The 144,179-nt window shown below is 39.0% G+C and overlaps 5 protein-coding genes across 5 annotated transcripts; 2 read left to right on the top strand and 3 right to left on the bottom strand.

The window, feature by feature from the left end:
- The first annotated feature begins 54,909 nt into the window (after window positions 1–54,909).
- Window positions 54,910–56,111, top strand: LOC132796681 (uncharacterized). Its single transcript, XM_060807934.1, has 3 exons — window positions 54,910–55,182; window positions 55,240–55,608; window positions 55,671–56,111. The coding sequence occupies exons 1-3, from the start codon at window positions 55,018–55,020 to the stop codon at window positions 56,073–56,075; spliced, it is 939 nt and encodes a 312-aa protein (XP_060663917.1). The 5' UTR covers window positions 54,910–55,017; the 3' UTR covers window positions 56,076–56,111.
- Window positions 56,112–56,184: 73 nt separating this feature from the next.
- LOC132796680 (uncharacterized) lies at window positions 56,185–57,961 on the top strand. The gene is made up of 3 exons (XM_060807933.1): window positions 56,185–57,247; window positions 57,308–57,507; window positions 57,562–57,961. The coding sequence occupies exons 1-3, from the start codon at window positions 56,312–56,314 to the stop codon at window positions 57,842–57,844; spliced, it is 1,419 nt and encodes a 472-aa protein (XP_060663916.1). The 5' UTR covers window positions 56,185–56,311; the 3' UTR covers window positions 57,845–57,961.
- Window positions 57,962–61,563: 3,602 nt separating this feature from the next.
- Window positions 61,564–63,482, bottom strand: LOC132796731 (uncharacterized). The gene is made up of 4 exons (XM_060807994.1): window positions 63,402–63,482; window positions 62,359–63,340; window positions 62,099–62,298; window positions 61,564–62,044 (listed from the first exon to the last, which is right to left on the bottom strand). Exons 1-4 carry the CDS (start codon window positions 63,461–63,463, stop codon window positions 61,762–61,764), a joined length of 1,527 nt encoding a protein of 508 aa, XP_060663977.1. The 5' UTR covers window positions 63,464–63,482; the 3' UTR covers window positions 61,564–61,761.
- Window positions 63,483–63,554: 72 nt separating this feature from the next.
- Window positions 63,555–65,799, bottom strand: LOC132795403 (putative gustatory receptor 2a). Its single transcript, XM_060806096.1, has 4 exons — window positions 64,819–65,799; window positions 64,693–64,761; window positions 63,698–63,787; window positions 63,555–63,644 (listed from the first exon to the last, which is right to left on the bottom strand). Exons 1-4 carry the CDS (start codon window positions 65,797–65,799, stop codon window positions 63,555–63,557), a joined length of 1,230 nt encoding a protein of 409 aa, XP_060662079.1.
- A 3,526-nt stretch (window positions 65,800–69,325) lies between these two features.
- Window positions 69,326–141,333, bottom strand: LOC132797123 (microtubule-associated protein futsch). Its single transcript, XM_060808644.1, is given in 9 exon segments — window positions 69,326–71,890; window positions 71,972–89,089; window positions 89,163–89,321; window positions 89,390–89,612; window positions 89,682–89,854; window positions 99,977–100,075; window positions 131,537–131,648; window positions 131,650–133,233; window positions 140,225–141,333. Coding segments are annotated over 8 exon segments (18,480 nt in total). The 5' UTR covers window positions 132,076–133,233; window positions 140,225–141,333; the 3' UTR covers window positions 69,326–71,720.
- Window positions 141,334–144,179: the final 2,846 nt, after the last annotated feature.

The following is a 144,179-nucleotide window of genomic DNA, read 5'->3' as shown; positions in this document are numbered from 1 at the left end:
ACAGAGCCTTGTCGGGGCCTCATGGCAAGGTCGCGAGTGCTAACCTTTAATCTCTCTCTGCGTGCGTGCCTGTCCACAACTGGCTCGAGAGCCTCCCCTGTGCCTCCTAGCGCGATGTCCTGTTCCTCGACGATAAACGTGCATTCGGTTCGTTCACATCCCGTTTACAAAATTCAAATCCAGTTGCTCGACCAGATGCAATGGCCGCGTCTCCCGTTACCATACAACTTTTATCGTTTATCAAGGGTTGCAAAAGCAACACACGAACACACGAACACACACATACATTCGCACACTCGCACACATACAGGGCGACATTTGTATTTGGAATGTGTCCCGCTTATGAAGCTCAACAAATTACCAAAGGCCAACGCCAATGTTGCTGACCAGTCTTCAGTTCGGCCACGGCCACGGCCCATTGTGTGTAAATATTTTGAGGCACGCGTGTGTTCCTTGCTCTCATTATAAAGTTTAGCAAATCAACCCTCAAAGGACACACACACACAGACACACACACACATAGACAGACACACATAATTGAAACTTATGTACATTTGGTATTAGAATTAGAATTGAATATTTATATGTATACGAGTAGACTGTAAGCTCTGCTGTCCAACTCAGCTCAACTTCAAAGAACACTCTCTTATCGGTCTACTTAGTTTAATGACATGCCTGCCTCGCTGCCTGCCTGCCTGAACCCACCCCCCTTGCCTCCTTCTTTTGGATCATATTCCTCTTCGAGTCGTCGCTTTTCTATGCTCTCACCTTTTCTCTTCACAGACATTAGAGCAGTTAGTTTGTCCTCAAGATGAATGTTGCCCATCAATTTTGTGCGTATTGAGAACGTATTGAAATAACTCGTTTCTTTACAGTCTTACACATATTTTAATATTCTTCTTTGCTTCATTTTAATTTCGACTAATTTTAAAAAGGTTTTTCCATATAGTATACCGAGAAAATACCAAAATATACCGAAAACTATTTTTATACCCGCTGCCCATAGGGTAGAAGGGTATTATAACTTTGTGCTGGCAGGAAATGTATGTAACAGGTAGAAGGAAGCATCTCCGACCCCATAAACTATATATATTCTTGATCAGCATCAAAAGCCGAGACGATCTAGCCATGTCCGTCTGTCCGTCTGTGTGTCTGTCCGTCTGTGTGTCTGTCCGTCTGTCCATATGAACACCTAGATCTCAGAGACTATAAGAGATAGAGCTATAATTTTTTCAACAGCATTTGTTATATTTGCACGCAGATCAAGTTTACTTCAAATTTTAGCCACGCCCAATTCCGCCCCCGCAAATAAAAAAAAATCGAATAACAAGCGTAATTGTAAAGCTAGAATTGGTATATTTTGGTATATACAATAATAACTGTAATATTTATGATTCCTGAAAATTTGATTGCGATCAGATAAAAATTGTCGAAGTTATTAAAGAAATACTTTTGTATGGGCAAAAACGCCTACTTACTAGGGGTCTAATTCGCTTTGGCCGACAATCTGGTATATTGTGCCGTCTACGGTATATTTTGAATGCGGTACTATATCGATATACCAAATATACCATTTGGTATATTTTATTATTTTTAGTATATTTTAATAATAATACCCCAAAATATATTTTTAGTATTTTTGTAGTATAATTGGTATGTTTTGAGAATAATACCACAAAATGGGTACCGGGTATCTCACAGTCGAGCACACTCGACTGTAGCTTTCTTACTTGTTATAAACATGTACTAACAAAGTAATGCAACAAAGTAATGTAAAGTAATTTTAGTATTTCTTCGGACTATTAATTTGTAACATTATTACATGTTTGTTACTTAATTACATGACATAAACATGGGTATCTCCATTTTGATAGTCTATTTGTTTTTACGTATATTAACGTATGTTAAAATTATTGTATGCAATCTGTATTTGCTGTGAAAAAAACATACTGAATCGAGAAATACGTTTGCATATACTTTAATTGAATAGAAGACGAATTATGTACAATGATGTCAACTATCGAATATTCTATTACTATCCCAACAATATTCTATTCTATTGCAGTTATTTTATTATTCAAATATTCTAATACTACCCTTACTACTCTACTCTCTATAACTATCCCAACAATATTTTACTACTATTTTATTATATTCCATTATATACTCTTCTATTCTACTCTATTGTATTTTATTCTAATATATTGAAATTAAATAACATTACCATTCCAACATTTGTATAGTACTATTATTTTACTATTCAATAGATATTATATTACTACTATATTTCTTATCTAATACTATGCCATTTCTATTCTACACAATTTTCTTCTACTATTCTCTTACTATTAGAATTCTATTAATATTCTCATTTTCTCTTATTACTCCAATACCACTTCATTACTACATCTATACTACTCTATTTTCTAACTACCTTGTTCTTGCAAATAATTTTAGTAGTTTCTATAGCAGTTCTACATATTTTAATTTCAGCTGCAGGTGCCTTAAGTTAATATGAATTACTTTTAAATTCATCGAATTTACGTAATAAATATCGAATTTCACATGCAAATAACTTGTCCTGCTTGAAGGCCTTAGTCCCCCGGACTCACTTCAATAAAATAATAATAATAACATTCTCGTACATATTTATGCGAGTCAGTGTGTTTAATAACCGATTGAAAATTATAAATCTGCTCTTTTTTGAAAAGATGTCTTTTCATTCTATGCATCACACTCAACTAAAATGCAATTAAGTAAGAAAGTCGAACACGCTCGACTATGAGATACTCGCTACCCATTTTGAATAGAAGCAAAGTATTGCGATATTTATTTTTTAATATATCTAAAAAATATTTTTATAAAAATATAACAATTGGTATATTTGGTACATTGATATATTACTACATTCAATATATACTGTAGACTGCAAACTATACCAAATTTGCCAGATTGTCAGCCAAACAACTAAGACTCCAAGTAAGTAGGCGTTTTCAGAAATTACAAACACTATAGTTATTATTGTATATACCAATATTTGCACACATAACAAGTGCTATCAAAAACAAGTTAGAAAGCTTTAGTCGAGTGTACTCGACTGTGAGATACCAGCTACCCATTTTGAATAAAAGCAATAAATTTTGCGGTATTATTCTCAAAATATACAAAATATATTGCAAAAATACTAAAAATATACCAAATGGTATATTGGGTATATCGATATAGTACCGCATTCAAAATATACTATAGACGGCACAATATACCAGATTGTCGGCCAAAGCAACTCAGACCCCTAATAAGTAGACGTTTTTGCCCATACAAAATTATTTCTTTAATAACTTCGACAATTTTTATCTGATCGCAATTTTCAGGAATCCTAACTACTATAGTTATTTCTTTATATACCAAAATTCGTAACTCTAGCTTTAAAATTACGCTTGTTATTCGATTTTTTTGATTTGCAGGGGCGGAAGTGGGCGTGGCAAAAACTTGATCTGCGTACAAACATAACAAATGCTGTCGAAAAAAAATTATAGCTCTATCTCTTATAGTCTCTGAGATCTTGGTGTTCATACGGACAGACGGACAGACACACAGACGGACAGACGGACATGGCTATATCGTCTTGGCTGTTGACGCTGATCAAGAATATATATACTTTATAGGGTCAGAGATGCGTCCTTCTGTCTGTTACATACAGTTCCTGCAAGCAATACGTTTAATACCCTTTTACTCTATGGGTAATGGACAGAACTGCAAATGTCTTATCGTGAAAAAGAAACACTGTTTGAATTCTCTGTGTTAGTCCAACATTTATATTTAAGTATTCCTTGAGATTGCACAAATTATTGATTAGTAAGCAAATTATCAAGAATATCTAATCTATTATAATATTAGACCCCTGCTTTACTCGGTTCAATTGCAATATCAGCCTGCGAAACGAAGAGATTGAAATATTTCAATGGAAATGCAAGTAACTTTTCGCTTTTTGCTAATTGTGCACATGGAACTTGCAAGGCCGAACATTTGAAAAGCGTTCAACTTTAGCAGCATTGGCCAGCGCGGTTTTTAGGCAGCATTGTCTTTCCACACACACACACACACACAAACACACACAAACAGATACCAACAAGCAAATAAACAGTTAGACAGACAGACGCATAAAATAGCGAGCTGGTCGTTTGAGAAATACAGTTACACCGGCAATAGCAATGGCAATGGATGCTCATCGTAATGGCGTCGTTGTCGTTGTCAGCAGAGACGGAGACAGAGACGGGGGTGGAGGCGGAGACGGAGGCGAAGGCGGGTGGATTTACGGCTCGATGGTCTGCTGGCAGACAAAGGTAGAAGAGAGGAGGGGAGGCGGCTGTTGGTTGTCGGCTGTCCGTTGTCCACACACAGTGGAATAGCCGGTGGTGTTTACTTGCCGCCAGCAATAACCCTTTTTGCCACACACACACACACACACACACACACACAGCGACACATACATCGACTCGTTGAGATACGTGTACAGTGTTGGCTGGCTTTGTGTTAGTGCTCGCCCACTTCCATATTTCGAGTTGGACGCACTGCGCCTGCCTGTCCGCCATCGCCATCGTCATCGCCATCGTCATCGTCGCCGGCAACAACCCGCCGCAATCCACCTAAGAACCCATCTCATTAAAAGATTCTGACCATTTGAAAAGCGAATTTAACCTTTTGTTCTCGCTGAACGACGAACGAATGCGCGAACGAGACCGAGAATGAGAACGAGAATGGGAACGGGAACGGGAACGAGAATGGGAACGAGAACGTGAGCAAAAAGAACGAGCTGAAAACTGCAGCTGGAAATGGATGAGGAAGTGGGAGCTTGAGTGGGGACCGCGAGAGTCAGCCAAGTGAAACTGCAGAGTCAAAAAATGGAAAACAACAACTCAATGTTACACACATGTGAACACACACACACACACACACACACAGCTAACTACCTATGGCGAATAAGAAGAAGAAGAAGTGAAAGAGGCAAAGCCGATGCGAAGGAGCCTTTTGTGACTCGGCTTCGTTTTTTTGGCTTCTAATTGTTGTTGTTGTCATTCGAAGCCACCCACTTGACACACACACACAGACACACACACACACACACACACACACACACACATGAATGTGTGTGTCTATTGGGTGTAAATTAATTTGAGACCATTCGAAAGATATTTAAATACGCGTGTGTGTGTGCGTTGCAAGTGTCGTCGTCAGCATATATGTATGTATGTACGATGTATGTGTGTACCTTAGAAAAGTATTTCAAACAAATCACAAACAGATATTCAACATTCATTGTTTTAGGTCTAGACGAGACTCGACTTGACAAATTCCTCCTCTGCCAGCCTATTCAAATTACTTGAGTGCTGGGGCGGGGAGCTAGGGGAGGAGTGTGGCAACCCTGGCTCAACTACACACATTCCGAATTCGTCAGGCAAATAATTTGCTTATGATAAACATTCCTGCCACAACGTGTAAAGCAGCAAGTGTTAATGCTCTAATCTAATCCCCCGAAAGTATGCAATACAAATTACTAAGCGACTCGCTTTCAGTGGTAAACAAATTGAATTTACCTTTTAATAGTTAAGTGATAAATACAATTTATTATTTTTATGTTGCCTGCATTCTTTAATTAATATTAATAATAAACAAGAAAGTTGCATAAATTCTTCACTTAATAATAATAATGTACAAATTAGAAAACTGTTGTCGAGTGTGCTCGACTTTGAAATACCCATTGTGAATAAAAGCAATACAGAGCGGTTTTAATTATTAAATATACCGAATTAATTTACCACAAACATACTAAAAATATACTAAATGATTTGATATAGCATTCAAAGTATACTGAAGAGCGCAGAATATACCAAATTTTCGGATTGGCTATATCGTCTCGGCTATTGACGCTGATCAAGAATACATATAATTTAGAGGGTTGGAGATGCCTCCTTCTGTCTACATTTTTCTAGGTACAAAGTTATAATACCCTTATACCCTACGTGAAGCGGGTATAACGAGTATGAAAGCTACAGTCGAGTGTGCACAATGTTATAATATATAAATAAATTAAATCATGAAGATTTATTATTTAATAGTTTTTAAATAATTTATAATTAGTTTCACCAATAAAAATCACTATTAAGTCTTAGCTATTAAAAATCATAATCACATTTATTTATTATAATATTTATCTAATGTTCTAATTCGTTCTATTTGTTTTAGTGAAGCATTGCACAATTTTGTGTTTAACTAATATACAAATACTTTGTACAAATTTGTGGTATTTCTTATTTTTTATTAAAGTAAATTATCAAATAAAGTCATATTAGTATTAAATTATTATAATTCTGAATTTAATATTGGAAGAAGTATATTCTTCTCCTATTTTGAATCTATGCAAATTAAATGTGACTCCAAAAATTTTGCAAAAATATCGAAGTTTTCAAAGAATAATTTTGATTGATTATCAATAAATTTATATACGATCAGCAACTCGTACATTTATCTTTAATATCAATAAATTATAGGTACTAAATCTATTTGTGCACTTTATTTCTAAATTAAAATTATTAAACATTTTTTATAAATGGAAGTTATATGTACATACTAGCAGAATTTGAACATTCGTTATTCAATTACTAAAATACAAATATTACATTTAATGATGATCTAAATTTCTGACATTGTTTTTTGTTATATTCATTTTACAGGCTTTCTTTTTTAGTAGATATGTAGTGGGATAAATAAATATATAATTTCAACTCTATTTATAGATTGCTTTACCCGAAGTTAACGGTAATGTTCTTACTTTTCTGCTGATCTAAAGAATACAGTTTAATTGAATCATTGAAATGTTAAACTATGCAAATGCATGAATTGTGTAAACAAAAGGTTATTTTCTCAATTTTGTCTTCTTCTCTCTTTGCTCTTACTTCAACATCACATTCATCTCTTTCACTCGCACTTTAGGAATCCGTCACAGCTGGATTAACAACTGTTCGTTAAGGGTTGACTCATAGCTGAGATCGCTAGCTACCCCTAAAGTTGTGTCGCTCTCTCCCGATTGGATGAATGTGAATTCTAATTAGATCGGGGAGGAGCTCAATCGGTGACCTTTGCAATGTCAAAAGTAACAATATTTTCGACGTGACTGTATATTCGAGTGAAACGGAGGATCGCATTCGATCTCCGTCGTCAGTATTTGAAATTCCTTTGCCTGGCTAGCTGCGTGCTCGACGTGATCGTGAGTAGAGATTTATCAATGGGTTGGAAATATTAATAATTAAAATTTAGGAAATTAAACAGACGAATTGATAAGATGTAATTTTAGGAAACCATCAAATATTTATTTTAATTAAAATATATATAATAATCATAATCAAATGAAAATTGATTTATATATACAAAAAATTAAATGAATTACTTTCTGAGTTTATTTTATTAGACTTTTAAATGCATTGCAAAATTGTTCGACACGCGCGCTTTAAAATTCAAAGATCAATTTATAATACATTTCAGTTAAATAATAGCTAAATAAGTGATTCATAAAGAAAATTCTCACCACACTTAGCTTTTGAAGATATTGTCAGAGCATTTTAAAATGACAAAAGTTTTGTGTAATACGACGGATCAAAATAATTTACTTTTTAATTCGCAAAACAATTCCAAATAACAAAATATGTAGCTTCGTAGCTTCTTTTTGCAAGAGATGAAAAAATACGAACGACTAAAATCATTTCATTTGAATTTCGTAAAATAATAAAATATGTTCTTTTATTTTGCAAACTAATTTCTTTTGAATTTCATTAAAAAATTCAAAGTATTAAAATGTGTTGTTTTTGTTTTTTCCAAAAAGAAATAAACAAATTATTTATTTTGAATTTCATAAAACAATTCAAAGTATCAAAATATGTGTTTTTTTTAATTCAAATAAATGCAAAGGAATTTCATAAAACCATTCAGAGTAACAAAGTTTTTTTTTTGCAAAGTTAAAAAATAACAAAATCATTTATATTGAATATCGTAAAACAATTCAATTTAATAAATTTTTTTTTTTTTTATTAAAGTTCAAAGCAGAAAATCTTTTTCTTTTTATTTTGCCAAATTAATTATATTCAATTTCGTAAAACAATGCAAAGGAATGAAATATGTGTGTTTTTTTCACAAATCTAAATATAAGGAAATTCGAAAAACAAAAATAATTAACTTTGAATATTGCAAAGCAATTACTAAAATGCTGTGTAATAATTACAAATGTGATTCGGTAATATCATCAATCTTCCACTTTTACCCTCAAAAGCAGCAGAACCACAATGAGGATTATTCCCAATGATTCAACGGTCTAATCAATTTGAACTTTGCCAGAGTATCGTGACTCTCTCTGACTCTCAGTGCTAATCAAGATGCCGACAACAAAAAGGTGATTGAGCAAGAAATAAGGAAAAGTTGACCGGGTCGAGATGGGTCTCTCTGTCTCCTCAATCAACCCTAGAAGAAGGTGCTTGAGCTTGAGCTTGAGTTGCCGATCAACCCGTTTTCATGTCGTCTTCTTGGCTTGACCATCGCAATGGTCAAATGTCCGGCGACTTGACGAAAAGTGCGGTCAGGCCAAATGGCAGCACCCCAATTAGATGCGTGTTTTGTTGCTGTTTTGGGTTTTCCCGAGGAAAAGCGTGCGAATGATTGATTTACTTTTCGCTGTTGCTTTCTTTGACAAGTTTACAACAACAACATCGACCGACAGACAACTGAAACGCTGGAAGTGCATAAAAAATTAATCATGCTGGAAAGTGAAGCGTCGACGACGACCTTGCGAAAAGGGGGAAGAAATGGGCCAAGTATCGATGTCAGTGTCGAAGTAGTCGTAGTCGTAGTCGAAGTAGTCAAAGTTGGTGTCGGGTTACAAAACAAAAAAAAACTCCAAACGTAACGTTTTGTCTCCTTCTCCTACTCGTTTCTCGACTGTTTCTGCTTGTTGTTATTGGTTTTTTATAAGCCATAAAAATTGCAAATTTGGACCGCTGTCCATTTGCCAGATGGGCCAATTTGACGTGTCTACTATGGTATATATATTCCGCCGGGAACTGTGGCCAAACTTGGCCCATAACTCTCTAGTCCTCTCTTTTTCTCACTCTCTCACTCACTCTCTCTATCTGTCTCTCTTTCACACACAAGAGTAATTGACAGATTGCAATTAGAAATGGATGCAAAGGTCCAGTCGCGTCTCGCACTTCGCACGAAAGTATCGAATTACGAATGAAAAAGTGTTTTCCCAACGCCAATGCCAATGCATTGGCAAGGGCAGCTTTTGACAGCGTTAAGGTTTTAGCAAACTGAGCGTGAAACTGGGCAAAAGGATTAACACAGCTCAGCCGCATATGAAGACAGCAACAACAACTCTTTCAGGAATTGCAATTCAATTGAAGTAATAGCTCGAAAGTTCCATTCTCTTTATACATAGATGGAGAATTATATTTGGCAAAAGAGCAAAATTGAAGAGTAAACCTAAATCGAAAAATTTGTTAATATACTGCAAATATACTCAAATTCATCATATACCATTTTAAATAAACCCAAAACTATGCGGCATTAGTCTTAAAATATACCACATTAATGTACTGGAAAAAATACTAAAATATTTCATTCGTTAATATACTGGATAAATACTAAAATATACCATATGGCATTCGGTAAATGGCATTTATAATAAACCCTAAACAATGCAGTATAATTCTTAAAATATACCAAATGAATATATTGCAAAAATACATAAATTATACAATACAATTAGATATAACTAGAAAGAAAGTTAACCATTTTTAATAATCCCTATACAATACGGTATTATTCTTAAAATATCTCACGTTAATATACTGCAAAAATACCAAAAAGATATGCCATGTGGTATATTTAAATAATAATATAGCATTGTTTCGGGTTTTTTGAATATGTGTCGCTTTCTTATGTTACTTGTTTCAAATGTTTACATGTGTTGGTATATTAAAATACTATTCACAATATACAGAAAAAAACAAACCAGATTGTAGCAGACGTCAAGTGTAACGAGACTTGATAGAAATTTCTAAAACTAAAATTCAAAACAGCAAAAAGAACTGATTTTACCACAACATTTTAAATGGGTAATTAGGGTATTTGCTAGTCTCATAGCTAGCTGTTGTACTTTTTGGTGGATGGGGGTCGCAATTCTAATGTATGGACGGTTACTATTCAAATGACATGGAGGCAAGGAGTTGTTGGTTTTTGGTTTGGACTGTCGACCGTCGACCGATGTCAAAAGGCGCAGAGGAAAAAAAAAAAAAAAAACAGAAATGCTTTGCTGTTTGGCCATAAAATACACGAGCTTCAGACCTAACCCCCCAAAGACACAGCAGCAGAGCAGAGTAGAGCACACACGGCTACACACATGCATGCAAATAGCCCTTTTATGCAAAAGGACGAAGGACATTTGACGCCTGGCAAACGTCCCACGTCCACGTCCACACACAAAGTGACCGTCGAAATCGTAAAACGTAAGACGAAAACGAGCTGGAAAATAAAAACACATTAGACACAAGCAAATATCCTTTCTCGAAGGACATGCTACTTCGCCTTTCCTATGGTCACACACACACACACGCTTGCACACACACACTCACATACAAATTTATCTCCATTTGACCCTCTTCAAAGTGCTTTTTATAGTCATTTAGTGTTTTGGCCCTCCCGTCAAGTACTTTTATTATACACGTATAAATCCAATTCGGCATTCGGCGGAGCCGCAAAGCACACACACACACACACACACACACAAGTCTGTGAATAGATGTGTGTGTGTATATAGAAACATCCACAAGGTAAACGAAACGACAGTCCAACTAATGAAACGGAACCGGGCAACCGAACAAGCTTCTTCTGGACCCTGACTGCCACCCAATACACACACACATACAGCTGCATGTGTCTGTGTGTGTGGACATATGTGTATGCGAAGAGGAAGAAGAAGAAACGGCCCCAATGCTCGTTGTCAAAACTACACCCGAAAAGCTCGTATGCAAAGCAGATGCCAAGGTCCTTAGCTGGTCTGGCACGTTGGCCCCTTCGCGCTTGTGTGTTGTGTCCTTTTTAAAATTTTAAGACATGTAAATATAAAAGGTCCTGCGCTGTCCTGTCCTGTCCTGTCTTGTCCTGCCCTGCTCTGCTCCGCTTCGTTTCATTGCGAAGTCACCCCCAACTACAACAACAACAACAACAACAACAACAACAATGACAACAAAGTCCGCGTTCTGGGATCTCAATGCTATATCACTCCATTCGATCTATCTCTGTGTGTGTGTATGTGTATGTGTTTATGGCACTGTATGTGTGTGTGTATGTGTGCGGGGGGGAACTGTGTGCGTGTCCTGACCGGTCCGTTTCGTACCGTGCCTCTCCCGCCCCCCTCCCGACAACCGTTTGGCCACAGTCACACAGCCACAACAACCACCCAGCAGAAAAACGAGAAATATCTGCAAATGTTGTTTTCCTTTGGGTTGTTATTATTTTAAATTTTTTGCATATGCTTGTTTCTCTTGTTTCCTTTCCCATCTCCATCTCCACCTCCACCTCCTTCTCCTTTTCTCTTTCTGTCTTTATCTTTTGTGTCTGCGTCTCGGACTGAATTTTCAATTTGGCGGCTACGTTTTTGTCATGTTTTCAATTAACCAAACAGCTATCAATTATTGCAGGTGGCACTGAAATGAGAACGTGAACGAAAAACAACTACATAAAAGTGCAATTCCTTCAAATTAGTAATTAATATTTTTGTTTTACTTTTAGTTAGTGGCTTTTACGATTCGTGTTGCCTTTTTGAAATTCAAAAGTTTCTTGATTTTTATTTTACAGATTTTGAATTTTAAGCACTGTGGGGGAATACAATATTTTGTGAGCTTTTAACACTTTTCTGTAAAATATTTCGATGCATTATTATAATTTAAAAATAATATAACTTTCTAGAGATTACAAGAAATACATATTATAAAACTTACTTTTTTGGCGATATGTTAATTGACGACATTTAATTATAGTAAAGCTACTTTTCTCAAAAGTCTTAATCCATCTATGAGGTTCAGTTAAAACTTTGTTCACAAATTCATAATTCTAATTTCTATCTAATGCCAAATTTGGATATAGGAAAATTAAATAACATTGGCATTTGTAAAGTGCTCTAAATATTCATTTAAATCAACAATTTGAGTGTGAAAGACAAATTATTGTCAACCAGATGTTCATGCAAATCCATAAACCAAGCTTTTACAAGTAGTTGCATACTCTATTTAACAAATACTAAATTGATTCTCATAACTAACTCATTATCTCAACCATCAACGCAAAACAATTAAACAGTGCGATTTTATTCTCAGAGTATATCAAATAAATATACCAAGCAAGTAAGAAACCCATCAATTTTCAGTATTCGCAAAATAGTGTGATATTATTCTAAAGATATACCAAATTAATTACCAAATAAATACTAAAATATACCAAAAACTGATATGTCGTTATACTACTCTACTACTCTATGGTATACTTAGAATGTAACTATATACCTAATATAACCTATGCTATATTTTAGTATCTTGTGGTATATTAATTAGGTATATGTTAAATTTAATACCGCACTGTTTTGCTTTTATTCAGTTCAGCACACTCGACTGTAGCTTAACTTAACACATTTCCTTAAATCACCAAAATTTGAGAAATAATGAATACTGTAGTTATTTTTGTTTGTACCTTGCTATGCAATTTTTATCGATTTGCGGGGGCGGAAGTAAACGTGGCAAAAATCTGAAATCAACTCGATTTGCATGCCAAAATAACAACTTCTGTTAAAGTCTCTGAATGTGTGTATGAATACATTATACAAAATATAGTCTTAGGTATATTATTTTGTATTTTTGTAGTATATAAATTTGGTATCTTTTATAACTAGTAACGAACTGTTGTGCTTTTGCTTCCTATGGGTAGAGTGTGGCTCACAGTCGAGCACACTCGAATGTGGGTTTCTCAATTGATAGTTCATGAAATGAAATATTCTCGTTTTTTTAAAATCAGTTGTTAAAGAACATCCAACATCTTCTTATCTCTCCCTCTCGCTTTCTTTCTTTCTCTCTCTTTTAGCCTTTCTCACTCTCGAACTAACTCCATTGATCTGCTTTACAAGAAGTTGCGAAATAATGAGCACAAATACCTTTGAAAAATATGAAGTTGGCCAAGTTGCGAATCCATAAATTTTGGCTTGTAATGAAAGCCGCAAGAATGCAGACAAGGTCCACTCATGTGGCACACACATGCGTGTGTGTGTGTGTGTGTGTGTGTGTGTGTGTGATGTAACCCCCGCAGGCACGAAACGCCTCCTATCAGTCAGATGGAAAATAAGAAAACATGTTAAAAGAAAGTAAAAACAGAAAAAAATACGAATGAAAGGAAAACCCTTTAAAAAACAATACACGAGCCGTAACAGGGCCATTAATTTCCCAATTTACAGTCTATTCGCAAGCCGTTGCCGAAATTGTTTAAGGTTTTAAAACCCACATGAAGATAACCGCGCACACACACACACACACACACATATGTGTGTGTGCACTGATAAATGTGGGTCCAGGGTTTGGGTTCGGATTCGAGCTTGCCAATGGCCATATGTCCATTTTGGAAAAGGAAAAAACAACACACAACGTTCAGTCGCTCGGTCGGTGGAAAAGGAAGAGGAGGGGGGGTGGAGAGGGGGGAGAACAACAACATTAACTTGAAGAATTTCAAACGAGGCGAGTGTGAGCCAAAGGTGTATGTGTGTCCATGTGTGTGTGTGTGTGTGTGTGTGTGTGTGTGTGGGGGTTGGCAGCCTGTGAATGGGGTGGTAAATGCTGCCCAAGGGACTTGTAGCCGGATACCAACAAACTTTTCAAAATAAACGAAAAACCAACAGCAGCTCCTCAAGCAGCAGAAGCAGCAGCAGCAACAAAAAGAATGTAAGCGAAAGAAAAGCAGAATAAAAAACTAAGAAAAGCCGTTTTCTTAGTCTTCACATATCTTTCTCTTTTGCTCTGCTATCTGTGGCCCACATACGAGTATATCTTATGCCTGTCTCTCTGTCTGTCCGTCCGTCCGTCTGTCCGTCTGTCCGTCTGTCTGTCCGTCCGTCTGTCTGTTGTGTGCTGCAGCGCAACCAGCGGTCGTTGTGGCCGCAATTTCAGCACTCGCTGCTTGGCCAGCGGCTGCTGAAGAGACGCAAAAGCAACCGTCACCGCATGGTTTTATTATATTGTGAATGTGATTACCTTAAGGATATGCAATAAGCACACACACACAGACACACACACATGTGGAGTTATCTTCTGCCCAGCCACCCTACGACAAAGGACTGTGGTTGGCGGCTGTCAGACAGACAAACAGATAACAAAGATACAAGCGACAGTTGGACAATCGGCAATGATGCAAGGCTGCAACATTTGCAAGTGCATTTTGGAGATGAATAACAAAAAAACGCAATAATTTGCAGAAGTTTTTGATATCTTTGAAGTCTTGGCACCTATTTCTATGTTTTCGCTGCTTTTGTAAAAAATAATAGATTTCATAACACTTAATAATAAGAAGTAAGAAAGTTTCAGTATTATTGCAATATATTAATTTGATATATGTTTTACTTTCATTTGAGTTCTACTCTAAAAAACAGAAAATAATTCATCAAAATTACACCATTATTTCCATCTATTACCTATTCCCCACATAAAAAACTTCTTCAAGTTTACAAGCCTTAATTACAAAAATTTAAAATATTAATACTTTCAAATACTCTTCAGATCATGGTTTATAAGAAAAAATAAATGAATATAAATAAATTATATACATTTCATTTCTATCCTTGTAAATTTTCACTCTACAAACAAAAATGAGTACATCAAATATTCGAAATAGTTGTAACTATAGTTAAAACATTACAAGCCTAATAACGACAGTAGCTCTAGTTTGCTGTATTTTCTAATCAATCAGAACGCTTTACAGGGCTAATATAATAATTTTACAATCAAACGTCGATGGAAAGAACATATTATGCTGTGTATAGATAAAAAGAATATTAACAAAAACTATCTATTTATTTAAATACAATTCAAAGTTGCAAATAAATTTAAGTAAATAAATCATTTCCATCTTTTGCTTTAATTTCTTTAAGACAACTGTTTTCAGATCGACTTAACAGTATCTAAGAATATGCCAAAGATATTTCATACAGCTGTGATGCAATTTGAATCTTTTCATGACAATCGAATGGTTATTTACTTATCCTCTTATTTTAGTAAGAATACTTTTAAATTATTAAAAGAATTACATCAGCTTATTCATTCTTATTAACATTACTTTAGTCAAATTTTTATATACCTCTTCTTAAGAATGTATTCAGTCCAGATCTAGATAAGAAGATACAAATTTATCTTTAATTTGTTGTCACTGTTGGCTTTTTTCTGCTATTAACTTGATCGACATTTGAATATTTCGCAGATTCATTTCCCAAACTGCTCGAGTTGCCCTCGATTCAGACTAAAGTAAGTTTTGTGAGTCGTGTGTGTGAGTGTGTGTGTGTGTGTGTGTGTGTGTGTGTGTGTGGTCTGCAGATGCAAATAATTTGCGATGCGAGGCAGATGCAATGTCATGTAGGCAATGTGCAGCACATCTTTAATGCTCGCTCTGTGTATGAGTGTGTGTGTGTGTGTGTGTGTGTGTGTGTGTGTGTTTGTTTTCGCATGCGACTGTGTGCGAATATCTTTGGCATTGGCTGCGGAAAGTGACTCAAAAGGGTAAAAAACCGAAAATCGAGGATAAGAACGGATAATCTAATGTCGCTCTGAAGTAGGTAAAGTTACTTGCCAAGCCACGTCAATGAGGCGCCGAGTCATGGACTCGCACACATCGAACAAAAAAAGACAGAGAGAGTGAGAGAGAGAGAGAGAGAGAGAGACTTGGCTGGTGGCAGTTGAAGGCCTATAAATAACTGCAAATAAATCAAAATCTATCAATGCGAACAATTCGATGTGTTACAATTGACTTCACCGATCAAAGCCGTGGCTGCTGTTGCTGTTGTTGTATTTCATCCTCTTTTTCATACCTTTTGTATGAAGTGCACGACCAGAAAGTATCCTTTGTGTCAATATTATTAGCAACAGCAGCAGCAGCAATCGAACGGATGAAAGGGTGAAACGGACACGGACACGGACAAACGGGACGATGCGAAACGGGAGGCAACTACAACCACTGTGCGTGAGTGTGCGAAATTTTACAGTAATTTAAAAAAAAAAAAAAAAAGAAATGAGAGAGAGTGAAGCGAAGAAGCAGTTTCACCAATTTAATCAATATTACACAACCCATTCAGATGCGCCATAGATACAGCTACAGCTACAGATACGGATACATTTACACAGACACCAGGCGTATCTGATAGGACGCGCATGGCCTAATGGACAGCGGAGAGGGAGAGGGAGAGGGAGAGAGTTGAGTGTAGAGCGCAGTGCGGAGAGCGGAGGCTGAGGCAGCGCTGCTCTAATTTTATTTATGATCTAATGTGCTGCCAATAATGACGGACAGACAACGAGAGCAGCATGAGAATGAGGACAGGGACGGGGACGATGGCAGGACAATGAAGGGGCGCTCTGATAACGCGGTGTGAAAGGGCATGTTTCTGCGGATTGATATCCCGTTGTCCTCTCTCACAACAACAACAACCCAAAACAGAAACAGAGACAGTTGCAATGTTGTTGCAATTTCTATTTAATTCATTTTTTGACACAATTTATGCGCTACGTGTCTGCTTTTTGCCATTTGGCAGTCCTCACACTCCACACATATCGTGGCAATTTTTTAAAATTTTCTTCTGGGCGTTTACCGCAAATGCATCGCCGTGCAAACAAAACGACAAACTCAACAGCGGCAATTAAATTTTGGCAAATGCAGCTATAAAGGGATGACAACACCAGAACACCAGAACACCAGAACATCCACAACTTGCAACGACTTTGGCATTTCAAAGCGATGCCAAATGGGGGCCACTCAAAGGTCAAATGTATTAAATAACTTTAGAGTCACTCGCTCAAGTTGATTCAGTTTACTGAAACAGTTCAAGAGGAGGGAATATGACAGTTTAACGATACTAGATCAATCAGAGATATCAACTTATTATTAATAATTCAATTTGAGTCTACATTTTGTATTAATTACAATAAATGTAAATTTTGAAAAAAGAATATATATTCATTTATTTATGTAACATAGATTACAAACAGTTAACAGCTTAAAAATGCAAATTCAAGAATTTTGCAAAATTAAATGTGAAGAATAGTCTTAAACATACTTTAGAATTAGCTCGCGCATGTGTTTAAGATTATTTCAAATGCTGCAATTTTATATAAAATCAATTTCACGTTCAAATAAGTAAGAAAACTACAGTCGAGTGTGCTCGACTTTGAGATACCCGATTCCCATATTTAATAAATGAAAACAACGTGATATTAATTTTAAAATATACTGCAAAAATACTAAAATTATACCATATGTTACATTTGATATAACACTTCATTCAAAATATTACCATAGAGTGCAAAATATACTACATTGTTAGCCAAAGGAACTAAAACACGTAGGCGTTTTTTCCATTCAAAATAATTTCTTAAATAACTTCTACAATTTTTTCTGATCACAGCAAAATTTTCAGGAATCATAAAAACTATAATTCTTCGTGTATGTTCCAAATATCGATATCATCAAAATAGCGCTTGTAGTTCGAAAATATACTAACCGCAGATCGCAAATGGGGAATACAAATTTAAAGTAAATTTTTAAAAATATTCATTTTGGAAATACTCATAAAATTCACTTCAATGTTTTTAAAATAATGTTCATATAAAATTCAACAAGCAAGAAAGCTACAGTACAGTATTATTCTTAAAATATACCGAATTTATATACTGAAAAAATACTAGAAAATAACGAAAGGCTATATTTCGTATATTCATACGAAAGAATTGCTATACAAAGTAACATATACTTAAAGTTTTGCATTATTAAGTTTAATTAACAATAAATGTTTATCGCAGGAATTTAAGAACAAAAATCATTTACAAAATATGTAGAATCTGACTTTTTTATATTGGGTGTAGAAATATGTATCAATAAACCAAATATAGCCTTCGGTATATTTTAGTATATTTCCGGTATATTAGTTTTGGATAAAACCGATCTGTTAGGCTTTTATTGAAAATGAGTAGCATGTATCTTAGTATATTCGATATAATTTAGTATATTCTGTGCATCTAAGTATATTTTCGGTATGTTAATTTGGTCTAATACTACTCTGGGTAGCGTGTATCTCAGAGTGAATCGCACTCGAGTTTATATTTCCCAATTGTTTGGATAAGGGAACAATTTATTATTCATACCAAATATATCGCAAATCATCGCAAATTCAGCTACCATAAATATCACAAGCTCGAAAAAGTCCGACTCGCATAGGAATGACTGCTGATTTGTGGTTATTCTTACCGTGTACAGTTGACCACTCGGCAATCAGTTTAACTCTTTAATCAAAAGCCATCTAAGGATACAGCAGCACCCAGAAGGTAAAGGATGAGAAGGGGAAGGTAAAGGGAAAGGACCACGAAACGGACTTGAGACAGTCCCCCAAGGGCCGTTTTGCACTAATTAATAAGAGCAAATTCCCCAAACGAGCGTCTGAGACAAGCGTAGAGCAGAAGTAGTCGAATCACTCCGGGTGTGGTCTGCACATCCTGTGGCATCCTTCACACCCACACACACACACACAGACACACACGTACACGTACACGTACACATAGAGTAGTATTTATGGGCGAACAACTTCTGGCGAGTGCACAAAACTGACAGTTAAAAATGTTGCATAGTTTTTTACGTCTTTACGAGTGTCAACCACCCAGTTAGCAGTTTACCAGTTAGCAGTTACCATCTACCCGATACAAGTTGGCCTGGCCAGAGAGCTGTCGCTTGACTCACGTGGCCAGCTGCTGTTTAGATCCTTAAGTATGTGTGTGGCTGTGTGGTCCACTGCTGAGATACAATCGCAACGTTTCCCTTTTTGCTAAATTGGCAAAATTCTTGTCTATTCTTCCCATTCAGCCAAGTTGTCCTTTGAATGACCCCCCACTCACACACCCACATACACACCCACATACGCACACACACTCCCATCGAGACAACATCGAAACGAATGTGGCCCATTTTGGACATTCAAATACGAAACGAAGCTAATTCATATTCAAATGAATGCGAAATAAACCCCAATCACAATTATTATGAGACATGTTAAATGGACCAAAAGTCCTGTATAGCGACAACAACAATGCATTCACATTCACATATATACACTCACACACACGCACACACACACACATATGTGTTCGTACATATGTATATATTCTTATGTATGAAGATGGGCGCTGGGCAAATGGTCGCATTCTACCAAAGGATAAGAGCTCGCACAACCTCATGAGTGTGTATGTGTGTGTGCGTGTGTGTGTCAGAGTGTGTTTGTGTGTCTGAGTGCAATATCGCGCATGTCCCAAAAGCGGACATATGGCGGACAAGTGAGTGGACGGGTGGACATATGAGTGTCTCTCTCTCCCTTCCTTTTCTATATCTCTCTTTCTGTTGTGAATGTACTCGAAGCTGGACGCAGCGCAATATTGTCCATCTGCTTAGAAACACTCACTTTTTCTAATGAATATATCGAATCCATTTGCAATGCATTGGTTGTTAAAAAATGGCAAAGAGCTACGATCACAAAAATTATATCTAAATTGAACACAGAAGATAACTTATTAAATCAAATTATAAATTCTTCAATAATTCCATATTTTTCATTCTTGATATTCAAGAAAACATTTCACACATTTCCCATTGAGTGCAAAATATACATAGTACAAAACACAATATTCTTCAATTAAAGATTTTGTCAATCTTAAAACAAGATTTTTCTCTCTCAGTACAATGATTGAAAATCGAATCTTTGTTTCGAGAATATCTCAATCTGGAATTCTTATGGCATAACATCGAAAGTTCTTAACTTTGGATTTTTATTTAAGTCCGCAATTCTTTTTTCATAAGTTCGAAAAGTTGTTATCTTTTATTCGAGTCTTTAAAACGCCTTTAATTTATATTTATTTTTTATATGATTTACTCTACATAAAACTAGAACTCAGTGTGTATTGAATAAAATGCTGATTAAAAAATCAACTAAATTTCATAAATTGTGTATTTATACGGTTATCATATTTCTATTACATATTTGTGAACTTATTCAATTTACTCAAATGTATGTTACATTGGGAAAAATTCAATGTGCCCTAAAGTTGAGTTTTAAAGAAGCGAATTAAAATATTCACCGTGCTTAAATGCTAATTGAAGTTGGATTATAATCAAAAAAAATATAATTAGCGCTGTAAGTGAATATGAATGAGTGAGTGTATTCATGAATGCCGGGCATACATATTCACATTCTCGGCATCGTTATCAACTGGCTCCATAATGAGCCCAAACAAAACAAAAAAAAAAACAGGAAGCCCGAAAGGTGGCCCCAAGTTGGACGCTCAGATTGACACCGGCTACGCTCGCACTCACTGGGGGAGGAGGGACAGGAGCGGGGGAAGGGTAAAAGAGAGGGCAGGGGGCTGGGGACAGAGGAAAACAAATAAACATGCTGTCAACTGCCGTCTGACACCACACGTCACAACGCCGAGTCGAGTCGAGTCGAGTTGGGCCGATAAAAGCAAAGCTCAGTCGAGCTGAGGCTCGAGGACAACAGACAGAGAGGCGAGCTGTGTTTCTGCCCCCAGACGCAACTCTGCAACGAAGCCACATTTGCATACGTGCGGCCAATGTCCCAGGACACACACACACACACACACCCACATAGAGATACACACACGCACACACACACACGAAGTAGTATGCCGGCCTGCGTTATGTGTGCAAAAGCCGTAGGAAAAGTTTTTCGGGAAAGAACTTTCATTAAACAATGCGACCAACTCGGTACATTTGTGCCCGGCCCATTCATCTCTCCAGTCCAGTTGAGTATGTGTGTGTGTGTGTGCGAGTGTGTGTGAGTGCGTGATTGTTGGTTGTTTCTGTCGCCGTCGTCGGAGGGTCTGGGTCTGGGTCTGTGGGGCGTGGTTTGGAGGTTTGAGTTTTTGGCTGTGGCTGCGGCTGCGGCTGTGGCATCAACATCGGGGGTTTTGTACAGCAGCCATTCAGTCTGCAAAAAATGATTTTAATATAAGCTAATGGATAACGCGCCAACACAAACACAACTCACACGAGTGAGTGTGTGTTTGTGTGTGTGTGTGTGTGTGTCCCGCATCATGGTATGATATTTCAAATGCTTAATAATAGCACTCAAAAATAAGAAATGACACAGCTATTTTATTCCATTTTATTTTCCACTCTCTCTCTCTCTCTCTCTCTCTCTCTCCCTTCTCTCTGTTTGCAGATTGTCTTTCTTTTTTTTTGTGCTGTGTATTTTTGTTATTCCACAGTTTGGGGCTTTGAGTACTCATATGTATTCGCATTAGTTACTTGTTATTACTTATTTTTCATTTCCAACTTTTTTTGTATTTCTATTTTCCCTCTCCCTCGCACTCAGCACGTTGCCAATTTGGTATCCCAATGTGGGCCAATTAAGTTGAAATTGTCTGCGAAATGTAAACGTTTATTTTTAATGAGTGCGCGCCTCATTCATGATACACACACCCATTCACCCATTCACTCACAAGTGGGTGGTGTCAGCCAGTTAACAAACATTAGAGCATTCATTCTCTCTGGCATGCAACTCAGATGTTTATGAATATTTACTGAATAGTCGCGAGTATATCATTTTGCTGTGAATGTGTTTGGTCAATCGATACTCGAGGCATCGCATTTAATGACTTCACAACTTTGATTCATTTTGGCATACAAGGTGCAGTTGACTGAACATTGATAATAAAAAGACACAAATAAAACAATATCTTTCATTAAATGTGACAAATATGAGATCTTGGAAGTAAGGCTAATCTCCTTCCCAAAATTTACGACACCTCTTAAAGTTTCGTTTCGACACTCGCAGCAGAATGGGAAAACGAAAAAGAGCGAAATAAAGTATGAAGAAAAATAGCGGTGAAAAATAACATACCCTACACTATCACGTATCACAATCACATATTCTTTTAGCTCCAAAGCCCAAGCTTGACTTGCATATCTCGTCTAGCTATAGACGTGTCTTTGGCATACTCGAGTTTATTAAGGGTTCTTCTTAAGAATTTAATGATCCTTACATTACAAAACTTCTCTATACTTCACTTGTTCATCCGATTCTTGAATATGGGTCTTGTAGTTGGAGTCCCCAATATAATGTTCATTAAATTAAATCACTTCTTCCCTCTCCCTCCGATCATAGAGTCATGCTTGGAGGTGTATTTATGCATAAATTAATTAATAGTGAAATCAATTCCTCTGAATTGACAAGCCAAATGAGTTTTAGGATTCCGATTAGAAACACTAGAAAGTTCTTACCTATTTCTCGTTTGCGTTGTAGTAAAAATAATACCATGCATAACCCTTTCCGTATTCTTTTCTCAATATTCAATTATTAGTAGTGTTTGTGTATCTTATAATCTTTGTAATTTATCTTAATATAGTTTTATAGATGTTATGTGTGGGCCCCTCGATCGGTTGGGCGAAGCTCTAGCTTGGCGTCGTTGGGCCGCATAATTATGCTGTCAGTTACCATGTGAACATCCAAAAAAATAAATTAATTAAGATAAAGACGGTACAGTGCTCCGAGTTGGTCTAAAATATCTCCTTAAATTTGGGGGTATTTCATAAATCATTTAATCCGCTCAAAAATAAGATCACCAATGCATCTCACGAATATATTGAAGTTCATCTTATACAAAATTGGAAGAGATATTAAACTCATATTCACATATAGTTGTGTCCTAGATACCCCAAGAAAGTATAAAGTGTTCATTAGCTGCGACACAATGTATACTAAAATAGAAAGTGTTCCTCTATGCTTGGGAGCTTCCTTAGAAATAAGGAACTATTGTTACCTATATAACATCTAGGATTTTAAGAAATAAACGTTAGTTTTCCAACAGAAATCGCAATTTGATTTCAACAAATTTCATTGATCTGTTTTGTAGACTCCGACTAATCTTCACAAAAAGGAAATCTATATGAATGCACTAGCAAATCACATAAAAATATTACTTCCCACACTCAGTTATTGGCCACTTGAACCTTAAGTGCAGTTCCCGTAATTTGTTTGACGTTCAACTCCAAGCAAAGTATGTTGACTACAATCCAATATTTGCATTATGTGAATAGCTCAACCTAAACTCAATAACAAAACCGGAAGAACAAAAAAAGAGGAAGAGACTGAGGCAAAGTTGATAAACTTTGACACCTGCACATTGACCCGGCATGGACCGAGGACGAGGACCGACCGTAAATAATCCTCCGGAAATGTGTGCAAGCCAATCGACCGTATGAATTCTGGGCAGTCTAGGCCAAGAAATGGAGCTGTTGGCAATGAGGGGAGTGTGGGGAATGGGGAAAGAGGAAAGGCAAACACTCAATCATGGTCAAATCTTGAGAAAACTATTTACTCGCATGCCCGGAATTATGTTTATCCGCATGCATATTTTATGAATCTAATGGTCGAGGGTATCAGGTATGAATAGTACAAACAAAGCAGACGACACCAGCACACACATACATATACACATATGTGTGTGGAGAAGCCATAGGACAATGGGGCATGGCCCCAACTTATTTCGAATGCTAAATCGTTTGAATCCTTTTGCCCGACACACTTGAGCGGACCAGAGACACCACGCTCAATAGCACCAGGACAAGAGCACAGAGCGCGCAAGGACTTTCAAGGACCTCAGGCCAGTTGTGTCGCAGGCCTTTCAACAACAGCCATTCTCTATCGGCATTTGAGGTAGCCTAAGCTCCTGCTAAAGTCCCTGGGCACATGTCCCATCCATCATCACACAATCGCAAAATGAGTATCATGTAGCTAGTCGCAAGTCCTGGCTGCCAAGGACTCTCTCGTTCTCTTCTCTCTGGCCATGGCCAGCTACACGTAGCATTCGACAGGCATCAAACGTACTTATCAGCTTTTCCCCCATGAGCTCAGACTTACGACGACGATGACGAAGACCCCGAACTAAACTGAACTGAACAGAACAGAACAGAACTAAGAGCTGAGCTGCTTAAAATACCAAAACCAAAATCTCTAATGTCCATTAGCATACGTATCCTTGTTCGCAGTTCGCAGTTCCCAATCGCCAGCCAGGTTCTCTGCTCTGCTGCTGCTTTCTGGCCACGTCTCTGGCCTTTCTTTGGCTTTTATTCTTTCGACACACTCACACACGTTTTCACCGAGCGAGAGACAATGGAAGCAACCACGCAGGACAAGACCGAGTTGAGTCGACTTACAGACCCAACAGCTCCCAGTTCCCAACCCTTTTGTTTTTCACAACGCACTCCTCATCATCTTCTTCTTCTTCGTTTTCATACACACACACACGGCCAGGCCAAAATCCACACCATCTGCTACACCTTACGCCTAACAATCCAATTCCGAGCCAACAATATGCTTGGAGGCGCACTCCTGAGCCTGTCGGAGCGAGCGAGCGAAAGCAGCACACACTAAAAGAGAGAGAGAGAGAGAGACAGATAGATGGATTGGGGAGCAAGAGGTCTCCTTTGGCCAGCCACATTGCAATGTATGACCAAGGCACATGGAGCACGCATAGAGAACGTGATGCTCAACGCGGCCTCCCCTGCTGCCTTCTCCTTCTCCGTCTCCGTCTCCGCCTCCCTTTGCGTTTCAAATTTAAATTTAACCTTTTGTCTTAATACGCCAATGGGGTTGCATGAGTAGAGATGAGCAGAGTTGAGGAGCAGAGGACCAAAGGATTGCCTCTATCAAGACATAGGACATTCGTGCTCATTCTCCCTTTCTTTTCTCTTTTCTCTTTCCCCCTCTCTCTCTCTCTCTCTTTCTTGCTGTCTCTGTCTCTGGGGCAGCATGTGTGGCAGCAGCATTTGATGCGTGTAATGGATGTGGACACCGACTTAGCCCGGCTTATTAGAGCTACACATGTCTGTGGCAATGCGGCAAGCAGCAAGCAGTAAGCAGCAAGTGGCAAGCGGACCAGGTGAAGCAGCCGCAGTGGCTTAGGAATTGACCCCGGCTAACTGTCGAATTAGTGCAATTTGCTGACTTGTCAATTGTTAAATTGACCTCATACACTTACCGACTAATGCGCCATGGTCGACCGAAGCAATAAAACGTAATCCGCACAGATGGAAAGTAGATGGAGTAGAATCATCAGCTTATGCTCTCAGCACATTTAGTAAGAACTTCTTAAGTTTAACTGAAACGTCCTTTAACTTTTATAAGACTACTTTTGTGACTCTTGTAATATAACTTCATTTTTTTTGTTTATAAATTAAAACTATTTCAAATTTGAGAAGTGAAAGTGTTATAAAATAAAATAAGTAAAAATTCTAAAGTCAAATTGTCTCGACTGGGAGATTTTTAATATAAGCAAAGCGGTATATTCGCAATAACGATATACTACACACATATGAATTAATATTCTATTGCATTTAAAATATACCATAGAGTATAAAAAGTACCATATATTATATTTACCTAAAACAATTAAAACCCGACTATCAGACAGACAGACAGGCATAGCTACAACGTCTTGGCTGCTGACGCTGATCTATAACGTATAGGTTTCATAGAGTGGGAGATGATTTCTGCTGCCTGTCACACACATTTGATGTAGACACAGCCTCGAAGGGTAGCGGGTATAAAATTAAAATGAATTAATTCAAAGAAATATAATGTACGATCTAAAAATAGAACATATGAATAATTATTTACGTAAACCTCGTAAATAATATAAATTTCTTGCAATCAAATTTATATTTACTACAATGTTATTTTGCATTTGCCGGGAATTCTCTAGGAGTAAGTTCGCCACATTAATTATAAATATATTCTTATATGAGACACACTTCCTGTACAGAATATGTGATGATGATGAGCTATGTAGAAAAGCCACTGCAAACATTAAGGTGTCTCATTAAAATGAAATGTTATCCAACTTTAGCCAATACTTTAGTAAATAAGTAAATAAATTAGCTTGGTTCCCGATGAAGTTGACGTTACGTTGTTGAGAACTGTACCGGAAGCAGCATCCTCACTATATTTTCAGCTGTTTATGCGTCTCAACTTTTGGCTTGTTGCTTAAGAACTTGGTCAAATGCCTTAGCTGAGTTATCAAAATCAATTGTTGAGCCATGGAAGAAGGTGTAACACGCAGTCACTGGCCAAAATTCAAAATGGCTTCTCAAGTGAAGGGGTGGGAAGTTGAACTGCGTCATACTGGACACACAAACAAAATGCGGACACAATTCGCAAGCCAAACGGTTAAATGCGGCAGCAAAACGAGGTGGAAGAGAAGCTTACACTCACACACACACACAAACACATAGAGAGAGAGCTAGCTATCAACATAAAAGTCAATCTGTCCGAGGGGTTGAATGTATACAGAACAGCGACAGAAGAAGCAGCACAGACCTGAGCTGCTGCTGTACGCATTGACCCTTTTGTTTGGAGCGAGAATCGGACAGCAGCAGAGCAGGAAGAATGGGAAGGAGGGGGAAGGAGGAGAAGGAGGCTAACCACCCTCACACCGAGCTCTATGCTGTCCAAGCTCTGAGCTTTGGCTCGATTGTGCCATTGCGTCTAAACTGGCTGCTCGTTAGTCCTTGTGATGGAGGGCACTCTGTGTCCTGTGTCCTGTGTCCTGAAGTGGCTGCTGCTGATGCTGCTCGGACTGCGACTCTTTATTGAGAGTCAACATTGGTGGTGGGAGTGTCGACGGTGTTTCGGGTTGTGAAGTGGATTGAAATTGTTCAATATTTGCTCTCTCTCGCTCTCTCAGCCACAATAGTCCTGGTCATATTTTTATTGCGATTCAAATCGAATCGAAAGTCTACCCCCCTAATGGCTAACGGACAGCGCAACAGCGGCCATTAGCCATTCAACCCTATGATGGCACAACGGACTTAACCCACTCTCTGCTCCCCTTTTGTGGGTCGACGACTATTGGCATAAGCAGCCCACTTAAACAATTACATTTCAAAATGTTTCGCTCTGATATCAAACAGACAAACGACCCACAGTCGGATGAAGCACATTCACTATATTATTAAACAAATACCCAAACCAAAAGAGCACAATTGAATTTCACGAATGTCCTTTGACAGCGCATTATTCTCTCTCCCAGCCAAACTCCCCCATTCGCTTAGAGCCGAAAGCTGTTGAATCACCTTGACAAAGCAGTAACATTGTCATGGCTAAGGCTTCGCCACATAATGAGATAATACTGGAATTGAAAGAGATGCTAAGGTCGCGATAAATTGGCCTTAGAAATGTCCTAGGCTCAATAAAGAAAACTCACTTCGAAATCATTAACTAACTTCATCAGTTCATCTGACACTTCTTGTATTATCGTTCGATCTGCCGTGAAAAGCGCATTCGGCTAGCAAATTAATGGCACTTTTGTGGCGATCACTTGACTTGATCGCTGCGTCCGATCCGATCCGATCGGATCATCAAAGTTGCTCGGCCGTAAAACAAGCCGAGTGCCCAAGGACTTGAGTGCCAACTGTGAAATGCACAGATTTGATGGGGCAGAGCGATAAGAGTGAATGAAGTAAGTGCAAATGATAATTGACGAGTGCTGATTAGAGCGATCGGCAGGAGTTTTGCACGTTTTGATCGTGACGCAACACATTTGCCTACTATATGCTAGGGTTAAATTCAGTTTTCAGTTTTGCGTAATTTGTAAGCACTTCTCCAACCCCAAGCTTCGCTTTGTGCACGTTCATTCCGCATTATTCACATTCCCAAACAGGACATGACAGAGCGACTACCTGGGACACTACTCGAAACGGGAACAAGAATGGAAATACACAAGGGGTGGAGCGGTGGAATCGGCAACTGCACATTAAACACTCTGGCACTATTTTGTTATTGGGATGCATACGTAACCCTTTCGTAAATCGCGTTAATCCCGTAAACGCAATGCATATGCCAATGACGATCCTCATCCCAAAATGAAAAAAAAAATACCGATTCAGGTAAGCAACAACTCACACACAGCACGTTAATAATTGCGTCAATGGAAATTATCATTTTTCATTTATACTTTTTAGTCTTGGGGTTGAGTTGCTCCTGGGTCGAGGTTGCGGCTATCGTCTGACGTCTAAGATCGTTTGTCCGACTCTCTCTCTCTCTCTCTCTCTCTCTCTCTCTCTTTTTCTCTGTATGTTTCTGGGCTGGCTTTCTGAAGTGAAGTGGCACTGACAAGTTGTCAAAAGACGGCATTAGGGTCGCCCCGTAGATCGCGAACAATAACCCGAAATGTCACCGCGAGTACGAAATGGAAATGCTAAGAGAAGTAAGAGCTACCTAAATCAGTTCCAAGTTCCAAGAGGCCAAATAACAAGGTGAGTATGTCAATGCCAGAAATGCCCGAGACTGACTTTATCCATTAACTCAAGGAGCCGAGGCTACAATTGAATAATTAAATGACATACTTTGCTACTCCTTAGAGGTCTAGAGGGTATGCCAAGTTCGTTGTGATTAAAGCAGCTGCAATGCAGTTTTTTGTTGTATTAATTGACGAACAGAGAACGTGACTTGTTTGCGGAGCTTTTGTTAGTTGCCGGACATGATTGGAGGGAAACCTCACAATCGCCCTCGCTATCATTGTTCTTTATTTTACCTTCAACCATGTGTTGAGGGAGGGGACAAAAGCACGGCGTGCCAATATTGGGAAGTACCGGGAAGGCCTGTCACATGTCACCAAACATACACACAATGGAACCCCGAAGGAAGTGCTCGAGTCAAAGGCAATCAGCGCCAGAGATTTTTCGACAATTGCTCGAAGTAGGCGAGTGACAAAGCCATCGACTCGGGTTCATTAGCCTTGTGCGTCGTTTAGTCAGTTTTGTTCTAGTCCTCAAAACAGTTTTTCATTTTTTTCTTTTTTCTTTTTTGTTAATCAAACTCGTATTTTTTTTAGAAATATATTTTTTTTTAATCCAAATTTGTGTTAAAAGTTATGGCTAACGACTTGCAGCAAAATTCTCAATTGCATTTCGCCCCAATCATCGAAGAACATCACGATAACATCTCATTAGAAATTAAAGATATCTACGAAACAATTAATGTAACAGTGAACGCAATGTTTGAGCATAAAATACGCGCCCTCAAGCTGGACAAACTCGACGAACTCATTGAACAGAAGATTTCCGAAATTCAGAAACGGAGCAATTTGAAAAAAAGATGCAAGAAAATCATCATCATCGATAAATACGCTTTCTGATTTTGGATGTGTTCGCAACAGAAGTAATACTCCAACAATTTATTCGAACAGCTCCAAGAAATTGCAGAAAAAGTTTGGCTGTGATTATTTAAAGAAACAATCAAACAATAATCGCAAATCAGTCACCAAAAATACTAAGGAAGTGATTAAGAATCGCAGACTGGTAAAAAACTGGCAAATAATGGAGAATCGAATTAGAATTTGAATGAAGATAATTTCAAGCAGGGACTTTGATTACGTTACTCAAGAATTTCTTAATAAATGGGCTCTGTTCTTTGTTAGTCAATGAACGGTATTTGATAGATTACTATCAAGGAGTTCCTTTCTATCTATGTTCATAGAAAACTATTGCAACAGTTTATTATTACTATATGGACTATATATAATATTAGTATATACTTTTGTTGAATAATATTTGTGAATTAATGAAATAAATAATTTGTTTAGATTTTATTAATTGAAACAAGTCCTCAGACTCTTTTTTCGCGTAACTGTTCCGATTGAATTAAATGAATATGTGGACTCACACCTCAATCGAATCGGAAACAAACACAACAGTTGTGCTTCCGTCAGGCTCAATGAACTGCACATTCTCCCCTTTAACCAAACGGGAAGAAGAAGTGTTATCCTGACTGTGTATCAAAACGTCTGAGTCTGGGTCATATGAATATATTTATTGCAGTTTCAAAATACGACACAATTGGCCTCTTGTTGTTGCTGTTGTTGTTGTCGTCATCTAATCCCTGAAATATGTAAAAAACTGAAATGAAAAATTGAAAAATGAAAAAAAAGCGAACTTACAACGCAGCAGTTATAAAAATGCGAGCATTGCAAATGAGACAGCGACTGAGGCTGAAGCGTAGTTTGAGCTGGCGGGGAGTCTCGATTCGGGAGATGGAAGAAGCCGGAGCCACAGTCTTTGCGGGCTTATCACCAGGCTGCAGACAAGGGCAGAGCATCAATCAAGAGTTTCCAATGAATGGCTATCGAGTGAATTAGAAGGCCAGTGCCATTTTTTTTTTCTTTCTTTCGCTTCAGCCACTCGCTGCTGTCTCTCGCCCCCTTTTGGGCATGTTTTGCGAATTTCTCTCTTGCTTGCTTGCTTTCTTGCTTTCTTTTTGCATGTCGACCACCACTGTACGGTAGAACAGTTCGACGTACCCGGCAATATTTTTGCGGCTTAATATGTGTTAAGGAAACCCAGCGAGAGAGAGAGAGCGAGAGAGGTGGGGATCGGAGGGGGGGAAAAAAACAAGAAACATTGCCGAACTCAAGCGAAACGCAATGCTAAAAAAATATATATATGCGAGAGTTTAGTAGCAACTAGGAGAAGGGGCAGGAGAGTGTGGGAGTGTGGGTCGCTTGACTGTCTGGCTTATCGTTGCGACTGTGTAGTCAGTGACAGGACATAACATTACCCTCGGTATCTGCGCAGTGCCATGCGTGGGTCCTTCTGCCGCTGCTGACTGCTGGCTGCTGACGAACGGTCACCCCGGGCCACCTTCAAAGGCCAACCGAGCGGAGTGAAGAAATGGGTGGCGGGAGAGAGAGAACACTCAAGGCAAGGGGTAAAAAGATGCTGACTAAGTACTTTGCGAAATTGCTTACATGCGTTGCGCCTGGTCTCGGGTTCACGTCGAGCTCGAGCTCGAGCCCTCAGCTTCGTCTTGGCCATCGGCTTCAACTACAACTTCAGCCTCGGCTTTGGCTTCGGCTTCGGCTTTTAGCGGTAATACATTGTCATATGCAACGGATGGCGACTGCCAGAGTCAAACCCAGCGCCAGTCCTGGAGTCCTATTCCTAGTCGCATTCCCTGTTCCATTCCCATTCCCATTCCCGTTCCCATTCTTTTTGTTCCAATCCCGACGCGCAGTGGACGTTGCCAGGCGAAGGATAAGCGACAAGCGTCGAAGGACGGACACGAAAACAAGTGTTGGGTGCCATGTTTATGTTTTTGCTCTGCTTCCCTTCTCGTTCTGCTGCTTCATGCTTTTGTTGTTATCGTTATCATTGTTCTTGCTGTTGTTGTTGTTGTTGTTGTTGTGATGTCTTTCATTTCATTTCGTTTCGCTACATTCCTCTCTCTCTCTCTCTCTCTCTCTCTCTCTGTCTTTCTCTTTAGCATCTCTGTCCTTTCTTTTTGAAGACAAGTCCGCGTGTTTTCCTTTACATTTTTTTTCTTTCTTATTTTCTTTAATCTTTGTGCCTGTTGTTGTTGTAGCTGTTGCTGCTGTGCACGTAATATAAAAATTCAGCAACGCGCAAAACTTCACATATGACAACTCGCGTGGCCAAGAACAGCGGCAACGGCAGCAACAACATCGAGCAGACGCAGACACAACACACAGTGTCACTGAGGTAGCTGCCACAACACACACACACATACTCATCATCATCATCGTCATCATCTTCATCATTATCAGCTTGTTTATCATCGTGTACGTCCAAGACGCAGCTCTGATGTTTCTGATTTTTTTGAAGCAGAAAATCAAACATCTTGCGTTGTTTACACTGTGCCGCAACATTGCAGCAAGTTGCGACCGCAACAAACAATAGTTGGACTAAAGCTTTGAATCTCTTTTGTATCAATATACGATTTCAAACGGTTTGCCCACAAATTTGAGTTAGATATCGGTATTGCTATTCTTAAGAAGATTGTTACTGCTGCTGTAATTGCAGCTTTCATCTGCAACTGATCTTTCAATTGCTGTTGCTGCTAAAGTTGTTAATATTACACTTAATTCTATGACCGATGAAACAGCTGCGCAAAAAAACAACAACATTTTTAAATATTCTTCACCTAAAAGCAATTTCACCAAAATTAGGCTAAGCAAAACATACAAATCTAACTTTTATAACATTAATGAATAACTAAACGATATTTGGGTAATTCTCTGGCAAATATGACGAGTGAAAAAACATATAGCAAAACATTTCTTTATATTAAGTAAAAATGAATCGTAGAACTTTAATTATAGCTAAGAATAATTTTGAAACTATTTTTGTTTTAAGATAATTGCAAAAATGAAAGAATTAAGAAATTTATATAATTTATCGTCAAATAGAAAAAAAATCCTAAAATCAATCTTAGCTCTAAATAGTATAGTTCTATCTCAGAGCTATAAGAACACCCTTTACTTCCTTTAAAAAATTATTGAACTATCTATTTTTTTATTTTCAATAGTACGCTACAAATTTAGTTAAAGAATTACCCATACACAAAAGATAAAATAAGTAACAAAAATTAAAATTGATGTTATTTTCAATTTCGCATCTGTGGTTTATGTTGCTGCTGATGTTTCTTACTGTTATATTTTCATTTCATTTTATATTTTAATTCTTGGTTTTGTAAGCACTGCTACTGTAGTCAATAATGTTCTTTTGCATCCCTGTTGCTCTATTGTTCTTCCCATCTCGTTGTTTCTACTAATAAATTAACTAGCTTCTACCACGATTTAATCTGTTGCAGCAGTTGTTGCTGTTTATAATTGTTGTCATACAATTCATATTTACTTTATGTTCATCTCATTACCAAATTGACTTGTACTTTTTATCGAGACCTTCTTATATTCTAACAAAAAGAAAAAAAAAATGGGAAAAACTGCAATAACTTATATTTTAAACTATTTATTAACTGGCTGAAGATGCTTTAGCTTTAGCTTTAGCTGTTACTATTTAATTTAGCTTTATTATCTGCAAGCAGTCTTACCAGCAACAGTTGCTGTCACAATCTCTGCTGCTTATTTAGTTGCTGTCATTGCAACTATTACTACTTAGTTAGTACTATCACTTGAAATGCAACTGGCTACTGATGTTGCTACTCCCACTGCAGTTAGCACTTCTTTTTCCAGCTTGTTGTGTTGCTGCTGTTGGTTGTTGCTACTACTTTTCCTTCATGGCTGCTTGCCATCGTTACTTTTGTTGTTGTTGCTGTTGTTGTGTTGTTTGCTGCTACTATTTCAACTTCCTTTACTGCTGCTGAACCAAATTGCTGCCTGCTTCAGTTGCTTTTACTGTTCCTTTCTTCATATTCTATTCTCTTTTTTTGTTGCGCAGTGTAAATGGGGTCTAAAGGCGCCAACGCTTTAGCTACAGCTTCAGTGTTTCGCTGTTGTTGCTGTTGTTGTTGTTGCTGTTGTATGTGTGTGTTTGCTTGAATTTCAGAAAATTGCATTTTTTCATATCATTAGGTTTTATTGGTTTCTTCCTGTTAAATATTCTTGCCCTTCCTCCCTCTCCACCTACCCACCCACCACATCCACACATATGCCGCACATGTATTTTCTTTTGCGTATGTGTGTGTGTGTGTGTGTGTGCGTTGTGGCGCTGGTCGCATGTTGTCAAAACAACAACGCGCCGGTTGCGCTCCAAAAACAACAACCTGAAAGACAGACACACGAGACGCACGCATCATATCTCCGCATATTGTTTCGCCTTGTCTCCCCCTCTCACTCTTTCTCTCTCTCTCTCTCTCTCTCGCTCTAGCTCTCTTTCTCGCCTTGCTGGCTACGTCAGTCGGCCAGTGTCAAGCTGAGCCCAGAGACAAGAGCTTGGCAGCCACGTCTGGCCATGTCAGGCAGTTTCACACTGCCACCCAGTCGACCTCCCCTTCCCTCTTCCCCCTTCCCAGTCAATCGCCTGCCCCTCCCCCCTTATCCCCCTTGATATGAGGCGGTAAATGCAAGTTGACGATTTCCTTTGTTGTTCTTCCTAGAGAAACAACTTCAGTTCCACATTGAAGTCCATTACGTACGCTTTACCTGCCACGATTTCGACTATTCGACTACGAATAGCAACTAGGAGGCAGGTGAACAAGAGAGAGAGAGAGAGAAAGAGTGTGGACAACGGAGCAAACTGAGGCTGAGTAGGGCAAGAACAATGCGCATCGATTTGCCGGCTACGAGCTCCAATTAAATGCCACGGCAAATGGGTTATCAAAGAACTGAGAAATCTGAGAATGCTTGGATGGCCAACCAACCGTAAAGCTGCTCAGTTTACCATGCGATTTTTAGAACACTCTCTCTCTCTATCGCTCTCTCCGGCTGGAGAAAACTTTTCATATTTATTTATTGTACCTAATCTCGGGCAAAGCTAATTTCTCAATTTTATGCATACAGAAATATCATGTAAGAACAATATAAATAAAGTTAAAAATCAGAGGAATAAATAAAAATAATTTTTATAAGTATGTTAATGAAATTAATGAGTTAAACCATTTCAATCTAGAAAATCCATAAAAATAAAATATAAAAGTTATTCAATAAATATTTTAAATGGTACATAACGGCTACGGTAGACGGTTTTTGTTTACATGCGTTGACAATCTGGTATATTTTGTACGATATGGTATATTTTAAATATGATAGTATATCGAAATACCTAATATAGCGTTCAGTATATTTCTGTATATTAATTTTATATATTTTTAAAAGAATACTGCACTGTTTTGATTATATTTCTATTGTATATTTTAAACATGATAGTAGATTTAGTTGCGATATACGGAATATAGCTTTCAGTATATAAGTATATTTTTTCAGTATATTAATTTTGTATATATTTTAGAATAATACTGCACTATTTTTTCTATTTCTATGGTATTTTCTAAACTTAATAGTATATGGATATACCAAATATACATAGCTCTCAGTAAATCTTCAGTATATTAATTATGTATAGTTTTGAAACAATTCTGCACTATTGATATGTTTTGTGAAACATGATTGATATACCAAACAAAGCCATCAGTATTTTTAAGTATTTTAATTTTTATATATTTTTAATATAATATTGAGCTACTATTTTGCTTATATTTCTTAGTCAAGCACCATGGACTTAAAAATGAATTTTAGATTAGTTTTAGCTAAATTAAAACGCACAATTAATAAGCGACAATTTGCGAAGAGTTAGGAAAACATTCCGTATTGGGGATGGAAACTTAGTTAAATGGTTTTCATATTTTATGGATATAATCAAATTGAATTGAATCTCGGTCTATCCAATCATTTCTGTTGACCAAGCATGCCAAAAAAGAAGCTGGGAACCCAAACCAAACCCAAGCAAACATATTATTATCGAAAGGGGATTTCGTTAAGGCCGCCCCAACTAATGCACTGACATCAATCTACATTTCCAACAACAACTACCCTCTAAGGATGTTGTGAATGTGTGTGTGTGTGTGTGAGTGTACTGTCCTGCCCACAACAATACAAACACACCCACAAATGGAGTGAACGCTGACGTTACCTGCGTAAATCAGGAAATGTGGCAAGCAGCAAGTAGCAACTTCTGATTGACTGCCTGACGTATGGATGGATGCTTGAATGGATGAATGGGGAAGCAGACAGGGAGAGGACTTTGACGTCTGTTGTTGCTGTTGCTGTTGTTGCTGCTGTGGTTGCTGTTGTTGCTGGTCAAGAGAATGTCTCAAGAGCTTGGGCTCGTTTCGAGGCTAAGTCGCCCTAATGCAAATGGAAAACTGAAAACTGAAAACGCTTGCACACATAATTTCAATATGCCAGCGAGACACCGCCTCACTCTCCTCTCTCAGTCCGGGGACAAGGACCCAGTTACAGTTACATTTACAGTTAGAGCTCGAGCTCGGGCTCGAGCTGGAGTTGGAGTTGGAGTTAGAGTTGTGCCACCTGCAGTGAGTGACGGTCGGTTAGACTTGGCTCTGGTCTGGCCCCCGGGGTCGTTTTGCGTACGCCCTTGTGTGCTTCTACCTCACATGTGTGTGTATGTGTGGGTGGGTGGCATGTTGTTGTGTGTGCGTGTGTGTGCGCCGTGTGGATGCCCTCGCTGGTCGCAGTGCCTTGTTGCTGCTTGATGCGCTTCGGTGGTCGCCGCCTGCCAACGGAAAAGGAAATGAAAAAAGGCGAACGAAATACCGCCTCATCGCTCGGACGGGTTCTTAGCCTCAGCCTCAGCCTCAGCCTCAGCCTCAGTCCCAGCTACAGCAACAGCAACAGCTACAGTCTTTAGTCTCCATCTCAACCTTAGATTGTTCCTGCTGCTTCCCTTCCTTTGCCAATTCCGCTCGGTTGCTTTGCAAAATTTTTGAATTGGATACTCTGGCGACCAAAAAACGCCCACGCGCTGGGCATGCCAACTGCCTAGCCTTCTTCCTACTACTGTCTTGCCTCCCCAAGCAAACCCATTCCAATTCCGATTCCCATTCGCAGTCGTTGCCTCCCCCTTGCCACACGTCCAACAACGTCCGTCCTACACATGACCAAAAGAATCAACGAGTATGTGTGTGTGTGTGTGTGTGTGTGTGTGTGTGTGTGTGTGTGTGCGAGGACTATTTGAAATTTTGCATATTAAAGTATCGTCGTGGATGCAAAAGGTCGCCACGTCTTAGTCGAAAGGCAGAAAGGTGGCCGGCGCCGTGTGCCGTGAGTTGCTGCTGTTCTTCTCCCTGCCGCACATCGAAGCTGCTTGTCGATGTTGCACATTGGGCGCAACGCAGCATTTTTTTCTTTGTCTATTTTGGATTATTAAAGAATACTTAAGATGTCAATGCACAAGATGTTACATGAGTAATTCTCAATTTATATTAAAATAGCGATTAAAATATTTAAGAAAAAAGAAAAGAAAATTTATATTGTTTTGACCCTCTGACAAAAATCATTAACATATCATTATCATTTTTAGAATGTAAACAAGTCGCAGGCGAATGTGCTGAACTGTGAGATACCCGCTACCCATTTACAATAAAACCCATATTCTAAAAATATACCGAATTACTATTCTGAAAAAATACTGAAAATATACCGAATGTTATATTTTGTATAGTATATCGATATAGTACTAAATTTAAAATATACAATTTTCTAAAAATATACCAAATTAGTATACCGAAAAATACTAATACTGCTACTATTTGGTATATCAATATAGTACTACATATAGTACTATATACTACTATAGAGTACAAAATATACCAGAGCCGTCTAAGCAACTAAGACCTCAGAAACGAAATGCTTCCTTCTGCCTTTTACATTTCCTGCACGCATACCACAAAGTTATAATATAATTATTGTAAATTGAAATTCAAAGTTAAAAATAAAAATATAAAAATTTAAATTTAAAAATTGTAATTGCATAACTATTTATACAGAATTGAATTAATAACTTTAATTTATTATTTTAGTAGAAAACATACGTATGTACAGCTGTTATTATTTTAAATAGATATCAAATATACCACACTAAAATCTGATATTTCACAAATTTCACAACAACTGTTGTCCCACTGTGCGTATCGGCAACTGCTGTCGTTGTTGCTATTGCTGTTGCTGTTGTTATTGGACTGTCGCTGAAGCAGTGGATGGAGAATGTCGCCGCACCGTCACTGGCAACTGGCAACTGGCAACTGGCAACTGGCAACATAACATTGGGACACAGACACATCGCCTGTGGTAACACAATAACGAATTTCCGTAGCAACTTCATCACCAGCTCCTGACGATGTTGCTGCTGTTACTGTTGCTGTTGCCGTTGCCGTTGCCGTTGCGATGTTGTTGCTTTTTGCCTTTACTCTGAAATGTTATTCGCTTTACATGAGGCTTTGGTCTGCGTTGTACTGTTTCGTTTGGGCCACGTTATTTCGATTTCTTTTGCTGTTTTCATTTTCATTTTTCCTGTTTTGCTTATATTCTTCTCTTTTTTCTGCATCTTTTGGCAACGTATATAAATGAAATTATACACTTTTCAGCGCACAGACAACAGACACACACACACACACACACACACATGCCAATAGCCATTATAATAATAATAATAGCAATAATAATGTAAACAAATACGATAAACAAACAGACTGAAAATAGGAAAAGTTTCGAAATAAACGACGCCGAAATGCGAGCTCAACATACATAGAAGTGAGTGCCTTGGTTTGACAATCGCATCTTGCCACAACTTGTCTGACAACTTGCAACTGGACGTTGCAATATTCGTGCTATATTTGCACAGCTGTCTTGGCATTTCTCACAAGGCGGAAACCCTTCTCACAAATATTTTGAAACTCTCGAGCGCTCAAGGAATTCCCTTCCCTCCTTTGACAGACAAACAATTGCATTTAATCAGTTATCCAGGAGCAAACACTTTTCCTCTCCTGAATCATCGATCGATCTGCCAAAAAAAAAAGATCACAATGAACCCGTTACATGCCAATAAAGAATATCGAAAGGATCGCATGAGTTATGCCAAAGTAAAGGAAGACTTTTCCCTTTTCCTATTTCGTTTTACGTTTTATGGATTTCCATTTTTTATTTCGATTTTTGAAGATCGTGAGAAAGTTTAACCCCTTCGCAGAGGCTGCTGCGTCTTTCCACAAAGATGCCACTCTGTCTGAAGATGACGCCGGCCCATTGCCACATAATTTATAATGATTACGTACCGTTGCGTTGCACAATGCCAGCCCAAATCGGAAATCGACAAAAGGAAATCGGAAAGGGGCCAACGAAACTGAAACAGTTGCAGGCAACGGCAAAGGCGCCTCCTTGAGCCGCAGCGAAAAGAACAGAGAAAAAGGCAGAGCGCAGACCGCGATCGAGGCGTCATCCCTCAGCGAGGGGCCACATCTTAGGGTGCCTCACCCTCTCCCTCTCCTTCTACCTCTGTCTTATTAACCTCCTGCTAGGAGCATTCAAAATTTGCCAGCTGTGCTCAATAGAAGATACAAATTCTGGAAAATTGCTTACGCAGCATTACGTAGACAATAATCTAAGCCCAAGATTATGATATTATTAAGGAATTTTTTACTTAAACTAATGATGGTCGACTACAGAGAATCAAATTAAATAAAAAGTTGCATAAATCAATCACGATTTAATATCAAACACAACTAACAAGAAAAAACAAAATATGAAAATATATTGTTGAAGAATCCGTAAAAATAGATAAGCATACAACATGAAAGTTTAATAATTCAATTAAAATACTAGATATAATTATTTACACAAATCTATTTAGCTCACAAAAGTAATACAAATAAATAAATGTAAAGCAAGATTTTACCATTTGTTTTGCATTACTTAAATAATAAATTTAAACTAATGGAAAATTAAAAAGCTATAAAATTAGAAGTACATGTAAAAAAACAAAAGAAAGAAAGCTAGAGTCGAATGTGATCGGCAAAAGTGTGCTCAATAATAACAAAACAATGCGTAAATATATTTAAAATACACTAAATTTATATACTGAAAACTACTAAACTACACATACAATAATTTTTAAAATATACTGAAAATTACTTAAGTATACCAAAGGCTATTTTTGGGATATTATCCATGCAAGAATTTGCAAAATATACCAAACTAATATACTGAAACTACTAATATATACCAACGACTATATATGGTATATTATTATTATTTGTTTTACATGCAAGAATTACAAATAAATTTAAGACAATAAAAAAAAATTAAAATTAAATTCACATATGAAATAAATGTTGTATAATTCTATTTAAATACAAGAAATTAATCATAGTCATAGCTAATACGTAAAGAAATAATTAGGAAATTATATATTATAAAAGATTATGTCAAATAGATTTAGACTAAAACATGCTATTAACAATCATTCCATTCCATTGCAATAACCTCTCTGTTAAGCTGATTAACGAAACCTTAGCTGATCAATAAAAGACAGCAACACCCACCATCATCGTCATGAGATGAAGAGCATCAAGAGGTCACCTGAACGTGACCCCACGCAGATCGAATGACCACCAGCAGCTAGTTGTTTGTGCCATTAATCTGGCAATTAGTCAACTTTGATTAGCCCCTGACAAAACACAGGCGCAATGCGAGAGCGTTTGAGTATAAATATCAATTTGATCTGTCAAATATTGACACATCAAACCCTAAACAAACCAATGACAGGCAACAAGACCCTGACCCTGCACCATTCTCCCCCCTCTCGACCATTTAGCGGCAATTTATGAGCAACAAAACACCAAAAAAAAATGCCTAGAAAATGGGAGAAATAATAAATGAAAACAAAAAAGCAACAAAAAAAGGGATGCTGTGGTTGTTGTTGTTGCTGTTGCTGCTGTTGTTGTTGTTGAGATCATTTCAAGGGTCCTTGACTTTGTGCCGGCAATGAGCCAATTGAGTGATGCTGCCATCCTCTGAGAGCAATTATGTGTTATGTGTTATTATATCATGTGATATAATGTCGAAAATGTAGTTTTTTACACCAAAAAACGTGAACGAGAGCAACAGCGAGAGGCATTAGATCATGCTTAGGGTTTGCTTCGGTTTCCCTTTCCCGGTTTAGGGGATGCTGAACGAATCCTGGCGCAAAAGGTTCAAAGTGCGTGTGAAAATGAGGATATTTGTTGTAGTTCCTGTTGTTCCTGTTACGGATGCTGGCAAAACTTTTGCGGTGTTTTTAAGGTGTGAAGCCGATGATTATGAGGGACAAAAGGATGCTGCTTACACAAAACGAGAACAGTAGCTGGACAATTACTTGTTTCCCCGAGTCCATCATGCCGTGTAATGCGATAAAGGCGCCAAACTTGATACCCGATTCACAATTATCCACATGATCTTCCATTGTTCGGTGAGTTATTCTCTTGTTTTTTTTTGGGTCAAAAGGTGCCGTTTTGTGCCCGGGTTTCTGTCTGTGTCCCAGGGGCCAATTAGTCAAGTGGTTAATGAGTTGAGTCCAAATCGGATAAGGATGAATCAGACGCAGACGCTGAGGCAGACGCATAGAGCACAGCTGACTGAACGATAACTGTACGACGCTTCGTGTTTGTGCATTTTCCATTTGCAATTTTCCAAATCGAATTCAAAATCGACATCAACTCAACTAAAAAATGGGAAGGGTTAAGGGGCTTAAAGGGTTGTCAAGCCGAGGATCTGCGGCTGCTGCAGTTGCAAAAATCGATGTAAAAAATGCGAATGCGAATTTACAGCAGGCAAATTTATTTTTCATCTGCAACAACAGCCCAAAAGGGGGTTGTTGGGCGGAAAAACAATGGAAAGCGCAGCAGCATTGCAAAATGTTTTTAAAATAATTCAATGACAGCGATGTCATTGCAAATGCTCATTACACTTGGCGAAAAAGTCGAGGCTGTTTAGAAAAACAAAATTTACAAAATAAAATTCCATCTTTTATTTAGAAACATATTTGAAAAAGGCAAATGAAATAAAATTTTTAAATTTTGCTTTGATAAATTCCATTTGAGATGAATATTCTGTCTGTTGTCTCCGATAATAGTAGAGCTTAACTTTATTATTTTATAGGAATCAGAATCAGAATTTGGGTTCTTTATTGTTTTTATAGAAGCTCTTCTTTTTAGCATTTGCCTTTTATTTTGACTACAATTTTCTTGTATACTTTTAGAGATTGCTCAGCACATCTTATTCAGTTTCAAAGTAAACTGAAACAAAAATTAGGAGAATCAAAATGTATATTTTATTCAAAAAAAAATTTTGAAATAAACAAATAAAACTTAATTGAGATGGAAATATTGTCTGTAGTCTCTGATAATAATCAAATATAAAACATTGATTTCATTATTTAATAGAAATCGGAATCTGAATTTCTTATTGTTTTTGATATACTTAACTTCTAAGCTTTTGTCTTATAATTTGTCTACAATTTTCTACCTCTAGCACTTGCTTAGCACATATTTTCTATCTTTAAAGCAAGCAGAAAAAAAACATTCCATATTCAATTTACGAAAAAGATAAAAATTTCCAAAACTCAATTTGATGCATCGCAATTCAGATGGAATTGTTTTCGATAATAATTAAATATAAAACATTGATTTCATTATTTAATGGAAATCGGAATCTGAATTTCTAATTGTTTTTGATGAGCTTTTGTGCTTAGTAATACAATTGTTCTTCGTCTACGATTTTCATTTATATTTCCAGCACTTCTGGCAGATATTTTCCGTCTGTTTCATCTCGAAGTTCTTCTCCATCACGATTCGTTTTGCCATCGACTCGTTTGAATATTCAATTTGGCATCGTTTAAAGTTGTGTTGTGGCAAGTATATGAATCGAATTGAGTTCGATTTCGATTCGTTTCGTTTCGTTTCGATTGCGAGTGTGCGTTGGCCAGGTGTTGCTTTGATGTTGCAAAATCCGCTGAGGTCCGCCCCTGTCCCCCACTCCCCGATGCCCCTGCCCCTACCCCAGTGACTGTCCCTTGCCACACGGCAACGGCAACAGCAACAGCAACAGACATACACACATACATGCTGTTGCCACATGCGGGCTTTGCATTTGCATGGCCTCCTTTTTTCCAGCATAGCATAATTTCAAATTGCGAGCAAATTTTCCCGCTCAACAGCGCGCACTCACACACACACACACGTGGATCTGGCATAGTTTTTCCACACGGAAAGGATTATTTATTTATTACGAAAATTTTCGTCATTCGATGCGCGGCTGGCGCGTGGAAAGCTGCAACACAAAAAAAAAGGTGGAAAGGTAGACGACTCGACCAGGATAACAAACTGGAGGAGGAGAGGCAAGCCAGAAGGCAGGCAGGCAGGCAGAGAGACAGGACGCGTCCAGGCAGCCGCAAATGTCGAATTATTCAAATGATGATTCAACCCCCTCCTCGTGAACCCCTCTCACACTCGCTCGCTGTGGCATGTGATATGCAAAAAAAGAAAAAAAAATGAAAAAAGAAATGAAAGAGGAAAAAGAGTTTGAACGGAGGAGGAATACGCACAGGACAACATGGCTCACGGGACGCAGGACACGGGACACGGGACACACGCCAAAGAGAGATACAACGACGCGGCGTCGATTTTGTGTGCACTTTTTTTTTCGTGCTCTCTCCATGTGAAGAGTATTCCATACCACGCTCGTAGCTAGCGGCAATCTGGCGGCACTCACACACACACACACACACACACACACATGCAGACATCCTTTGTTGTTGTTGTTGCTGTTTGGTCCTTTGTAGTTTGCATGTCCCGTTTCGTCATATGAGATCGCGAGCGCTTACAAATTTTTCATATAATTTGAAAATAAAAGGTAAACGCACAGACAGGACAACACAGGAACAGGACTTGCCTATAGGCCTACTCCACACACACACACACACATGTAAGAGTGAGTACTTTGTGTGTGTGTGTCTGTGTTTGATAAAAAAGTCGCATTTAAGGACATCTGCGTGTTTTCCCTATACACAATATGCAAACCTTCCACTGATTCTTCTTCTCTTGTATTCCAACTGAAGTGGCCTCTCTCTCTCTCTTTTTCTCGTTCTATCTCGCTCTATCGCTCACTCTTTTTAGCGACCACATTTGAATTCATTTAATTTACACCTTGTCCGCGCAGCTCGGTAATATTATATAGTAGCATTGTGTGTACAGAAAGAATTATGCTGGTTGCTTGGTTGGTTGGCAACATCTGCTTCGTGAGCTCATCCTCATACCGATTGCGATCCCAATCCAGATCCTTGTGATCCTTGTGACCACTTGACAGTTGGCTGCGACAGCAGCATATGCATGCTGGTTACATCTCAGTTGCCGAGTGATTTATCAACCACTCAAGCTCAGTGTCTAGGTGAGAAAACTATCAGATGACACTCAATTAACTTGACAATTTTATTATATTCTAAGCCAGAGATACTATCAACCAGCCACATTTGAGGCTTTTGATATTTTCTTTAAATTATTTTGATAATTATATATATATATATATATATATATATATATATATATATATATATATATATATATATATATATATATATATATATATATATATATATATATATATATATATATATATATATATATATATATATATATATATATTATATATATATATATATATATATTATTATTATTATATATATATTATTATATATTATATATATATTATTATATTATTATTATTATTATTATTATTATTATTATTATTACTATTAGTATTATTATTATTATTATTATTATTATTATTATTATTATATTATTATTTATTATTATTATTATTATTATTATTTTTATTATTATTATTATTAATATTATTATTACTTATAAAAATACAACACTTATGAAAAAACGCGCTCAAATTATGTTAGTTTAAGTGAATGATTTCCTAGTAATACTTATTAGAATTGAGGGTGCTTAACATATTTTGTTTACACTCAATATTAAATATATATATTCATTTTTTTCCCATATGAAGTAAATGAAGTGGATTGAACAACAAACAAACTGAATTGTGCATATTTGATTAAGGAGTAGAAATGTGAACATTATCGAATCTTTCTTCGTACTCTCTTTGCGAATTTCTGACCACATCATTTGTCTCTTTGTGCATTCCAGCGGGATTCTTGCTGTGCCCAACTATGTGGAGTCTATACATAAGTTCTGAGTACATTTACTATTTATTCTATGTACATATGTATGTACATATGTGGCAAGTCCAGAGCACAAGATGGACCCAAGCTGATGGCAATAGCCAAGCTAAATCTCATTGCCCATTCTCCATGCCAATTCCCCACTCCTCATTCCGAATTCGAATTCGCAATTCAAAGGCAGAAACGCAAACGAAGACGAAGACGAAGGCGGCAACCCACAATGAAAACTTTGCATAAATGTCCGCAAACATGTGTCCTTGTACCCACTGTGTGGCGACTGCCAACTGCCAACTGCCGATTGCCGGAGTATCGCAGTCTCAGTCTCAAGTAACCAGTTCCCCAATTGGGGCGGAGAAAGTCCTTGTGCCATTCTCTCATTGGCATCGTCAGCAGGAGGAGGAGAGGGAGAAGGAGACGACGGCGGCGACTTTATAAAAATGTTTGCCTTTCTGTTTGTTTGTTTGTCTATGTGTCGATTTGTTTGTTTGTTTGTTTGTTTGCCCGACTGCGTTTTGTGTCGTAAATTTAATGGACAACAGCAACAACAAGAACAACAACAGCAACAGCAGAAATCGAAAAGGAATCGAATCGAATTGAATGGCAAATGGGAGCCATGCATAAAAAATTGTCAAAGCCAGCCAAGGGTTAACTTCGATTAGCCCGAAATGTTGTCATGGCCTGTGGTCGCACATATGTGCGGGTGCCCAACAGCACAGGGGATAACACAAGGGGCAGACCGAGGAGGGTGTGTATCTGTGTGTGTGCGTGTGTGTTTGTGTGTGTGTGTGGTCATAAGGCCAAAGCACAAATAATAACAGTCACGCGTCGAGGAAAAAAGCAGCAAACGCGGCAAAAATAAATAATAAAATAAACATGAAAAAAAGAAAAACAAATAAAGTTTCCGATGCGATATATGACACTGCCTGATGCCCTATAAAATATATAAGTCGTAAACATTAATAAATAATTTAACTAAAAGTTGTGGTTAACAATCAAATTTGCAGCTTCACCAAAAATTGTGATTGCCTTTCTCCGTATGAGTTTGTCCTATATTTGAAACTAATTGTCAATCAATTCAAATACAATTATATTTCCTATTCATTGGTTTACTCAATAATATTTACTATTTATTCGATTTTTTGATTTCTCTAATTTTTCATTCTGAGCAATCAATTTTATTTTAGTGATTTAGTTTGAATACTTAATCAAAAATGTGTGCAATGTATAATATAAATACACAATGAGATAATAAGAAATTCAAAAAGTTTAATAATAATCAAGAATACACAATGGACTAATAAGATAGCAAAAGAAATTAAGATTTATCTAGGATTTTAATGATATCTTTAGTTTACACGATGCGCATTTCGTTCTTTTGTTATGTATTCATTTTAAAACATTTTGTTTCATAACAAAAATGACCCAACAATAAATGAAATTTGTAGATAAATGTGAATAATGAAATTAAGATTAATAGTAAAAAGTTAAGAAATATCAAGTATTTTTTTTCTTATTCAAGATTAGCGTTTTTGTCTTCTTACTTACTCATTTTTAGCATTTCTTATTATATTTAAAGAATATTATTATTCAAGTACCAATGAAGTTTTAACAAATTTGATATCTTTACAGATGAAACTGCACTTTATCGTTGTCAAAGCTGTTGAAGAAGTGATGATGCCCACAGGCGAGAGTGTGTGGCAAAAGCAAAAGCAGCAACACAACCAAAAAAGGACAAAGGACGATACCCAAAAAAAAAAAAAAATGGCAAAACATGCGAATGAATATGAGAGCGACGAGGCATTGGGTTCGATTGGGTTTGGAGTCGCTACTGGAGCAAAGCAGCGCAAAGCTTAGGCTTGAGGCTGGGGAGTTTTTGGGATGGCTTTAGTTGGGTTGCGATGTGGGTTTGGTATTGGTCTCGGGTATTGGACTCGTTTGGCGGACAGCGGACCAAATAGGGCCATTGATCAAAATTGTTACAATAATGGCGAAAAATCAACCCCGTGTACAAACCGAACGCCCACCAAGTGCCGCAGTTGACCGGGCGGGTGAGTGAGAGAGGGAGGGATGTGATGTGGCATGTGGCATGTGGCATACGACACAAGGCACAAGGCACACAGCAAAGGCAAAGGCAAAGGCAAAGGCAAATACTACGAGCATCGCCATTGCTGCTGTCGTGTCCGTCGTGTGGCAAACGGACACGGGCCACAGCTCACGGCAACATAGCAAAGGGATGGGAGAAAGGCAAGGAGCAGAAGAAGGAAGAAGGGGGAGTGTCGCACTGTTGGACTGTTGGACCGTCGGTCGAGCGAAAGCCCAATGTCTGCGTCTGCGTCTGCCATTGAAAGCCCTTTGATGGCAATGGCGGCGTTGGTGGTGGTCGAGGGGGCAGGAGGCAGGGGAGAGAGGAGAGGGGAGAGGGTAACTGGGCTCGAGAGTTGTGTTCTAGTTGCTGCGTTTTGGCTTGAGGATTGGCCTCGCAAGGTAGCAAATGTTGCTACGAATGTCCAAAAGGACCAAACACCGCCAGCGACTTGTGTATGTGTCCTATGTTTAAATGGGCGTACGTGTGTGTATGAGTGTGTGTGTTTCACATGCTCTCGCATCGTAATGGCCACAGATGTTGTTATGGCAAAAGTTCGTACGTGAGGGTCGAGCCGAGAACGACATCCTTTGGCTTTGGCTTTGCTTCGCGTCCTTTTTGCCAGCTAGCCGTTCGCTTGTTGTTGCTGTTGCTATTGCTGTTGCTGTTACTGTTGTTGGCCGTTGGTCCTGGGTCGTTTGTACATATTGCATCAAAGAAAAGTTGTGCTGTGAAAAATAAAGCATGAAAGACCTGCACAAGGACACACACACAGACGACCACACGCAGTCGCAATGCAAATAATAATAAAAACTGGGCTGACAAAATCGTTTCCTTGACTATGCCAGAGACGCCATGGACAACGCACAAGGATCTGACTGTCACACACACGTACACACACTCATACACATATACAAACACAAGTCTGTTTCACTGTGTGTGTGTATGCGTTGGGTATTTGGGCATAAGCATGCACACAATACTCTCAATCCCCCACGTGCAGAGCCCCAACTTCAGCCCCCCTTCCCTTTACCTCCCATCCCTCCCGTCCCTTTCCCCACCTTTGTCTCTGGCTCCGACTGCGTTGCCTCAGCTTCAGTTCCAGCTCAGACATTGGCGTTTATCAAGTCAAGACGCGGAAATTGGCTGCCATTTCGATCTGCCTCACAGAATCCTTTCGCTGACACACACACACACACACACACACACACACACACTCTGGCACACCCAAAGCGGAGCAGGATAATGTTGTTTAAGCATAACTGATAGCCTTGGTCAGAGTTTTGGTCATAGCAGCCAGCCAACATTAGAGTCGATGCCGAATAATATGCCCCATCAATTGAGATCATTTGCTTAAGCAGCGCTTTAAGAGCTGCGAGCTCAAAAATAAGTTCAATAAACCAAAGGGATTTATTTTACAGTTTAATTAAAGTTTCATACGTTCTTTTTTTTGTTATTTATTCGATAAGAGATTGCATCGAGATGTGCTGTTAAGGTACCGATTAAATCACATATAGAATACTTAAAATTTCTTTATTTTGGCACAATTTCAAGAACAATTAGAGAACTGCGATTGCATTTTTATAATAATTGTAATAAAGTTACTCTGTTCGATTGCAGTTTTCTGGTTACTATTCAGGGTCGAGTTTCAATCTTTCTTGAGGGCTGATGCTCAATCAAACTCAACGTCCAAGTGCTGCTCCAAACCCGCAAATTTCATTGAGGCGCAAAAACCGCAATCTCCAACCCAAAAGCACCGCAACACAACACACATCAGAGGGAGTAACAGGGGGTGTGTGTGTAGTTGGAGGGATCTGTGGAAAAATATTAGTTCTGTCAAAATAAATTTCTTTGAGTAATGTAATCCCATTTTGCGGTCTTGACACACATACGCATGCGATTCTTTAAAAAATTTTTAGCCACCAGGAAGTAACTCGACCGCACAGCAGCCCCCGCCCCGCTCCCAAGGAGGCCACCCTAGACAGTGCCACGCCTATTCATTCTTCACATTTGCCCAGCGTCTGACATCGTTTCATTTTTTCGCTTTTCGGTCACATATCGCATCAAGCTGAATATGAATGCGATAAATCTGCTCGTGATTGTTTTTGCCGTCGACGTCGACGTCGCCATCGTCGTCGTCGTCGCACATGTTGCGAGCAGAGACCAGAGAGCAGAGAAAGAGAGCTCAACCCCCCAGCCAAGGGCGCAGGCTGGTCTATCGTCTCTGGTCTACGACAAGGTGTCCAAACGCTGTTTTGCTTCGTGGAGTGCGTAAAAAATGCCAACGGAATTCGCTAATCCAGCCAAGAAGACGTCGAGATGACGAAGTTGGGTGCATAAATGAAGGGAAAGGGGGGAAAAGGGGAGAATGGGAAATTGGGTAGTTGCGCATTTCAGTTTCCCTTTATTACACTATATTCGCTGGGCTAGGCTCGATTACGGACACATGTATGCCGCTTTTTTTTTGGCTTGGGCTTGGGTTTGGGCTTGGGTTTGGCATGTAAACGCAATACACAAGCCTATGACCAGGTGGCTGTGGATGGGCAATAATGGGGGGGTTGAGGGTTGGAGTTGGGGATTTGTCGCTGGTCTTCTGGCTGCGCTGACTGCTGCTGTGACTGCTGATGATGACAATGTGTTCTGACAGCTTTGTGGCTGTGATTGCAAAAAATGAGAGACGATGACGAGAAAAGAACAAGAAATTGCAAATTTTTTGACACACACGCTGTGTGTGCGTTGAGTATAGTACAACAACAACAACAGCAATCGTGTAATGTAATATAGTCAAAGTCGTAGTCTGAGTCGGTTTCACTCCGAACGTGTCGATGCCAACAACGTTGATGCGTGTGCGTGCAATGGCCCTTGTGCAAAGCGAGGCGGGGAGGAGGAGTAGGGAAGTGTGTGTGTGTGTGTCACCGTGCCAAAGCTGGCTAAAGTTGAGTTGTGATTCGAGAACAAACATTGATGAGGCCAAATTTCTGTGATTCGTCATCTAAATAGGTTTTATTCCAGCACTGTGATGCGTGTAAGTGTAATACGCACACTACAAACGACCAACGACCCAACCACCCACCCACCCATTCACAATACACAAAACACTCATGTGAAATTACAACGCATTACATGCACACACACTTTCACACTGCAATTTCACGCAGCTGGCACATAAAATTAGTTCAAATACAAATTTTAAATCTGCAAAGAATTCAGCGGACTCAAAATTTATGGAAAAGTGGCCCAGCTCTTGAAATAAATATACGGTAAAGGAATATTTTTTTTTGGTAGTACACTCTACATACACAACAAAACTACAAAATCCGACTTTATATTTAATTAAGTAAAATATTTAATTAAGTAAAGAACAAATAAGAAAGCTACAGTTGAGTGTGGACTGTGAGATGCCCGCTATCCATTTTAAGTAAAAGCAAAATATTACGGTAATATTCTCAAAATATACCTAAACAATATATCACGAGATACTAAAATACATGTCAAATTTTATATTTGGTATATACATTTGGTACTACATTCAAGTGCAAAATATACCAGATTGTCAGCCAAAGCATAAACATGGAAAGTTGGCGTTTTTGCTGATACAAAAGTATTTCTTTAATAACTTCGACAATTTGTATATTATTATTATATATATTTTATTATATTATATTATTATATATTATTGTGTATAGTATACCAAAATTCATGACTCTAGCTTTTAAATTACCCTAGCTATTCGATTTGCGGGGCGGAAGTGGGCATGGCAAAAATTTTAAACAAACTTGGTCTGCGTGCCAACATTAGAAATGCTGTCGACAAAAACTTATAGCTCTATCTCTTATAGTCTCTGAGATCCAGTGTTTCTTACGGACAGACGGACCAACGGCCATGGCTAGATCGGCTCGGCTGATGACAGTGATAAAAAATAACTATACTTTATAGGGTAGGAGATGCATCCTTCTACCTGTAACATACATTTTCTTGCCGACAAAACGTTCCCAATGTTAAAGTAAATACTTAAAAATAAAAAATAAAACTAAATAAATAAATACAATAAAAAAATTCTACCTCTATCTCTTATTTAATATAATACCCTTCTACCCATAGTGGTTATAAAAAATGAAAGCCAGATGAGCTAAGCAATTACATCTGTACAATTGTGAGCCGAAGTACCGCAAGCATAGAAATAATTCAAAATACAAATTAAATCAGCCGTAATCAAGTAAGGTAATCTCGGTTGAGTGTTTGACTATACACATATACCCAATGCTATGCTTGGTATATCGATATACTATTGCACTGAACCTGATTCTCAACCACAGCCACTAAAACCTGATTGCAGCAGCCGCTATTTGCAATATGAAATTATCTCTTAAATAAGTTACAAAATTTTATAACAAAATCTGATCGTAACCAAAATTCTGTAGTCATTATTGAATATAAAAATCGTGACTATAGCTTAGAGCCGATAACGGCCGTAGCAAAAATCTGAAATATACACTGATCTAACATGTGCTCATATATTAGTCTCTTATGTGATCTAGTTGTTCATTCGGACGGATGTACAGACAGACAAACGGACGGACATTGCGAACGTTGCTTTTGGGGTCGGAGTGCCTCCTTCTGTCTATTATAAGCATTTGATGGAAACGCAAAAATATAATACCCTCATACGTTATGGTTACGTGTATCATATATTTAAGCATTAAAATAATTTGTTTAAATATTTGCTAAAATATTAAATGAACCAAACTGACACGAAATACTGGAAAAACTTTTATTTTTTCATAAATTTCATGATTATTTCTCGCAAAGACATACATACGAGATGTCACCAACTTAAAATTTGCACGTTATCCTATATTTATAAGAAATTCGCGCCTAGTTAGGGAAGACTTTAATTCGAACATCTTGCAAAAGTGTCAGCTCACGAAAGCATAAATACTTATCCAGACATTATTATATTTCCCCCGTTAAAATCGAATCTTTACTACTTTCACAAATTTAGTGGGAAAAGTATTACAAACACAGACGCAAAATGTTTGTTTTTAATATATTGATAAATTTAAATGTGCCACTTCTTAACGCGATAAATTGCCATGCTCAGCTGACAAAAAATGAGTGCAAAGACGATAAGAGCTATCGACATAAACAGCTGTGACTTTGAATTGTGAAGCCATCTTAGTTCTCGAGATTTTTCTTCGAAACTCGAAATCAGCTGAATGCTTTGGGTTCAAGTCCCTGCTTGTAACATTTTTCGTTAATATTGATTGTCAGTGAACTCAACATTTGCACTGCTTGACATATTCGAATATGTGTCTTGGTCAAAAACCCACCCTTGCAACTGAACGAAGAAACTCAACGAACAAAAAAGTCCTGGCTAAAATCAACCCCAAAAAATGTCCGTTTCTTTCAAAACGACGACGGTCTATAAAGAAAAGCCAGACTGAGTGCATCATTTCAAATTATTTTTAACAGTAAATTAATAATTCTTGTCATCACACAATCACTGAAAATAAATTAAAAATAAACTTTTAAGAAACTACGCAAACAATACAAATTATATTTTTTAAGTAGTGTTTTTTAGCTGAAATCTGAGTAACGATTAAGAAATTCTTATCCATGAATATTCCATTGACTACGAATCGAAATTTTGATGACGGAAATTTTATTGAAAGTTGATCGATGCATTTGGAGTATTGAAGAGAAATGGATCGCTTGATATGACTTTACTAGCATACTTTTCAGCCACATTCTTTTAAACTTGGAATTGCGTTGCATCCTTTTCGTTTAAATTAAAGTTATTGAGGAAGAGGTCAGACTTTATAGCCGCGTCGAATATATCCATGTTTATCTTCGTCTTCCATTCTGATCTCGTCCGAGAATATTCGCCAGCCGCAATCGTACCATTGCCTAATAAAATGATAACGTAGCTCCGCCTGGCACTCGACGCACAAAAAAAAAAAGTCTGCATGATAACAGCTGGATATTCAGTCTCGATGTTTAGATAATCGGGCAATGTAACCTGGATTTGGCGAATTTTATCGGGGTAGAGGCTAAAGAAATTAGGAACCAAAGTCCGGACGATGAATAAGGATGCCACCAAATCCATCCACAACTTCTACGAATCCAGCCCAGCGTCCATAGATAATTCAACTAAGTCTATGAATGGATTTAAATGGTTCAAATTTGCGTATTTGGTAAGCATCGCAAAGAGGTTGTCATATTCAATTTTATGATCGGACTCCGTTGAGTTGCACTTGGGAGGATTTTCGCTATAACGGCAGCCCTGGAAGAAGATTTCCATAAGACTTGGAACAAGTGTTACAGTGCCAAAGTTGGTTAAGGAAGCTGTAATAGTGCTAAAAGTTGTAAAAAAAAAAGAGAGTATTTTGTAGCAAAAGGTCCACCCTCCGACAGCTTATGGCACTTCAGGACTCAGACACCTGCAAACACACTTCATAAAGTAAAAGACTGCAGCACGGCGGTGGCTCTTGTGGGCAACGGTACTTTGCAGCAGCCCGCATAGAGGAGAGCCTTCACCTTGGCATTGAGTAATGCATTCTGTTGCACATACTGCATCCAACCCAAATTGGCCTCGTTGGCCTCCTGTTGCAGTTCTCTTCAGCAACATTGCATTATTGATGAGCGAAAACGTGCGACACAGGATGATCCAACATTTGCTCAAAGGCGCAAACACGCAGGCAGTTGCGATGTACACATGTAGATGTTAAGCGGTGAAATATATACATATTTGTATAATTGCTGACAGCCAGTTGGTTGATCAAATTGGGTATTTCACACAGCAGATGCGCCTCCTCATTCAGCAGCCTTCACGGATCGCACCTAGAGATAAGCATGTTCCGACTGCTCGATCAGATTGGCAATCGGTATTTTGGTCGCACACAAGCAAGCAATGTCGGGTTTCAAGGACCATCAAGATCGACACGGGATCGTTCATTAAATTAAAGAAAACGCAAAGAAAAATCTTTGATTTGACTGTGATTGTAAGTAAAAATAAATCAATTGTTTACAATCGATAATATGTTTGGCTGTTAAAAAAGTTTTCGAGTTATAACTACATATGAAATACGGAAAGAAAGAGTGACCAAAGTAAAAACTAAAATACAGGCTGAGAAATCTAGTCAATATATTTAAACTATTGAAAGTATACTATCGTTTGTTACAAAAATCGTCTTTCTTCGATGAACTAAATCACATTATTTCTTGTGAACTATATAAAAAATAAATTGTCTTGGAAAATATTTTAAACACGAGTTCGTTTTTTCAGGCTTAGCTGTATAAAAAATATCGATACTATCGATTGAGGAAGGTGAGTGAACCTCAAGTCTGCGGTTTTTATATACGATCAAATATGAGTAGTATTCAACCTTGAAGAAGGGAATTTCTTAACCATTTTCTAAACTACCTGATTGATAGTATAATCAGTATAATCTGGCAATACTATTAACAAAATTAGTATTGAATTAGCAAAACTAATTAATCGATATCGATGAACTACGAAGGCTGAAGTTCTATGTGACAATTTATGGAAGAAAATATATTCCTATATTATACATTGATGTACATATTTACAATTTAATCTGCAGTTCAGATCAATTATCTCGTAGGATTACAAATTACAGATAAATACACATGAATATATCGTGTATATATAAAATAAAATAAAAAAAATAAGCACGAGGTCTTTTGGCGTTGAATTATCTAATTGAGTACTCGCGAAAACTATTCTTAAAAATTGTTTGGATGAAAATTGTAATAAATCAACAGCAGCAATTAGTTAAATTTAAATGAAATATCAAAAGAAACTACGTGAATTTCATCGAACAGTGTTACCACATCTCTTTGCGAGTGAATAAACTGCACTTGTCCAACAAATTTAACGATGAAATTAACGCTATCTAACACTAGGACACGCTTTACAACACTGATCAAGTGGCATATTTCAAATTTCCGCAGCTTTTCTGCGTAACAAGCGTGCAAAATAGAACACAATAAGTACCCAAATGTAAAAGCGTTGGATTATTATAAAAATGTCGCAAAATGCATTAGACAAATATCCAAAAACGACAATTGCTCAGCTCTTTGACATGAGCATCAAACCATATCTGTGCTGGCAAAATTTTCAAACCGTTTTCAGCCTTTCTCCGTTGAGAAAACGTGTGCGCATTGATATTGAAAAATATCCAGCATATGTGGTATGAGTTACATGTGTGAATAGGTATTTGTAATAATAATAAACTGTTTATTCATAGGTTTATTGTTTTTTGGGCCATGCTAGCCTCAAGAATCTGAGTGCCGAGGAAATGGCGACACTACAAACTTTGGCCTGTATGGTATATATGTTGCCCGATATTGACCCCGATATACGCATATCACGCAATAATCTGATGTATAGAGCTTTCCAGTCGAGTTCTTCGCTCGAACCGATGCTCATCCATTACTTCACCGACAATCTAGTGAATCTCTTCCAGCAGATAAGTAACAGCACTGAATGCATGTTGAACATTGCCACCTTCATCTCTCGCAAGACTTCCTTAGGACTCGCGGTGGCCGTTTGTTTGATGTGGAGCATTATCTTTCGCAGCAACGGAAGCGACGTGGAAATACATCAATTCCACGATGTAAGTTTCCATAATTGAAGTTTGTCACTCCAATCGAATAGTTATTCCTCGCCTTCTCGCAGTTGAGTGAACTTATCGGGATACTGTCAACGCTACGCATCGAAGACGTTGAGCCGCGCATGTTCTATAATTTAATGCACTCAATTGGCTCTCTGCTGCACTTGACGCTGTGCAACAAGTGGCAGGAATTGTTCAGGGCACACGGATATCCAGCCAACTACTTTCGATTGCGGACACAGGACGGACGCATGTTGCATGCATGGGTGGAGAAAGCAGATCACTACTATCGCGGACACACCAAGCTAATTGGCCGTCGCATCCGCATTGTGGCAACCAAGGTGATGGGCTCTCTGCAGTATCTGGAGTCAAACTCCTCTGAATGGTGCCTCATCTGTCACAGTCGCTCTACCTATGGTGTCTGTGTGCTGGGACAGATCAACAATCGCTTCGACTGCTCCAAAGTGTAGAAAGTATGTAGTTGTATTACCAAAAGCACAAAAAATAAACATCGACTAGGCATTGTCGCCGGGTCCAATTTGAAATCTGAACTTTTGAGTTGGGTTCACTTCAAACTGAAAATACGTAAAACTGTATACTTAACAATTAGGTATTTAAGTAAAACGTGCTTATTTTGAAAACATCTAGGGCAATAAGCCGTAGATATTAAATTGCAGTGCAAGTGATCATTGCAAGCGCTCACAACATGGATGGTGTCCAGGACAACGACTCTGCAAAGGAGCGAAACCCAGATGAAAAGAAGTCAATCCTTGACTCCTCTGTCTCAATTGTTGAACTCATAAAGTTCATAAGCCACGCCAAGATTGAGTCATGTGATCAAACCACAAACAGTGAGGAACCAATGGCCAGCTCCTCGTTCGGCATTTCATCGTCGGTTGCAAGCATCGACGAAAGTTCCTGCAGCTTGGTAGCTGTGAGCCAGCGCAACGAATTAGCTAAGCTGCTGATGCGACTGGGAGGTGAAGAAGGCGACGGCGATGCCAACCAAATAGTCATAGAGCTTCTGAACTCAAAGAAACAAGCTGAACGGGCCACCTCGGTGACCGAGCGCGTCTCCGAAAATCTGCTCCTCGTGCTGCGCAGCCAGACTCTCGCCGAGGCTGGCATCATTACCGGCAACGAGCGCTATCGCTCCTTCAAGTGTGTCCTGCAGAACTATGCAAAGCTGTATGCGGCAAAGAGGTTCATTGAGAAGCTTCCCATGCTGGGAATATCCCCTCAATCACAATCACAGTCGCAGTTGCAGTCGTCAGATCAGTCTCAATTCCTGTTTCCATTACAGCCACAGGCACACGAGATAAAAAACAATGATGATCAGAACAAACAGACGCAGGCATTGACTCGTATGGTCGCTGATGAGGTGCTGCAGATTCCAGAACTACTGCGCCAACTCTGGGACTCGCTAGAGAAAATGGAGTTCTTCAACGAGGACACTGCCTACAAAGTCTACTTGGAGGCGCGTCGTCATCCACAAGCCAAGATCCTACGCGAACTGATGCTCACTCGCATATCGCGTGTCTACCTCTGCATTGTCAGCTCCGCTTCCTTTCTGGATTTCAGCGAGCACGAACTAATCCACATGCTCAACAACTGCTACCTCAGTGTCAATTCCGAAATAGAGGTATTGGTAGTTGATCCCTCAATATCCCTTTCCCATTGTCAACTTTCCCTTCGCTTGCAGATATTCCTCTCTGTTATCCTTTGGCTGGAACATAATTGGTACGAGCGCAAAAACTGTGCAGAACGTGTCCTGGGTGGAGTTCGCTTCGGCCTGATGCCCACCTGGTATCTCCACACTCTTGACAGAACCAATCGCTGTAGTCACTTCGCCAGGGTTATCGCTTGTGCTGGCGTCAAAGCGGTGTTGGAAAAGGGACTTGAGTAAGCTAATAATAGTTCCCATCGGGATTCGGCTCATCTGGCGTCTATTCACAGCGATGCCTTAGCTCTGCGCTCCAAGCACTTACGCAATTCTAACTTGTCCGATCCGGAGAGTCCTTTGCCACGTGACTGGGTTGCTGATCCCGAGTGTGGTCATCATCATAAGTGCCATTGCGAGCGTTTCGTTTATCCCACATACGACGTATTCAAGGATTATTTGGCCAGGATCATCAGCTGTGCCCCCAACTACTGGCGCACTCTTCGGCCTGCTCAAGAAGTTTATCGCAAAGAACTCAAGTGTTGTGTGCCCCCCTACCACTCTTCCCGACGGAACTAAGCCTACCGTTGGTATCTGTTGACTAAAATTTGTTCAACAATCACAATAGATTCACTAAATTTAATGTCTTATATGTTTTTGGCACGAATCAACAAATCATTGAAAAGTCTTATTAAAGGTAAAAACCAAGTGCAGTTGTTCCCATTCAAACTGAAACTCAAATACTTAAGTTTCGTGGCGTAGAATAAACGAAAAATAATAAACTTGACCTAACAGTTTATAAGTAAATAACCAGATGATACCTTTTATTCATTACTTTATTCACAAATTACGATAAATACTAGTCTTAAGCAAATAAATGCTTCATAAGCATTATTGTTGTCTTCTGCTGCTACACAGAATATCCTTTATTATTTTGACAGTTGATGTAATAACAGAGATCGCTTTTAAGGCAGCAGAATGCTTGTTTAATAAATTTAACTTGAAATAAATTGGTAACATTATTATTGCACACTTTACGTCTGTTTAATAAAATGATCTGTTTGTAATATGGTATGATGATGAAAAGGCTTTTATTGTTAGCTACTTCTAGGTTCTTTATTCTTTTAAAGAACTCAAAAAATAAAATAAAAAATAAAATGAAATAAAATAGGGCTAGATTTTAGCTTCCATAAACTTGCATATTATAGAGTCTCTATAAAGAGCTTACACATTTTCCTCTTCTGTACATTTTGGAATGGAAGAAACTTTCAAAATAACTCAAATGGTTTCAAGTTTTAAAGTTATTACAAACAATCGATTATTAATTGGCCTGTTAGTACTGTTACCAAACTTCAAGATGGCAAATGTCAAACATATTAATTCATGTCGCAGTAGCATATGTGTCAAGGGTCATGAAAAGTTAATGATGAAAGTCAGCTCCTTTAACCTCAACTCAATTTACGACAAATAGCAAGTGTAAAAACATCAGCAAAAAAAGTAAATAAGAAAATAAATTCAAATTTAAACTTGCGAAGTAAAAAGTGCAGTGAAGAAAAAGAAAATAAAAAACTTGAATTATATGTGAAGTGCTAAGGAGTAAAAACAATTAGAGTGACACGTAAGTTACACACAAGACACATCATGCCAAAAATAAAAAGAAGTGTTATCGAGCCATTTGGATTTCAACCTGGAAGTTGTGTGGTGGAAGCCTGGAGACACGTGAGGAGTACTGTTGATGCCAGCCTGACAAGATATGTTTTCGGAATCTTCGTGGACTTCAAAAGAGCATTTGACCACGTGGAGTAAGATGCTGAGCTACGCAGACTTATCAACTCTGGCTGCCGAAAAACCAGCTTGTTGCGAAGCTTCTCCGACAGTAGTGCCTGCATTGTCATCAGATACGAGGAAGCATTTGTGCCGGTGACCAGAGGTTGCCCACAGGGTACCATCAGTCCATCTATTTGGAACCTCATAACGGATGTGCTTCTTCGGCGCTTGGAGCCTTTGTGCAAACTAAGCGTAACTCCCGAAACGATATAGAGTCGAGAGGAGCGGAATATATGTCCATCGTAGGAGCTGAGGCACCGAGGTAGGCGTGTCCTTCTCCACCAGTAAGGCGACTGTCATATTACTAAAAATCAAATTGTCTTCTGGGGAATCATTCCCCGTGCCAAGCGGACATTTACTCTGGACTCATGGTGCCTTGTGCGTTATTTGGTGCTTCAGTGTGGAATGGCACGGCGATGAGACAGGTGGTGGTCAGGTGGCGACTATTGACCTGCCAAAGGCCTATCCTTCTTTGATACCTGCCAGTGTGGCATACAGTGTCCACTGTGGCACTGCAAGTTCTTGCTGGTGCTCCCTCGTTTGATCTGGTTGCCAAGCAATTGGCAATCTTCTTGAAAGTATCGGACAGTTCTTCATCAAAAACGATCTTTAGCGCCGAGAGCTAGAAAAAATGTATAATTAAAATTTGTAAATATGCAGATAGGCAAATATTGCAATAGAAAACAAGAAGATTTAAAAAACTCAAAAGTTATAAGTTATACAAAAACAAAAAAAAAAAAAAACAAGTTTTGACGTGTATTTCCAAAACTATGTAAATCTTTTTTTATATTAGGTAATATCAATATTTGATTTATACTTACATTATTACCAACTCTAGGCACCATATCCGCTGTTTCGCCAGAATCGTGGTAAATTGCCAGATTGTAATCTGACTAAAGTTAGTCTTGATTTTGTATAAGATGCAGCTGCTGGTCGTTTTACTAGTATGCTTGGTACTGCTGCTGATGACGTTGTTGTGGTGGTTGATGTTGTTGATGTTCCCTTTTTTGTTGTGCCTTTTGTAGCAACAGTTTTTTGACTTTGGCTTCACAGCCTTCTAGATGGTGGGTCGCCCACGTCGCTTTGGATTTTCCTGTGAAACTGATTCATCGGACATATCTGATGTATCCGATGTGTCTGTTGTATCCGATGAAGCAGATTTTTTGTGTGCTTTCGTCGGTTTACGTCCTCGACAATTCAAGGGCGCTACAGCACGAAACTTCCATATGGCTCTTAACGCGTCGTAATTTTAAAGCTAAGGTTGTGAATTTTGGTATATATAATAATAACTATAGTAGTTATGATTCCTGAAAATTTGATTGCGATCAGATAAAAATTGTCGAAGTTATTAAAGAAATACTTTTGTATGGGCAAAAACCCCTTCTTACTAGGGGTCTGAGTTGCTTTGGCTGACAATCTGGTATATTGAGCCGTCCATGGTATATTTTGAATGCGGTACTATATCGATATACCACATATACCATTTGGTATATTTTTAGTGTATTTGCAGTATATTTGGTATATTTTGAGAATAATACCGCAAAATATATTGGCTTTAATCAAATTGGGTAGCGGGTATCTCACAGTCGAGTACACTCGACTGTAGCTTTCTTACTTGTTATTTTTGGCATGATGTGTCTTGTGTGTAACTTACGTGTCACGTATAATTTAAGTTTTTTATTTTCTTTTTCTTCACTGCACTTTTTACTTCGCAAGTTTAAATTCGAATTTATTTTCTTATTTACTTTTTTTTGCTGATGTTTCTACACTTGCTGTTTGTCGTAAATTGAGTTGAGGTTAAAGGAGCTGACTTTCATCATTAACTTTTGATGACCCTTGACACATATGCTACTGCGACATGAATTAATATGTTTGACATTTGCCATCTTGAAGTTTGGTAACAGTACTAACAGGCCAATTAATAATCGATTGTTTGTAATAACTTTAAAACTTGAAACCATTTGAGTTATTTTGAAAGTTTCTTGCATTCCAAAATGTACAGAAGAGGAAAATGTGGAAGCTCTTTATAGAGACTCTATAATATGCAAGTTTATGGAAGCTAAAATCTAGCCCTATTTTATTTCATTTTATTTTTTATTTTATTTTTTTTAGAGTTCTTTAAAAGAATAAAGAACCTAGAAGTAGCTAACAATAAAAGCCTTTTCATCATCATACCATATTACAAACAGATCATTTTATTAAACAGACGTAAAGTGTGCAATAATAATGTTACCAATTTATTTCAAGTTAAATTTATTAAACAAGCATTCTGCTGCCTTAAAAGCGATCTCTGTTATTACATCAACTGTCAAAATAATAAAGGATATTCTGTGTAGCAGCAGAAGACAACAATAATGCTTATGAAGCATTTATTTGCTTAAGACTAGTATTTATCGTAATTTGTGAATAAAGTAATGAATAAAAGGTATCATCTGGTTATTTACTTATAAACTGTTAGGTCAAGTTTATTATTTTTCGTTTATTCTACGCCACGAAACTTAAGTATTTGAGTTTCAGTTTGAATGGGAACAACTGCACTTGGTTTTTTTACCTTTAATAAGACTTTTCAATGATTTGTTGATTCGTGCCAAAAACATATAAGACATTAAATTTAGTGAATCTATTGTGATTGTTGAACAAATTTTAGTCAACAGATACCAACGGTAGGCTTAGTTCCGTCGGGAAGAGTGGTAGGGGGGCACACAACACTTGAGTTCTTTGCGATAAACTTCTTGAGCAGGCCGAAGAGTGCGCCAGTAGTTGGGGGCACAGCTGATGATCCTGGCCAAATAATCCTTGAATACGTCGTATGTGGGATAAACGAAACGCTCGCAATGGCACTTATGATGATGACCACACTCGGGATCAGCAACCCAGTCACGTGGCAAAGGACTCTCCGGATCGGACAAGTTAGAATTGCGTAAGTGCTTGGAGCGCAGAGCTAAGGCATCGCTGTGAATAGACGCCAGATGAGCCGAATCCCGATGGGAACTATTATTAGCTTACTCAAGTCCCTTTTCCAACACCGCTTTGACGCCAGCACAAGCGATAACCCTGGCGAAGTGACTACAGCGATTGGTTCTGTCAAGAGTGTGGAGATACCAGGTGGGCATCAGGCCGAAGCGAACTCCACCCAGGACACGTTCTGCACAGTTTTTGCGCTCGTACCAATTATGTTCCAGCCAAAGGATAACAGAGAGGAATATCTGCAAGCGAAGGGAAAGTTGACAATGGGAAAGGGATATTGAGGGATCAACTACCAATACCTCTATTTCAGAATTGACACTGAGGTAGCAGTTGTTAAGCATGTGGATTAGTTCGTGCTCGCTGAAATCCAGAAAGGAAGCGGAGCTGACAATGCAGAGGTAGACACGCGATATGCGAGTGAGCATCAGTTCGCGTAGGATCTTGGCTTGTGGATGACGACGCGCCTCCAAGTAGACTTTGTAGGCAGTGTCCTCGTTGAAGAACTCCATTTTCTCTAGCGAGTCCCAGAGTTGGCGCAGTAGTTCTGGAATCTGCAGCACCTCATCGGCGACCATACGAGTCAATGCCTGCGTCTGTTTGTTCTGATCATCATTGTTTTTTATCTCGTGTGCCTGTGGCTGTAATGGAAACATGAACTGAGACTGATCTGACGACTGCAACTGCGACTGTGATTGTGATTGAGGGGATAGTCCCAGCATGGGAAGCTTCTCAATGAACCTCTTTGCCGCATACAGCTTTGCATAGTTCTGCAGGACACACTTGAAGGAGCGATAGCGCTCGTTGCCGGTAATGATGCCAGCCTCGGCGAGAGTCTGGCTGCGCAGCACGAGGAGCAGGTTTTCGGAGACGCGCTCGGTCACCGAGGTGGCCCGTTCAGCTTGTTTCTTTGAGTTCAGAAGCTCTATGACTATTTGGTTGGCATCGCCGTCGCCTTCTTCACCTCCCAGTCGCACCAGCAGCTTGGCAAACTCGCTGCCAGCAGCCAACGATGGAATGGTAAACGAGGAGCTAGATATCGGCACCTCGATGTCCTGTATGCAAATGCTAATCCTCTGATTACTTGGACTGCCTAATGGCTCGTTTCGATTGACGTTGGGAATTTCTCGTAGAAATTCAAATAGATCTTCATCGCTGCTTAGCTCGTCGATAGATGGCATCGGTGCTGCTGGCTTGGGTGTATGGACGAGCGTCTTTTCGTCGTCTGTGGTGGGTTCTTTTCCGGGATCCTTGTTGCCACACTCCATGTTGTTATTCCGAGAGCTTAAAGTTAATGAATTATGCGGGAGATGTCCAATGTGGAAAACCTATTACTTATACTAACTTATTTGTTTCGAAATTAATTCGTATTTGGGAGACTAAGTTCTTTAGATATTTACTACACATGAGCACAATGACTACTAAGTTAATACAATACATAAATTAGTAATATTTTAAATTTGTTTTTATCTCGCTCGCTTTATTCTTACTGTCCAATTTATGCGCCATCAGAGGCATTGCTGAAGCTAATCTCGCTCATATGAAACTGTATTAGAATGATGAGATACGTTGTGGTAGCTCCTACGATCTGTAAGCAGTTTTCCATAAATTCAGAGTACTTAAGCGACCACGCCCACTTACCGTATAGAGCAGCGTGCAGTCGACATTGAAGAATCCAGCAGCGCTGAAGCAGAGACGTTGATGCAGCAGTTGCAGCGAAAACTGTGTGATCTGTAAAAGGAGCTTATTACGAACAAGTAAGAAAGCTACACTCGAGTGTGCTCGACTGCAAAGTAGTGCAGTATTATTCTCAAAATATACCAAAATAATATATCTAAAAAAGATACATAAAATCTTCTTGTGACTGAATTTAGTATAGCGATATACCATAGAGTACAAAATATACCAAACAGCCAACTACACATCACCAGATTGTATATCCATAGAGACTAGTGTTGTTATTACATGCACGAACAAGTAAAAAGGGTACACTCGAGCGTGCTCGACTGCGAGATACCCGATACAAATTTTGAATAAATACACTAACATTCAGAATTAATATACCAAAACAAGTAAGAAAGCTACAGTCGAGTGTGCTCGACTGTGAGATACCCGCTATCCATTTTGAATAAAAGCAAAATATTACGGTAATAATCTCAAAATATTAAAAATAAATATGCATCTCGATCGGAATTCGCATTGGTTATGAACCCTCTAAGCATACAGATACTAATATAGGCGAGCATTTATATACGTATACGCATACAACACATGCATGAAACACATGCCCATACAAAACTATTTCATTAATAACTTAAACAAGTTTTATCTGATCGCAACCAAACTATCAGGAATCACAAACACCATTGTTACATAACTCTTGTTATAATTGATTTGCAGGAACGGGAGTGGGCGTGGCAAAAATTTCAAACTAACTTGATCTGCGTGCAAACATTACTAATACTGTCGAACAAAAATTATAGCTCTATCTCTTATAGTCTCTGAGATCTAGGTGTTCATACTTTATAGGGTCGAAGATGAATCTATCTGCCTGTTAAATTAATTTATTTTATTTCATTCTAATAAATTTCTACTCTATGAGCTGTGGCTATAAAAAGACAGAAGATGAAGCTTACAAGTGCATTGTGACTGTCGTTCTGCAGATCGACACGAATGTGATGCAGACTCAAGGCCAAACGCGTGGTCTGCAAATTACAAAATTTTCTATTAAGCAATCACAATTTGCTACGTTTGTTACTCACAAAGTACGCGGCACGTTCACACATTAGAGCCAAGGCCAGCACATTGCCCAGATGCGGAGTTGTCCAAAGAGTGCTGCCCAGAATCTGCATGAAATCATATGGTGAGGCAGCGAATTGGCGAAAATTCAAGAAAATCCAATAACAATTCGAGGTGATGGCCAGAAAATCATTGCCCAGATTGAACAGCATCGAAAGGCCATAGCAGCGATTCAAGAGTCCCACCAATAGCCAAAGGCGTTGATACAGAATTCTGGCGGTGATCAGACGTTGCATGCATGCTGCGGCTGCCACCTGCATTTGCAGCGCCTCCTTGATGCACATGCAGGCATAGGGTTTCTGTGGATCCGCCTCATTCAGTTGCAGCGACTCCAACAGCTTGTGCAGCAGCTCCAGACGCTGGTGGACAATTAGTACGGCCGTATAGATCTGAAAATAACGCAGCCCGCACACAAGCAAGGGCAGCAGATAGCAGATCCAGTAGATGGGAAACTTGTGATCGGGTGAAAACATTTTCGTTACTATGATAAAGCTCTGACTGATAATATAACCAGCAAGCATCCAAAAGCCACGACGTGTCATTTGCTGACGCAACTTGGCGTTGTCCACATCGATGTGCAGCATGCTGGCAAAATCACGATCAATTTCCCGCAGCTGGGCAAAGAAACGTTGCTGCGTCTGACGCTGCCACAGCGCCTCCAGTAGTGATGTGATGTGTGCCACACGTATCCCCACCAGCTGTATGTAGTCGACGGTGTGGCCAATGTTGCTCGTCTCATTGCCGCCCTCGTCACTCTCATCGCGACTCTCATCGAACAGGCCGTACAAAAGGTAGCCACTGGAGACGAAGAGAATTACCAGACTGTAGAGCTCGAGCCAACGGGAACGTTGCAGCAGACGAGCAGAGGGGTCCACGCGCCACTGCCACAGGTTGCACAGCTGCGAGACACGCAACATCGGCGCCACCGCATCCAAAATATCCATGGCCACTGCGTGCAAATGATGCAACGCGTATTGTTTTATATTTATGGCGTGTAGATAATGCGTTAATCTAATCAGCTAATTACAATTAAATGTTCATCGATTGGGCCAATTTAGATACTGCAATACAAAGTTGTTCAACTAGTAGTAGTATTCAGTAAGCAGCGTTTGATAGTGACCTGAATATGCCAAGGTCTAATTGCGAACTTGACCTGCGTAGCCAACTCTGGCCAGAAACGTGTATTCCTGTCAACTGTTTACCGTCTACTGGTGGCACCTTGCAGACCAGACACAATCATCATCATCAATCATTATCAGCACCATACGAGTATGATGATGAATTAATCCATTTTAATGTCAACATGCTAAAATGCTGACTACGCATAAATCAAACGTTTAATGGACATTTGGCGGATAAAAAGGCGCGCCATACGACATTGTTCTGAAGGGGCACCAGGTGCAAGCGGGTAAGGAGACTATTTGTATACCCACTATTTTGCATTTAGTACTACACTAATATACCAAACATCCCTTTTGGTATATTTTTAGTATTTTGTGATATATTAGTTTGGTATATTTAAAAATTAATACCGCATTGCTTTTCTTTTATGAAAAGTGAGTTCGAGGTATCTCAAAGTCGAGCACACTCAACAGTAGCTTTCTTACTTGCTATACCTTGCAGTGTGTGTAAAGTGAAATAGACGAAGCAAGGTGCCGACAGCTATATTAATTATAATATAATCGACTGGAGATCCTCATCAGTATTGAATCTATTCAGCACCTGTTTATTCATTTATCCATATGCTTAATTATTGCTGGATTCGCATGACTTGCTTCGACTAGAGGGAACAAACTCATAACAGATACACTGACAAAGAGAGAGAAGGACAGCAATTAAAAATGAAATAGAAAGAGAGGTTCGCATTTTTTTTAGCTGTTATCCGTGGCGTAGAGGGTTATTATAACTTCTGGGCCTATAAGAAATGAATGTAACAAAAGAAATCATCACCATAAAATATATATTCTGTCTGTCTGTTCCCGATTGGCCGTATCAACATATATCCTTCATATCTCAGAGTCTATAGGAGATAGAGTTATAATTTTGTTTTAGATTTTTTTGTTTTGGGGATACGTTTGGATTCTTTCGGTATATTATCATCGTAAGTTTTCAAAACATTACCGCATTGATTTGCTTTTATTAAAAATAGGTAGCGGGTATTTCGAGCACACTCGACTATAGCTTTCTTACTTGTTTTAAGTCCCAGATATTCATATGCATGTAGTTTACTCATTGAAATAAAACAAGAGGCGACTTTTTCACATAAATACCTTTATTATAATTCATAGACTTTTATTTTTCTTTGGAAATAGTTCTTGAGATAAGCTTGATTTGACTTGTTCATAAAATGTAATACACATATGTATTTTTGTTGTTTTTTTTTTAGTTTTTCTTTACTTTTTTTTTAATATTTATTAAATTTTGCATTCATTCGGATGCTTGTGTGAGTATGTGTGTGTATATGTGTTTTTGTCATTCGCTTTTCCATTCGGTTTGTGCCTGCTTTTCACTTGCAAGTATTTTGCAGCACTCTCTTTGTAGCTTTGTGCTTGCTTTTGTATCTTTTATCTTGCAAAATGATTTCATCTACTCATACATATATATTTATACTGAATATACTCCATTGCTTTAGCTCTTTTAGTTTGTATTTGTGTGTATCTGTGTGTGTGTGTAAATGTTTGTGTTTGAATTTGATTTTTTGTATTTCTTTTTTGTATTTTGTTTAACAATTTTTTGTTCGTTTTGCATGCTTGTTGCTTTTACTAATGATTATATAGTAGTCATATATATGTTTGTGTATGCATATATAATTAAGTATATTTGATTTAAATCGAAGCTGCTAATAGGTAAAAGCAAATTCATATAGCAAATTCAACAAACAAATTTTTCTTTCACGCTTTTCAATATTATCATTTTCATCTTCTTGCGACTTTGTCATTGTCATCGTTTTCCATTTTTTGTTTGGATTTTCTGGATAGATTCTCACTTATAAGTACATATATAGGTATTATGTAGGTAATAAGTATATAAGTACTTTTGGATAAGGCAATGGATACATAATATATATTGGATTTCTAAGCTGACAAATAAACAAAAGAAACTCAACGCTTTTCTTCACATTCATTTTGTGTGTTCAACATAATTGATTTGGTTTTGAAATATATATATGTATAATATATATATATGTAATTCATTTACTTAGAGCTTATAAGCAAACATTCATACATTCAAGTATATAGTGTATATAGGTTGTTATATGCTTTTTAATATTTTTGTGTGTATAATCTGTATTTAAAGTTTCTTTATTTCGTTCTTATTTTTTCCTTTATTTTAGCGCAAAAGTTTTGAAAATTAATATTTAAATTTTGCTCGTTTATTTTGTTAATTTCTGCAATAAGTTTTAGATTTCTCCACAAGTGATTTCTGATTGATTTCACATATTTTGAGAAATCTTACCTTACGATTTGAGTTTCGTTTTTGGAAATAATACGATTAATCCAATCTCTTGATTTGCTTTTACTTTAAGAGATTTTAATTAAATGAGAAACGTTTAGGTACATTATTTCTCTTAACGTTAGTTCATAAAATGGTTGAATTCAATAGATTTGTTTAAGCAATTATTTTGATTTTAACAAAAAATATTTGTTTCAAAGTTAATTGAATAATTTATAAAATAAGTTTTAAATGGTATTGATACCATTTTGACTTTGTTTATAACTCTTCTTGAATGCAATTTTATGGTTCATATTTAAAATTTTGTTTATAATTTGTAAATCCCTGTCTAAAGCTGTTTGCTAGTAGTCATCAAATAATTTTGTTTATCACTTTATATCATATACATACATACATAAATATGTAGAGTATTTATTTTGCAGCAGCTTAAATCATATTCCCTTAATTTTTCAAGCACAACTCAAAGCTAATTAAACACAATAAAAATGGTATTTTAAAAAAAATAAATTTATCCACAAAAAAAAAAAACTATCACATACGCGCTTGAATTCTTTGAAAAGTATTTGCCCATTATTCATAATTTGCTTAAATGGTTTGTATATATTTTTGGTTTTTCGTTTTTTAAATTTTCATCTTAATTATTTGCTTTTTGCTTGTTGCTTATCAAACGTTTTGTAGACTGGACGGTAGCCAGTTGTTTGTCGACTGTTGCGCCTGGTTGTTCTTCTTGTTGTATAAAAAGCAACAGAAAAATATATTTTATTTGTTTATATGTATGTATTGTTTGTTTAAAATGCAAAGAATAATATTTATTGAATTTGTTAATATCTCATACTTGCGCTCTATAAAAATCGGCTTTATATATGTATGTATATCCTAAAAAGTCTGTATGTCAAATATCAATTTGTAATTCAATCAAAAATTGTTATTTAAATATTTTTAAAATTTCCAGTTTCTCAATATAATTATTGATATTTCCCCTTTTTCTTCTTCTTGGACTGTATTCGCTGTGGCATAAATTTTCTTCTGCTGAGTATATTTTTATGAATAATTATTGTTTTTGTTTTTCTTATTTTTTTTTTTAATAATTGCGTGTGCCTGTTCCTTTATTATTTGTGTTGTGTTGTCATTTAAATTTTCTTTTTTATTTTATAGTTTGGTTTCTTTTTTTTTTTTTTTTTTTTTTTTTTTTTGTTTTGGTTTTGAAAATTTGTTATTCTATGACTATGAAAAAGTAAAAAAAATATAGAAAAATAACCTTCATTCACTTTGTGTTCTTTATTTAGTTTTTGTTTCACAATATCTGGTTCAATGACACCCTACCCCAATCCCATGCTAACCCAATCAGACCCTCGTAAACCTTATATAGTAATATCAGCATTAACATCGTCGCTTCATTATCAACTTTATCACCAACAACAGCAATCATCATCAGAGCTATCCTCACCTGACTTACATACATCTCCACCAACCTTCTTTCTGCTCATAACTTCCAGCAACCATTAAAGAGAGTACAGGTCTCTAAAGATCTGTCCAGCTCTAGCTCAATGACGCTTCCTATTCATTCGAAATCCGCCAGACTTAGGTATTGTTTTCTTTGTTCTATATATGGAAAGTGTTCTCTATATATTTGTGTATGTCAATTTGCGTGTATGAGCTATACGAGATAGAGAGTAGTTTAATTTTGGAATTTTATCAATTATTGTATTATTATTATTTTGTGAGTACATGTATAGTATCTCTGCTGCCAGCTTTAATAACAGATAGTATGTATGTGGAACTGAAGTTGAACTTATAAACCCATAACATATGTAAACTTAACTTTCGTTTGTCAATATTTATTTAGTATTTATTTAGATTTCTGTTATTTATATTTGTGATATTTAAGACTTTTCGTATTGTTCACTTGTTTGCATTTTGGGGAGGCACATTTATTTAAGGTTGCTTTATTATTTACTTGGTTGGTTCATTAGAATTGCATTAGACTTTTTTTTGATTAAAGTACATTTCATATGATTAAATTCATTCATTTTAGCTGTAGTATTTAAATAGTTTATCAATGCTTTAACAATTGCTGTGCATTTTATTTTATCAAGTTTAATTGCATTATTATTTGTAAACAGAACGCAAACAAAAAAACGTATTAAATGAGTAACAAACAAAGAAACATTTCACATTTCACGTGTCATGTTATGATTAGGCGTGTATATCTGTGTATAAGTGTGTGTTTGTGTCTAATTTATAGCTAAATAAAGACTAGTAAGTAGTAAGTACTATATGATTTAGCCTGCAATCGGCTCTGACATACATAAATACATACATATTTAGTTATTTACTTTTGCGTGTATATATTTTATTTAAAATTCAAATATATTATATTTTGTTTGAGATTCTTCAATAGTTTTGTCATAAAAGTTTTACTAATACAATAAACATGAATAATATATTTGTAATATACTTCATCGCACTTCCAATTCGCATTTCGCTTTTGGTTTTCCACATAAATATTTTCTTAATGTTTTATTTGTTATACTTATATTTTGTATTTATTTTTTCGTATCGTTTTCTTATTTTTTGTATATTTTTGCTATGCGGTTTTGAAAACAATTTTGATCTTTGGATTACTATGCAAGGTAGCTTGACGTTTAATGAAAGCAACAGATACATATACGCACTATACAGCAGTACATATAGAAATACATATTTTATTTATTCAGTTTTAGTTTTTTTTTTTCATTGCAATTTCTTATGTTTTTTTTTTGGTATCTTTTGTGGCACGTAGCGCTTCTTTGGTAGTTTATAATTCTTGTTTTTTTTTTTTTGTTTATCTTTTCATTCTTGTTGTTTCGATTCGATTTATGCATTTTTCAGTAATTAATGAGTTTCAAATAAATATCGATTAATTACCTTGCTTACTGCATTTTCATTTAGTTGTGAAATAAGAGGGCAAAAAGCGTAAATAGACGGCATTGGCTTAACAAAATGGCGTCATCCGTATGACCCTTTACTCCGCCATATTTCGCTGTTTTGGTTCTTTATTTCCGAGATTGTTTTTTAATCGATTGGTGGCGCACGGCATTTTGCATATTGCATTTTGTTTGTCAAGCATGTATGTGTGTTGTTGTTGTTGTTGTTGTCGTTGCTTTGTTTTCATTTTTTCATTTCATGTTGTGTTGTCGTCATCATTAAGCTCAAAACTTAGAAGTCGTCATTGTTGTTGTTGTCAGTTGGTTGCTGTTATTAGCCCTATAAGGTTTACGAGGGCCCATTCAAATCACTGTCAATGTGTTTCGTGTTTTTCGTGTTGTGTTTCATTGTATTCTGTATGTGTGTGTGTGTATGTTTGTGGTTCCTTTGTTTTCGTGTTTAGCTTTTAGTTGTCATCGTCGAATGCAATAAACAATCCCGTGGCCTAGAACTCTAAGCGATATGCGGAGCACGAGGTCTCATGATCCTGCAAATTAATTGTGCAACGCGAAGCGGATGGCGACAAGTCGATGCGATGCTTGGCTAGCAGCTCCTCGTTCTCGGCGACCCAATAGCCCAGCACATCAGTGTCATATGTGGGAATGATGGTCACCTCTGCAAAACGAGTATAATTCGAAATATGAAATCAGAAATACTATAATATCGAATCATATTAGGCTAGACTGCCCAACTTACCCAGCTCTTTGTCCTCCCAGGTTTGTTTGGCTTCCAACAGGGCATCGTAGACCTGGCGGCTAGGCTCGGTACCGGAGAAGACATAGTAGCGGGCACGGACGCGCTTGAAGAAGTCAACGTGGGCGTAGTAGGAGTTACCATTGTGTGGCACATAGGTCAGATCCACATAGACGGGAGCTGGCTTCTTGGCCTTGTTGGGTGACTCGCTACGTTTGCGCAGGTTCTTCTCATTGTTCAGGCGCGTCTTGGTGGCCACCAAGCGACGCTCCTTCTTCGGTGTGGTGCGTATATCGGCGCCTTCGACCGGCAACGGTGCTGGCGATGGCAATCCGAGTGGTTTGCCCCACTCCTCAAGACGGTCCTTGGGCAATGCGCCAGTGCTTGGCGCTGTTGCTGATGTTGATGCTGCAGCTGCAGTTGCAGTTTCTGCTGATGATGATGATGTTGTGGTTGTAGTTGTCGTTACGGTTGTCACTGTGCCACTGGGATCTGTTGAGGCAGCAATTGTGGTTGATGTGCTGCTGCTGGTGCTGCTGCCGCCAGTTGGACCAGCAAAGCTAGCCAACAGACTGTCGCCGCTGCGCACTTTTTGCACATCGCTGAGGGGGAAACGCTGTCGCTCGGCAGTGCTGCTAACAATCTGTTCCACCTCTTCGGCCTTTGATGGCGAGTATGAGTACTTGGCGGTCACGGAAGACATCACTTCGGCGCCACGCGCCTGCACATGTTCTTCAAGGGCCTTCTGGAAATCCTTATCGGCCTCATCCAGGAACTTATGTCCCGCCCAGGTCTGGCTGGTGCTCTCCACGCTCTCCGACGACTGGCTGGCCGGAGGTGATTCCGTGTAGGTCACCAGCATGGCACCACGTATGGGTATGGGCTCGGTGCTGGGCTTGGGATCGAAGCTATCGGGCAGTGCGCCATAGAACGAAGTGGCCATGGGATCTGTCGCCCGAGTTGGCAGTACGGCACGTGCTGTGGAATGCTCCTCGCTGCCGTACTGTGGCGGTATCATATCATCTTGGCTATCATCGGCATCCAGATCCGATCGCTTGCTCACCCCAGAGCTGGAGCGTTGCAGATCGTAGCTGGAGCTGCGCGGTGAACCGGGCAGTTCGTCATCGCTCATGGCACCGGCCAGTCGCTCCTCGTCGCTGCCTGGTGTGCTGGAGCGGTAGATGCCACGCAGCATGGCCACCTCCTTGGGCAGCATTTGCTCGCGTTCGCGTTCGCTTTTCTCACTTTCGCTGGTTGTGCGTGTTGTGGTCACAACAACCTTCTCGCTGTCGGGCTCGGAGCTGTCGGTAGTGGTGACTGTCTTTTGTTCGGTGACAATCTCTTTGCCATCAGCGGAAATGACCTTGGTCACTGTGGTTATGGTTGTGGTTATGATTTTTTCGGTGCTGCCGCTCAACGCTGTGGTGCTCTCAATGCCACGCAACTCGTGCAGTTCGGGCAGCAATTCCGCAGCATCGCCGCTGACTTCACTAGCATCGGATGGTAATCCGGCGGTGACACCAACGCCTAGAGATTTAAGCTCGTCCTTGCTGACACGTGGGAAAGGCGATGTGGGCTTAGGCGATGACTCTGGCGTCTCGGTGTGTGATTCACGCCCTAACGGTGTTGGTATGGATTGACTTTCAGAGGTTAAAGCACCAGGACTTGACTTACCACTTATGTCTTTGGGCGACAACGGGCCAGATGTTGATGCAATGCTAGCAGCGCTCGACTCGCTCTTGGCGCAGCTTGAGGAGCCAGCTGGTGCAGTGCTTGCCGTCTTCACGCTGGGGCTTACTGGTGCTGTTGGTGGTGTCTTGCGATCTGTGCTATCGGTTTCAGTTTCTGTTTCGTTTCCTGTCAGTGTTTGTGTAAGTGTAATGGACTCGACCTTTGTCTTGGTGTCTGTGGAGCTGATTTTGGTTGTGGTGCTACTGCTTTGTTCGCTCGACTCTAGAAGTGTGGTTGTCTTAGTGGTTGTGGCTGAGGATGTTTTTGTCTGCTCGTGTTGCTCTACTTCCTGGGGTTCGTCTTGGTCGTCGTCCTCCTCCTTGAGGGCGGCAATGGCTTCGACCTCCTCTGAGGGCTTGTAGATGCTGGTCATCATGATGGTGGCAATCGACTTGGAGCGACCCTCCTTAAGGCTGGCACGGCCATCATCATCACTCTCCTCTTCCTCGGGATCACTGTGCGTCTGTCGGCCCTCGCTGGTGTGACTCAGCAGCGATTCACGGCGCGATTCGTCGGTGCCCACAAACAGAGCCTTTTGAGAGGAAGTTACACTTGAGCTGACCTTCTTTAGGCATTCCTCAGCTGTCTTTGTGGCCTCAGCGCTGAAAGTTTCCTTGGCCGAAATGATCTTTTCTGTTGCCAAAAACTCGGCGACCGTTTCCTTGAGGGAGCTATCCTTAATTGTCTCCTGAGTGGTGCTGCTGGAGGATGTTGTTTCCTTGCTTGTGCTTTGACCACTTGACTTCGCTTGTGAAGTTGTCGTTTGAATCTCGCTGACTATCGACTCGGAGGAGCACTCCTCAGATTGAATGAGCAGCTCTTCCAATTGTGTTGCTGACGACTTTTCCACAATCTTTGTGACACATTCACTTGTGCTGGCTGACTTGCTGGTATCCTTATCGGTCAATAAGCTGGACAAGGATTCGCGACGCGAGCTATCCTCAACTTTCATGCTGCTGCTCAATGACTCGCTAATGGATTCCTCTTTGAGGTGCGACTGACTTGTAATGGACTTTGAAATGGTTGTAGACTCGCTTGATTTGACTTCTTTTTTGCTTTCGGTTGATGAGATAAGAATCGAACCACGTTGCGAGTCGGAGGTTTCCTCATCCTTGGCACTAATCTGGCTTGCGCTCGAGGCTGGTCGTGAAATCTCTGCTTCTGTTTCTTTAGCAGCTGACTTGCTATCACTGACATGACTGGCAGCCGATTCTGGTCGGGAAGCCTCCTTGGTTTCCACTTTCAAGCTCTCGGCTGTTGATAGTACAGATTCTCGTCTAGACTCTGCCTCAACTTTGTCGACTTCCTTCTCGCTTACATAGCTGGCAATCGATTCGTGTCTGGAGACGTCTTTCGGGGGTGTTGGCGATTTTTCAGCCTTGGATTCAGCTGTTGATAGCACGGACTCTCGCCTCGATTCGCTCTCTTTCTCGCTAACATGGCTGGCTATCGAATCGGGCCTGGAAGTGTCTTTTACTGATGTTACGGACTTCTCATCCTTAAGCTGTATATCGTCTTGCACGCTGGCCACAGACACTGGACGTGATGGCTCTTTGGAGCTCTGTCTGGATTGTTCTTGATGAGACTCATCACCCGCGGCGCTTGCAGCTGATGCTGGGCGAGAAGTATCTTTGCTAGTTTCTTCAACTGCAGCTTTGGCAGCTCCTTCGCGCAGCTGCGATTTTTCCGATTGCTCAATTTTATCCTTCTCCTCGATGGATACGGGTCCAGATTTTTGGTCTGGCGAAGACTTTTCCGATTCAATGTCCACTTTCATCATCTTTATTTCCAATAGTTTTTCATCTAATGCCAGATCTTTTGTGGGTGATACTTTATCAGAAAGCGACTCAGGGGTACCTGTTGGTGTGTGCACAACACCAATATTCTGTTTGATATCAGTGGTTGCTGTTTCAGTTACAACAGTTGTCTTTAGTTTTTCCTCCAGCTCTTTTTCATCAAAGTCGGGTATTATATCGGTTATATCCTTATCGGACTTCAGTACCTTGGCTACATCGGCAACAATCTTGGCAACTTCCTCCTCCCGGGGTGAGAGGGGTCGCAGTGGTTGTTCTGGTACAATGGCTCCCTTTTCGGTAGGTGGCGAGAATCTATGCTCCTCATCTTCTTCTTTAATGTCATGCAAAACACTCTCGTCACGATCACAAATTGTAACTGTAAATTCTGGTGAGTCAACGGTGGTAATGTGTGTTTCACGCAGCTCTGAAAAACCACTCAAATCGAGATTAGCCTTAGTTGTCGCATCTTCAGATATCTCTGTGATCGAATCAGCTTGCGATAATTTCTCAGACAGTACTTCGGATGTTGACACCATCTTCTCAATAACATCCAATGGTTTCTGTTCCAATTTAGTTTCAACAGTTTCAGTAACAGATGTTATTGTTTTTGATATTTCTGTCAGCTTCTCATCCTTAACAGACTCGAGCTCTGTCAGTTGTTTTGAGCTTTCTTGACTGATGTGCCGCAAGGATTCGACTACCATATATTTGGTGCTTTCCAATTTCTGTGTCAATGTTTCAACTATAGTTTCTGTTTTTTTATCCAATGATTCGCTTATGGTTTGCAAATTGTCTTCACACAATGAAGCGATTGCGTCAGATTTTGATGAAATATTTTCCACAATAGTTGTACTTAAGTCACCCTGGCCAGCACTGACTTTTGAGCTTGTCTCTGGAATGATATGTTCCTCAATAATGGCACTCGATTCCAGAATGGGAGCGGCCTCATCCACAGGGCTGGAGGCTGTAGCAGTGGCACCTACTTTACTGTGCTCAGCGGGCTTTTCCAGTTCTATTGCTCCCGACTTTGTATGGGCGAATTCACCATCAGCTACGTCGACAGGACTGGATAGAGTGGGAAAGTCGCCTTTTGATGTTAGATCTAAGATCAAGCTTTCTTTCTTGTCTGGCAGTTCTTTCGGTGCTTCGTCAATGGGGGAGGATACAGTCTCAGCAACGGAAATAGGACGGGAAATTTCTTTTGACTTAAAACTTTCAGCTACAGATCCTGGACGGGATGTTTCTTTCAATTCTTCAGACTTAACACTTTCTGCAACTGAGGCCGGGCGAGAAAGTTCTTTTGTCTTCTCATCTGCTGACTCTTTGGGCTTCTCAACAGAAGATTTCTCATGTTTTACACTTTCCGCTTCTATATCATCGACAGATTCACGACGAGATGCTTCCTTTGAAACAACTGCGCTTTCAACCTTTATACTTCCTGAAACAGATTCACAGCGAGAAGACTCAATCGATTTTACAATTTCCACATTTTCGGTTCTGTCTTTTACACTTTCAGCTACAGATGCTGGTCGGGAAATTTCCCTCGAGGCTGTTGCAGACTTATCACTCTTAATACTTTCAGCGACTGATCCAGGTCTGGAAAGCTCCTTCAATTTATCATCCTTTTCAGGCATTTCAAATCCATCTTTTGTGCTTTCTGCAACGGATCCCGGACGTGAAGTCTCCCTGGATACTGGAAGAGATTTATCTTCCTTGGTACTTTCTGCAAGCGATACGCGCCGCGATTGTTCTTGAGGTTTGCCATCCGTCTCTGATTCAGCTTTAATGCTTTCTGCTACAGATTCAGGTCTTGATACTTCCTTTGATGGATGGCCACTTTCAGCGGCAGATTCAGGTTTAGATGGCTGCTCTGCCGCAGATTCAGGTCGTGAAATTTCTTTGGAAGCAGGTATGGACTTATCATCCTTAACACTCTCCAGCTTAATGCTTTCGACAATAGAGTCCCGACGTGATGGCTCCTTTGATAAATCGTCCTTTTCACTTTCTGGCTTTTCAAATTCTGCTTTAATATTTTCAGCAACAGATGCAGGTCGTGATACCTCCTTCGAAACTGGCAGAGACTTTTCATCCTTAATACTTTCGGTTCTTGCGCTTTCTACAAGAGATTCTCGCCTAGAAGGAGTCTTTGACTTATCGTCCTTCAGACTGTCGGGCTTCTCGGATTCAGCTTTTACGCTTTCCGCTACAGATTCGGGACGTGATACTTCCTTGGAGGGAGGAATACTTTTCTCGTCTTGGACACTTTCTGGTTTAATACTCTCTGCAATAGATTCTCGTCGAGAAGGCTCTTTAGACGCTTCGTCCTTAACACTCTCGGGTTTTTCAGATTCCGCTTTGCCGCTCTCTGCTACAGATGCTGGTCTTGACACTTCTTTGGAAGCTGGTTGCGACTTATCATCTTTGACGCTCTCAGGCTTTATGCTTTCAGCGACAGATTCAGGACGAGAAGGTTCCTTGGACCTATCATCCATTAGACTTTCTGATTTTGCAATATTATCTTTCACGCTTTCGGCAACTGATGCAGGTCGTGAAGGTTCTTTTGAAGCTAGTGGAGACTTATCATCTTTTAAACTTTCAGGTTTAACACTTTCGGCCACAGATTCTCGCCGAGATGGCTCCTTTGACTTATCGTCCTTCAGGCTCTCTGGCTTCTCAGACTCAGCTTTAATACTTTCTGCCACAGATTCCGGCCTTGACACTTCTTTCGAAGCAGGTTGCGATTTTCCATCCTGAACACTTTCAAGCTTTATGCTTTCAGCGACAGATTCAGCACGAGAAGGTTCCTTGGACTTGTCATCTTTTAGACTTTCCGGTTTTCCAACATCAACTTTCACGCTGTCGGCAACCGATCCAGGTCGCGAAGGTTCTTGTGAAGCCGGTTGAGATTTTTCATCCTTTAGGCTTTCAGGTTTAACACTTTCAGCAATAGACTCTCGCCGAGAAGGCTCCTTTGACTTATCGTCCTTCAGGCTTTCTGGCTTCTCAGACTCAGCTCTTACGCTTTCCGCTACAGATTCGGGACGTGATACTTCTTTGGAGGCAGGAATACTCTTTTCGTCTTGGACACTTTCTGGTTTAATACTCTCTGCAACAGATTCTCGTCGAGAAGGCTCTTTAGACTCTTCGTCCTTAACACTCTCGGGTTTTTCAGATTCCGCTTTGGCGCTCTCTGCTACAGATTCTGGCCTTGACACTTCTTTCGAAGCAGGTTGCGACTTATCATCTTTGACGCTCTCAGGCTTTATGCTTCCAGCGACAGATTCAGGACGAGAAGGGTCCTTGGACTTCTCATCCTTTAAACTTTCTGGTTTTTCCGCATCACTTTTCACACTTTCGGCAACAGACCCAGGTCGCGAAAGTTCTTGTGAAGGTGGTTGAGATTTATCGTCCTTTAGGCTTTCGAGTTTAAAACTTTCAGCAACAGACTCTCGCCGAGAAGGTTCCTTTGACTTATCGTCTTTCAGACTTTCTGGCTTCTCAGACTCAGCTTTAACGCTCTCTGCTACAGATTCGGGTCGGGATACTTCTTTGGAGGCAGGAATACTTTTATCGTCCTGGACACTTTCTTTAACACTTTCAGCCACAGATTCTCGCCGAGAAGGATCCTGTGACTGATCGTCCTTCAGACTTTCTGGCTTCTCAGACTCAGCTTTTATGCTCTCTGCTACAGATTCAGGTCGGGATACTTCCTTGGAGGCAGGAATACTTGTCTCGTCCTGGACACTTTCTGGTTTAATACTCTCTGCAACAGATTCTCGTCGAGAAGGCTCTTTAGAAGCTTCGTCCTTAACACTCTCGGGTTTGTCAGATTCCGCCTTGCCGCTCTCTGTTACAGATTCAGGCCTTGATACTTCTTTTGAAGCAGCTTGCGGTATATCGTCTTTAACACTTTCAGCAACAGATTCAGGTCGAGAAGGTTCCTTGGACTGTGCATCCTTTAGGCTTTCAGGCTTTTCAACATCATCTTTCACGCTGGCCGCAACAGATCCTGGTCGTGAAGTTTCTCTCGAAGTGGATAGGCTTTCTGGCTTGGTACATTCAGTTACAGATGTGCGACGAGGAGTTTCTATTGACTTATTATTCACCACACTCTCAATCTTTTCGTGTTCCTCTTTAACACTTTCCCCAACTGATTCTGGTGGGGACACTTCTTTAAACGCAGGTAAAGATTTATCCTCCTGAACACTCTCAGACTTTTTACTTTCGGCAGGGGACATATCCTTTGTACTTTCGGTCTTCACGGTTTCATCTTTGACGCTCTTTGCTGCTGATACTGGTCTTAGTACATCTGTAATTTCATCCTTGACACTCTCGGCAACAGATTCCGGTCTCGATATTTCCATAGTTATTAGGGGAGACTTTGCTCTTTGCTCCGTGGCATCTTTCGTGAAATCTGCGACGGATTCAGGTTTTGAAGAGTCCTGAGTTTCAAAAGGACTACTTGGAGCTTCATCCACTGGACTGGATGCTGTCTGAGAAGCTCCAACCTCTGAGCGCTCTGCTGGCTTTGTAGGGACTTGTACTTCAGTCGTGGAGCTTGAAATTGATTTGATGAAGTCGCCGTCAGCCACTTCAATAGGACTGGATAATGTAGGGAAACTACCTTTTGTTTCGAAATTCAAAACAAACGTTTCCTTTTTAATATGCTCCAATAATTCAAAATCTTTTGGTGCTTCGTCAATGGGCGAAGATGCTGTTTCTGCTACAGACTCTGGCCTCGACACTTCTTTGGATGCAGATGGAGATTTCTCATCCTTTCCACTCTCTTTAAGACTCTCAGCCACAGACACAGGGCGTGAAACTTCTTTGGAAGCTGGTGTAGACTTCTCTTCCTTGTGGCTTTCCGGCCTTACACTTTCAGCGACAGACTCTCGTCGTGATGTATCCTTTGATGTGCCATCTTTTAGACTATCTGGTATCTGAGAATCAGCTTTAATGCTTTCGGCTACAGATTCGGGTCGTGATACGTCTTTCGAAGCAGGAACAGATTTGTCATCCTTGTCGCTTTCAGCTTTAACACTTTCAGCAACAGATTCACGTCTTGAGGGATCTTTAGACATTTCGTCTTTCACACATTCATGCTTTTCCGGTTCATCCTTAACGCTTTCGGCTTTAGATGTTGGCCGGGAGACTTCCTTTGATGCCATTGGAGACTTAACATCGATTAGACTTTCGTGTGTTGGAATTGCCGACTCAATCAGTGATTCCCGTCGTGAAGGATCTCTTGACTTTTTCTGCGGTTCTGCCTCTGAATGTTCTGCCGCATCAACAATGGATTCAGGTCGGCTGGCATCCTTGGATTTATCTTCAACATCAACTAATGACTTCACTGCCTCATCAACCGGACTTGATGCAGTTTGCATCGCGCTGACTTTAGTAAATTCTGCCGGCTTAATTTGGAATTCGGTCTCTGTCAAAGCAGTTGAAACGATTTCTGAAAAGTCACCGCCAGCAACATCAACAGGACTTGATACAGTAGCATAATCTCCTTTCTTCTCATCGATATGCAACTTTAAATCTAATTCTGCAAAAGAGGTTGGTGCTTTGTCTATTGGAGAAGAAGCAGTTTCGGCGACCACCTCAGCCTTCAGAATATCTTCTGTTATAAGCTCATACTTAGTGTCATCTGCAACAGATGCAGGCCGGGAAGTATCTTTAGATGAAAGCTTTTGATCTTTTAAACTTTCCACCAAAGATTCACGACGAGAAGCCTCCTTGGAAATCTCTTGTAAACTTTCTACTTTTACGGCAACTTCTCTTTCGATTTCAGATCGTACGGTATCATCCTTTAAACTATCTGTGACAGATTCTGGTCGTGACGTCTCCTTAGATCCTATGGGCGATTTCTCATCTTTGACACTATCCGCTTTCTCAGTGTCATCCTTAGCACTTCCGGCAACAGATGGAGGTCGTGATGCTTCCTTGGAAGTTAGTGAAGATTTATCGTCCTTGAGACTTGGGTGTTCACTCTCAGTTACAGACTCACGTCGCGATGGCTGTTTCGACGTTTCAAGTTGTACAGATTCAGCTTTAATGCTTTCTGCTACAGATTCAGGTCGTGATACATCTTTTGAGGCAGGAGCAGATTTGTCATCCTTGACACTCTCAGCTTTAATACTTTCAACAATAGATTCTCGTCTGGAAGGGTCCTTTGATACATCCTTAGACATATCGGCTTTTACACTATCGGACTTTTCAGATTCTGCCCTTACGCTTTCTGCCACAGATTCAGGACGAGATTCTTCCTTAGAGGCTGGTACGGACTTATCGTCCTTAACACTCTCCAACTTTACACTTTCAGCAATAGACTCCCGACGTGATGGCTCTTTTGATAAATCGTCATTATCACTTGCTGGCTTTTCAAATTCTGCTTTGATACTTTCAGCAACAGATGCAGGTCGTGATACCTCCTTCGAAACTGACAGAGATTTGTCATCCTTAACACTGTCGGGCTTTGTGCTTTCAACAAGAGATTCACGCCTAGAAGTCTCCTTTGACTTATCGTCTTTCAGACTTTCTGGCTTCTCAACCTCAGCTTTAACGCTCTCCGCTACAGATTCAGGTCGGGATGCTTCCTTGGAGGCTGAAATACTTTTCTCGTCTTGGACACTTTCTGGTTTAATGCTCTCTGCAATAGATTCTCGTCGAGAAGGTTCTTTAGACGCTTCGTCCTTGACACTCTCGGGTTTGTCAGATTCCGCTTTTCCGCTCTCTGCTACAGATTCTGGCCTTGACACTTCTTTCGAAGCAGGTTGAGACTTATCGTCTTTAACACTTTCAGCAACAGATACTGGTTGAGAAGATTCTTTAGATTGGGTGTCTTTTATAATCTCAGGCTGCTCAGCATCATCTTTTCCACTTTCGGCAACTGAGCCAGGTCGTGAGGGTTCCTTTGAAGCGGGTAGAGATTTATCATCCTTTAAACTATCTGCTTTAACGCTTTCAGCCACAGATTCTCGTCGAGATGGCTCCTTTGACTTATCGTCCTTCAGACTTTCTGGCTTAACACTTTCAGCCACAGATTCTCGACGAGAAGGCTCCCTTGACTGATCGTCCTTCAGACTTTCTGGCCTCTCAGATTCGGCTTTTACGCTTTCTGCTACAGATTCGGGACGTGATACTTCCTTGGAGGCAGGAATACTCTTTTCGTCTTGGACACTTTCTGGTTTAATGCTCTCTGCAATAGATTCTCGTCGAGAAGGCTCTTTAGACGCTTCGTCCTTGACACTCTCTGGTTTGTCAGATTCCGCTTTTCCGCTCTCTGCTACAGATTCTGGCCTTGACACTTCTTTCGAAGCAGGTTGAGACTTATCGTCTTTAACACTTTCAGCAACAGATACTGGTTTAGAAGATTCTTTAGATTGGGTGTCTTTTATAATCTCAGGCTGCTCAGCATCATCTTTTCCACTTTCGGCAACTGAGCCAGGTCGTGAGGGTTCCTTTGAAGCGGGTAGAGATTTATCATCCTTTAGACTCTCTGGTTTAACGCTTTCAGCTACAGATTCTCGCCGAGAAGACTCCTTTGACTTATCGTCCTTTAGACTTTCTGGTTTAACACTTTCAGCCACAGATTCTCGCCGAGAAGACTCCTTTGACTTATCGTCTTTCAGACTTTCTGGCTTCTCAAATTCAGCCTTAACGCTCTCTGCTACAGATTCAGGTCGGGATGCTTCCTTGGAGGCAGGAATACTTTTCTCGTCTTGGACACTTTCTGGTTTAATACTATCTGCAACAGATTCTCTGCGAGAAGGCTCTTTAGACGCTTCGTCCTTAACACTTTCGGGTTTTTCAGATTCCGCTTTGCCGCTCTCTGCTACAGATTCTGGTCTTGACATTTCTTTCGAAGCAGGTTGCAACTTATCATCTTTGACGCTGTCAGCGACAGATTCAGGTCGAGAAGGCTCCTTGGACTGAGCATCCGTTTCGCCTTCTGGTTTTTCAGCGTCATCTTTTACACTTTCAGCAACAGATCCAGGTCGGGAATGTTCTTTTGATACCGGGAGAGACTTATCATCTTTAACACTATCAGGTTTTGTGCTTTCCACAAGTGATTCTCGCCTGGAAGGTTCCGTAGAAAATTGTTCCTTCACACTTTCTGGCTTATCAGAATCGGCTTTTACGCTCTCTGCTACAGATGCAGGTCGTGATGCTTCCGTCGAAGCAGGAATACTCTTATCGTCTTGGATACTTTCAGGTTTAACACTTTCAGCAATAGACTCTCGCCGAGAAGGCTCCTTTGACTTATCGTCCTTCAGGCTTTCTGGCTTCTCAGACTCAGCTTTTCCGCTTTCCGCTACAGATTCGGGACGTGATACTTCCTTGGAGGCAGGAATACTCTTTTCGTCTTGGACACTTTCTGGTTTAATACTCTCTGCAACAGATTCTCGTCGAGAAGGCTCTTTAGACTCTTCGTCTTTAACACTCTCGGGTTTTTCAGATTCCGCTTTGCCGCTCTCTGCTACAGATTCTGGCCTTGACACTTCTTTCGAAGCAGGTTGAGACTTATCGTCTTTACTACTTTCAAGCTTAACACTTTCAGTAACCGAGTGAGGTCTGGATGGCTCTTTGGATTCAGCATCCAGACTCTCTGGTTTTTCTACATCGTCTTTCACGCTTCCGACAACTGATCCAGGTCGCGAAGGTTCTTTTGAAGCGGATAGAGATTTATCATCTCGTAGGTTTTCAAGTTTAACACTTTCAGCCATAGATTCTCGACGAGAAGGTTCCTTTGACTTATCGTCCGTCTGACTTTCTGGCTTCTCGGACTCAGCTTTCACACTGTCTGCTACAGATCCGGGTCGTGATACTTCTTTGGAGGCAGGAATACTCTTTTCGTCTTGGACACTTTCTGGTTTAATGCTCTCTGCAACAGATTCTCGTCGAGAAGGCTCTTTAGACTCTTCGTCCTTAACACTCTCGGGTTTTTCAGATTCCGCTTTGCCACTCTCTGCGACAGATTCTGGCCTTGATACTTCCTTTGAAGCAGGTTGCGACTGATCGTCTTTGCTACTTTCAGGCTTAACACCTTCAGCAACAGAGTGAGGTCTAGATGGCTCTTTTGATGCAGCATCAACACTTTCTGATTTTTCTGCATCGTCTTTCAAGCTTCCAACAACTGATCCAGGACGTGAGGCTTCTTTTGAAACAGGTAAGGACTTATCATCTTTTAAACTTTCTGGTTTAACACTTTCAGCAACTGATTCTGGCCGTGATACTTCTTTAGACACAGGTAAAGACTTTTCATCTTTAACACTTTCAGGCTTTGCAATTTCAGCCAAAGATTCGCGTCTTGAAGGTTCCTCGGACAAATCGTCTTTTACGTTTTCTGTCTTTTCATATTCTGCTTTTAAGCTATCTGCTACAGATCCAGGGCGCGACACTTCCTTAGAGGCTGGAATTGACTTGTCTTCCGTGACACTTTCTGCTTTTATAATTTCTACAAGCGATTCCCGTCTAGAGGACTCCTTTGACAAAACATCTTTTACACTTTCTGGCTTTTCAGATTCGGCTTTAAGGCTTTCTGCAACAGATTGTGGTCTGGAGGTTTCTTTCGAAGCAGGCGTAGATTTATCATCCTTGGCACTATCAGGCTTTATACTTTCGGCAACAGACTCGCGTCTTGAAGGCTCCTTTGACATTCCCTCCTTTACACTCGCTGGCTTCTCTGTTTCCACTATATCGCTTTCTGCAACGGATGCTGGTCGAGATGCTTCTTTAGAAGCTGGTATAGACTTGTCATCTTTAACACTCTCGGCCTTGATACTCTCAGCTACAGATTCTCGTCGGGACGGTTCCTTTGACTTATCTTTCTGCGCTTCTTCAGCTTTCTCATGTTCAACTTTCACTATTTCTGCTTCTGATACGCGTCTTGATACATCTTTGGATGGTTCTTGAGATTGACCATCTTTTGCACTTTCCGGTTTTACGCTTTCTGCAGCTGATTGACGCCGTGATGTCGCTGTGCTTGTTCCTTTAATTTCAGCATCTTTCTCGCTTTCAGCTACAGATCCTGGACGCGATGCCTCCTTTGAAGCTGGTGAAGATTTCAAATTTTCTTCTTTCGTACTTGCGATTGAAACTCGCCGTGATGAAACTTCTGGTTTCTCAGTTTCTCCTACGGATTCCGGACGAGAAACATTTTTCGATCCTGCTGGTGATACTTGAGTTTTGACTGGGGCAGATTCGACTTTGGTAATTTCGGACTCAAGTTTGCATTCTAATTGTTTGTCAATTTGAGTGGATAGTTTCTGCGATTCTTGTTTAGCTACCTGCATTTCTATTTCAATAGCTTCCTCAATCGTCGCAGGGCTTTCGAGAGATACGGTATCTTCACGGTCTTTCACTTTTGTGGGGGCAGCAGTGGGTTGAACCAAATGGACTGGCAATTCGTCTTCTGAAGTAATATCGCTAGCTTCTTTCTCCTCTGGTGTACTGTCCGATTTCTTCTCAGATGCAGCTGCTTGCTCTTTCTTATCAGAGTCGGAAATGGCTTTCTCTGCTACAGTAACAGGCAGCGCGACTTCGACGATGGCTTCCTCGGATTTCTTTTCAGTAGTATCTCGGGTTGCAGCGGTTTCCAGCGTGGCAGTGATCTTTTCTGGCATTTCCTGATCGGGCTCAGACTTATCTTCCCCATCTTCTGGTGCCTCAGAGTCTTTAATCTCTTTTTCATCCTCGGTCTCTTTTTCCTCTTTGGCTGTCTCCTCCTTGTGAGAAATACTCTTAGCACCAGCATCATGTGAATCTTTCTCGTACACCCCCAAGTCAGCCTCCTCATGAACGGGCAAGTCAGCGACTTCATCTGGAGTTTTGATCACATCTCGCATTAGATTTTGTTGAGCTTCGAATGTCATTTTCTTAGGTAGAATACGTTCAGCTAAATCCGTACCAGCAGCCAGCGGCTCGGCACTTATTTCAATTTTCGTTTCAGTGGGAGCAATGAGGGATGCAGCTGGCACCGTTGCCACGGGAACGGAAACGGTAGCAATAATCATAGCCTCAATTTCTTTGGTTTCTTCTTTAACGTATTTCTCTTCGATAACCAAATCCTCCTTGATCTTGTCAAGCGGAATGCGTTCATCTTCCGGTAGTGTGGGCGCCGTAGTGGCGCCAGATTCGATGGTGGCTGAGAATTTTTCCTCTGGAAGACTTTCCTGCAGGTTTATGGGTAGCGCTTCAGGAGCTTCAATAGGCTCATCTTTGGTGTCTGATGTTTTCTTAGCACTACTGAGCTTCTCCTCAGGCGTTGGTGATGAGAATTCCTCTTCAACGGTCTTGGCCTGTTGCTGCTCGTCAGTGCGGGACTTGACAATGTCCTTGGCAGTGGCAATGATCTCTTGCACCTCGGCTTTAATCTCGGTTTGCTCATGCAATTCATGTCTGCCTGCATCGCCAACTTCGAGACGCGCTTTTCGCTCCTCCGCTTCAGCCTTGGCAATAGCTGCTTCAATTTCCTCTTCGGCACTCTTCTTGCGTTTCTTTTCCGATTCCTGTGAATCGCGTTGATGCTTTTGAATCTCTTCCTCTTTGGTAATGCTACTTTCCTGCTCATGTTCGATGATTGAATCTTCTGTGTACTGCTCCACCTCCTCTTTCTCAATGATCAAATACTCCTCCTCTTCTTCGGCCTCGGTAGTGCTGTCCTGCTTGGCCATCTCACGCAACTCAGCCTTAATCAAATGGTGTCGCTTCATCTCGTCCCGGCTGAACACCGCCTCGATTTCACGCACCACCTCTTGCTCCTCCTTCAGATCGTCGAGTTCACGCTGCTTCTCCGCATCGAGTTCCTGTGAGGCACTCAGCTCCAGCATCTTCTTGGCAGCTGTCGCATCATCCGCTGACGGTGTGGACACCAAGCTAGAGTCTGTGGTGCCGCCCTTGTCCAGTCGCGATTTCTTCAAATCAGGCTTTGGCTTCGCCGACTTAATGGGGCTACCAGGTGCCGGGGCTCGCTTGGATGGCGATACACCACGTGGACGCCTCGAGATCGGTTTGCGTTGGGCTGCTTGTGCAGAAGATTGCGCTGCTGTCTTGGACTCCGTTTGCTGCTGGGTTTTCTTTTCCAGTGTACTAACGGTGCGGCGAGTGCTGCTGGTGCTTTGGCGAGTTGCTGTCGCTTGTTGTTGCTTGGACTCAAGCACCTTGCGATTGTTAGCCTCCTTGGCGCTCTTGGCTGGCGTGCTGCTAGGGCTCGACTTTGTGGTGCGCGTCATCACCTTGGACTTAACGTCACGAGTCGCTGGCGTTCGACTTGCGGCTGGCGTTGCTGTTGGCGAGCTCTTCTTCTCGTCACGCTTCACCAGCTTGCGATCCATGGACTTGGGTGGTTTGGTATCAATCCTTGAGCGCACAACAGGCTTAACCTCGGCGCGTGGCTTGTCTGGCTTACCCTTAGCAGCTTTGGCGGTCTTGCTGCCCACTTCTGCAGCGGGAGCATCGACCGCATCCTTAGTTGGCACACCGGTCGCCTGGGGCTTAACAATCAAGACCTCAACCTTATCTTCGTCAGCCTCTTTATTGTCCTCCTGCTCGACGGGCTCAGCTGAGGGAGCGCTGGGTTCTGGTGCCAACTCATCACCAGTATCAACAGCTGGCTCCTGCTCAGCCTCTGGCTCATCCGTATCAATTGAGTCGGCTTTAGCATGCACAAGAGGTGTGATTGCCTCCACTTGTTCGCTAGTGAGCTCAGTTGAAGCTGCCGCTGCAGTGGCTGCTGCTGCTGCAGCCGCTGCGGCAGCTGCTGCGGCTGCTGCTTCCTTTGCCTCCTTGGCCTTGTTATCCTGCTGCACAGCCACAGCGGCTGGAGCAACTGGACCGAATTTGCTGGACTTGTAACTGGCACTGGGCGGAGTCGCTTCAATGGCCGACTTGAGAGTCTTGCGGGTGCTGGTCACGGTTTGTATGGCTGGTGCTATGGACTTGGCTGTGCAGGTCGAGTGTTTCATGAACTCGAGATGCTTGAGCTTCTCCAGACCTTCCTGGATCTTGAAGTCGGGTGTGCTGCCCGGAAATAGGATGCGCGTAATGGTATCGTCTGGGTTGGCCGGCTGCCACACAAGCAGCGCACAGATGGATACCAAATTCTGCAGCGGGAAATTGAATTCCTTGGTATCGCGAGCGGCGAACAGTCGCTGATCACCTGAATTCCATTTCTGCATAAATTCCTTCACCTCTTTGGAGTCACGTGACGGACTTATCACATACATGTCCAGTGTACCGTGTCCCACCTTGTGATACAGATTAATTGGCTCCTGATTGCGATAGCAGGACTGTGGCTTCAAGTCCAGCGACTTGAGATCATTGACCAGACCATGACCACGCTCAAAGAGATCAATCAGCAGTGGATTGCGATCCTTATCACCGTCAGGACTGGGAAGTCCACCCTTGCGGTCAGGCACATTGCCAAAGAAATGCCCGATCTGTGGATAGACATGCGAGTCTCGCTTGCGTGACACGACAGCGCCCAAGCCCTGGACATTGCTGTTATTGAGGCGTGTCATCAGCACCGCATCCAGACGATCCAGGTGCCTTGCAAAGTCCCAGAAACAAGCTTTACGATTGAAGCCGCCATCAACTGCAGAGAAATATGCCAAAAATTAAGTTTTAATGAAAAGTTCTCTGGACTGCTGCAGTGTATGCTGCCTCACCAAGCATATTAAAGCCATTGATGCCAAAGAGAGCCGCATCGCCTTGGCCGCCGGGAAAGACGTAGAGCGTGGGATGCGTGAATCGTATATTGCCAACCACATCGGATGTCTCCAGCAGTTCACGCAGTGACGTCGGCACCACCATGGGCGCCAAGTAATCTGCACAGAAGGCGAAACGACAATTGAAACTCCAGTTGCAATTTACGTAAGTAAGAAAGTCTGCTTACCTATAAAAGCATTGATGCACTCGCTGCTGGTATCCAGCACATCTACCGGATTAATGCGTATCTTGCACTGACGTGCAAATACCTTATCCGGCAGGGTATGCCATAAGCCTGCATCGGCGCAGTGTATGTTCATTGTAATGGTATCCGCATAGGCGCGTATCACCCTTTGTACGTCGTGCTCTTGAAATGCCTCCGCAAAGTCAGCCACCGAAAAGGTGCCATCCTATTCAATATTGAATACAATAAATAATATATTAATCAAATTTCGATCATTATGTTAGATGAGTCACACCTGTAGTATCCAAGAACCGTTGCCGGTAAAGGTGTAGCCAGCGTGTATAATGTGGCGATGCCTCGTAAAACTGCTGAGTAAATTGCGCATACATTGTATGAGTGTATTGTATTGCGGATGTATTAACACCTCCGTCACAAGATTCTCACTGGCATATTGTATGAGTCGCTCGCCTGAAAGTTACAAAAAAGAATGGCAAAATAAAAATTAAATTCGAATGGCAATCAAATACAAGCAACAAGAATTAAAGAGCTACCTACGTATATGATATAACAAATCAAAATAAACCATCTAGAGGCTGGGCAAAAGCAATAGTTTTCGCCCCTTGAACTAATGCCTCTCATCCCTTCTGTTCCAACTCAATCAAATTTATATCAAAATACTGACCCAGGAAATGTTGCGCATTTGATCGCTCCACCGATCGAAATCACTCAATGATTTTTCGCTCGCTTACAATGCTTTCTTATACACGCAAGCACTCTAAGTTCCAGTGCTCTCAGCTACTCTGTCCTAAGGGTCTTCACCGGTGAACCGAGCTCTTACCTTTAACTCTATGAAAGCAGTTCTTCTATTGATGCAAATTTACGTTCAATAAATCCAATTGTTCATTAATTCTTTTTAACAATGCAGCCTACGTTTTTATTCGATTGTGATAAGAAAAACTTTTTGACATTTGTTGGCGTCACCATCACAATTACGATATGTATCAGATTAAGGTTTATTGAACTTTTCTGTACTATAAATAATAGCAATGGCACCTTAGGCCTTCAAAATATTTAATTCACAATAAAAATTTCAAATGTAACACTACTTTATAACTCATTATAAATTACTTCTTTACACAACATTTTGTTGCATTCTGCGTTTCTCGCTAGCACTTTCAAAATTTCTACAACAGGTGACCTATCCTTAAATTTATACAACAGGTGGCGCCAGCAATCGTTGATGCTCTCGCTCTTCCAGCAACATGCCTTTGCAATTTAATCAAATTGTGAAACAAAAAAAGCTCGACGACGTGTATGAGCTGGGTCAAAGTTAATTGAACACAGTATTAAAGGGCGGATTAAACATTTATATTTTTAAATTGGATTTTCAATATACATAACATAGTAGAATGTACTATATAGTACGTATGTATGTGCGCATATGTATGTATAGTTGGTGTGCTTGGTAAAAGCTTGTGGATTCAAGCAGCTCGTTTGGTCTTTAGACCTCTTCACAACCCTTTTTCCGTGTACTCGTTTCTTGCGATTCTCTTTCACTGCTAACCACGCAGAAATTTTATTATATGCGGTAAGCCAGATTCAAGCAAACGTTGTTGGCTTTGTGTCCCATGGTGGCTTGGTGGCAACTTGGTGGGTCAACATCACACCACACCACACCATATCAGACCACAGTGCGCCAAGCGCACTAATGAATAGCTAAAACGTCGAGTGGCAAGCGCACAAGAGGCTTGGATTACCAAACGCTTGAGTTGCCGGCTACAGAGAATCCAAGCATTAAGCACGCACACCAAATCAAGTGGCTTTAAATTGTCAGGCAGTGGGCGAGTTAACTGGGCTTTATTGTCCAAAGCATTTATTCTGCCATCCAGCCAGCCAACGAGTCAGCTTACATCTACCTCAGCCTCTGACTTCGCAGCTGACATGCAGTCGAGTGGAAATCATTTCATAAATCTTTAATTTTTATGGTTTAATTAAGTTTTTCTGTCAGTGCAAGTGAGTTTGGCCATTTGGTCAGTGAGTGTCCCATAAGCTGATGCGACGACGACGACGACCTTGCTGACGACCTTGCCGTGTCATTTGCCACCAACTACCAACTATCATAATCATCCATCCATTGGTTCAGTACTTACGATGAGTACTATATGTATTTCGAGTCGCTCCCTTAACTAAATGCTTTTATAGCGAGGCGCTGCTTGAATAATTTACGCATTTTCTGCACTAAATAGTAGTTGACAAAGCCGAAACGTGAAACGAGAAACGAGCGCACATGTCATGTCACTGCTGCCTCAAACACACACTCATTCGCATTACGTATGCGCCACATTAGCCCAACGGTCAAAAACAAAAAGAAAGAAGAAAAAAAAAACATCATCACAAAAAAAGACGAACCAACGCCCGAAGTGCGACCAAGTGTGTGGAACTACGTATGGCTTCGCTCAAGCTTGAGGCCTATCCGACCTGAAGCTGTCCGTCCGTCTGTCCGTCCAGCTGTCCAACGTTGTGCGTTTATCCGGATCCCCGGCTCGTCTTCCCAACGCTCCGTTTATACTTACGTATGCACGTCGAGCTGTTTGCGTAGTCCTTGTGCTTTTTATAAATGATAATCTTTACAGCGACCTGCGTGCGGCTTATATTTATCAAGCATACGCACATATGCACAGATATGCACACACCCACACACCCACACACACACACACACTCATGCACACCCATGCACACAATGTGTGCGCGTGTGTGTGAAACTCAGTGACATATTTATTGTGGTCTGGCGTTCGCAGTCTTTCACAGACCTACGTCAACTTGTGCGTATACGCAATTTATGAATTTAGGTTAGCAACTCGCGAGCGCCAGCAACAGGCGCGTGACAATAAATACGAAAGGTGTTTGCTGGTGTGTTAGCAACTTATTAACCTCCAGAGGAGTAAAACAATACGAACCAACCGCATAAATTGCAGCGTAACAAAAGAGCGAGCGAGCGAGACATAAATTCCAAGCTGAAGAGCAGCTCATATAGTATTAAGTAGCATGAGAACCGAACAATTGGCATACGCCTACCAAAGTGCTTGTTAATATTAAAAGCCGACTTTCCGTAAAGGAAATTGAATTGTATTTGCTATTGTGCGCTTAGCCATCTTATCCTTGAAAGTATTTTCAATTTTCTGTGTGTGTCCAACGACAAATGTCACTTAAAAACTTGGGCGAGAAAAGCCACAAGCGACTATAGAAAACAGATACAAGCCAATAGGCTGATGGCAACGAATCGTGTTTTCGTTTTTCGGGAATGTGGAATGGGGAGTGGAAATCGCACTTAAAGAGCTGCAAAGTTTCAAAGCCATGAAAAGTTGCATCAAAGTGCGCCCACATAAAAAAAGTGTTCCCCTGTGTTACGATATCTCTCTTTCCCCAGCCGAAATAATAGCAGACTGGCGACATAAATGCATGCAGTAAACGGGCTTTGCCAAGGGGCGAAGAACCAGTTTTGTGTCAAGTGCAATTTTTCGCATTGCGACGGCCATTGAAAAGTTTTTTTTTGTTTTGTGAGCTCCTAACCCAAAATGGCGAACACCTAGCGTAGATTAACCGTTAATAACTGCACTTTAATGGGCAGCATGCAAGTGGCAACTATGCCAAGCTGTTCAGACATTTTTTCCTCTCTTTCTTTTGCTTTTTCTATTTTTTTTTTTTTTTTTTTTGGTTCGAAACAAAACAAATTTGCATAACAACTGGCGGAAACTTTTTGTGTTTTATGATTCCATTTTTTTTTTCTTCTTTTCTCCAGCTGCCTTTTTTTTTGTGTTGCTTCTTTTTATGCCGGCCTGCAAAGTAATTACAGTTGGCGCCGGTCAGCACCCCCCCCTCTCTCTCTCTCTCTCTCTCTGATTTTGCCACAGGACACCCACAAAAAAGGAAAGAAAAAACGAGAGCAAAGTTTGCTGTCAAGCCAGCGTGCAAAAGGGCGCACGTGTAAAAAAATAAAAAAAAACTTTCCAATGGCCACTTTTAGGTTCCTCCCCGGACCTACTAAAGCCACCTCCCCGAACCCAAAGTATTGAATTAAAGTTCTTAAAGTGCACTTGATGGATCCATCGAGCTGTAGCTACCGATAGCTGAATAGCTCATTGAATGACTTAAGCTGCACAGCTGCCCAGGAAATTCAATTATTCCGTCCGTTTCTTGACATTTCCAGGCAAAAAAAATCTACATTAATCGACATTCCTTAGATTGTGAACTATTGAATTTGCAATGAGTTTTCGCAATTGATTTCTTCTTCGAATTTCAAATAAGGTAATATTAAAAATAAGCAAAAAATAGTTATAAAATCTTTTCATTTCATTATACTATAAGTACTATAAATAATACATACAGTATTTTTAGTATACTTAGTGTATTTAGTGGATTAGGTATATTTTGTGCATTTAGTATATATAGTATATATTGTATTTTCTACATTTCTTTCTTTCGATCAACATTAATTGACACTCCTAAGATGTCCATAAATATTGTGAACTATTGAATTAACAAAGAGTTTTCTCAGTTGAGTTTTGCTTTTAAAAAAAAGGTATTGCTAAAAATATATAATACATTTAGTATGTATAAAATGAAAAATATATATACTACATATATTATTTTCTATTTTGTGAACTATTCAATTTTTAATCTTACCTAAATTATGTAATAGTAAAAGTAAATAAAAAATTGATTTAATCCTTTCATTTCGTTAGTAATTTAAGCATTTCTTTGTTGCTGGATATCTGAATGTGTTTGGCTGGTTTTTGTAAAGCCAATTGAAAGCCATATGGCTTAGCACGTGGCAAGCTTAAACCGCTTAGTGCCCATGGCGTATGCTTCGTACCTTGGCCACTAATTAGACTGAGAGGGGAAGTTGGTTTAAAAGGCAGTTAACAGGTTGACAGCCTGGCTGCACAATTATGTAGCCAGCTTGGCCAGTAAAACGGGTTTTGGTTGGCTTAACCAAACTGAATATTCACGCATCAGGGACACGCGCGCATTGATTTATGCAATTTAAATGCGCTTTTGTGTGCAACAACAACACATAGAAAAGCGAAAAAACAAAAATCTCGGGATGATATTTTAATTAGTTAGTTGTGGGAAATTGAATTAAATTTAATTCGACACGTGCCACGAAACATTTAGCAATGCCACACGGCACATCATTAATCAGAAGTGGCTCCCCAAGCACACACACATACAAACACGCATACATACATATATGAGGATATCAAACATGGGACATTGGTTGTCACTAGTAGTTGGCTTTCGTTGCATAAATCTTGATGCCGCATGCGATAATGATGATGAGCTGCCTCGCAGTCTTGCACTCTTTGCAATCTTGCTCTCTCTCTTTGGCTTTGTCTCTGTTAAACAAACCCAATAACATGTTGTAAGCATCAAAAAGGCTTTGGCAACTCGCCCAGTTGTCTGGCTCGTGCCTAGTGACTAGCGGCTCATGGCTCGTCTCGTCTCGTCTCGTCTCGTCTCGTCTCGGACATTTCATCTTGTGCCTCGACATTCTCCAATCTCATACCACAACTGTCCATCTTGTCCTGCTGCATAATTAAAAGCAATGCGCGACCGCAGCAAAGCCCCTCACAAAAAATGTCGCACGTCAGCTGTTCTGCTATCCCTTTCTCTCTCTCTCTTTCGAACTGACTCTTGTGTCAGGCACAGCATTGATAAGCGTCGCTGATATGAATTGACGTCTGTCAGCATGTTTGTCACACCCATCTACGAAAGGAGTGACGAACGGACGGATGGATGGATGGATGGATGTTGGCTGTCTGTGTTTGCTGCTTCGCTGGCTTTTCACTTTTTTTCACTGCACTTCTTTATAGTTTGTTTCCCCCCCATTTCTTTCTTTATTGCTTGATTGTTTTCTGTTGTTGTTGTTTGCCTATCTCTGCTGCCAGTTATGTGTATGTCGCTGCCAAAGCGAACTCAGCTGAAGCGCATCGCACTAGTTCTTCTCTCCAGCTTCACAACTGCGACGTCTATATATGCAAATAAAGTCTGCCTGTCTGTCTACGCCAGCAGAAATGTGTGTGTTCCATGTCTGTCTCTCTCTCTCTTTCGTTTCTTTCTCTCATTCTGAATGACTGACTGACTGACTGGACGTCAGTCTGTTATTTGCTTAACTTTTGTCTGCGGGGGCGTTGGCGTTGGCGTGGCCATCTTATTGTATTTCTTCCGCCCACCTTCGTCTTGTTCTTCTTCTTCTTCCTCTAGTTCATCTTCCTCCCATTCGTCGTTGGTTGTGCCTGAATTATGCATGAGCTGCACACTCATTGTCAATATGGCCTTGTTCGTAACCATGCATATGTGAACCTCTCTTAACCGCTCTCTCGCTTTAGCGCTGTCTTCCTCTCCTTTCTAAATGCTTCCCAGGCTCTATCTATCTATCAATTTTGCATAGGTTTTAACTTAAGAATTTGTATGGCTTTAAAGGTTATGTGTGTGCATGTTAATGCCGTGTGCTTATGTGCGCTTTTGCAATCGGAATGTGTGTAAAGCTTGGATCATGTTCATTAACATTAGAATTGCAGCCAGTGGTTTTTGCTCCGGCATTCTATTATAATCATTAAAAAATTATGCTCATCTAGGCGCTATGAAAATTAGAAAACAGCGAGTAACGAGTAGCGATTAGAGTAGACTTTTGAATTCTTTTTCGCTTATTAAAATCGAATAGTTAGAGAGTAGTTGAAATTCGAACAGTGTGAATTCATATTTTGGTAAATGATAAAGTTGGAAACGTAATTCAATATGATAAAAGTAGCGAGCAACGAAATAGCGAGTGATTTTTGAATTCTTATTTCATTATGAAATGTGAAGTCCATGTTGAAAGCGAATACTTAGAGAATAGTTAAAATTCCTACAGTTTATACTTGTATTTTGTTATATGATAAAGTTGAATACGGATTCCAATATAATAAAAGTAGATAGTAGCGAACAAAGTATTCCAAGTAATGTACATCGATTCATTTCAAATAGATTGAGTAACGAGTGAAATTAAACCAATCAAATAAATTGTTGTTATAAGATGAAGTTTATGTGAAAAACGAAAACTTAGCGAGCACTTTAAGTACATTGTTATATGATAAAGTCTATATTGAAAACGAGTTCCAATAAAATAGAAGTAGCGAGTATTACAAGTAAAGTAACGAGTGGCTTTACACAGATTGTGCAACGAGTGAAATTCAACCACTAAAAATATCATAAGATTATTTCCACCAGCAACTGACGTCAGTCCGACTATTAGACACCAAAGATCAAAACCACGAATCAGTTTTGAATGATGTAACCTTTGGCGTATCATCGCTGTCATTGTCTCTGGCAAGCTTTCACTTATCTTGACAAGAGTCTAAAACTAAAGATATGAACGAGTGCCTCCGAGCTTGTATATGTCTCAATTCAGGCATTATCGCAGCACAAGAGGCGGAAGGAGAGTGAAGAGAGGAGAAGGTGTTGCGCCTTTTGTATGAGGCTCCCTTGTAAAGTTTTGGACCGAACTTTGGCAAGTCCCACAAGGCAACTTAAGTAAACTGCATCAAATTCAATTTTGCAGCAACAAAACAAGAGGCAAGAAGCAACCAACGGACATAACTTGCTCGTTGTTGATGATAATGAAGGCGAGCGACGCTGTCGACGGAGTAGAAACCATAAAATATAAATTATGCGCTTGTTAACAAATGTTTGTAATTGCTCGAAAGTTGCCGCCACCCCATAAAAAAGAAACGAAACGAAGCGAGACGATGGACAACATTTTGAGGAAGGTTCAAAGCTGAAAGACTTCATACAGAAACATGAAAGGCAAAAGCGTATAACTGACATTGACAGGAGCCGTAAAGCTCAAACTGAATCTGAGGCAGCTGCCAGCAGTTGATGGGATCCAACACAATGCGATTTCAGGTGGTCAGTGCCAGACCAGACCAGATTGAAGGGGGACACAATGAGGATGCTTTTGTCAGTTGAGGTGCTGACTTTTTATCGACTTGCCGCCGGATGGTTGAACCTTTAGCTCCTTTGTCAAATTAGAATCCCGTCGAGTCTTCAACAATACACACAGATACACATAAACACCCACAAAGTGACAAGCGAGGCGTGTGCATCTTAAGATCTCGGCACAATTTGCAATTGCACATCAAGTGGCAGCATCAACGCGGCCTTCGATGCCTATTCTTATGCAGCCGCACACAGCCAAGGCAAGCTTCATCATCATTATTATTATTATTATTATTATTGAGCCAAAAAGCTGGTTCTGTGCGTCCGACTCTTCAACATTCTTTTTTTTTTGTTTGTTTGAGTAGTTTTTGCAGCAGCGTAAACAAAATTGGAATGCGGAATTCGCTTCAGTCAAGTGCTCTCTCCCTGGACAATGGTAAAAAGGTGGCGAAAAAAAAAACGAAAAATAACGAAAACAGAGGCATTGAGCTCAGGTGCTGTTCTCACACTTACCGCCAGGACTCTCAAGGACAGTGCCAGCAGTGCATATCATTGACAGCGTGCTGCGTTCTGCTGCGCTGCAAAGTATGCTACACTTTTTTCACATTTTTCCTTTTTTTTTTATTTTGTGCTAAAAGCAGCTCGCTCTCAGGTGCAAGTTTGAAGGAGCAAACATTTTGTGCATAGCTTTCGTTGTCCATGGCATTTCTAGTTTCAAACTAAACTTCACCATTAACCAGCCTCAAGAAGGCCAGCGAACATTATTCGCATTTCACATTGATTTTTAACATTGTGAAAATAAATAAAACAACTAGAAAAGCTTCAATAGAGTGCGCTCGACAACGATATAACCACCAAGACAGTGCGGTATTATTTTTAAAATTCACCGAATATTCTAAAAAAAATACTAAAAATATACCAAATTATATACTTAATATATCGATATATTATTATGTTACAACAACAAAATACGGCAGATTGTCAGTCAAAAAATACAAAAACATATCAAATTATACCATTTGGTATATTGATATACTATTACATTCAAAATAGACCATATAGTATAAAATATGATAGATTGTCAATCAAAGGCGATGTCGAAAAATACTAAAAGATACCGAAGGCTGAACATCTCCATTGTTAACGCTGATCAACAATATACACGTAACAGAGGTGGAGGCTAGTCGATACACCTTATCGGTATCGGATGGCATCAGTAAATCAAAAGCCACAAAGCTATCGGTGTCTTCATTCGTCAGTAGTCGAACATCAGTTGTTGAAAATAGAGCATCAATCGTATGAAGTTGAACAGCAGTCGTGAAAAGTAGAACAGTAGAAGCAGTACTCGTCTGTCGACACTAGGAAGTAGTATTATTTAAGTTCACCCAACTGCACTGTTACTATTATTATCAGAGATGGAAAGCGTTTTTCGGAAACTTTAACAAAATTACCCATTTTAAGAGTCGAATTCGAAGGTTAATTCTGATTACTCAATGCACTTGAAAATCATCGTTTATGTAACAATTGAACTCGCTTTATGGCATTTGCTTGAATAAAGCTGTTTGTGATTGCTTTGAGAGTGCGACACATACGGGGGACGACTTGCAGCAGCAGCAGCAACCTGTGTGTCAAGTGCAATTTTTGCAGGCAACGCAAATTGTTTGCCTTACTGCTATACAAATAGAAACACACACATAGCGAGTGCTAGGAATAGGTATTTGCACTACATCATCAGCATGGCAATCATTATTGTCATCGTCATCGTCATCGTCATCAGCACAAAGAGCAGCGAGCGGAGGGTGGAAGGGAAGGAGAACCCAGAAAAAGAAGAAAATGCTCGCTCGATGCAGTGCAGCCACTTGAATGCATTTCAACAACGTTTCCGACTAATCCGCAAAGACAACAAGAATGGGGGCCGCCCCACACAATTCCCGACACTTGGCTGGCTTTTTATACCCTGTACATGAAATAGTTCATAAAACGGGGAATGGCAGAAGCATTGAAATTGTCCAAAGAGTATCTTCAAGTTGAGCATTGGCACGTTGTTGTTGCCTGTGACTGGCAGCGCTTGGGCAAATGAAAATGAAAATGAAAACGAAAATGAAAATGCATCGCTCTCCGATTTGGATTTATCACACAAAAGGCAAACAACACAAAAACAAAGCTCAGGCTTTCAGGGCTTGAATGCTGCTGCTGCTGCTGTTGTTACAAAGACAATTGTTATAATTTGTTAGGATAACTTTGCAATTTTCCGTTTGTGTTTCGCTGAATGGGCTAATTGAATAGTCACAACAATTTGCAATTCGCAAGCGTCAATTTTCATTTTGTTAAATCATTATTTGCTTGACATAACCCCGCGTTCAACTTTCCAACACTTTGCGCGCTCCAAAGGCTAAGTTTGTCAGACAAATTAATTTGTTCGTTATGTTTTCTATGTTGTCCCTTCACTTTTTTTTTTGTTTTTTTTTTTATATATTTTTGCTAATGAGCTGACAGTTGCGCTCCGTTAAGGTTCTGCTACTGCCAATTAGACGAGGGTCTGTCTCTCACTCTCTCACTCTCTTCCTCGCTGTTTGATTGACTGTCCTTCCATTCATTTGACATTTGACTTACCATGACGCGCCTCCTCGCCCTCGGGTGCATGTTGTGTAATTGTATTGAGCTCCTCTTCCAAGTCGACATGACAATCGGATACGTCCCAGGAGAGGAAACCTGCAAATGACATAAAAGCAAAGAGATAGTAAATAGGTGAACGGCACATGATAATTCACTCTTCTACGGGCGAGCACACAAAAGGTCGCCCCCAAAATATATATAAAGGAATTCAATCGATTCGATTTGCTTATGATATGAACTGAAGCGAGAATCGTGCCTTAATAAATTAAATTGAATTTGTACACACACACATATGATTTCACGTTGAAAACAAAGTTCTTTAGAGTGCATTAATCTAATTTTGATGCTCAACCACAAGAGAACATTAATCAAATGCGTGAATACCTGAATGAGAGAATTTGTCAAAGCTTAATCTGCTGTTCTTAAGAGGCTTTTCTCTATCAGCACAAGAGCCGGCTAATGACTAAAGAGAAATCTTTAGTGATTAGCTGAGGGACTTGCGACTGTAATGTAATTAATTTGCTCCGCCACGCTAATTACAGCTTGCAATTGTTTTGAGCTTCGAGTGTATACCCAACAGACATGCATGACAAGACCGAATTGCATTCATTATACGCATATTATTAGAACAATGCATAATACATATATGTATACTATATGTATGTAGGGATACTCGATGTGTTGACCAGCTGCCATCTTGTGGCTAATTTATCAATGCTGCCACAGCATATGCAACATTTCATTAATTTTATAATTACAAAGTGTGGTTTACACGCAGGTTTGTTGCCAATTTAATAAACGAGCAACATGAGAGAAGCGCACAACAAAAACCGAGAAAAACAAGTAAGATAGCTACAATCCAGTGTGCTCGACAGTGAGATACTCACTATACATTTTCACTAGGAGGTGAACATTGCGGTATCATTATTGAAATATATTGAAAAATACTAAATATACTGTATATTTTAAAATAATAATATAATATTAGATTAAAAATATACCAAAGGAGCAACACAATGCGGTATAATTCTTAAAAGATACCTAATACTAAAATATACCAAAGGTTCTTTTTGGTATATCGGTATACTATTACATTCAAAATATTCTATGGAGTACAAAATATGCCAAAGCATATACCAAAATATACTAAAATATACCGAAGGCTATATCGCACGGCTGATCAAGAATATTATACTTCATGGAATCGGTTACATATAGTACATTTCCTGGAGGAATTGTTATAATATCCTTCTACTCTATGGGTAGCGGGAACGCTGAAGGGAACTCGAGACACGTTACGTATACGCCATGTATGCTATACACGAGTATGCGGCTAGAGTGTTTTGTTTTGTTGCTGGCGCTTTTGATATTTATTTATATATATAGTACTACTAGTTGGCATTCTACTATATGTGTTACCACCCCGTTACCAGTTGGCCCTTTTGTATTATGTCATTTAGTAAACAAATTAAGTCAGACCACGAGTGTGTCTCTATGTATGTGTGTGTGTGTGAGTGTGTGTGACCTAGAAGCAACTTCCACGTAAGTATTTGCAAATACAAATAGAATAATGGTTGCCCCTCTTCTTCACCACAGAAAGAACACAAGTGCATCATTAGCCATTTCTTTGCCCATTTTTGTTGCTGTTGCCATTTAAATCTATTTGCTTGGGCTTTCATTTTTTTGGCATGTTATTTATTTCTGCACTGTAGCGAGTAAATATTTAAACTAGAAAATCCAATTTGCAGCTATCTCTCAAAATCTGCATACTTTTAATTACTGCATTATCCACATAAAATATTTGCAAATTAAGTTTACATTGGAGAAGGGAGCTGAACAAAAAAAAAACGAAGAGATTGCAAAGTATTTCTAAGCCAACTCGTGGAATTTAATGAGCAGCAGAAGCATGTGCATGTGCAGCTCAGATCGGACCCATTGCTATGAATAACTTATTATAATGATGCCTTAATGAGTGCTTAACTTTCATTTTTTATGCTCACTGCCTGCCGCCAGAGACTGTAAGCCTCGACTGTCTCATGTTAATGTGCATAAAGCTCATGCAAATGAAGCTGTCAACTCGGGCCCAACCCAAGTGTTTGGCAAGATGGATACACAGATTTCCAGAGCACTCCTTTTATTTTTATTTTTATTTTGTATCTCCTTAATGCCTACCTAAAGTTTTATTACTTTGCCAAAGTGCTCATAAAATTGTGAAAGTGTCAGGTGAGATTCACTTGCAGATCACAAGTTGATCGAATTAAGTTGTCAAATGAGTAATTTTAAAATTGAATTAAATAACTTGAAGTAAAGAAAATACTTTGCAGTACTCTTTTTTATACTTAACAATTTTGCTACAGACAATAATAAAAACAGTATTTATGATTTCTGTATAGGCAAATTACGTCTACTTCAATTGGGTATACTTTGATCTCTATGCTATATTTCGAATGTATTACTTCACATTGTTTTGATTTCATATACCAAATATGGCATTCTGAAATTAAGTTGAAGATTTTGAAAATCTTGAAGGATTGTTTGCGGTTCATTTGCTTTGCACTTTAGCAAAGTTCTCTAAGGAAATCCATTCGATTAGAAGAAAGGCAGCGTCACTTATCGCATTCATTTCAATTACCAATTCCATCAAATTCATTGTAAGCAGTTTTCCCCCTTCCCCCTGTAGTAAATAAATGGCAAAGTTGGCAAACAATCTGCGATCTCTAAGACCAGTTTTCTCTCTGCTCAAATAAAAGGTAATAGAATTTGGTTGGCTGAATAAGTTTGCTGTCTCTTTTTCTCTCCAGCTCTCCATCTGTCTCTTGATTCCCCTTTTTTGGCATTCTCCTTTGCTGCACACTGTTGAGCAATTTGCACAAATGGCTGGCAACAGCAACAAAAGGTAATGCTCACAAAAAAAAGAGAAATATACAAAAATATATATGTATATAAAGGGAGGAGAAAGAAAAAAAGCGCAAAAACAACAACAACAATAGCGTGTGGCATAAAAATGTAAAATCTTAACACTTTTCAGGCCCACGAAGGGACACACAGGACTAACATACACACACACACACACAGAGAGAGAGAGAGAGACGAGCACATATTGTGAGCCGGATCAGAATATTGTGCGGGCAAACAAAAAAGAAGCAGAGCAACAATAAGGATAAAAGAGCGAAAGAGCAGGTCGTGGGGGTAAGGCAGCGTCCAAAGCGCCTACAGCGATTGCACAAAAATAATGAGGAAACGCGCAGGATATGCGACGTCACACACACACATACACATACTCGTACACAACTAAAGGATGTGTGTGTGTGTGTGAGTTGTGGACGCTCTCTTGAGCAATCATCGGGCGAATGAAGCCACTCAGACGCTGGAACAGAGCACAGAATTGTGGCCACCTCGCTGCTGTCTGTAGGCAACGGAAAGAGTCTGAGCGCCAGGTGGCGCCACAATGCCATGTCCCATGTATGTTTGTGTGTGTGTGTGTGTATGTGTGTGCGGTATTTGCAAGAATGTTCGCACATTCATTTAGTATTTATGCGTTGATATCTGCGAGTGAGACTTCAATTTTTCATGTGCGCCTGTGTGTGCGTGTGTGTGTGTGTGTGTGTGTGTGTGTTGTAGGTGAAGATGCCACTCATTTATTTATATAATTTCTTGCTCAGCTCGCGCTTGAGTTGCGCATCATTGTCAAGTGTTTAATTTGCGACCTTTGCTTTCTTCTCTCTCCCACTATTCCACTTACTCGCTCTCTCTCTCTCTCTCTCTATCTCTCACTCTCATTGGCGAGCTAAGAATGGGAATTGAATGAATGGAGCATCGCTGTTCTTTATTATTGTATTCCGCAATGTAACGCAGTCCCTAACAAATGTTGTTAATTTCGGGTTAAATCACGGCAGTAATATATGATCTGTAATCTTAACTGGGATTGTTAGGAACAAGTACAAATAAAGTGAACGAACTAAATAAGTTCACTTTTATTGTTCTTTTTGTCAAGTTCAATTTTGATCTAGTTAGTTACTTCCCTCTGGTTCAGTTGCTTCATTTTGCTCTTTAGCTCTTTCTTTAAGATCTGGAGTTAATTTCAAGATAAATCACAGCAATAATATATGTATAATCTGTCGGTCTTACATGATGTGTTACAAATGAACACAAAAGGAACTATTCCATAAAATTAACGAATGGAACATTTATCTTTTTTCTTTGACTAGTTTAATTTTGTTCTTTAGCTCTTTTTTTCAAGTGTTAACTTCTGATCTTAAGCTCGTTCTTGTTCATATGTTCAATTTTTAATAACTCCTACTTTTGCTCTTTGATGAATTATCTAAGTCGTACATCTATCTAGGAACTGTGACAACTTTTTTCTTGTATATTGAGCTTTAAAGTTACATAACATAAATTACGTAAATTAGCAGTTTAAAATTTAAAATAAAAATTCAAAGCTATACAAAACGAAAGTACAATACATCCTATAAAAATATTAAAGGCTATATTTGGTATATTTATATACTGTTACGTTCAAATTATACCATCGAGTATAAATTATACTAAACCAAAATGGACTTAAGCGATTGCAATCGAACGATAAATGAATTCGAACAATGAACAAAGCTGGGAACAAAATCAAACAACATAATTGTCTGATTAAAAATGAACGAACGAACTAATTCAACAAATTGAATAATTTGTAAACAAGCATAGTCACGAAATCACTCTCATTAGATTGTCTAATAAATCTATTAAGGTTCAATCGTTAATGGCACAACCAAGGCAAGTGTTAAAATAGTTTATTGAAAGCAACAAATCCTGAGCGCAGCTCATAAAATGTTCGCATTACTTGTGTGATTATTGCATTACATGGATTTTGGTTTGTGATGATGGAGGAATAGCATTTTGATTGAGTGCTTGGCTGGCTTGTTGACACAATTCATGTTAATCAGCGCTGGGGATATTACGAAATCTGTGTTTTCTAGTGTTTTTTTTTTTTGTTGTAGTTATTTTGTTGTGTTGATGGTTATGCCGCAAGCGGAGGCATGTCAACTGACAAAAGCCTGTGGCAGCTTGCAGCTGACTTCCGCTGTCAGCTGACGGCTTGTCAACTGCTGATATGATGCCGTCCGCCCAGGTACATTCCCTTTACTATCAGGCTACGCTGTTGATTGAGTTGCTGTCATCGTTGTCGGGATGGAGCATGGAGTGTGTAAAGGGAGAGAAGGTAGAGGGAGGAGGCAGGCAAAAACAGGCTCAAAACTGTACTATGATGCACTTGTTTGCACAAATAGTTGCATAATTTTGTGCACTCGTGTTAAAAGCCACTCAACGTTTTGGCGGGCGGAGAGAAGAGGCGAGCAGGAGGCAGCATCAGCATCAGCATCAGCAGCTAGCTTGCCGGATGCGCGTTCGGCGTGTTGATTTTGATGTAGCTAAAAAGCCACTTGTCGTTTGTTGGCTGCTCTTCAAGTCTGTGCGCGTTGAACAAGTTTGCACAGCCAAATGAATGTGGCAAGCCTCTGACTCTGCCTCCGACTGACTCTCTCGCTCTTGCTTCCGGTCTTCCTTCCTTTTTGCCATTCGACGACGCGACGCGACGCAACGCGTCGGTTGCAACAATCTTTCGTGAAGCGAAAGCGACAGCCCCAAAAGGGCCAAATGTTTTGCAATGCATAAATAAATACATTAAAAAGAAATTAAACACTCAACTGCCCCTAATTGCGTATTAAGTGCTCTGCAAATTTGCTACCCTCTCCTCCTCCACCTCCTCCTCCACTTCCACTTCCACTTCCCTTCATAGTGGTTGCATCCACAATCTAGTCGTGGTTCAAGTGCCCGCCAGCTACCTATCTGACTAGTATAGTTGAGTAGTTGAGCAGCTATTCAGCTCAGACAAGTGCCCAAAAGCGAAACGAAAAGTCAGATGTACACATATATATTATATATATGTATATATGGAAGTTTATTTCAATCAAACTGAATATTTGACTTGGTGGCTCATAACATATGCAGGTCCGTTCCCAATTATGCGCTTAGATTGAAATCCCAAACAAGTAAACAACTTTTTTGACCCCAAAAAAAGTAGTCAGAGTTGGCAAAGATTTCCTATTCTTCTTAGTAAAATAAACTAGATTTAGAGCAGACTAATCGAAATAGTCGGCATAATCGACGTGGAATCATTCGTTTGGCATAAATTATATAGCGTTAAAGTTGGTGGAAGAAGAAACTGTAACTCTGGCAATCTATATAAATGGAAGAAGGGTTTATGAAAGTTGAATATACAGCAAGCAACTTTGGACAGTTCTGACAGATGAAAACAGCTGACAAGCCAAAATGCCAGAGTGTATGTGTGCGTGAATGAATGAATACTCAAGTGAGTTCATTGTGGTTGCTGCAACTTTGAATAATTCGCTGAATCGCTGGATCGCTGACTCGCTGGACGCAAACAATCGAGTGGGGCTCAGCCAAAGGCCGAGATAAGAGTCAAAATAACCAACGAGTAAGTAAGCTACAATCGAGTGTGCTCGACTGTGAGATACTCGCTACCCAAGCTTAAACAATGCGGTATTAATATTAAAATGTACCATCATAATAAATCGCTAAAATGCTAAAAATATACCATCGACTATATTTAGAATAAGTATGTATATACTAAACTAACTGGTATAGACAATAATGCTATTCTAAAAATATATCACAAACTATAATTGGTATATTTATAGAGTACTACATCCAAAATATACCACCGAGTGAAAATATACCGAGCTGTGAGCCAAAAAATATACTGAAAATACTAAAATATACCGAAGGCTACATCGTCTCGACTGTTGACGCTGATCTGGAATATATGTATATACTTTATTAGGTCCGAGATGACTTCTTCCGCCTGTTACATACATTTCATGGGGCCACAAAATTATCATACCCTTCTACCTTATGGGTAGCGGGTATAAAAACAGCAGCAACATTTTTAAAAGAGTGGGTGAAGGAAAAAGTCGTGTGCAAAGAAAATGAGAGACTGGGCATGAGAATGAATATGTAAATGAGAGCGAAAACAATGCTGCGCCTGATTGGACACTGCTGATAAAATAAAGGCATGATGACGATAAGCACGGATAGGCCAACTGATTGTGTGTGTACTATGTGAGAGTGTGCGAGTGTGTGTGTGGGGGGTTCACTTGTTTTTCGCGCCATAGCAGATACGACAATTAAAGGTCCAGGCATAGTCAGTGAGCCAAGGCCAGATACACTCCAGCGATATATAATTGCCGATAAGGAATGTAATTAATTGCCGCAAGCCTAATTTATGAGTTGAAAAAGGACAACAGCAAGAGCAAAGCCAAAGAAGAACGCTTTTATTAAGCCAGTCAGCCGCCAGCCTGAGAAAGTAATATTTATAATAACCATAAATTTGATTACCTGTCAAGCATAAGTACTTTAAGTACTTTTACTCGAACAAAGAAAGAGACTTGAAACGAAAAAGGTCAGCTGCTTCAACTTTAAGAAACATACTATAGAGGTAACTTGAAACTCCTTGAAAACTATTTTAATCCGAGGCACTGGACACGCATGTGAAAAGCTGTTCGAGCCTCGTCTCGTGAACTTACAACTTTTTGAGGTGATGCAAACAAAATCGACAGAACTATTCCTAAAAATCGCTTTGCTATGGAATTGCGTCAGCCTTGGATCCTGCGTCATTCATTGTTGAGTCATTTTGGATAAATATATTAATGTGGGCGCTTCGTCTTGTTCATCATGACGTATGCGTAATTTGGTGTGAAGTGATGTCCCTCCCAATGGCTAATCAATGTTAATGGTTTAGTTCAAAATTACCCAAAGAGAGCGAAGACGAGCAATCAAAGCAAACACAAAGGCGAAGCGCTCTAAAGTTGAGAAGAACTCAAGGACTCTGCCTCGCAAAAATATATTTGGAGCGTAAAAGTTTTGTGCTGCGTGTAACATGAGATATGGAATACAAATGCTAAATGCGCACATTTATTAGAATTAGACACACGATGGGGATGCTGATGCTCTGCCTGAAATACGGCAACGACAAGCCACAAAATGTGTAACGCATGAAATAAAAAAAAGGAGGCAAAAAAAAAGATGTAATAATAAACAAGCGCTCGCAAATTTGCCTCGCACGCGCAGACGATGGGACAGAGCGGGGTCGCATATAAAATATGCAGCAGCTGACAAAAGCAAATGAAAATTGTGTGCTGTCCAGCAACACACACACGTACACCCACGCACACTTGCACACAAGTTACGGAGGCTCCACTACGAGTTTCTGCAAATTGAAGGTTGAACCTTTTGGGGGACCAGGTAAAGGGCATGACGGAGGAAAACGCACAGACGAAGTCTGAGGCACTAGTGCGAATAACGCGTAGCATTCATATAATTTATGCCAGTTTATCGATTTGCACAAAATATGAGTAAAATACTCCAAATAAAATACTAACACTTTATGGTCGCCGCATAAATTGTGCATAAATATTTCTCTGTAGCTTTTCTCTCCTCTCTGTTGCTTGTGGCTTTTTCTATTTGCTGGCATTATTATTACGCATACGCCACGTGGCGTGGCACTAAGCAAATGAACATTTCACTGCCTAGCCAATAAAAAGTGCATAAATGTTTGAAGTATGATATGCATGTATTTTCATTTTATTATTTGCTCAGATATTAAATTTAATTTTGAACGGATATCCCAGCATCGAAACAAGTTGCAACTAAAGTCGATAAGCATATATATTCTTGATTATGTCCTTCTGTACGTATATTGTTGCATATTGGTATACCAAATATAGACATCAGTATATTCTGGTATTTTTTATAGTTAATATTTTTCTCTATAAACAACAAGACGATATAGTCATGTCCTTCAGTTTGTCCGCATATCCTAGTATATCGGTATACCAAATATAGACTTCGGTATATTTCTAGTATTTTTCTCGATCAACGACGAGACAATGTAGGCGAGTCCGTTTGTCTGTATATCCCAGTATATCAATATGCCAAATATGGACTTTGGTATATTTTAGTACTTTTTTTGGTATTTCGTATTTTTGCGATCAGCGACGAGACGATATTACCATGTCCTTCTGTTCGTCCGCATATCGTCGTATATCGGCACACCAAGTATAGACCTTGGTATATTTCTAGTATTTTTCTCGATCAAAGGCGAAACAATATAGCCGTGTTCGTTTGTAGTATATCGATATACAATAAATATATATACTTGGTAAATTTTAGTATTTTTTTGGTATGTTTAGATAAGTTGACAATCTGGGAAACTTCGTACTTTATGGAATAGTTTCAAAGTAGTAATATAGAGAAATACCAAATATAGGCGCCGTATACTTTACTATTTTCTTGCTATAATTATTTGGTATAATTTAAGAATAATACCGCACTTTTGTAAATTAACTAAAAATCCTTAGCGGATAGCTTTCTTCCTTTTTTTAGTTTTTATATTACGGTTATTCAGCCTTATGAGAAATATTGAATTATAGTTTATGTTACGCTTGATTTAAAGATACCTAAAATCACCCACAATACTGAATAGCATCTAAAAGCTAGCATAAATCTCAGGCAAAATTACTCACTGTGGTCTCAATAAATTCTTATCTCCTAATGGCAACTTCAACTTCATAAACTTCGTCTGTCTGTCAGTTGGTGTTAATCAAGTATTTCGCACCTGAAGTGATGCTGAATTTTCAGTATTATCAAGAATTGAGAAGAAGAGTCTCCATTATTTCTGGCTGGCAATCTATTTGTGCATTGATGCGCCACCCGTTTTGCACTTGGAATCCAATTTCGAAGTACAAAAAAGTGCTGCATTAGTCGCATTTTGCACTTGGCCCCAGGGTCGCAGTCACACATTCCACATTCCACGAGCACCGCAGAGTTTTGACTGAACATACATCGAGCGATAGTATATAGTATTTCTGTAGTGTAGGTATAAAGTAGTTCACACACACAGAGACAATTCGATTGCAGGCAGCTGTGCTGGCAGCACATAAATCACAACACTTTGTTGAACAAACGGACAGTTTGTAGTTGTATGTAGCCAGCCAAGGGGCACAAATGTGGAACTATATACATATATAGTATACTATATAGTACATACAAATCCCCTTTACTATCTGAGCCATGTCACGTGTTCGGGGAGCGAAGCCAACTCCACAACTCGCAACTCCTGTGTGGACACTTTGTTTATATTCGTTCGATTTTGCTGCCAACGAAACGAACCGAAACGAAACAAAAAGGGGGCAAAACATTTTTCAGACATTTCTGACACACAGACTTGCGCCTGTCTCTGTCACAGTAACTCTTCCCCTCTCCCTCTCCCTCTCCCACTCCATCATTCTCTTCGTTTCCAGCTCATCAAATAAAGCAAAGCCATGGCACTGCAGCTCACTGCAGCCCACCACAAAAAGATACTAAAAATAAATTTGCACTGCGCGCAACTAACTTTTGGCCAGCGAATTGCATTGCAGAAACTAGAGAAACAAAGGGTGAACTTGGTGGGTGAAAAGAGGGAGCAAAGGGAGCAGGAGGGTTCGTGTTAACTGCACCTGCAGAGCCATAGTGCATACTGCCTGTCATTTTCTTATGAATTTCAGCTCACACACACACAACCACACACAAGAGTCCCCTCCATAGGGTAGCTGCAGCTAAATTTAAATTTGAATATAAATTTGAATACGAATGCGAATGCGAATGCGAATACGAATACAAGTTTGAATTTGAGATAGATTCAAACGCTGTGACATGTTGTGTTTTGGCAATGGAATTTGAATTGCATTTTGCTTTTGCTTGCTATTGAAATTTGTTTATGTTATGCAACAGCGACAGTTGGGTTTTCTTTTAGCTTGAACTAAACTCATCTTTGCCCAAGACAAACACGACCATGGCCAAGAGAACTTTGCTTTAATACACTTGTAAACACACTCGCACACACTTGAGTACAGGTAAACAATCACGAAGTTTTCCCAATGAAATGCTCCTAAAATCCTTCGACAACAGACCGAGACTTTGGCAAAGCCCTCTAGCATAGGTTTCTGATTTTCACTTAAGCTCATTTCAAGTTGTTCTCTCATTATTAAGTAGAGGACTTATGAAACTTTTGCTCCTCTTCTGCTTCACCGGCAAAAGTCTATTAAAACAAGAATTTCATTTTATAAACAGGCAACCAAAAACAAAAAAAAAACATGCCTAACAAGCGCTGACATTCTTTTTGCCAAATATACATGTAAAAAATAAATGTAAAACAAATTAAATGAGCTCCCTGAAGAATGTATAAAATAAAATGAATTGTGGAGAGATCTTTATACTCGCTACCCATCGGGTAGAAAGGCAATTTTGTGCCTGCGGGAAATGTATGTAACAAGCAGAAGGAGGCATCTGCGACTCTCTCTATATAGTATATCGGTACATTTTAGTATTTTTTAGTATATACATTAGCTGACAATCTGGTATATTTTGTACGTTATGGTACATTTTGAGATATAATTGTATATACCGTATATAACACTTGGTATATTTTCAGTATTTTTAGTATATTTTAAGAATATTAAAGCACTGTGATATTCCTATGGTATATTTCGAATTACTATTAATTATTAAATATCGATATACCAAATAAAAGCATTCGGTATATTTTTAGTATACTCAGTATATTTTAATAATAATACCGCACCGTTTTGCTTTAATTCACAATAGGTATCGGGTTCACAGTTGAACACACTCGGCTGTATCTTTCTTACTTGTTTTTCGGTGCAATTTTAAGAAATTAATTGGATTAAAAAGCAAACAAAATAGAGAGAAAATCGATTGTACAGAATTTTCAATTATCTAATTGTTTTCGATATAATCGACATCTAAAAAAATTCAATTTTAATTGTATATTAACTGTGCTTATTAATGTTGTCAATTAGGTTAAAATAACGAGTATTTCAAGTTATATTTGTCACTAGACTAGATCGATAATCGATGTCAGTAGTTGTGTGTGGGATGTGGCTAAGTAGAAAGCTGTGTTGCTCCAAATTAGTCAAATAATATGTTGCCAGCTGGCGCTAACATTTGGCATTGCTCTGCTCTGGCCGGAGCCAATGCGTCGTATACTTAATTAACCTAACGCACAGCACTGCAGGCAATGTGAGCAACGTTGCAACGTATGATTGAGAGTCTGTTAATGACCATAATGATAAAGACAATAGTATATGCAATGCTTGTTTGCGTGGTGGGTGGATCACATGTTCTCTCATTAAATTTAATTTTCAAGTTTGCTCTGCAATGTTAGCTGATAATTAGTACAACACACAGACGCAGACAGAGTTTTGCATTCCTGAAAATTGTCATGGCAATTTTCTTGTGTCATTTAAATGCTGTTGTGTAACTTGTTGTCTCTCTCTCGCTCTCGCTCTCGAGTTGATTATAATTGTGTGTGCCAGCATAATTAACGCATAACAATATACTTCAAAACATAGTTTTAATTCAATTAATTTCACTTCAATTTCGAAGCCAGCTTGGGGCAACTATTTGACACCTTCGACACTCGCTGTGTGAAATAGCTAAAATAAATATTGTATTTTATGGTTTCCCAAACTGCCAATGCAAAGTTTTTATTGCAGCATTCCAGTTTCGTTATTATTCTGGTTAGCCTCCGACAGCAAATGGTTTGCTCGAAATTGTATAAAATGAATTTACCGCAAATGCAGAGCAATAAAAAGTGCAACTAACATTCTACTAAATGTTGTCCACAAGTTTGGTGCACACAACAAATATTAATTACAGAAACTGCAATTTAAACACAAAAAGAGAAAAGTGCTTTTGGAAATGCACAAATATACAGAAATTTTATTTGGAATTAATTAGACCTAAAGTGTTTTTGTTTTTATACCAATATGTCACCACGTAAATATAATTATTTTGCAGCAGAGCTTAATAATTTTGTATTAAGTATTTTTAAAATTCTGATTTATAATAACAAGATGTTAATCGTGCTGCTTTAGACTTATACATAAAAGGGAAAATATAATCATTTTTAGAGATCGCTTATGTTAATTTAGCTCTAAGCAAAACTACAACCATGTTATCAATTATTTTATCAAATTGCAATATATTCGTATTTCTTTGGAAATTCACAAATCATTTCATTTTACATTTACCAGACAAAAATCGTCCAAATATATAGTATAACAATATGTAAGTAGAGTTCTGAATTGTCTTCAAAGGTCGCATTTAGTAATTTACCCTTTTATCAAAGTTTGCAGGCAACTAAATATATATATATATATATGTAAAATATGTACAGTTTTGATTTGGAATAATGTTTAATTAATTATACTGCATATTTGATATCTTAGTTCATAGTACACTTCTATTGCGATTTGAACAATATTTTGATCTTTTTTCTTCTAAACATCGAGCTGCAGTTTTTCATATTATAATTTATCGTTTTATTGATAGTTGTTATTGTTGTTGGTAGTTAACGATAGCATTTAAAAAAGCCTAAATATTTATCATTTTTATTTTAAATCGTCTCGTATATTTACATTAAAAAAAAAAATATCAATAATTGCATACTATGAATGCAAAGAAAAGTTCGACTATTTTTCTTTTCTGTAGGTTGCATTTTTTTTTTTTTTTTGTTGCTCTAAAGCAAGTCTAACCAAGTGTAACACACATTAGAGAAATTGCAAAAAAAAAATGGTTTATCATGAAGTCTATATCCGTGCACACAAGTTGCCACAAGTTAATAAATTAATGCGCGTGATTAAAATCGCCTTAATCGATTTACAGAAATTACGCAGCTGCAAGCAGCGTTTTTTATGCACTTTCTTCGAGTGCTCGCTCACATGAAATTTATTGCTGGTTTAACTTATCGGGGAAAAGCATCTGAAGCAGGATTTTGCGACCTTTTGCCGGTCGCATACAACAAATCAAACTATTGCCAAGTCCTAGAATTTGATACTCGGCTCCAAGAGAAAGAGATATAGAAGTGTGATAGGCGCATGTGGCATGCGGCATGTGGCAAGTGTTACTCCCTTACTATATGGTACTGAGTGTGTGTGCAGTATTCAGTCTCAAGTGCAGTTCATGTTAGCTAACATTATAAATTTCAATTTCATGCCTGACTAACAGAAGACGTTAGAAAGGGAAGAAAGGGGGAGGAAATGGAAAATGGGAAATGGGAAATGGTAAATGGTGAACGTGGCACGGTAAACGGCTGCTAAATGTCAAGGGTTCTCGGATGGTGGCCACAATACAAAACGCCTCGAGCTTCGAGCTGACTGCAGCGAGGGGAGAGGGCGGGCAAGCTGCTTATCTGCCACGCCCACACACCACATGGGGCGTTGATGCGGCAGCGATGGCAATAAAAAGCAGTTACAACTTGCTCGGTCGCCTTTTGTGGTGATTTCAAGTTGCTATGAAATGAATTTGTATTGAATGGCTGCCAACTGATTGAGCGGCCAATAAGAAGCACACCAGCACACACACACACACTTAGAGCTAGTGTCAGGTACTATATGGTATGGATAGATAGTAATGCTCACATACGAATATGTGCAACTAATGCGGGCTCTTAGCCACTTGAGTTCGGGAGAGCTGGTAAAAAGCTAAAAAGTCAGCAAAAGTGCTCGCCGAAGACCGAATGCAATTTGTCAACGATTTTTGCAATTTTCATGCAGGGCGACAAAATTGAATCACACACATACACATACACCTACACACATGCTTGTGTGTGTGTGTGTGTGTGGCAGGAGGAGGCAAACAGCTGTGGCAATCGTGCCCTGCATTTCATCAGTCATTGGCTGACAGGAAATTGCAAAATTTGTCGCCCTCTTAACGTTGCGACGTAGCTGAAACTGATTTCAATTTGCCTCGCTTTGATGCTCCCTCTCATAAGTTACGTTACGTTACGTTACGTTACCCCAAAAGGTGATGGGAGGAAACCTTGCCATTCTCTTTCTGCCCCGCTGACTTGACGCCGCTTTTTCGCCGAAACTTTAATTAGATATAAATGCTTTATAATAGGCAATTTCAGTTTGCCAAGCCTTATTAATTTGCAGTTCGCCAACAAAATTCAATCAAGCCAAAGTTTTAGCCTTCTCACGAGGATGATAATGATGGTGATGGGTTGAGACCATTAATATACATAATACCAGTTATATAAGAGTCCACAACTCATTCAGCGAGTACAAACGGATGTTTGAATTTGAACTTTTGTTTTGCAGTACTCCGCAAACAATCTTAGAAAAAACACAAAAGTTCTCAAGTCTAATAAACTGTCGAAATGATTTGAATGATGAGTGTATTCAGTCCGATTGTTAGCTTTTTTCTTTGCACTCACTTAAATGAAAATTGCTTTGAAATCTTGGCGAAAACCAAGAACCATTCAAATAGTGTAAATATTTCATTTACAATGGCAGTAACATCAAAGTTGATTATCTAATTGAAATCAAATTCCAACTTTACAAGCATCACAATCGATGCTATACAGCTCTAATTGCATTGAAAAATCTGGTGAAGTTTCTGGTAATTACTTGACTGTCATAGAGCAAAAGAGAGCTACAATTGGAAGTGCTACAGTTACGGCATCATTATATAAAGTATAACATAGTCTACATATGGTATGATGTTAAAATATTACCATTATTACTTAACAGCAATAAACAAGTATGAAAGCTACAGTCAAAGTTGCAACAGTTGCGGTATTCTACATTATTATACTACATACCATAAAAATACTAAAATATGTAGATATAATATTACGTTGCCAGGTTGCTACGACATTTTATAAATATCTAATTTTTATATAAACAATATATACTAAAAAACTATTGAACTATACCAAAGTCACTATTTTATTCATAATATATGTTACTATTGAGTAAAAAATTTACCAGATTGCTCTTTTGATTTTTTTATCTATCTCGTTTTTTTACTGTCTCTTTTTATATAAATCACGTTACAACAAAGAAATTCTTAAAATTTGAAGAGATATCGAATAGAATCACAATTGACTGAACTTCTCAAGTGCAGAAAGTGCAAATGAAGTGCTACGACTTAAAGAAACAAACTCAATATTTCAGTGAATGTTAGAAATTTGTTTTTAACGCAGTTTATAGTTCAAAGCATAGAAAATAATTGTGCAGAAATGTTACTAGATTGGAAATAGATAAAGAATTTCGTGAAGAAACTGTATAATAAAATACACAGCTTTAACAAGTGCAATGAAGTGACTTAACAACAATAATGAAATTAAATGAGCCAAAATAGCCAAAGAAATGTAACAATAAAACGAAAGAGCCATGAAAATGGCAACTCGACTGGACCACAAATTGTGAACGACAGTTTTTTGTTTTTTTTTTTGTTGCTTTTTGCCTGCACTTTGAAAGCAGATACTAAAATAGCGCCCGTCGACAATTTGTGCAGCAGCAGCAAGAGAGATTTTGTGGCATTGAATGTGAATGTGAATGTGAATGTGTTGTGAGTTGGGACTTCGTTGGTCAGCAGTTTAGTGTGCAGCTTTGCGACATTAAGTCGAATATGAGTGCAGTCAATGCAGCCCAGCTTTTAGGCCCAAAAACTATGTTGCGGCCATGTGTCGCATTTGGCAGACTACCAAAAAAGTTTGCAAAATGAGCAACAACAATCGGAGACCGAAACGAGAACATGAACGTGAACGTGAACATGAACGTGGGAGAGCAAAAGGAAATCACTTGGTGATTATAGAGCAGCTTTTAATTTAGCAAATGTGCGCCACACAAAAACCCCCAGACGGAGAGTGAGAGAGAAAGAGAAAGAGAGAGGGATAGAGAGAGAGGAGGAAGAAGCCATGAATCAAGGTTCCCCATTTGGGTGCTCTAATCAAATAAAATGCTGCTCTAGTCATCGTCTGTCTCTGCATACGCTCGGCACTCAGTCTCAGTCTCTCTTTCTCCGTCTCAGTCTCGCATTCAATCTCTGACTCTGTCTCTGTCTCGGGGCGGCAGGTGTCATAAAGGCGAACATAAAATTACGAAATGTGTTGCAAATATGTAATAAAAATTGCAATACTCGTATTGCGGCCAAATGGCAAAAAAATGTATCTGCCAGCTACAACATATTATGCAAAAGCAAATTTATGGCCATTGAATTGAATTGAAATTGATTTGCTGGCTATGTCGATGCCGTTGCCGTTGCCTTTCCCATAGCCGGTATATTTACTCGCTCTCTATATCTTTTTAGGTATTTTTGCGGACAGGTGAACATGATGATGTTCATGCTGCAGCTGACATCAGTCAGTGTGACATGCTGAAGAGTATGCTACAGTTTTTTTCTTTTCGTTCTTTATTTTTTTGAGTTTTGAGTTGACACAATGCTGACAGGCGACAAAACCGCGTGGCAAAGTTTGCTACTCATATTTATGAACGCGACGTCAGCTGCCAATTAATTATGTTCACAACACAAGCAACCGCAGCACAACAGCCACAGCAACAACTTTGTCGCTGAAGAAAACCAATCGAATGAGCCATGTTGACTTAAATAATTGAAGTGTGACATGAATTATTGCCGTCGAGCAAAGCAACAGCATAACAGCATCTGGTGCGCGTGTCGCGTGGAAAAAAAACCCCAGCAATTCAATTCAACATAATAAAATCGTGACGCGCCGAAGCTGCTCTACTCTAAGCTCGAAAAAAAAAATAATTTATATTCGTGCTTCCTTTTCCCGTTTCCCCAAAGGCAACAATAAAATATAAACGTACATTGAAGAGTTTTGTAGAACTACTCTGAAACAGGAAACGACAGCAATCTAAAGCTGAATTCAAATCAATTTTAGAATGAACAAATGCTTAAACAAATTCAAGAGTCCACGCTTCTTTTTTTGCAGTGTATGGCAACAATTTGTTCAGACAATTTGCGAGAAGGAAACTGCGAAAAGGCAAAGCCAGGGACATTAAGCAACACGTCTTGGCTGTGATTGCAAATTGTTGCAAAATTAATTTTAAATTGGCTGCGCGTTCTGCGCAGTTGATTAATATTTATTTACCAGTTGGTTGTTAGTAGTTGCCTGAACACTGGCGAAATTGCGTTAAGCTGCTGTCGTATACGTGATGTGGATGAAGCGTGCCTTAAATTACTCATACGCATTTCTCTAGTGTCGCTTAACAATATTTATGTTTTCCAGATGAATCAATCTCATGAAAACCACTCAATTTCTGATTACATTTTATATATTTATGTGAAGCCATAAGTTCAATTCATTTATATCGCTAGTCATTTTCCTTCTTATTTAGTCCTTTACTTTTCTTCCTTCTTACATAGAAGCAAGCAGAAAGTTAGTAAAATATAATAGAGGAACTTTCAATTGTTGACTAACTCTTGATATTGAACTATATATATAGATATTGCTGCAGATTCAATTCCATTTAAATCGATAATTATTTTCTTTCTTATTTAATGTTTTTCTTTTTATCACGGTTAATAATATTTATTATTATGTGTTGCTAAATATCATTTTTACTTTGTAAAATGAAATAACAAAGTTGCGAAATTATATTGAACCCAACTTTCTCAATTTCAGATGTACTATTTATATACTCTATTTATTGCTTCACATTCAATTGATTTATATCGATAGTTCTTTTCTTACTTAATCCTTTTCTTATATTCCCTTCTACGCCAAGTTATTTGAAAGTAAGGCAAGCACAATTAATGCTATTGATAGTGCCATCTAGCTTAGGTTTCAGTGTTTGTCATGCGCCTCAAGTCGCACATAATCTCATTACCTACAGCTCATTAATATTGGGCGTGGCTCTATCTGTGTGTGTGTGTGTGTGTGTGTGTGCTGAAGCACCCTCGACTTGGATTTGCTTTGTATAGAATAGCACTCGTGGCATCGTGAGTAAATCTTTTGGGCAAATTGTTCTGATTTTAGGTAAAATCAAATACGGATTCGCAACTAAAACAATTGCTGGCAGCAACTGCGCAAAATCAATCAGAAAGTCAAACAAAAATGTTCGAGGGAAACAAGTTTGAGACGGGACAAAACCAATTGGTGAAATTAGGCAGCTTAAGTTTGAAGAAGAATTTGCATATTGAAAAGGCGGGGAGCATTCCCATTATTAATGTGTGAAGCTGCTGACTAAACAGAACTGAGATTAGCAATTAATTTTCATGATTATGGTGAAGGAAAAGAAACGTAAGAAAATTCTGTGTGTGTGTGTGTGTGTGTATGTTTTGCTGAAGATAGTCGTAAAGCGGCTTAGCCAAATTGAAGGCGACGGACAGAAACATCGTACTAACGGTATAATCGTAAAAACCCAGCGCAGCGCTTAATCAAAAATTGTGGCCCGAAAACGGTTTTTGTGGCACAACTTATGCATGTGAATGCGAATGCGAATCCGAGTGTGGAAGGTGGCCCAGTTAAGGTTATGGCCTGAGTTGAGTTGAGTTGAGTTCAGTTGAGTTCGGTCTATGGCTTTGCCTTTGCCTTTGGCTGGCACGTGTGCCAATTGCATTAGTCGAATTGTATTTCACTTTAAATGCTATGAGATAAGCAACTTTTATGGCCAGCGAATTTTCAAAGTTTTTTCCGCTCTCTCTCTCTCTGTTTGGGGCGTGGCAGAACGCGAAACTTGCAGCACAAGTTGTAGCATTTTACACGTAGTATTTGCAAGCAAAATGGCTGCCAAGCGTGCAATAAGTTGCCGTTGCCTCTTCGACTTGGAATGCATGTGAAACGTGAAATATGTAAACACGAAAAAAAAACACACAGACTGCATGCATACGATTTGAATTTGGCTTAAACATGAAGCTCGAATCATTTTCATGGCATTTCGAAAGTTTTAGATGAAAAGATGTGAGTGTTTTTTTTTTTTTGTAGCTAGCCAAAGGCAATACGATAAAATACTTATGGCCTTAAATGCAGCATGTTTTTTCCGCTCACTCGTTTACCTATGTTTTTTTATGACCCTTTTGCTAGTTACCTGAGGGCTACATGTTGTGCTGTGTGCTGTGTGTTGTGTGTTGTGCCATGAATTGCCCATTAAATGGATCAACAAAATAACGACCAGTGGCAAACTAACATATGCAACGCATGTCTCTGCCACAGCCATTTCACCATCACCATCACCAACACCATCACCAGCACCAGCATCAACCTGGAGGTCAGCAGAGAGAACTGGCCACAACTTCATGTCACACAGCTGGATGTCAGAGTGAGCGTTCAGTGTATGCTTTTGACAGCTTCAAATTGCTTCTAAAGACTGCACAAGCTCAACTCATTTCACTGTCAAGTCTTGTTATAATATTGCAAGAGTAGAGATGGAAATCTTTTAATTAATCCTGCTCAATTTTGCAGGTTTAAAGTTGAAATTTGCTAGAGAAATATTTGTTTGTTATTTGTTTAGTAGCAAATCGAATACATAACATATAGTATGAGGAAACTGCAGTCGAGTGTGCTAGACTGTGAGATACCCGTTACCCATCTTGAATAAAAGTAATATAATATTAAAGTACACCAGATTAATATGTTGAAAAAAATACTAAAATATACCGATATAAATATACTATTACTTTCGTAATATACCATAGAGTACAAAATATACCAGATATACCTTCTACCCTACGGTTGCTTCTCAATTCATTTCACTATCAAATTTTTGCAATCTGCAAATGTTGAATAATATTATTCTTAGTTTGTTGGTCAATTTCGAAAAGTTTACTAATTTGTATAACCACAAACATGGTTATACAGCGTGATTACTTGGATATACATTTAGCAAGAATGTATATAACAATTGAGAAAGCTACTGTCGAGTGTGCACGACTGTGAAACACCCTATATCCATTTTTGAAAAGCAAAACATTGCAGTAATATTCTTGAAATACTATATATATTCTATTACATTCAAAATATACCACAGAGTACAAAATATACCAGATATACATTCTACCCTACTATACTACTCCATTCAAAATATACCAAACGTAAATCTTTTCCTGCGTGTAGATAGTGAGGGAATACAAATATACCGAATGCTGCATTTAGTATATCGATATACTATTACATTTAAAATATGCCATAAAGTACGATACTATATATATTCTATTACATTCAAAATATACCACAGAGTACAAAACATACCTGATATACATTTTACCCTACTATACTACTACATTCAAAATATACCAAACGTAAATCTTTTCCTGCGTGTAGATAGTGAGGGAATACAAATATACTGAATGCTGCATTTAGTATATCGATACACTATTACATTTAAAATATGCCATAAAGTACGATACTATATATATTCTATTACATTCAAAATATACCACAGAGTACAAAATATACCAGATATACATTCTACCCTACTATACTACTACATTCAAAATATACCAAACGTAAATCTTTTCCTGCGTGTAGATAGTGAGGGAATACAAATATACCAAATGCTGCATTTAGTATATCGATATACTATTACATTTAAAATATGCCATAAAGTACGATATAGCATTGTTTATTAAATTTAAATTAAAACTTAAATGTCAAATAAACTTCTACGTGCAAAATATACTCTGCTTATTTTGTGGCGTATTATTTTTTTCAAAGACTCCAATACCTAAGCTTCTCTCTTCGACACTTTAAGCAATAAATCAAATAGAGTTAAGTGTTATCTCAATTTCAAACTAAACAAAAAAACAAGTAAGAAAGCTACAGTCGAGTGTACTCGACTGTGAGATACCAGCTACCCATTTTGAATAAAAGCAATATATTTTGCGGTATTATTCTCAAAATATACCAAATATACTGCAAAATACTAAAAATATACCAAATAGTATATGTGGTATATCGATATAGTACAGCATTCAAAATATACCATAGACGGCACAATATACCAGATTGTCAGCCAAAGCAACTCAGACCCCTAGTAAGTAGGCGCTTTTGCCCATACAAAAGTATTTCTTTAATAACTTCCAAATTGTATCTGATCGCAACCAAATTTTCAGGGATCATAACTACTATAGTTATTACTGTATATACCAAAATTTGTAACTCTAGCTTTAAAATTACGCTTGTTATTCGATTTTTTTGATTTGCAGGGGCGGAAGTGGGCGTGGCAAAAATTTGAAACAAACTTGATCTGCGTGCAAACATAACAAATGCTGTCGAAAAAAAATTATAGCTCTATCTTTTATAGTCTCTGAGATCTAGGTGTTCATACGGACAGACGGACAGACGGACGGACGGACAGACGGACATGGCTATATCGTCTCGGCTGTTGACGCTGATCAAGAATATATATACTTTATAGGGTCGGAGATGCCTCCTTCTACCTGTTACATACATTTCCTGCCGGCACAAAGTTATAATACCCTTCTACCCTATGGGTAGCGGGTATAAAAAGGAAATAAACAATACTCGCATTATCAAAAGTTGAAGCAACAAAAAACTGTGCGATTGTTTGCTGGATTCTTGTCGGATTATTTTGAGAGCAGCGCTTACATATCAATTTGCTGCCGATTGGCTCGACTGCTTGTCGAGCTCTTCAATTTCGGCAATTAGGCAGCCATCAGCAAAGAGTTAACAACTAATTAAACACACCCAGGCACCCAAGCATCCAATCACAAACGCACACGCACAATAAAGTTTTCTCTTTGCTGGGGAAATGTGATGCCCCCGAAATCAAAGTTCAGTTTGTTCGAAGAAAAAAAATGTGACAGTACTGTCAGGAGGATGTCTTCAGGTATGTGCTAACAGAAAAGTTGCAATCAAACTTTTGCCGCAAGGGGAGCAAGAGAAAGTGTGGAATGGGGGCAGCTGATTTTGGTGCCTGGCTGCCCTTTGACCGATGTCTGCCGATGTCTGTTGTGGTTTGTGGTCAGTTGGGCTGGGCTTATGGGTCAAGAGTTTTCAGTAGCAAAGCGCAAAACCCCCAATGCTGCGAATGCAGCTGTAACTGTAACTGTAACACGAAACCCAAAACCCGAAACCATAAACCAAAATGTTCAATTCGGATGCCAATTGCAGTTTCAGTTTCAATTTGCATTTTGCAATTATAAATGTATTTACTTTGGCGCTTTTGCTGCTAATGTAATTTGTAATGAGATGCGGGGCGTTGCCTTCCACCTACAGCCACTCAGCATAATTTAAGTAATTGCAATAATTAAATTGCAGGCTTAATGACACGCAAAACTACAAAATAAAGAAGGACGACCATGTTAAAAATGTGTCGGATGTAACTGAACCTAAGAATAGAGAACAGAGAATGCGAATGGAAGAGGGAATGGGAATGGGAATGGAACTTGGAACCGAAGCGAAAACTAATTAAAGTGCTTTTTATGCGCCGCACCGCAGACACGTAACATGAGACTGGCCAATAACCAAGTGACCGACCGACCACGGGCGCGTCACATGATCTACACACACACACACACACACACACGTCGTAGGCGTGGCTCAACACGTTTATCTGTGTGTGTGTGTGTTTATGGGCAAACTGGCCTCAAATGCACTTCAAAGCAATTAATTTGCAATAAAAGCACTTTTAATGCGCCACATGTCCCTCCACCTACAAATATATACATACATACATATATAAATATACGTATGTATGTGTGTGTGTGGCTTGCGTCATCAATCAGCATACACACATACAGACAAAGAGGGAACCACAAACGAACGAACCACAGTCGATGCCGTTCTGCAGTCGCAACTTTGCCTAACTGGGCCAGCCTAATAGATGTCGTTAACACGACGTTGCGCATACGCCGCGTTGTGCCGACCACAACATACCACACCACACCACACACACAGACACACACACACACATTTAACTAGATGGTCAGCACATAAAATGCAAATCATGTTAGTTAATCTCATACACAAGTACATAAAGTTTTGCCAGCTCAAACGCCAATCAATTTCGCATACAACAAACTTCAAATCAGCTTTCCATCATATTATCATCTCAAGGATTTATATTTATGTGCATAGGTCACTATTATTATAGCTATAGTACCATCCATATTCATAAAATACTCTGTCTTCACTGGACAACAAACTGAACTATTAACGCATAGCGCAATCAGTGAATTTGTCAACGAAGAAACAATTTCTAACGAAGAATGTTTATAGATCAACAAACAACATTTCTTATAATTCCTAAACTAATTTTGGAAGATAAAACTTGCAAAACGAAATTTCAGATTAGGCATCAAATTAGTACAGGAAAATTTGCAGTGCGAAATCTATCACAAACTGTATTTAGCAACAAGTAAGAAAGCTACTGTCGAGTGTGCTCAAAAATGAGATACTGTATATTGATATAGTACTACAATACATTCAAAATACACCATAGAGTGAAAAATATACCATAGTAAAAAGTGTTAAGTTGCCCATTCAAAACTATTTCTTAAATAGCTTCAACGATTTTTAATTAATCGCAACCAAATTTTCAGGAATCAAAAAATCTATAGTTATTATTGTATGTTCGAAAAGTATTCATGTTATTTTAAGGCAGCCACTCTTTTCACACGAATCGATTACAAATTGATTACCATAGTAGTATAGTATTTCTTATCTTCATTAGCATTTCTTATCTTTACTGAATCATCCAAAAATTACAATCAACAGCGGCATCTATCAGCAAATATATGCAATTCAATAAGTATACTAAAATATTCGGTGCGAAATCTATAACAATCTCTATAACAATCGATTATCTGTTTATTACCAACTCCATAGTATCTTAAATTCTTTATTTTTACTCAGTCGCTCATTGTAGTATACAAATTACAGACTGAGAAATAAATTTACTGTTTAAAGAATATTACAAAGCTATAAATTAAATAAATTTCATTTTGTGCAAAAATTATCGAAATTTGTATAACATGTTTTAGAAAACAATATATTCCAAGACAATGTATGTAAATCAAACTTGGAAATCCCCAAAAATATAATATTCTCTTTATTCGAGCTTAAGAGTTGGTTTTTAAAATGTATTCTGAAATATTGTGATTACTATCTTGCTTGCACTGACTTAAACTCTTAATAAATTATCATATTTATACCTGCTAGCCATTGGGTAGAAGGTAATTACTTTGTGATCTAAGGTCTATTTTGTATTAATTACCTTATCAATGACCGAAATACAGCTTTCGGCATATTTTAGTATATTTTTGGGTATAAATATTATAATTTGGATTGAGTAAAATACCAAATACTGCTTTTGGTATACATAAAAGATATTACAATTTGTTTGCTTTTATTGAAAATGGGCAACGAGTATCTCACAGTCGAGTATTCTTCACTCTAGCTTTCTCACTTGTTTTAAACTCATTTCAAGTGATCAATTCTATTTCCTACAACTATTATACGTTTGAATATGTTTGGTTTTTGTATGTCAGCAGGTATCTTGAGTCGATTATATCCGTCAACAAACGCATTACGTAAGGAAACAGTCGCAATATTTTTGGGGAGCAACAAATCTTTTGTGCATTCCCTTTTGAGTATTAGGATAATCTGTTAACTGGTTTACTCGTGCTTGTTTGCAAGGCAAGCGCAAGGCAAAAGCAGAAGCAGAAGCAAAACACTTGTCTGGTCATGTCATGTTTGCTGCTATTATGCTATCTTGTCATTGGCTTAACTTCAACGTGCAACTCGGCTTCAGCTTGCCCCCTTTTGCGGCAACACTGTGGATTAGCTCTAGTTACACACGAGCACTTATTGTTGTTCCTCGCTTCTCTTCTCGCGTCCTTTCCCTTCCCTCGGCGTGTCCGTGTCTCTTGACTATTTTTTAGTGCTCCTAAAAATTGTGCATGAACGTGGAATAAGCAAACAAGGATTTCAGCAGCCGTTGGCCATGTGATGGGTCATTTTGCTGGGTCGCAGCTTCAAGTCACGTAGCCAAGTCGCTTGCCAGGCGATGACGTGTTGCTACAACTGCTGACCCCAGTCGGGACTGAGGTGGAAGTGGGGCGGGGGCGGGGGCGGGGGCGTGGCAGCATCAGGCTGTGTGTCTGTGTATGTGTGTGCAGCCATCTGTCATAGGAGTGTATACAACACACATTGTCACGCAATTGACGAGCCCCAAACCCTTTTTTTTTCGCTTTTGTCGCGTCGCTATTTATAGCCACAAAATCGAAGCGAGCCACGCACTTGACGCTCTCTCTCTCTCTCTCAGTGTGAGTTCTTTCTCCTTGCTCTCTTGACACTTGTCGCGTTGTCATTTGATCGATTTTTCAGCTCCCCAGAGAGAGAGAGAGATAGAGAGACCAGACCCGTCTCAACGGACAACAGCAGTTTGTTAGCCACCTGACAGTTGCCATAATAATATGTTGTGAGCGCACCTGACATGTTCCTTTAATGTCACCTTCGCTTCCTTACCTTATTCCTAAGCACGTCTTATCTTTTTTTTGGTGACCTTGAACGCTGCTGCTCTTCATATTGATTTCTTTTTAAGTTAATTAAAAACCAAAAAACGCGCAGGTTGCGAAATGAAAGTCAAGCTATTAAACCAAATGAGCCAAGCGAAATTGTGCGCGTCTCGCTCTTCTCTCTCTCTATCTCTATCTCTCTCTCTCTCTCTCTCTCTCTATCTCTATCTCGCTCTTTTAACGACCCTTGACCGTTTGAGCGCGTTTCAAATTAGGCTAATAAAATGAAAGAGCAAGGGACGCTGCAATTGAGCAGCGTAATTGTCATAATTAAGTGCGCCCCGGAGAGCAGAAAGGACGGAACGAGACGGGACGGGACGGGACGGGACGGCACAAATGCTGGCTAGTTCTCCGAAATATAAGTGACTGCGGAGACTTGCCTTCTTTTCCAGCCCGTTCTCTTCTCAACCTGCCTTCCATCTCCAATCTCGGACAATAACTGATGCAGCTCTTCTCTCTCTCTCTCTCTCTCTCTCTCTCTCTCTCTCTCTCTCTCTCTCTCGTTTGGTTGTTTACTCTTTCGTTACGTTAACCCACTTACCAATCTTCCCTTCTTGTGTTCGCTGGCTCGCTCGTTCTCCCGTTTAACCCCTTGGCATTTTCCCCAATTCATTTACAGTTTCTATTTGCTCAACCGTTGTCCGACGCAACTTGTTCGACCGTGTCACAAAATCAATTAAAAAACTGCCGTGCTTGCTCTGCCGCTGTCGCTGACGCTGTGCTGACCACACCCGCTGTCATACCCCTGAGGAGGTCCTTCGAAAGCCGGAGCGATCCTCTCGTGCCTCGTGCCTCGCCTATTTGCACAGCAAACATGGCATTTTTTCGCTTTTCACACACACAGCAGAGAAAAACGCAGCAAAGCTGCAGGTAAATAGCGTCCAGAGAGCAGTCCCCCACCGCCTCTTCCTCACTCCCCCCTTCCCCCCGCGGAAAAACAGCCCCTAGCAACGGGCGACTAATTTTTGCGCGCACGGTCAACTTTATTCTTGTGTTTTTTTTGTTTTGTTTTTGGTAATTTCCGGCGCAATTTCGGGGCGCGTCAGCGAGACGAGGTCGAAGCTTGTTGTAGAGCAATTATGGCAGCACTTGTTACTACAGCTAGTTCTACAATAACTGCCACACCCAAAGCCAACAACACAAAAAAAAAGAACTATAAAATTAAAGCTGACTAGACAGATGGTGTCAATGTCTGCTCATCTCTGCGCTTGCATAAATCAAATATTTGCTAATAAGCCGACACACACACACTCACACACATACACATACATGGATGTTGGCGGCGCCACTTCCGGCTGCAACTGTTGATCTGTGTGTGTGTGTGTGTGTTGTTCGCAGTGTAATGCAATCAACATGAAAATAATTAATACAATTGCTTTTAAAAGCAAACATGCTCGAGTGTGTGTGAGTAAGTGTCTGTGTATTTTGCATATTCTCTCTCTCTCTCTCTCTTTCTCTCTCTCTCGCTTTTTTGCAATTTTAATTAAATGGCAACGATTGCTGCATACTTTGAGGCGCAATTTGCTTCAATTGAATTACAAGCGGCATTTCCAATCGAGCTGCAAACAACAACAACAACTTCTGTGCCTCTCGCTTCACTCTTCAGTTGGGTGCGAACAATGCGATTAACTTGCATCCAAATGCGCAACAAACGGCAAATATGCTCCAAGCAATTTAAACAACCAACTACTAACTGCATATTAACGTATTTATAAAACACACACAGTCACTGTCATCCTAGATAGATTAACTCAACTACACATACAGAGTATCAATTGCATTCTACTATAATTGCGTCTGATTAAGTTTGTCTTCATTCGTTTTGCGGGTTGAATGCCTTCATCACAAATAATCATAAACCTAATGCTATTCGTGCCATTTGTGGCTGCTTTGATAGACGAATAAGTGTATCTAAGTTGCCATTTGCGTTTACTACACTGAACAAAAAGAACTCCTACTAAAATCAAGAAAGAAAAGAAAAGATAAAAATTGTGTTCTTTTAAAAACACTTTAACATCAAAATCTTAAAAGTAAGAACATTACATCGTCAAATTTTACACATTAAAACCGAACGTACTTCTTTTAGGTTACAAAATTCTGGAATTCATCGAATTTTCTATACATTATTTATCCTCGCTGTTAGTGTCTTCTCATTGTAGTCCTGGAGAAAGTCCTGGGCTTTAATGCTGCGCAATTTTATAATAAATATTGCATAAGCAAACTGAATACTAATTAAATCATAAAATTGTAAAATATAAAGGTATATTTTTTTAATTTTATAATACGATTTGTGGGTCTTAGTTGTTTTGGATGGCAATCTGGTATATTTTGCACTCTATGGTATATTTTGAATATACTTTTGTATCAATATACCAAATATAGCCTTTTGTGGTATATTAATTTGGTATATTTTTGAATTAACACCGCACTATTTTGCTTTTATACACACACTCAAGACCACTCGACTAATGATTGTTGTAGTCAAATTCTTAGAACTAAGAGCAAAATACTGAGTTAATAACTTTTTTCCCAGTAAATCCACATTATATTTTCGTTGTGTAATAATTCCTTGTTTCTTTTAGAAAAGCTTTTTAAACACATTAGAACTTTTCAGTCATTAAAGATTTCGAAATTTGGCAGCACAACTTTTCGATAAACTTTCATAAAAATATATGAAGTAATAATTGAATATTCAGTATCAAAAATATAAAAAAAAGTAGATTAAATTACCTCTTAGAATTGTTTAAAAACCGTAAATTCGCATTAGCTATAGAATGTGATTGAACATTTCTTAATTGTTTGAAGAAGATGCCAATTAAATATCCGCTAAATCTTTAATAAATATACAAACTCAACAACAACAATCTCTGTTTTTTTTATAAAAGGGCTTATTTTTAGAAATAAATTAATATTCAGTAGCATGAAAAGGACATTTTTCCTGCTTGGAATTCTAATTAAAATTTTCTTTGACCGCAGAAACTGATTAAACAATGTTCCAATATTAATAAATGCATTACAAATACTAATGAGTTCAACCAGAGCTTTCCATTTTTTTATTAAAACTTTAAATAATTCTTTCATAATTGGTATTAAATTGAATATTCAGTAGATGTATTTTTAGTTATCAGTAGTTTGTATTTGTATTAAAATTCTAAAACTTTCATAGACCATCGAAAATGATTAGACAACTACAAAATTATCCGAACAAATGCCAATTTCATTAAAAGTACATCATGGTAAGGAGAACAACTGAAAGTTGCTAAACTAAATTGCTAAACTTACTTAACTTAAACATTTGCGGCAAATGTTGCCACAAATTGCACTTTTTCCAACTACAAAGTTATCATCGAAATTTGCCGTCGGCTTTGAAATTGAATCGAGTTTGTAAAATGAGAATTTTCGATTATGCAACGAATAATGAAAATCCTATTAAAGCAAAATGATTGATTTTAATAAATACAACGACAGTGTCATTACAATAATTGCGCAATAAATAAACTCACACGAATTGACAATTTATTGGTCCAACTAAATTGAATTATCAAAACGATTGCGCATTAAAACGAATGAATATTATGTAATGCAAATTGTTGGAATTTCATATTCCAAAATACTATACAGATTCTTGGGGTGGAAAGTAGGCGATGGACAAGCCCAGATCATATAGCAATCGCAGCCACTTAACATAATTATGTACAAGGCGGACAACAACAGAAAAAAAAAAAACAGAAGAAGAAAAAAAACTGTGCCAAGTGAAAATGAGCAAGAAAACGGCTAGTTAGAAGCGCAAAACGCCAAATGAAAAATTAAAAATGCATAAATAGTACAAAATAAAAAAAAAAAACACAAATAAGAAAACGAGACTGATCGACTACGAGATACCCGGTACACATTTTCAAGTAATGTCTTTTAAATATCCCAAATTAATATACTGAAAATATATTTATGTATACCAAAAGAAATATTTGGTATATTCTCTATTCAAAATATATACTTACAAAGCACAAAGCAAGTCGAAATGGCTCGATTTTGAAGTACTCGCTACTCATTTTCAATAAATGGAAAAAAGTAGTAATGCCTTTTAAACATACCAAATCAATATATCGAAAATATATGAATGTATAAAAACAGCAATACTTGGTATATTCCTTCATCTAAAATATACCATGGAGCGCAAAATGAATCAAATCGCTCGACTGTGAAATACTTGCTATGCTTTTTCAATAAATACAAAACAGTATTTTTTATATATACCAAATTAGTAAGCCGAAAACATTTTAGTATATACCAAAGCCAATATGTGGTATACTAATAAACAATGTAAAGATTAAGCATATGAAATTAAGGTATACCAAAAGTACTATTTGGTATACTGTTGCATTCAAAATATACCATAAAAAAATTGATTTTTTAATTTAGGTTCAAATAAAATTTTCTGACAGCTGTTAACAGTAATTCATACTACCCTTCTATCTGGTTGAGAGGCGCGGGTATAAAAATGTAAAACTGAAAACTAAAAACTAAAAAACCACAACTGGGCATTGACTATGAAAATTGACCAGCAGACACATGTCTAAGAGGGAGAAGAGGGAGACGAGGGAGAAGGCCAGCTAATTAGACGGCGTGTCGGCAGTCAGCAAAGTGTGAAAATGAGCAGCTCATGCCGAGTGGGTGGTGACTTGGGATTGTGAAGAGACAGCGACGAAGTGGAGCTGAAGTGGAGTGAATTCGAATTGGATTGAAATTGGAATTGGAATTGGATTAGATTGGCACGCGACGTCAATTGCTGAGGCGTAGCATTCGCCTTGCCGTCGGCCATAAACTCCATTCCCAACAGTTTGTCCGTCTGTCCGTCTGTCCGTCCGTCCGTCTGTCTGTTCGTCTTTTCGTCTTTCTTGTTTGCCAGCTCCCCTCGAGCTTCAGTCGAGCTCATCATTTGCATATATGCAAACTTTCTAACAGAGCGTTGCGAATAATTTATGCTGATTAGCTAAACTCGACTTTGTTGAGTTTCGGCTTTGGCTTTGGCTTTGGCTCTACGTGCCGCTTTTGATGTTCAATTCAATTCATATGTATAGTAAGTATGTGTGGGTGTTTAGTACTCGTATATAACGAGTGTGAAAGTAGAAGCTGACTTACCCTTGAGCAGATGCTGCAAGATGTTGTCCTTGTGCTCCTCCGAGTGAGGCTCGCCCATCACAATGAGCAAATAGCAGCCAGTTAGCGGACTGGGCGGTCCAACCATGCCCCCCAGCCAAACTGGAGGCGCCACCGCCATCCGAGCAAGCGGTATCCAGCGGTGGACGTCCGCCGATCTCCGACGGTGGCAACGAGCTGGCACCAGCATCAGTTGCCGCATCGTCGCCAGCATCGCCAGCAGCTGCCGCTTGCAGGACACCGCCGCCAGCATCTCCGGCAGCTTCAGCCTCAGCCGCAGCCGCAGCACCAGCACCAGCACCAGCTGCGCCTTCGCCCTGGGCCACTGAGGGCGTGGCAAGTGGCAAGTCATTCCCATTGCCGTTTAGAGCGGCGGTTTGGTCCGCTGCGTTGGCTGCCATTGCGGCAACTTCGCTTGCTCCGACGGCGACTGCAGCTGCAGCTGGAGTTGTTGTAGTCGTAGTTGGTGTTGTTGTTGCAGTTGTTGTTGTTGTTGTTGTTGGTTTTGGCCGATCTCCCATCACAGTTGTTGTTGCTGTTGTTGTTGTTGTTGTTGTTCACACAGTCACCGGGCACAACACAAAAAAAATACAAAACAAATTTCTTGTCGCACACTTGAAAAAAAAACAATCGTAATCAACGAAAATGTTTTTCGCTTTTGCTTGGCGGCAGAGTTTTTGAAACTCGGCCTCGGCACAAACACTAGCGTTCTCGCTCTCGCTCGCTCGTTCTCTCACTATGTGTCGCACTCACACTGTGTCTGTCTCTGTCTTGCGCGGCGTTTCTTACACGTCAAATTTCTTGGAAATGTTGCGGTAAAAAACGTCCGAAGCTCAGTCTTAACTGATGGGCGGGCGGCTGACGAAGGAGGGAGGGGCGTGGCAGAATTTGCCACTTCACTTCACACGCTTCTTTCTTTTTGCTTGTTATTGTTATTGTTGTTGTTGGAGTTACTTTTTGTTGTACTTTTTGTTTGCTGGCCGTGACTTTGGCGCTTTTTTATGAGTTCTTCACTTTGTGTTTTATTTTCGTTTTTCGTTTTTCTTTTTTATTAATTAATTATTTGTATTTTTCGTTTTTCGTTTTCTGTTGTCTCTCAATGTCTGCGTAATTGGTTTTTCTTTATATTGGAAATTACATTAATTTTTGTGATTCTTTTGGTTTTTTTTTTTATACGTTGTTATTTATTGTGCACACTTTGAAGCTGTGATAGATATTTTTTTCTTTTCGTTTAAAATTAAAGTAATATTTGTTTAGCGTTTTTCTTTTGGAAATACTTTTATTTTGGTTTTTAGTTTGGATTAAATTTTGCAGCGATTGGCGTGTTTGGTTTTAGTTGTTTTTTGTTTTGTTTTTTTATTTTCTCAATACAATGAATTAATTGTAATTTTTAAAGGTTTCTTTTTGTTTTCTTTTCTGTAGATTTGGACTAGCTTTTTACTTGTAGCAATGTTTTTTTTTTCGATAATAATATTTGTCTTTTTATGTTTATGTGTTTGTGTAATTTGAATTTGCAAAAATCGTACTTTTTGGTTTTATTTTCTTTTTGCTGATGATGAGTTGCGTCTATATATTTATATTAATCTCTTTTTCAATAATTTGTTTATTAATTAATCTCGTGATTTTTGTTTTTCATTTAGCTTTATTCGTTTGCTTTTGCTTTTGGAATATCATCAAATCTGGAAAGGGATAACGAGAAGTATTTTATTAGTTTACTCTTACATTATACATGAAACAAAAATTATAGAAATTAACTTTTTTTATATTTCTATAAAAATTTTAGTCACATTATACAAACAAAAAACATGAAAAAGTTAAGTAAAATTTTCTATGTTTTATGTTAATATAGTTGTAAACACTTGAATTGTAGTTTTAAATAAATATGCATTTCATATTCAGAAATTAAAAAAAAATAAACAAAATTATTTATGTTTTATGTTTATGTAGTTCTAAACACTTGAATTTATTTGTGTTCAGAATTTTGTTCCCAATTTAATAGATTTGAAAACACTTGTATCTATTGAATGTAAAGTGCATAAGGACTTCTTTTTTTTTTGTGTTTGATTGATGCAATAATATTGTACTATATATAGATAAAACTCAGTCTGAGCTCAGAGTTCTTTTAGGCTGAATATCCGCAACTTGAATGGCATCTAAAGCACTTTTATTTCACAGTTTTCGTGTTTTGTGTTGCTTGTTTTCCCCGTTTTCCCCGTTTTCTCTCTCTCTCTCTCTCTCTCTCTCTCTCTCTCTCTCTCTCTCTCTGTCTCTCTCTGTCTCTGTATCTGCGTTGTTGCCTTCATCTGCCGGCTGTCGCTGCACTTATGACAACTCGAGAGGCGACCATTTAGCACTGCCCAATGTAAGTTTGCAATCTCCACTCTCCCCTTCCCTTTGCCCTCCTTTGCTGCCCCTTGGAAGTCGCATCCAGACAAGCAGACGAACGAACCAGGCGAGGATGGAGCTATAAAAAGCCATAGACAAGCAGCACCGCATATAAATGCATTGAACTTTGGCCGTGTTGCTGACGACAACAACAACAACAAGAACAAATGGCACATATGTAGTACACACACACACACACACATAGTGCACACTCACACACCCCAAAAAAGATGTCGTCATCGCTCCATGGCAACGACAACAACATCGACGTCATCAGGCGCTGGCGTTGCCTGACTGACTGAATGTGAAAACTATAAAAAGCAGCGACAACAACAACAACAACAACAGCAACAAGAACAACAGCAGCAACTCCTTTTGATATTTTTGTCGCAACGTTGTTAGTTGTAATCCTTCATTGTAGTTGTTGCTGTTATTGTTGTTGTTGTTGTTGTTGCTTTCCTTTCGACTTGGACTTGGTCGCGTGCCTGGTCTACGTGCACCGCTCCCCCCCTCTACACCCCACTCGTTGCCACCTCGTTGCGCACCGCTGACGCTGCCTTCACTTGCCGCACTCAGCTCCAGTTGTTGTTGCTGTTGCTGTTGTTGTTGCTGTTGTACGTTGTCTCCGTAGCCGCCTCATGTTGGTGGCGTTTGTCGGCCGATGGATGAATCACCCAAGCAGTTGCCGGCAATGCATACACCCAACACACACACACACACACACACACACACCCAACACACACACACATGCTTACTCACGTAAGTGATGTTGTGTTCTTAGTTCTCTGAGTTCTGCGTTCTGAGTTTTGTGACGGATGCCAAACGCAATGAAATTTGCATTACTTTAGGGCTATCTTTCTCTTTTGGCGAGATGTTGTTGGGGGCCTTGGTCTTGGTCTTGTTTCTGGTTCTGGTTCTACTTCTGGTTAGTCTTCTTCTTACTCATTTGCTTGCTCTTGGCCACGCCTTTGGCTCTGCGCGAGTTTTGATTGATGAGTTTTGTTGTTTTTATTTCTTTTTGCTATTTTTGGGCCCAATTTAATATCTCTCCCTCTTGCTCATCATATATGCAGCTGATGCGTTGAACTCGCGCTAAAGTCAAGAGCAAACGGAACCAAATACTCTCTATGTTTCTTAGGGGGGAACATTTCAAGTACACTTCTATATGAATTGATGACTTGATGAATTCAAACAACAAACTAATGAAATCTATATCGAAAAATCGATTATTTGATTCTTTTCGTGTATTGTATGCCGATGATGCATTAGTTCTTTGTTGGTGACTCTGAAATTTCAGTTACTAAAATATGAATATTAGTTCTTTCAGTTACTGAAAGTTGAACTTGAGTTTATTGTAGATGACTGAAATTTTTATCACCACTATCTATCAACAAGATGGATACATTTTTGTTTGTTTGGCATTTAAAGAAAACTTTTTGTGTGAACCATGCTCAAAAATTGAAACTTTTTGATTATTATAATAATTTGTATTATAATTTTGGCCAAAGAATAGCATTTTCTCTATAATTTATTAATACTTCAAGAAACCTAGTGAAGCTCTTCACTGGCAAAACTTCAGTATCGATTTTATAGTGCTTAAGGCAAATCGCAAGAACTGCAAACTATTCCAGTTATAAACCTGTCTTGCAATGATCTCTTTTTGCAGGCTTTCTTCGGTAATAAACTCATTACAATCTTCAGTTTTCGCTTGAGTCACGCAATGCTAAAAACAATTTGCAATTTGCAATTAAGCATTGATTGGCGCGAGAGTTGATAGCGAAGAGAACATGGAACAAATAACCGAAAAACAAATAAATAACTAAGCACCACTGTTGAAGAAGATCACAAGAAAAAAAATACTATATAATACTATATATGATATGTGTGTGCAACGTACAAGAACTGCTATGCAACTGGGATGTAAGTCGAAGCCGCAATGGAACGGAACTGAACTGAACTCAACTCGACTCCACTCCAGCTGCAAAAAGGAAGTTGTAGAATCAATAGGTCACACACAAACACACAGGCACACATACAGCAGACACACTTGCACACACACACACACACACACACACACATGCAGACAGCACGTGTTGTAGTTGTAAGCAAATGGGGAGAAGTGTAACAATTCGTTATATGATATCACCGCAGGAAGCCACAAAAACCACCAACGAACCAAGGAACCAACAAAAAAAAAAAAAAAAAAAAAAACAACAACAGAGAATGAAGTTACAGCAGAGGAAGAAGAAGCACCAGTTTTTACACACACACACACACACACATACACCACAGATTTGTCACTTTAATTGCGAACGCGAAAAAAAAGTTGTAAAAAAAATTGTACTAGGAGTTGAAGTATTTGTTTTTGTTTTGTCTTTCAATTTACTTCTTCGCTTTTTTTTTTTTTTTTTGCTTGTGTGATTTTCTTATTTTTCTTTTTTTTTTTTCTTGTTTGCTGGGTGTTGAGGAGCTGCTGCCGCGGCTGCTGCTGCTGATTTACTGCTGCTGCTGCTGCTGATGATGATTTTGCGACTTCTGCTTCAACTGCCTCGATGTTGTGTGTGTGTGTTACTTCTTCTTCTTCTTGTTTTCGTGTTTTTTCGTTTGCTGCAAACGTTTTGAAAGCTCGACGACGACTGATTCTCTGGCCGGAACAACTCGCAATACGAAGCGGCGTCCACGTTGTCGGCATTGTCGGCAGCGACAGCGACAGCCACAGCGACGCGACAGCGACAGCAGCGAAGCAACGGCGACGAGTAGTCGCCGTTTGTTGGTCTGCACAGGCACAGGGACAGGCACAGCAAACTTCACTTGTGTGTGTGTTGTTGTTGTTGTTTTGTATTTTGCCGTTATTGGAATTTCCAGGCTGCGTCTGCGTGCGCGTCGCGTCGCTTTGCTTCGCTTCGTTTCGCTGTGAAGCTTTTTGCTCTTTCTGTTGCTGTTGCTGTTGCTTTTGCTTTGTGCAAAACTGCTGTTTTCAGTCTGCGCCGAACAGCTGGGCCCGAAAAAGGCTCGTCCCTCTTCCTAGTGCGTTTCGCTTTCGTCGTCTGGCGGCCGGCTTTGCTAGCAACAACTACAACGATAGCGACAGCAGCAGCAGCAGCAGAAGCAGCACTCGCCGCTTCCAGTTCGTTTCCCATTCGTTTCCCATTCGTTTCGCTTTCGTTCAGTTTCGTTCGTGTTTCGTTTTGCTTGTCTCGTTACTGGCGCCTTCTTCGATGGCCCGGCTAACCATCCGTTCCATGCCGGCCAACATTTTGCCAGTCATTCTCGCTGGCCTCGACGTCGTTTGATTTTTCAATATGCCGCCTTGCCTTTGCCATTCTTTTTCCTTTTTGTTGTTGTTTTCCTTATTTTTTGTGTGGAGTTGGCGCAATGAAAACTCGTCTTTTACTTTGTTAGGGTGAGAGTATGAAGCTCGCTTCCCCGTTTTAGCGCCTACTAGCATTCAAAGGTCTAGCAAGCAACTGTATAGCCTACTTTTTAGCCACAATTCCTTTATATATGTGATTTGCGTACATAAAGTACAAGACTTTTGAAACCAAATATTAAATAATAATACCCGATAGTGAATAGCAAAATTATTATTTTTCAATAACTACTAACTTAAGCTCAAACAGAACTAAAAAAAAAACATTATCTGATCACTTATAGGAACAAATATTGAATAAAACTATTGGAATTTTATATTAAATTCCGCAATAAAAAATTATTCATAGGATCGAACTACAGATTTATTTGTTGATTCATTTATCGAAACAAAAATTAAGCAATTTATATTGGAAATTAATACTATAATCTGCACTACCAAAAATATGTGAGAAAACGCTTAATTAAAACAATAAATACAGATATATAAATATTAAAGCAGAAATGTAGCAAATAAAAATATGTTTCCTGTTTAATCTATTGAATAACACAATTTAAGAATTAAATAATTGGTTGATTCTTAATACTTTAATGAAGAAAAATTTATTTTGAACTCAAATCTAAACCTTAAAATAAATTGATAAAAAGAAAATAGCAAAAAATATCCATTAATATTACTTGTATTAAATAGAAAATGTAGTAAATACTTATTTTACATAGTAAAATCACATACTTCTCGTGATCAAGGTTCAAAATAAACAATCTTTGAATGTTGGATACTTCCATACTATACAATGCTATAATACTATAGCAATACTTTAATAACTATCACTATAACAATACTATCTATAATAATATTATACTACTACATTCAATACTATCAATAATTGAATAATTTGAATTTTTCTTGTACTCTTTTGTAATTGAGCTGGTTATAAAAATATTGGGATTGTTTTTCTAAAATAAACAAATCTCTTGTCCACGCCCAATAGTTGTCTTTTATGTCAATAATTATAGTGATTCTTTCCAATAGAAAGAATTACATATAGTTCATCTCAACCTCTATTTGGTATAGAGTATTTCTATATTCATTAAAAAAACAAGTAAGAAAGTTACAGTCGAGTGTGTTCGACTGTGAGATACCGGCTACCCATTTTTAATAAAGGCAATATATTGCGGTATCATTTTCAAAATATGCCGAAAATACTAAAAAAAATACTAAAAATATACCAAATGGTATGTTTGGTATATCGATTTAGTACACCATTCAAAATATACCATAAACGGCACAATGTGCCAGATTGTCGGCCAAAGCAACTAAGAACCCTAGTAAGTAGGCGTTTTTGCCCATACAAAAGTATTTCTTTAATAACTTCCACAAGTTTTATCTGATCGCAACCAAATTTTCAGGAATCATAACTACTACAGTAATTATTGTATATACCAAAATTCGTAGCTCTAGCTTTAAAATTACACTTGTTATTCGATTGTTTTGATTTGCGGGGGCGGAAGTGGGCGTGGCAAAAATTTGAAACAAACTTGATCTGCGTGCAAACATAACAAATGCTGTCGAAAAAAAATTATAGCTCTATCTCTTATAGTCTCTGAGATCCAGTGTTTCATACGGACAGACGGACAGACACACAGACGGACATGGCTATATCGTCTCGGCTGTTGACGCTGATCAAGAATGTATATACTTTATAGGGTCGGAGATGCCTCCTTCTACCTGTTACATACATTTCCTGCCGGCACAAAGTTATAATACCCTTCTACCCTATGGGTAGCGGGTATAAAAAAGTAGCTAAGCATGAAAATGTTTTTCAAATATTCTGCAACTCTTAAGTGTGATCGACAGTTAGCCAACTACTTTATACACAAATTGTATAGAAGTCGGATATTTACGTGTTGCCGCTGTCTGCAAAATGAGACGTCCTTCGAGCCGGGTTGAGCTTGATTATTCGAAATGCCGCTCGTTAAGACATGCAGAAGACACTTGAATCGCAACTGAGTCGCTTGGCCAGACAGTACGGCGGATTTGGCAGGCTGGAGACAGGCTCGAGTTGCGTTGCGTCGTCGACGACGACGACTGGAAGGCCGTGGATGCACATGATGTGCGAATAGGCAACACTAATGAAATTACGCAACTTCCAGTAGCTCGACGAGCGAAAGAGACAGCTGCAAAAAGTTAAACGCAAGCAAAGTGCGAGGATCGGCAACACATTAAAAATGGCGCATCAAAGAAGAAATATGAAACGAAACAAAACGAAAGAAACAAAAAACAAACGACAGCAGCTCGCTCAACCTCAACCTGACTGGAAGGCAGACGACAACCATCTGATTTTGCAATAACAGAGACAAGCAGCCAAACAGCTGCCAGCAAAGTAAATATTGATTTTGCCTGCTGCGCTGTCGTTTGTCGTTTGCCTTTTGCCTTTTGCCATTTGCCTTTTGACGACTGCCGCTTTCTGCTTTGCCGGCTGTTCTCACTCACTGCGCTGCTGCTGCTGCTGCTGCTGCTGAATGCACGATTTCTACGTTATGGCGCCACAAACAGCTGGCAAATCTCTCTCTTTGTGTCTCCTTTGCACTCTCTTTCTCTCTTGCTGACGCTGTCGCTCTCGCTCAGCTGTGCGACTAATCAACCGTTGGATTTTCAAATCAACTTGGCGTGTGCAAATGCAACATGCACAAAGATCAAAGTCAAATTAAATGACGAAATTTATTACAATACTTTCTTCACTAGTTAATTCGTTAAACTGATAGTTTCATAAAAAAAAAAATGTAAAATAAAAATATGGAATATGGAATTTTTCAAATTTAAATCTCTTCAATATGTTTTCGTTGTTTCATAGATTCCTATATTTATCTCATAATTTTAAATATTTTTACATAATAATTGCACATTTTACTCACATTTTTATTTGTTTTGTAGTCTGTGTAATAGTTAGATTGATAATATTTACTTATATAATTTGTGTTTAACATTCACTTTGCACTATGGATGGAGCAACTTATTACTTGTTATTCAGCTTGATTTTCGTTAATAATATTTTATAATTGCTAAAGCTTTTTCTCAAAATATTTGTTGGCCTTTATCTGTAAATTTGTTTACTTTATGAATATTATTTTTGGTTTTGGTTTTGTTAATTGTTATTAAGCTTAGCACAAAAAATGGACTTCGGACTGCAGTCTGTCGTTATGTTTTAGCAAACTTAACAGTATTTTTTTATCTTTGAATAACTTAATTACGTATTTTGTAGTTTGTATTTTTGTTTTTGTTTTTGTTTTTGGTTATTTTAGTTAGCAAAAGCGTTTGTTGTTTTGCAAAAAGCACTAACACAATTTTGTATCAAGTTTGTCTTTGGCCAATTTGTATTCAAATTTATAACTTATTTGTATGTGCAAATAATTTCAATAGTTATCGAATTGTTCACAATAAATCGTAGTGGACTTTTAGGCGCTGTTTCCTCGTCGTCGTCGTTGTTGTTGTTGTTGTTGTTGTTGTTCTTCTTCTTCTTCTTTCAGCTGTTGTTGTTGCAGCTGAGCAACTTTAGGTTTGATTTGCGTTAAACAGAAATAAACTTTAGACGGATATTGATTTTTTTTTCTTTTTTTGTTGGTTTTGTTTTTTTGCTGTTGCTGTTGCTGCTGCTGTTAGTGAATTGCTGTTCTAGTTGTTGCTGTCATTGGGCGTCGTAGACTGGACAAGTTTGGGGCTGACCCCGGATAACACTGCGCACCTCCCCGCACCGCACTTGGCAGCTGCTGCTGAGTCTTGTTTAATTGATTGATTGCCGCAAAGTTGTTGTTGTGTTGGGGCGAACACGCGACGACGACGCACTTGGCGAATGTTTTAAACAATTTAACTTTCAACTTTTGGCAGTTGCACAAATTGCTGACTCCTTTTGTCGCTGACTAACTGACTGACTGACTGACTGACTGACGGACTGAATGGCTGACTGGCTTGTCACAAATTACGATACGGCTCTGCTGACTCTGCTTACTCTGCTCGGCCGCACGACTGCAGAGTTTACGGCGATGTCGTTACCATCGTGCGCAACATTTTTCCAATTCACAGCAGCGGCAAAGTGTGTGTGTGTGTGTGTGTGTGTGTGTGAGTGTATGTGTTGTTGCCGCTCTCACATTGCTGTTGCTGTTGCTGTTGTCATCGCTGCTGACTTTTGTGGCACATTGGAAGCAATATATTGCAAAGCAAAAAAGAACAAAAACATGTGACAGCATTTTAGCCGCTTCCAATGGCGCAAGCGCAGACGCAAGCAACAACAACAGCTGCCTAAGACTTGTGTCAGTCGGAGCTGCCGACAGCTGTCCGAACAGCAGCAAACGAACAGCTGTTTTCTTGGCCAGAAGAACACCCGATTAATATGCAATAGAAATGCGACGATGTTAATTTCGCCGGTTAGAGAATGAGATACTCCAGAGAGAGAGAGAGAGAGAGAGAAAGAGATGAACAATATGCGCAGCTGACTAAAGTATCGAGAAGAAACAATTTTATATTTCCATAGTATTCTCCTGTTCAGCCTCAGTTTCTGTTTGGCTTTTCGCTAACTCTCTGAAATGTCAGAGTTCAGGCACTTTAACACAAAATAAAAGACCACGCCCAGGCTAATCCAATCAAAGCCTAAACAATTTCAAGTTTGAAGCCGCATGCATGCATAGTAACAATATGTGCTGTTGATTTCTCTAGTATTTGTTTATTTTTTTTTCATTTTTGGGAATGTGCCACACCCCTTTTCGAAGTCAACAACATTGCTGAAGGGCAGTCAAAATGCTTACAAATGCAGCGACAGCACGCAGCCCACCCATTAAGCCAGAGAGCGAAAGAGAGAGAGCGAGAGAGAGAGAGAGAGAACAGTTGAATTTCATTTAATTATGACTTAACACGAAATGGCGTTGCATACTTAGCGGCGCCGACTATGCAAGCCAAGAAAATGCCTTTACCCTCGCTCCAACCAACACAATTACAACAACAACAACAACAACAGTAACGAGAACAACATCGCGTCGCGTCGTCTGTTCTCTATGCACCCCCCTTTCCCCTTCCCCCTCCCGCCACCAGCCAGCCGCCTGCCTAATTTCAAAAGTTTGCGACACGAACCACGACGAACACAACATGCCAAATATTGAAATGTAATAAATACGCGGCGACCCCAAAAAACATTCGAAAATTACTGCAGTCCACACTCCAGAGCTGCTCAACTGCCAAATGTCTTATACCACAAACTTACAAACGATTTTTAAAATGCATTTTTTTTTTTTAGTAATTACAAAAACAATCAATTTCTATTCAATTTCGAAAGAACTTTTGAATTTTCTTATCTGGAAAATATATTTTTGGACCCGAAATTTTACTTTAAAAAAACAATATTACCATTAAAGATATAAGGCCGAGAAATATAAGTCAGTTAAGAAGTATACACAGATAAATTTAAATTCTTATAAAGTCATAAATGAAATTCTTATTCCGAAATATATAATTGATAACAACATTTTCTCTTACCATTAAAGATATAAATATTAAAATTACAGCTATACCAAAACTTTGCTTTAAAAGATTAATTCATCATTAAAAATATTAATATTAACATTAAAGACATTTATACTAAAGGAATAAATAATATTCAAAGAAACATTATTAACAATAAATATACACATATACATATATTGAAATTTGTAAAAAAAAATAATTCTTATGTGAAAAATATAATTGATACCAAAACTGTCGCTTCAAAAATAACATTACTAAAATTGATAGAATTTTACACTTATTTATTTATTCGAGAAATTTCTATTAATAAAAAAAATTTTCACTATTACAAATATTTAGAGATTCTTATTTGAATCATGAAAACTGAAAAATTGAAACATGCGGTATTCATTTTAAAATATACCAAATTAATATACAAAAAATACTAAAACTATGCCAAAGGCTATAATGATAAAGTATTACATTCAAAATATATAATATATAATATAAATATCTTCGACATTTTTTTTATCCGATCGCAACCAAACTTTCAGGAATCATAAAGACTATAAAACGCAAGCTTAGCAAAAATTTGACACAAACTTGATCTACCTGCAAGCACAAAAAATGCTGTCGAAAATTGTATCCCTATATCCCTCTTATAGTCTCTGAGGTCTAGGTGTTCATACGAACAGACGGACAGACGGACAGGCGGACAGCCGGACATTGGGTATTGGATATTATAAAATCTGGAATCTTTGTACTCTGCCGTATAAATTGAATGTAGTTATATATTACAAAATAAAGCACTCGGTATACTTTATTAACATAAATGTTCAGTTCTGAAAAATATACTTGACACACAACATTTCTTGTTTTTTTTTTTTTTAAAGGAATAGCTAATTTATTATATAACGAAATCGAGGCATTATATTTTTAAATTTCGTATTTGCAATAGTCTCGAATTTAACTGTGAATTTTAATAATGAGTATAAACTGCCACAGCGACTGCACAAATTTGTTAAAGTGGAAACCGCAGAAAGGAATATAATATGTATTTATTGAATAATAAATGTGATACGCTTCAGCTAAAACTTGCATTTTCGCCTCAAATAGAATTGAAATGAATGTTAATGTAAATTACTTCAAGTGAGATTCAAAATCAGATTTCCTTTGAACATTTGAAGTGCAGCCTGAAGACAAATGAAATGTTGATTCTCAAAAAAGGGAATACATTAAAATTGCTTGTGTTTTCCATAATACATAAGTACGAGTATTATGGATTAGCAGTTCAGTGAAAATTGTTACATCCTGTGTGTATTTAGGGTATTGGCAGGACATGAAATTAACTAAGAGTTTGCCGGCTGCCAGTTGCCAGCT

This window comes from Drosophila nasuta, chromosome X (genome assembly GCF_023558535.2).
Source record: "Drosophila nasuta strain 15112-1781.00 chromosome X, ASM2355853v1, whole genome shotgun sequence".
NCBI classification, from domain to species: domain Eukaryota; kingdom Metazoa; phylum Arthropoda; class Insecta; order Diptera; family Drosophilidae; genus Drosophila; species Drosophila nasuta.
Note: the sequence above shows the minus strand (reverse complement) of the source record. Positions and strands in the feature narration are given on the sequence as shown.

What these genes read in the sequence shown, in the direction of transcription:
- LOC132795403 (XM_060806096.1), bottom strand. Translation starts at nt 65,799, where the DNA reads ATGGATATTTTGGATGCGGTGGCGCCGATGTTGCGTGTCTCGCAGCTG. An exon ending in ACGACAGTCACAATGCACTT is followed by an intron (nt 63,788 to 64,692) that starts GTAAGCTTCATC and finishes CTCCTTTTACAG; the next exon opens with ATCACACAGTTTTCGCTGCA. An exon ending in ACTGCACGCTGCTCTATACG is followed by an intron (nt 63,645 to 63,697) that starts GTAAGTGGGCGT and finishes AACTGCTTACAG; the next exon opens with ATCGTAGGAGCTACCACAAC.
- LOC132796680 (XM_060807933.1), top strand. Translation starts at nt 56,312, where the DNA reads ATGGATGGTGTCCAGGACAACGACTCTGCAAAGGAGCGAAACCCAGAT. An exon ending in GTGTCAATTCCGAAATAGAG is followed by an intron (nt 57,248 to 57,307) that starts GTATTGGTAGTT and finishes CTTCGCTTGCAG; the next exon opens with ATATTCCTCTCTGTTATCCT. An exon ending in GTGTTGGAAAAGGGACTTGA is followed by an intron (nt 57,508 to 57,561) that starts GTAAGCTAATAA and finishes GTCTATTCACAG; the next exon opens with CGATGCCTTAGCTCTGCGCT.
- LOC132796731 (XM_060807994.1), bottom strand. Translation starts at nt 63,463, where the DNA reads ATGTGTAGTAAATATCTAAAGAACTTAGTCTCCCAAATACGAATTAAT. An exon ending in GTGTCAATTCTGAAATAGAG is followed by an intron (nt 62,299 to 62,358) that starts GTATTGGTAGTT and finishes CTTCGCTTGCAG; the next exon opens with ATATTCCTCTCTGTTATCCT. An exon ending in GTGTTGGAAAAGGGACTTGA is followed by an intron (nt 62,045 to 62,098) that starts GTAAGCTAATAA and finishes GTCTATTCACAG; the next exon opens with CGATGCCTTAGCTCTGCGCT.
- LOC132796681 (XM_060807934.1), top strand. Translation starts at nt 55,018, where the DNA reads ATGTCGCAAAATGCATTAGACAAATATCCAAAAACGACAATTGCTCAG. An exon ending in AAAAATATCCAGCATATGTG is followed by an intron (nt 55,183 to 55,239) that starts GTATGAGTTACA and finishes GTTTATTCATAG; the next exon opens with GTTTATTGTTTTTTGGGCCA. An exon ending in AAATACATCAATTCCACGAT is followed by an intron (nt 55,609 to 55,670) that starts GTAAGTTTCCAT and finishes GCCTTCTCGCAG; the next exon opens with TTGAGTGAACTTATCGGGAT.